The sequence below is a fragment of the Bufo bufo genome, chromosome 6, assembly GCF_905171765.1.
Source record: "Bufo bufo chromosome 6, aBufBuf1.1, whole genome shotgun sequence".
NCBI lineage: Eukaryota > Metazoa > Chordata > Amphibia > Anura > Bufonidae > Bufo > Bufo bufo.
Genome location: NC_053394.1, coordinates 308804117 through 308926012, shown reverse-complemented (window position 1 = coordinate 308926012; position 121896 = coordinate 308804117). Strand labels below are relative to the sequence as shown.

At 45.7% G+C, this 121896-nt stretch overlaps 1 protein-coding gene across 1 annotated transcript; it reads right to left on the bottom strand.

The window, feature by feature from the left end:
* Window positions 1–20943: 20943 nt before the first annotated feature.
* Window positions 20944–77202, bottom strand: LOC121004891 (potassium channel subfamily K member 9-like). Its single transcript, XM_040437310.1, has 2 exons — window positions 76884–77202; window positions 20944–21860 (listed from the first exon to the last, which is right to left on the bottom strand). The coding sequence occupies exons 1-2, from the start codon at window positions 77200–77202 to the stop codon at window positions 20944–20946; spliced, it is 1236 nt and encodes a 411-aa protein (XP_040293244.1).
* Between the last annotated feature and the right edge of the window lie 44694 nt (window positions 77203–121896).

The following is a 121896-nucleotide window of genomic DNA, read 5'->3' as shown; positions in this document are numbered from 1 at the left end:
ATATGTACTAACATAGTTCTGGTACTGTATTTATGTGCTGAGCTTGGTTCTGATGCTGTGTATATGTACTAACATAGTTCTGGTATGTATTTATGTGCTGTGCTTGGTTCTGATACTGTGTATATGTACTAACATAGTTCTGGTACTGTATTTATGTGCTGCGCTTGGTTCTGATACTGTGTATATGTACTAACATAGTTCTGGTACTGTATTTATGTGCTGCGCCTGGTTCTGATGCTGTGTATATATGTACTAACATAGTTCTGGTACTGTATTTATGTGCTGCGCTTGGTTCTGATGCTGTGTATATGTACTAACATAGTTCTGGCAAAAATAGTTCTTATTACAACTGATATCATGCTACTAGTTTATCTTAAATAGCAGATTAGCAATGCTCCCTCATAAAGGCCACTACAATTTTTTATGCCACCTACTGTGTGAGTATCAGCCTGTAATGGACTCTCAGGTTGACATATCCGATACTCAACTCTCCTCATTCTTGAACTCCTTTCCACTCCTGGGCACTGCCTCAGACAGCATCATGGAGCTAGCTAGTCTGTGGCAGAGGTGAATATCTGCATGTCTGGTCTGTATTAAGGGCTGGGGTTTGTATAATTGGGATTGGTCTGATCTAGGATCCGTAGAAATGGAGGACCCTGTCTGGGCTAGTTAACAAAAAATAGAGCATTCTGGGGATTATATAAATTAAGGGGTCTGGGGTCTGTGTCAATGGGAGAATCTTGTCTGGGGTCTGTGTAAATGGGAAGGTCTAGTCGGGAGCCTGTAAAAGTGGATGCCAGGTCTGTATTATAGGTTGGTCGGCATTTCTGAAGGTGATCAGTATTTTAGTGTTATGATCTGGGTCTATATTTATTCCGTAGGGCTGTATTGAATTAGGTGGTCAATATTTATTTAGGGGATATGGTATATGTTCCTTGTTTAGCGAGACTGACCTGGGGGTCTGTATTGATTTTGGGGGTGATGAAGATACTGATACTGTATATAAATAGTATTAAGATATTGTCAGTGATCATTAGTAGACATGGGTCAGCCATTGTTATGGATTTATAGCATGTTTGTGTAATTCAAGTAATAAATCATTTGTTTCATACATAAATTATTCATGCAGTATTTTACTGTGTGCAATAACCCAGTAAGCACACTAGATGGCAGGCTTGTAATTCAACATAAACATAATACAAAGAACATAGAACCCAAATATTTTTCTTATTCTTCTAATTAAATTTAGATGGCAAAAAGAAAAGGAAGGAAAATCCGGCTCCAAGATAGCGAAGAAACGTAGCTTTATTTGCGGTTTTTAAAATCTTCAAATCACAAGAACAGTTCAGTAAACGCGTTTCAGACCGTAAAATAATTTGCGGTCCTTCCTCATGACACATGAGGAAGGACCGCAAATTATTTATGGTCTGAAACGTGTAACTGAACTGTTCTTGTGATTTGAAGATTTTAAAAACCGCAAATAAAGCTACGTTTCTTCGCTATCTTGGAGCCGGATTTTCCTTCCTTTTCTTTTTGCCATTTATCATCGCATCCAGGTGCACAATCCGTGCTCAGCTAGTGGAGGGGAAGGTGAGAGCTGCCTTATATTTCTCTTGTAACTAATTAAATTTAGAGGATTTACAAAAAGATTATAAATCTTTTAAGGAATTCGAATATCATACACTTAAAGGGGTTGTCTGAATTAGATACAATCTTGGGCATGCCCCTGTAAATGGTCTAAAATAACAAATTATTATTTATTATTAAATTGATACTCACCCCTTTTGTACTATGCTTCTTCCTGCACTCTGCCCCAGTCGTCCCCACTATTGACAGGGGTAACGTTCCATGCACACAGGTCATCATACAGCCAATCCCTGGCCTCAGCAGTACATGGAACATCGCCACTGCAGCCAGGAAAACAAACAGCAGCGGAGAGGAGCGGAGCACAGTGGTGGAAGAAAAGGGCTTGGTAATGATTCTTTTCTTATGTTCCAGGGGATGCCCGAGTTTTTATTTAACCCAGAACGCCTGTTTAAAGTAAACCTGTTACCATGAAAATGCAGTGCAATCTGCAGGCAGCAGGTTATAGAGCAGGAGGTGCTGAACTGATTGATGTATGGTTTTATGGGGAAAGATTCAGTATAAAGTTTACTTTATACATCTAAATCTCTTCTCATTCTCATCTTAGGAGTCATGCAGACGGTCCTATCAGTGATTGACAGCTAACCCTTTATGTACACACTTAGGAGGACCATAGAAGACCTTTAAATGAATTAAATACAAGTTCCTCTGGATCGTCTCTCATAAAACTATATATCAATCTACTCAGCTCTTCCTGCCCTTTACCACACTGTCTGCAGATTGCACTGTATTTTTATGGTGTCAGATTCTGCCAGCTCACTGAAGGATTCAATTACATACTTTTTATATTATATATTATTATAGAAGTCTATGGAGAGGGGAGGGGTGAGGAGTGAACTACTAGAAGGAGAAATTTTTTTTTTTCTCTGATAAGATTATTCTGCCAATGATGTATGTGAGAAAAGTCCCCGATGAGTGTGAGGGGTAATTTCTTGTACAAGCAATGGTAGACAGTGAACTCACTATATCCGAAAACAGTTGCACATAGAATTCCAGTGAGGGAGATGGGAAGGATATGTTTTTAGATAATTTATTGAATGTACCCTGAAAAAAAATGATGATAGAGGTCAAAAGAAAATCCTCTCTCCAGCTCTTATGATGCATGGGTTGTGTCTAAACTTCATGGCCCATAAGGACCTTGGGATGTCACAGGGTCATGTGACATGCTAAAGCAGCCAGAGGATGTAGCAGCAGGGTGATATCTACATCCCATGCTCTGTGGTAATAAAGATTAGTAATATAATACAAAAATAATAACTAACCCTAATGATGGTGTTTAACCACTTAAGGACCACAGGTTTATACCCCCCTAAAGACCAGGCCCTTTTTTACAAATCGGCACTACACTACTTTCACCGTTTATTGCTCGGTCATGCAACTTACCACCCAAATGAATTTTACCTCCTTTTCTTCTCACTAATAGAGCTTTCATTTGGTGGTATTTCATTGCTGCTGACATTTTTACTTTTTTTGTTATTAATCGAAATTTAACGATTTTTTTGCAAAAAAATGACATTTTTCACTTTCAGTTGTAAAATTTTGCAAAAAAAACGAGATCCATATAGAAATTTTGCTCTAAATTTATAGTTCTACATGTCTTTGATAAAAAAAAAATGTTTGGGTAAAAAAAAAATGGTTTGGGTAAAAGTTATAGCGTTTACAAACTATGGTACAAAAATGTGAATTTCCGCTTTTTGAAGCAGCTCTGACTTTCTGAGCACCTGTCATGTTTCCTGAGGTTCTACAATGCCCAGACAGTACAAACACCCCACAAATGACCCCATTTCGGAAAGTACACACCCTAAGGTATTCGCTGATGGGCATAGTGAGTTCATAGAACTTTTTATTTTTTGTCACAAGTTAGCGGAAAATGATGATTTTTTTTTATTTTATTTTTTTTCCTACAAAGTCTCATATTCCACTAACTTGTGACAAAAAATAAAAACTTCCATGAACTCATTATGCCCATCACGAAATACCTTGGGGTCTCTTCTTTCCAAAATGGGGTCACTTGTGGGGTAGTTATACTGCCCTGGCATTCTAGGGGCCCAAATGTGTGGTAAGGAGTTTGAAATCAAATTCTGTAAAAAATGACCAGTGAAATCCGAAAGGTGCTCTTTGGAATATGGGCCCCTTTGCCCACCTAGGCTGCAAAAAAGTGTCACACATCTGGTATCTACGTACTCAGGAGAAGTTGAGGAATGTGTTTTGGGGTGTCATTTTACATATACCCATGCTGGGTGAGATAAATATCTTGGTCAAATGCCAACTTTGTATAAAAAAATGGGAAAAGTTGTCTTTTGCCAAGATATTTCTCTCACCCAGCATGGGTATATGTAAAATGACACCCCAAAACACATTCCCCACCTTCTCCTGAGTACGGAGATACCAGATGTGTGACACTTTTTTGCAGCCTAGGTGGGCAAAGGGGCCCATATTCCAAAGAGCACCTTTCGGATTTCACTCGTCATTTTTTACAGAATTTGATTTCAAACTCCTTACCACACATTTGGGCCCCTAGAATGCCAGGGCAGTATAACTACCCCACAAGTGACCCCATTTTGGAAAGAAGACACCCCAAGGTATTCCGTGAGGGGCATGGCAAGTTCCTAGAATTTTTTATTTTTTGTCACAAGTTAGTGGAAAATGATGATTTTTTTTTTTTTTTTTCATACAAAGTCTCATATTCCACTAACTTGTGACAAAAAATAAAAACTTCCATGAACTCACTATGCCCATCAGCGAATACCTTGGGGTCTCTTCTTTCCAAAATGGGGTCACTTGTGGGGTAGTTATACTGCCCTGGCATTCTAGGGGCCCGAATGTGTGGTAAGGAGTTTGAAATCAAATTCTGTAAAAAATGACCTGTGAAATCCGAAAGGTGCTCTTTGGAATATGGGCCCCTTTGCCCACCTAGGCTGCAAAAAAGTGTCACACATCTGGTATCTCTGTATTCAGGAGAAGTTGAGGAATGTGTTTTGGGGTGTCTTTTTACATATACCCATGCTGGGTGAGATAAATATCTTGGTCAAATGCCAACTTTGTATAAAAAAATGGGAAAAGTTGTCTTTTGCCAAGATATTTCTCTCACCCAGCAGGGGTATATGTAAAATGACACCCCAAAACACATTCCCCACCTTCTCCTGAGTACGGGGATACCAGATGTGTGACACTTTTTTGCAGCCTAGGTGGGCAAAGGGGCCCATATTCCAAAGAGCACCTTTCGGATTTCACAGGTCATTTTTTACAGAATTTGATTTCAAACTCCTTACCACACATTTGGGCCCCTAGAAGCCAGGGCAGTATAACTACCCCACAAGTGACCCCATTTTGGAAAGAAGAGACCCCAAGGTATTCGCTGATGGGCATAGTGAGTTCATGGAAGTTTTTATTTTTTGTCACAAGTTAGTGGAATATGAGACTTTGTATGAAAAAAAAAAAATAAATAAAATCTGCATTTTCCACTAACTTGTGACAAAAAATAAAAAATTCTAGGAACTTGCCATGCCCCTCACGGAATACCTTGGGGTGTCTTCTTTCCAAAATGGGGTCACTTGTGGGGTAGTTATACTGCCCTGGCATTTTCCAGGGGCCCTAATGTGTGGTAAGTAGGTAAATGACCTGTGAAATCCTAAAGGTGCTCTTTGGAATATGGGCCCCTTTGCCCACCTAGGCTGCAAAAAAGTGTCACACATGTGGTATCGCCGTATTCAGGAGAAGTTGGGGAATGTGTTTTGGGGTGTCATTTTACATATACCCTTGCTGGGTGAGAGAAATATCTTGGCAAAAGACAACTTTTCCCATTTTTTTATACAAAGTTGGCATTTGACCAAGATATTTCTCTCACCCAGCATGGGTATATGTAAAATGACACCCCAAAACACATTCCCCAACTTCTCCTGAGTACGGCGATACCAGATGTGTGACACTTTATTGCAGCCTAGATGCGCAAAGGTGCCCAAATTCCTTTTAGGAGGGCATTTTTAGACATTTGGATACCAGACTTCTTCTCACGCTTTGGGGCCCCTAGAATGCCAGGGCAGTATAAATACCCCACATGTGACCCCATTTTGGAAAGAAGACACCCCAAGGTATTCAATGAGGGGCATGGCGAGTTCATAGAAATTTTTTTTTTTTGGCACAAGTTAGCGGAAATTGATATTTTTAATTTTTTTCTCACAAAGTCTCCCTTTCCGCTAACTTGGGACAAAAATTTCAATCTTTCATGGACTCAATATGCCCCTCACGGAATACCTGGGGGTGTCTTCTTTCCGAAATGGGGTCACATGTGGGGTATTTATACTGCCCTGGCATTCTAGGGGCCCTAAAGCGTGAGAAGAAGTCTGGAATATAAATGTCTAAAAAATTTTACGCATTTGGTTTCCGTGAGGGGTATGGTGAGTTCATGTGAGATTTCATTTTTTGACACAAGTTAGTGGAATATGAGACTTTGTAAGAAAAAAAAAATAATAATTCCGCTAACTTGGGCCAAAAAAATGTCTGAATGGAGCCTTACAGAGGGGTGATCAATGACAGGGGGGGGTGATCAATGACAGGGGGGGTAATCAATGACAGGGGGGGGATCAATGACAGGGGGGGTGATCAATGACAGGGGGGGTGATCAATGACAGGGGGGGTGATCAATGACAGGGGGGGTGATCAATGACAGGGGGGGTGATCAATGACAGGGGGGGTGATCAATGACAGGGGGGGTGATCAATGACAGGGGGGGTGATCAATGACAGGGGGGTGATCAATGACAGGGGGGTGATCAATGACAGGGGGGGTGATCAATGACAGGGGGGTGATCAGGGAGTCTATATGGGGTGATAACCACAGTCATTGATCACGCCCGTGTAAGGCTTCATTCAGACGTCCGTATGCGTTTTGCGGATCCGATCCATCTATCAGTGCATCCGTAAAAATCATGCGGACATCTGAATGGAGCTTTACAGGGGGGTAATCAATGACAGGGGGGTGATCAGGGAGTCTATATGGGGTGATCACCACAGTCATTGATCACGCCCCTGTAAGGCTTCATTCAGACGTCCGGATGCGTTTTGCGGATCCGATCCATCTATCAGTGGATCCGTAAAAATCATGCGGACATCTGAATGGAGCTTTACAGGGGGGTAATCAATGACAGGGGGGTAATCAATGACAGGGGGGTGATCAGGGAGTCTATATGGGGTGATCACCACAGTCATTGATCACGCCCCTGTAAGGCTTCATTCAGACGTCCGGATGCGTTTTGCGGATCCGATCCATCTATCAGTGGATCCGTAAAAATCATGCGGACATCTGAATGGAGCTTTACAGGGGGTTGATCAATGACAGGGGGGTAATCAATGACAGGGGGGTGATCAGGGAGTCTATATGGGGTGATCACCACAGTCATTGATCATGCCCCTGTAAGGCTTCATTCAGACGTCCGGATGCGTTTTGCGGATCCGATCCATCTATCAGTGGATCCGTAAAAATCATGCGGACATCTGAATGGAGCTTTACAGGGGGGTGATCAATGACAGGGGTGTAATCAATGACAGGGGGGTGATCAGGGAGTCTATATGGGGTGATAACCACAGTCATTGATCACGCCCCTGTAAGGCTTCATTCAGACGTCCGGATGCGTTTTGCGGATCCGATCCATCTATCAGTGCATCCGTAAAAATCATGCGGACATCTGAATGGAGCTTTACAGGGGGGTAATCAATGACAGGGGGGTGATCACCACAGTCATTGATCATGCCCCTGTAAGGCTTCATTCAGACGTCTGTATGCGTTTTGCGGATCCGATCCATCTATCAGTGCATCCGTAAAAATCATGCGGACATCTGAATGGAGCTTTACAGGGGGGTGATCAATGACAGGGGTGTAATCAATGACAGGGGGGTGATCAGGGAGTCTATATGGGGTGATCACCACAATCATTGATCATGCCCCTGTAAGGCTTCATTCAGACGTCCGGATGCGTTTTGCGGATCCGATCCATCTATCAGTGCATCCGTAAAAATCATGCGGACATCTGAATGGAGCTTTACAGGGGGGTGATCAGGGAGTCTATATGGGGTGATCACCACAGTCATTGATCATGCCCCTGTAAGGCTTCATTCAGACGTCCGGATGCGTTTTGCGGATCCGATCCATCTATCAGTGGATCCGTAAAAATCATGCGGACGTCTGAATGGAGCTTTACAGGGGGGTGATCAATGACAGGGGGGTAATCAATGACAGGGGGGTGATCAGGGAGTCTATATGGGGTGATCACCACAGTCATTGATCACGCCCCTGTAAGGCTTCATTCAGACGTCCGGATGCGTTTTGCGGATCCGATCCATCTATCAGTGGATCCGTAAAAATCATGCGGACGTCTGAATGGAGCTTTACAGGGGGGGTGATCAATGACAGGGGGGTAATCAATGACAGGGGGTGATCAGGGAGTCTATATGGGGTGATCAGGGGTGATCAGGGGCTAATAAGGGGTTAATAAGTGACGGGGGGGGGGTGTAGTGTAGTGTAGTGGTGCTTGGTGCTACTTTACTGAGCTACCTGTGTCCTCTGGTGGTCGATCCAAACAAAGGGGACCACCAGAGGACCAGGTAGCAGGTATATTAGACGCTGTTATCAAAACAGCGTCTAATATACCTGTTAGGGGTTAAAAAAAAACACATCTCCAGCCTGCCAGCGAACGATCGCCGCTGGCAGGCTGGAGATCAACTCTCTTACCTTCCGTTCCTGTGAGCGCGCGCGCCTGTGTGCGCGCGTTCACAGGAAATCTCGGCTCACGCGAGATGACGCCTATTGGCGTTAGCGTAGCCTGGGGGAGCCGCCGCAATGACGCCTTTCGGCGTTACAGTTGCGGGAAGTGGTTAAGGGTGTTTAAGCTATAGGGGCTGAGGTGGTTAATTTTGGTTTAAGAAAGATATATTATAAAGTTTCTTATATTCACTAAATAATATTGATGTACATTTGCTGAAAGGTACAGTGACTATTTAAAGACATGGACATTCCTAATATATTTTTTCTTTTATAAAATCTATTTGTTAAGCGCTTCCATAGAGCTACATTTCCCATATATATGCAGTGGTGGATTTGGCCACAAGTCAGACCATGGAAGTGCGTGGAGTGCCAAGGATCAAGGAGGCCCCCTTCTGCCACCTGGTAGCTGGATTACTCTGGCAGCAGGACTAATTTCAACTGCATCCTCATCACACTAACACAGTTGCATACAATCGTGAAGCAGGGAGCCCTCAGCTCCCTGCTCCATCATTCACCCTGCAACTGGTAATGTGGTGCTGGCAGGTGCAATTAAGTGACCTTATCGTGCCTGCCGCACCTAGCAGTCAGATAGACAAGAGCAGATCTGCGGTAAGAGACCTGCTCCGTTCATCATGAGAATGTGATTTAATCACCATTCGTTTTGGAGACACTATATTATGTTGGGGACATATAAGGGAGGGAGCATCATATTGTATTGGGAGGCATACAAAGCGCACCATAATGTATTGAGGGCCATATAAGGTGGCAATAGGAAAGTTGCCTACCCCTTAGTGGTCATCGCCAATTTTTATAGCGAATATATTACAATGCCGATTTTCGCAATCAAGAAAATGACTGGAGATCACGAATTTATGCTAAATATTCGGCCCAAAATTCGCGAAATATTGCGAATTCTAATATTGCCTATGCCGCTCATCACTACGCAGAACCTGGTCACAGATATGCACAGTTAGCACCAGTAGTCAAACCTGGCCAAAAGTGCCTTATCCACAGCTCAGGGAACACGGTTGCAGACAAGATGTACTAACATGATCTGATGGGCCTCATTTATCTAAAAAAAATAAAAAATAATTGGCCTTGTTGCCCAGAGCAACCAATCAGTGATCAGCGGTCATTTCTCGGGGGGAAAAATGTAAGCTGCGATGTGATTGGTGGTCTAGGGAAAAGCACCAGCTTCCATGTATTTTTCTAGAACAGGTTAGCATTGATCTAATTGGTGACCATGGGCAACTGCTCCAGTCTGTGCTAGTGTGTAACGGTGAGGAACAGAGGACAAAGACATGAATCAAATGACAGTATCTTTATTAATAGACAATAAAAGTAAAGGTGATTATAACGAGGATGGCGGAGTACACATGTATGCTACACTGGTAATTCATTTCCGTACATCAGAGGCTTTGTGCGTAGTTCCTGTACATGTTGGGATGTATTCAGAAAAGCTTTCAACAAGAACGGATAAAAGCTGATACAAAGTAACAAACTGGGCCTAGCGACATTATACTGGAAAACATATGGCTGGTTTATACTGCTGTAGCATCCATATTCCAACCATTGTACCTGGACCTCCTGTAATTCTACTAAACCGGACAAGGATCACCACAGGATCCTATGCTGATGGGTCAGATTCAATGGAGCCGCAGGTGGTGCCGGTGTTATGGTCGTAATACGGAAGCTAAAATGAGCCTGTATTACAGCTATGTGAAAGTGGCCTTATGAACAATCTTTTGCTCAGCGCACCTTTACACAGGCTAATTATTGGTCCCGTGTAAAGGGACCATTACATAGTTCACCTTCGTACTGTAGACACATTGTAACAAAAGAGCAAAACTGGAAAAATCTCTCAGCTGTGAGACGCATAATCCTACGTTCACATCTGTGCTACCGCATTCTATCACTTCTGACAGCGAGAATAGCACAACAACCTAACAAGACCCTTACAGACACCAAAAGGGGTCCATTGGTCTCAGTTCAGATAAATTGTGCTGAGAATCCAGCACAGCCTACTTAAAAGCCATGACCGCTTTAACTTTTGCTGGCAAAAAGTTACTTCAGGACAGTTGAAAATGAAACGGTCTTTCTACAAAACCTCTGGCCCAGATTTACTAATCCTTAAGATGGCGTAAGGCTACTTTCACACTAGCGGCATGGACCTCCGGCAGGCTGTCGGATCCGTCCGGCTGCTAGTGACCGTGTGCCTCCGGACTGCCGCTCCGTCCGCATTGACTATAATGGGGGCGGGGGCAGAATCTCGGCAAAGACACATTTCCCTGACTCTATACCAACTACTGGTTGACTTATTTTGAGAGAGAATTTAAGGTAGAATTGTGGCGCAATTTTGGCACGAAATGATGCAACTTTGGCCCTACCCTTATCACTAAAGTTCTGCCCCTTTCACATAAGCCCAGCCAAGTCTGAGTAAAGTGTAGAAACCAAAGTTGGGCCAAATTGCGCAGAAATTGTGCCATGTTTGAGACAGACTTTAGGCACAGGCACATTAGTAAATTTGGGCCTCTGTGTGTAGCCTCAGTTAAGGAGAGGTTAACAGTCCGTAACATGCCTGCAGCTGTTCTTAAGACCTTCTTGAAGACATGTGGAAGGCAGTTGTACAGAAGTAGAAAAGAATCGCTGTTTTCTTCCAAATTAGCGCAAAACAAGTCCATGGGTGTGACTGGCAATGCAGGTCAACTGTATGTAAGTGAGTGGGTTGTGCGTCAATGCCGCAAAAATCGACATTCTAATCCTGTCTAATCTCTCTAAAGCTCTGGAAGGGGGTGAGTACAGTCAGAAGTACGAGGTTCATCTGCTCGCTATAAACCGGAAGCAATAACAGACACTAGGCATACAGATATAGCAGAATAATAACCTAATGTAAGCACATGAGAAGGAAATATAAAATATTCTACAAGTAATCATCACGTATCAAATAACTAATGTCTAATAGTCCCACAATTAGGGGACATTTGTGACACCCACCATAGTACGACTCCGCACAGCCGTGAGTCAGTCCAGAGGGCCGTCATAGAGTACCAGTGCTGTCTCCATAGTTTAAAGGGAACCTGTGACCATTAGAGATGAGCGAATTTCATATTTTGAAATTCGTTCACACTTTGTTTGGTGGTAAAAGCAGAATTGCGTTATGGATTCCTTTAACACGGACCATAACGCAATTCTATGACGGAATGCCTAACGTTCATTCCGTCATAATAGAAGTCTATGGGCTGCAAAAGGCATCCGTCCCGTTTCCACTATGCAGGGGAGTCCTCGCCTGCGTAATGGAAAACGGGACGGATCTGTTATGCAGGCAATAGACTTCTATTATGATGGAATTAATAACATTCCGTCATAGAATTGCGCTATGGTCCGTGGTAACTGAATCCATAACGCAATTCGAAGCATGAACGAATTTCATAACATAAAATTCGCTCATCTCTAGTGACCATGACATGCAGTGCAATCTTCAGGCAGCATGTTATAGAGCAGGAGGAGCTGAGCAGATTGATATACATCTACATGGATTTCACCCATTGCAATGCAAACGCTCAAATCCATGGATTGTGGTGAGGACCTCAGGCCACTGCATGTGAATATAGACTGGTGCCTTCAGTCACCGCAGAGACCATGATAAAGCAGCAGTATACAGTACAGTATGCAAACCCTTTTGTATATTCTGAATTACTGTATTACTGCTATAGTTACTATTCTTAAAGGGGGTATTCCAGTAAAAACAGGTTATCCTCTATCCAATGGATGGGAGACAACTGTTAGACTGGTGGAGGTTTGAAGACCCCCAAATCATAAGAAAAGGGTCCTTCATCCACTCCATTCAAACTCTACGGGATTGTCGGAGATAGGTAACAGAAAGTATCGACGTTTCTCAACCTTCAATGCAGATTTAAACTGTGAAATGTTAGGGGTTTTCTGGGACTAACATATTGATGACATTTCAGAAGTAAGCCATGTCCAGCTCTGGAACACCACAGCTCCGTACTCTGTTCGGTGGTCAGTCTCAGGCACTGTAGCTCAGCTCCCATTCACCTGAATAGAAAGATCAGCTGCAGTACCAAGGAATGGCCACTAAACAGTGTACGGCGCTGTGGTGTGCCAGCTAATATATACACCGTTTACTGCTTGAACCTGCAGATACTGCTAACAACTGATTGGTGGCGGCGTTAGCTGTGGGACCCCAACTATTTCATAATCATGACGTATCCTAATGAAAGGTCATCCATATTTTGGTCCAGCAAAAAACAAACAAAAAAAAAAAAAAAACACTTTGATCTGGTTTACTCCACACTTATTGATGCAGAAATCCAGATGCATGCCACAGTTCCGGTTATCTTAGTCGAAAACAGTTCTGCCAAGGCAACAAGTAAATAACATATAGAAATCCATCATGAATAGGTTGCATGCAACTCGATTTTAGGGCTCATGCACACGGCAGTTGCCGTATTGCAGCCCGCATACAGGGGGTCTGCAATACACGGGCACCGGCCGTGTGCACCACGGATGCGTACCCATTCACTTGAATGGGTCTGTAATCCGGGAGATGCGATGCAGAGCAGAACGGAGGCACGGATTGGAAGCACTACGGAGTGCTTCCGTTGGTTTTCTCTCCGTACCGCAAAAAAGTAGTGCATTCAAGTGAATGGGTCCGCGATCCGCAGGCGGCTGCCCCATGGTCGGTGCCCGTGCATTGCGGACCACAATTTGCGGTCCCCAGCACGGGCCCAGCCAGCACACGGTCGTGTGCATGAGCCCTTAGAAGGGAAAAACGGATTAAAAGAGGTATTCCGGTTTTATTGGTTTAGAGAACATGTACAGAGGTCGACCAAGTTACAATATTCATTGGTTCCAGGACAACCATTTAATGTTAAGTCTAGTTTCAACTTACGATGGGTCCATTGTTTGTTGAAAATATTGTATCCTGAGGCCATTGTATCTTGAGGGAGCACTGTATACAGTCAGGTCCATATATATTGGGACATCGCCACAATTCTAACATTTTTGGCTCTATACACCACCACAATGGATTTGAAATGAAACAAACAAGATGTGCTTTAACTGCAGACTGTCAGCTTTAATTTGAGGGTATTTACATCCAAATCAGGTGAACGGTGTAGGATTTACAACAGTTTGCATATGTGGCTCCCACTTGTTAAGGGACCAAAAGTAATGGGACAGAATAATAATCATAAATCAAACTTCCACTTTTTAATACTTGGTTGCAAATCCTTTGCAGTAAATTACAGCCTGAAGTCTGGAACGCATAGACATCACCAGGTGCTGGGTTTCATCCCTGGTGATGCTCTGCCAGGCCTCTACTGCAACTGTCTTCAGTTCCTGCTTGTTCTTGGGGCATTTTCCCTTCAGTTCTGTCTTCAGCAAGTGAAATGCATGCTCAATCGGATTCAGGTCAGGTGATTGACTTGGCCATTGCATAACATTCCACTTCTTTCCCTTAAAAAACTCTTTGGTTGCTTTTGCAGTATGCTTTGGGTGATTGTCCATCTGCACTGTGAAGCACCGTCCAATGAGTTCTGAAGCATTTGGCTGAATATGAGCAGATAACATTGCCCGAAACACTTCAGAATTCATCCTGCTGCTTTTTTTAGCAGTCACATCATCAATAAATACAAGCGAACCAGTTCCATTGGCAGCCATACATGCCCACGCCATGACACTACCACCACCATGCTTCACTGATGAGGTGGTATGCTTAGGATCCTGAGCAGTTCCTTTCCTTCTCCATACTCTTCTCTTCCCATCACTTTGGTACAAGTTGATCTTGGTCTCATCTGTCCATAGGATGTTGTTCCAGAACTGTGAAGGCTTTTTTAAATGTCGTTTGGCAAACTCTAATCTGGCCTTTTTGTTTGTGAGGCTCACCAATGGTTTACATCTTGTGGTGAACCCTCTGTAATCACTCTGGTGAAGTCTTCTCTTGATTGTTGACTTTGACACACATACACCTACCTCCTGGAGAGTGTTCTTGATCTGGCCAACTGTTGTGAAGGGTGTTTTCTTCACCAGGGAAAGAACTCTTCGGTCATCCACCACAGTTGTCTTCCGGATCTTTTGGTGTTGCTGAGCTCACTGGTGCTTTCCTTCCTTTTAAGAATGTTCCAAACAGTTGTTTTGGCCATGCCTAATGTTTTTGCTATCTCTCTGATGGGTTTGTTGTGTTTTTTCAATGATGGCTTGCTTCACTGATAGTGACAGCTCTTTGGATCTCATCTTGAGAGTTGACAGCAACAAGATTCCAAATGCAAATAGCACACTTGAAATGAACTCTGGACCTCTTATCTGCTCATTGTAATTGGGATAATGAGGGAATAACACACACCTGGCCATGGAACAGCTGAGAAGCCAATTGTCCCATTACTTTTGGTCCCTTAACAAGTGGGAGGCACATATGCAAACTGTTGTAATTCCTACACCGTTCACCTGATTTGGATATCAATATCCTCAAATTAAAGCTGACAGTCTGCAGATAAAGAACATCTTGTTTGTTTCATTTCAAATCCATTGTGGTGGTGTATAGAGCCAAAAATGTTAGAATTGTGTCGATGTCCCAATATTTATGGACCTGACTGTATATCATAGCTAAAGTTGACTCTGATAGCACATGGCATCTTGTGCCATCTTTTGAAATGCATTGAAAGAGTTAGTTAACCTTTTTGTGCTGCATCTGTATTTAAAATTTTACTTGCAGACCTTTATTATATCCGCACAATAGCCTCTCTATAAAGTGCACCCGTAGGAGAACGGAATAGGACTAAGACCCCTTGCAGACGGGCGTGTCCGGATTAGGTCCGGATGCGTCCCGGTGCATTGCGGCAAACCCACGCGAGTAGGTACGCAATTTCAGTCAGTTTTGACTGCGATTGCGTTCCGTTGTTCAGTTTTTATCGCGCGGGTGCAATGCGTTTTGCACGCGCGTGATAAAAAACTGAATGTGGCACCCAGACCCGAACTTCTTCACTGAAGTTCAGGTTTGGGTTCAAGGTTGTGTAGATGTTATTATTTCCCCTTATAACATGGTTATAAGGGAAAATAATAGCATTCTGAATACAGAATGCATAGTACAATAGGACTGGAAAGGGTTAAAAAATAAATAAAAATTATTTAACTCACCTTAATCTACTTGTTCGCGCAGCCGGCATCTGTTCTGTCTTCTTTTGTGAGGAATAGGACCTTTGATGACGTCAGTACGCTCATCACATGTTCCGTCACATGACCCATCACCATGGTGATGGATCATATGATGAACCATGTGATGAACGTACTTTTCATTGATACCTTTCTAGGGTGTGTAAAACTTTTTGATCACCTTTTATTTTATTTTTTTCGTGGGAGGAGAAGCGACCAAAAAAAACAACGAATCAGCCATTAACTTTTTTTGTTCCGCTTTTTTCCGTATGGGATAAATATTTTATACTTTTCTTTTTATTCTCATTTTGGGGAAAGGGGGGGGGGTGATTAGAATTTTTATATTCTTTAAAAGAAAAAAAAATGTAAACATTTTTTTTTTTATACTTTTTTTTATAGTTCCCATAGAAATGCATTAGCATTGGAGTCTGATGATTTTACTGTGTTTCTATGGAGACTATGTTTCAGTTAGCCTGTGGATGCATTGCACAGGACTGACTGATACATGGGCTATACCATTTTACTGTGCAGAAAGGGGTCAACAACCTGATTTAAGAAAAGTATGTAAGCAAAATTTTAAAATTCATATATAATTGAAATTTCCTATTATATAAACAAATAAATAAACAAAATAAAAAAAACGCAATACCCCTTTAAGGCCTCATGCACACCACCATATGCATTCTGTGGTCAGCAAATTGAAGATCCGCAAAATATGGACAACATATGTGTTGCATCTGCATTTTTTACAGACCAATTGACTTAATTGAGTCGCGGGCCACATTTTGAAACCACTGAAGGACATGTTCTATTATTTTATGGAATGGACATACGGATGTGGAAAGCATGCTTTATGAATCGTATGTCCGCTATGCTAAATTGCGGATCCGCAAAACACGGAAGCCACCCGTGAGCCTTCCGCAGGACCACAGAACGGAGCAACGGATGCGGACCAGAACAACGGTCGTGTGCATGAGGCCTAACTGATATGAAAAATACTTGAGAAGTGATGTTACTTCTTTGAAGCAGATATGATTGTGGATTCCATAGAAGACAATGGGGAAGCAGAAAAACCGCAACCAAATACTCTTGTAGAAACGCCTCTAAAACCACCACCAAAAACAACCTAGCGTTTTTGTTTTCTGGTATTCAGTTCCGTCAAAAAAACCGGATAATTTTATGCTAATGCATTCTGAATGGAGAGCATTCCGTTCAGGGTGCATCAGTTCAGTTCCTTTTACGTTTTTTGGACGGAAAAAATAAAGCAGCAAGCTGCAGTTTTCTCTCCGGCCAAAAATACTCATCACTTGCCTCATTTACGTTGAAGTGTATTAGTGCCGGATCCGGCATTAAGTGTTCCTGCAAAACGGATCCGGCTTTCCGGGTTTGCGCATGCGCAGACCTTTAAAAATGCGGATCCTTTAAAAATACGGATCCGGTATTTCAATACATTTGTCAGACAGATCCGCATCCGGATCCGTCTAACAAATGCCATCAATTTGTGTCCGGATTGCCGAATCCGGCGGGCAGTTCCGGCGACGGAACTGCCTGCCGGAATCCTCTGCCGCAAGTGTGAAAGTACCCTACTACTGATATTTCTACTGAGGATTTTGCTGTGTGAACATACCCTCAGGCGTCTGGCAGTGTTTCTGGAAGAAGGCAGCCATATTTGTCTAATCTCATACAGCCATTATAATGGTCCTGAAATCTGATAGTAGAAATGTCGTATGTATTGATTCTGAAGCCACATTTCTTCATACAAAACCCCCTAAAGCTACTACAAAATTACATTTTTCATTAGTGCTGATTTTAATCTGATTTTAATCTCCTGTTCTCCCTCTGTTAATCATCCGATGAATTCTAAAGATCTGGGCCAAACTGTAACTAATAAAAAAGCCACAATTATATTACATATGCGGTACACTGGGGGACATGTAGTAGTGTCCGTTTATTATATGTAGCATGTATTTTTCATGTACCGGTATTTTCTCATGTATATTATACTGCAAACAGCTGTGTAGCCTTTTTTTGGCCTATCCTATCATATGCTGTAAAATAAAAAATGCAGCTTGGACAAATATGTCCTCCACCCTTGGACCAGTAATTTTTCCACACTGATACTCACCTCATTCTCTGCGCTGCCACTGCGTTCCTCCTTTCACTGTTTGTTTACAGGCTGCAGCGGCGACGTGCACATGACCGCTGCCGCCAATCACAGTCCTCAGTAGTCTTGCGCTGTAATGCTGAGGACAATGACTGGCTGCAGCAGTGACATGATGTAACCGGTGCAGCTGTGTATACAAACAGCGGGAGGAGGACCACACAGGACAGTAGAAAGTATATCTAAAAATAAAAATACATTTTTTTTTTTACAGCAGGAGGTGGCAATGGCCATATTTATAATTTCCCATACATACAATTGGACAGACCCATCATACACCACCACCCAGTCTAGAAAGGGTCCTGCTTCAGTTTACAGTACACAGCTAGTACAACATGCATGTGTATTTACACATGTGACTAAGGGCACACATACCATAGAAGTAGACCATGCAGTTGGTGTGGGGCCCTTAAAGGGTGCCGGATCTGATTAGTACTTTCCTTAGGTGGTGAAAACGTGTTCAGGGCTTCCTCCTACAGATGATCTGCATCACTGGCAAACAAAGGGATGGGGAGTTGGTCAAAGTGCCATAAGTCCTGCAATGTCCTGCTCTGAGTGGCAAAATTGGGCACTATAAACTTGATCTTTGCCATAGGGCTCCCTCTCTTGTATGTACGCCTTAACATATGACCTGACTGCACCTATATGACCAACTGGAGCATTTCTTACACAGCTTTCCATCCTTCAACCCCAGACCGTCCATATAGCATCTGACTAGACAGACACAGTACTCTACAACATCCATGGTCACACCTGCATAAGACTTGGCATCTCCACAATTATGAAGTTCCTAACAGCATTTCTTTTTGGGCTACTTGTACGCTTTTGTGTTTCTTTGTCTATGTGTGTTTATAGCCACACTATGTTCATTGCAATGAAACACTCTGGGCACCAAAACTTAGAAGCTTATTTATCACTCTGTTGTCTACTTGGTCTACCAGCTGGGTGGTATACTCCTTGGTTGGGTGGCATAACATCTTTTTGTTGCATTACTAAACACTAACCTTGGTCTCAAGTCAATAAGATGCTAAGCACAGACCTACTGTAGGACAATTAGTGACATGCAGCTTGGACAAAAATGCCCCTCACCATTGGACCACTAGTTTATGTACACTGATAGAACCAAACCACCACCAATGAGCAAGGTGATCAGGTTTCAATCTTAATCTAAATCTTTATTCCCTATTCTTCACCCTGTAAATCAATTTAAAAAAATGTCCAAGTGATGTTCAGTGGATAGTAGTCAGAATCTTTAGCAGGAAAGAACCATGTAGTTAAATAATTTCATAAAAAGATCTTAACCTGTTCACTCCTGTTTCTTGATGGTTGATCAGGGGAAAGGTAAGTGCACCAAACCCTATTGAAAGTCCAACCACCTTGATGAATTTCAGAGAAGACCATGGCAAAAAAGGGAAATACTGGAAAATGCATAGACATGCAGCCTAAGTATTTAAAAGAATCCAAGAATTACAGGTGTGCCTACTAAAATACCCCCCAATAAGGCCGGCTATATGTTTCATCCACGTGCACAACCAACAGCAGATGGACTCATAGAAGTAAATGATGCAACTCACACCTCATGTTAAACACTACTTTGGTCTGTGTCTTAGAGAACGTCCAATGTGCTACTGTCTGATGTCAATCCGGTGTACCCATTTTTTAAAAGGCCTGTGCTTCTTAATAAATTTGGTACATTTTGCATAGACAGACTTCATACTTAAGGTGGATTTGGACAGTCAGGTCATTTGGCAGATTATCAGGAATGAACGTTCCTGTGAATGCTCGTTCCCGACAATCTGCCTGTGTAAAGGTGCCGCCGTTCACCTGATGAAAGAGTGAAACGCTCGTTCATCGGGTGAAATGATCGTTAGTGCAGGCATCTAAATAATCGTTTCTGGGCAGCAGATCGTGCTGTCTAAATAGTGATCTACTGCCCAGAAACAATGCAGCTGTATGAGGAAAAGCGCGATCGCAACATGTAAATGCAGCGCTTCACCTCCACTAAACGAGCAGCCGACTGTTGGGAAGGAACGCTTCCTTCCCGAGAACCTGCTGCTCCTCGGCTAAATCCACCTCAAGACTTACATCTGTAAAGCCAGTCTTAGGCCTCTTTCACACTTGCGTTGTTGGGATCCGGCATGCACTTCCGTTGCCGGAGGTGCCTGCCGGATCCGGAAAAACGCAAGTGTACTGAAAGCATTTGAAGACGGAACCGTCTTCCAAATGCTTTCAGTGTTACTATGGCACCCAGGACGCTATTAAAGTCCTGGTTGCCATAGTAGGAGCGGGGAGCGGTATACTTACAGTCCGTGCGGCTCCCGGGGCGCTCCAGAATGACGTCAGAGCGCCCCATGCGCATGGATGACGTGATCCATGCTCTTGGGGCGCCCTGACGTCACTCTGGAGCGCCCGGGGAGCCGCACGGACGGTAAGTACACTGCTCCCCCGCTCCCCGCTACACTTACCATGGCTGTCAGGACTTTAGCGTCCCGGCAGCCATGGTAACCACTCTGAAAAAGCTAAATGTCGGCTCCGGCAATGCGCCGAAACGACGTTTAGCTTAAGGCCGGATCCGGATCAATGCCTTCCAATGGGCATTAATTCCGGATCCGGCCTTGCGGCAAGTGTTCCGGATTTTTGGCCGGAGCAAAAAGCGCAGCATGCTGCGGTATTTTCTCCAGCCAACAAACGTTCCGTACCGGAACTGAAGACATCCTGATGCATCCTGAACGGATTACTCTCCATTCAGAATGCATTAGGATAATCCTGATCAGGATTCTTCCGGCATAGAGCCCCGACGACGGAACTCTATGCCGGAAGACAATAACGCAGGTGTGAAAGAGCCCTTAGCATATCTTCCTCAGTGTTTTCCATTCTTCTATTCCAATGTCCTAAGAAACACCAAGATGAACAATCATTTCTTACACAATTCCTATTAGTTTCTGTTGGATTAAGCTGCAAGGAGCTACATATAAAAGGAAGTCAATCTACAGTACAAAGAAACAGATGTCCTTTAGAATTCGTAAATATTTTTCTTCACAAGGTAAGGACACGCACACAAAGCATGCAAGTCTTTGCGTCAGTCCAAGATACCTTCTATAAGGGTCTTCAGGAAGCCTAACAACTGTGCAATTCAAGTATATATATATATATATATATATATTTTTTTTTAAACAAATGCCATTGATTGATATGTCCAGTCCCGCTCTTTAAATAGATTTCCTCCTGACCCTGTAATGATTTGTGTACCGCTGATTCTCTGGAGAAAAAAAGCTGTCAGGAGAAGAGAAGCCGGTATTGTCACGGGTGCTCAGTGAAATTTCATCTATTCTGTAAGAGATTGAGTTGTAATAAACTGGGTTAGTGTGGCAGCTCAGAGCCTCATGATGTGATATTGCAGGACTGTCACAAAAAGGTGAGCGGTAGCACATGCACGTGCAAAAAGACCCTGCTCTAGAGGTTGCGTTGGAAGACCTGCGTCTGCCCCGATCGTGATCATCCTGCATGAGAGGTATGAGGTTGATCTGGCTTGTCCTATCTCCTATAGGAAGATAAATAGAACTCCGACTACGGGAATCCATCTTGGACTGTAGAGAGATGCTATTATGTGCTCTCCGCAGAGAAGCCCTCTCTTCTGCATCTCGTCTTTCATCTTCAGAGTTCATGGTCAAGAAGCGGAGGACAACTAAGTTGAGGAACGCTCCAATTACTGTTAGTCCCACCAGGATATACATGAAGCTAAAAGCAACGTATGGTGGTTTCTTCTGCAAAGCTTCATTTTTTTGAAGGGCCACAAAGTCTCCAAACCCTATGGTCGTAAGTGTAATAAAACAATAGTAGTAAGAGTGGAAGAAAGTCCAACCTTCAAAGTACGAGAAGGCAGCTGCGCCAATGCCCAGTGTCCCAATGCACGATAAGAAACCAACTATAACCATATTCTTCATGGACACCTCAGTCTTCCTCATGCGGAAACATTTTTTGAGCTTCTTTAATAAGAATCTGACAAATGTGTTCATGCGTTCTCCCAGGCTTTGGAACATGACCAGGGTGAGAGGAATCCCAAGAACAGCATAGAACATACAGAAGACTTTGCCAGCATCAGTTCCTGGGGCAGCGTGACCATAACCTGGAGAAGAAAACAGAAGGGTTAACTAGAGAATAGTCTAACAACATAGCTCACACGTCTCTGCCCTTCTGGGGATGCATATGCTGTGTGAGTGTAGATGTTGTTGCCAAATAATATTATTGGGATTTTTCACATAAATGGGTATATGCTACAATAGTAGACCACAAGAGTGTCCTGTTAATGAGGGTTGGGGAGCAGGCCATTTTTTTTTTAGCTCAAATAATCATTTTGTTTTTGTGTAACTTCCTTCTGACAACTGTAACTTTTTTATTTTTCCATCGACCGAGCTGTGTGTTTTTTGTGGAACAGGCTGTAGTTTTCATTAGTATGATTTGACATCAGATTTATCTCTAATCCTGCTGTAATTTGCGGGAACTATCTTCTGTGGATTGAATACATGTACATCAAATATCTGTAACTGGTTATGGGGGTTGTCTGAGTATTTAATATTGATGACCTATCCTTAGGATAGGTCATCAGTATCTGATCGGTGGGAGGCCAACTCCCGACACCCCTATCAGCTGTTTGAAGAGCGCCGTGACATCATGGTCATTGGTCACATGGCCTAGGGGCAGCTCATTCCTATTCAAATGAATGGGGCTGAGCTGCATTAACAAGCACAGTCACTATCCAATGGCCAGCACAGTGCTTGGTAAGCTGTGAGGAGGCCACAGCACTCTTTAAGTGCCGCAGCCTCTTTAAACAGCTGATCTTATCTTATACTGATGACCTATTCTGAGAGGGAAGTCATCATTATTAAACATTCGGACAACCCTTTTATAGGCAGTTTATCCTAGGGTATGTGCACACATGGTTGTATTGATAAATGAAAAAATTTGGGTTGAGATCCGCATCAAAATTCCACATTTTCCACAGGTTTTTTTATGCAGTCTTCCCTTTTATAGCACTGTCCAGTATATACAATGTCCCAAATGGGAGAAGTCTTCTTAAGGTTACTGTGACCTATAAATTTCATTTTAAAAAATGGAATGGATTCTTTCAGTTTTCTAAAGTCGGGAAATATCTTCAAGGCCATTACATATGAATTCAATAAAAAATAAAAAATCATCTGTCAGGTAACAACTTGGAAATACGGTGTCACTATCACAGACGCACAAAATACACTGATTACACAGAAAGAGCTCCAACTTACTGCTGGCAAGGAAGCCACTGTCTAATATGTGAACACTCAGTTCTGCACATTGATGCCGTGTGCCCCCCTCCTCCCAGACAGAATGTCTGATGAGACCTTCATGCAGGAGCTCACGTTGGTGCTATTTCTGGAGCTCTAGTAGGTAGGTGTGAAACCAGTTCCTCATAGATAGATTTTATGTGATCACCATGGTGCTCTGCCTCCTCCATACCTTTTTATAGTAATAGTCTATCTCTTCAGACACCGTCTATGTATAGCAGTCAGTACATACTGAGATTGTGAGTAAGTCTCAAAATTCATAGTAGTGGATTTATACTACTGATATCCTTCTACTCTGCCTACCAACTAATAGCGACCCCATTCTATTTAAAAAGAGTTATTTGAGGAACAGAACGGGTGGCCCATTATAGAAATCCCCAAAACGGACAAGAACAGGACACGATCTATCATTTTTGTAGGGCCAAGGAACAGAGCAACGGATGCTGACAGCACACGGCCACATTAAAAAGAATGAGTCCCCATCTGAGTCGCAAAAAATGCGGCTCGGATGCGGAACCAAACCACGTTCGTGTGAATGTGCCCTTACACTGTCATAATGCTGTCTGTATAATACAATAGATTCCAAGACTCTCCGGGTCAGACAGTATTATAAATCAGTATAAGGCCTCCTGCACACGAACGTGTGCGCCCCGTGGCCGTGCTGCGGGCCGCAATGCACGAACACCGACAGTGAGACAGCCACAGCGGATCACGGACCCATTCACTTTAATGGGTCCGCGATCCACCCTTTACGCAAAAAGATAGGACGTGTTCTTTTTTGCGGAACGGAAGTACCGGACGAAACCCCACGGAAGTGAATGGGTCCGCATCCGTGATGTGGAATGCCTACAAAACGGCGCCCGTGTATTGCGGATCTGCAAATGCGGTCCGCAATACGACAACGGGCAGCACACATTCGTGTGCAGGAGGCCTAAGGATATATTCAGGTGAGTGTACTTTTGCTCCGCATTTTTTGGGGGATTGGATGCAGACCCATTTTTTTCAATGGGGGCGCAAAAAATGCGGACAGCACACCAGCAAAATGTACAGTGCATTTGGAAAGTCTTCCAACCCTACATTTTGTTATGTTGTGGCCTAATTTGTTTAAAAGGAAAAACTAAAATCTTGCATTGACATAAGTATGCAGACCATTTACGTAGTTGAAGCACCTTTGACAGTAATTACAGCCTCCAGTCTTTTTGGGTATGATGACACAAGGTTTACACACCTGGATTTAGGAATTTTCTGCCATTTTTCTCTGCAGATCCTCTAAAGTTCTGTCAGGTTGGATGGGGACAGTCAGTACAGAGCCATTTTCAGGTCTCTCCAGAGATGTTTGATTCGGTTTAAGTCAGGGCTCTGGCTGGGCCACTCAAGGACATTCCCAGAGTTGTCCCTAAGCCATCTTTTTGTAAGGTAAACCTTCGGCCCAAGTCTAACGTCCATAGCACTCTGGATCGGGTTTTCATTAAGAATATCTCTGTACTTTGCTCAGTTCAGCTTTCTGCTGAAAAACACTCCACAGCATGATGCTGCCACCACCATGCTTCACTGTAGGGGTGGTATTGGGCAGTGCCAGTTTTCCCCCCAAACATGATGGTTAGAACTGAGGCCAAAAAGTGCATTCTTGGTTTTAACAGACGAGAGAATCTTGTTTCTCACAATCTGAGAGTCTGGGTGCGCTTTCATGTGTCTCTTATTGAGGAGAGGCTTCTTTCTGGCCACTGTGCCATAACATCCAGATTGGTGGGGTGCTGCAGTGATGGTTGGCCTTCTGGAAGATTCACCCATCTGCACACAGGATTTAAGGAGCTCAGCCAGAGTGACCATCCTGGTTGTTCCAAACTTACATTCATTTAAGAAATAGAGCCCACTGTTCTCTTGGGAACTTTTAGTGGAGCACAAATGTGTTGTACCCTTCTCCAGATGTGGAGTTCTGAGCTCTCCAAAGATGATCAAGAGAAATGGGAGGCCCCTAGAGCAAGTGTCACAGCAAAGGTTCTGAATAGTTATGTCCATGCGAAATTTTAGTTTTTACTTTTTAATACATTTGCAAACATTTCTAAAATTTTGTTTTCACTTTCTCATTATGAGGTATTAAGCGAGTGCAGATTCATGGGGGGAAATGTTTTTTGTTATTTTTTTCAATTTTAGAAAAATGTTAAAAAAGTGAAAGGGTCTGAAGATTATCCAAATTCACGGTATGTGCGAGGCAGCCTAAAGAGTTTGCGTAACCAGGAAATTCACTGTTTAACCAGGTACAATGCTTTCTAGAGCTAACTCTGAATGTAATGGCACCTTTCACTTAAAGTAATATTAATCTATAAGAGGAGCAGTTAAATGCACGGAAGCGTGGACCGAAGCTTCTCTCTCCCCCCTTACTCCTCCTGCTTCCTCTGTCAGCCTCTCCCTCTTCAGGGCTTAGATGAGGTGACTATGCAGGAACCTGTCCCTTTCAATCAAGAAGGAGGGTCTGGAAGAGGAAGCAGGGGCAGCAAGAGTGCACAGATTGGCTTGGGCCTGCCCTCAGTGCACCTAACTGCTCATTTGCATATGGATTAAAAGTACCAGAATGAAGCAACAGATCGCTAAGTGAAAGGTATGATTACATTTAGCTGAACTAGCCCTACAAGACTGGTTTAACTGTGAATTTCCTGGTAACAGACTCCCTTTAAAGAGGACCTTTTTCATGGGATTGTGTGTTACAAACTGGTATGCTTACCAGATAGGACGGCCCTCTTCCACCGCTGTGTCCCCTGCTGTTTTTGGTGCCTGATATGTTAATTTAGACCAGGCATCCTCAAACTGCGGCCCTCCAGCTGTTGCAAAACTACAACTCCCAGCATGCCTGAACAGCCTACAGGTATCAGCCTACAGCAGGGAATTGTGGGAGTTGTAGTTTTACAACAGCTGGAGGGCCGCAGTTTGAGGATGCCTGATTTAGACCATTGGCACAAGGAGGAGGAGACATCTGGTTTTCTCAATGGGCGTCTCCTTCTCAGACGCCGTCCAATAGCAACGGACAGTGTCACAGCCAGGGAGAAGGAGATGCCCATTGAGAAAACCAAATGTTTCCCCCTCCTTTTACCGATGGTCTAAATTAACATATCAGCCGCCAAAAACAGCGGGGCACACGGCCGCGTAACGGAGGGGTATTTTAGAAAAAAAAAAGTGCTTGCATCTGTAGGAGGGGGGGTCGCCCCCTTTCTGGTAAGCATACCAGATTGTGACACATAATCCCATGGAAGGTCCTCTTTAAACTGGTTTAAGCTGGCCATACTCAAAAGATTTTGGAAGACTGAACAGGTTGATTTAGAGAGAGATGCCAATCAAAGACCTATGTCTGTCCGAAAGTTGATCTGCCATGTTGGATATTTTCTGTCGCTGTTGCGTTCTGTAGCTGTCTATGTCTCACAACAGATGGGAATCCTGTCGATGGAAGCCCAGAACGATCTGCAGATCACAGCAGAGATCTGTCACCGATTTGTCATGATAACCATAGCTGCATAGCACGACGGCCCTCCATGCAGACCCACGTATGGGGCAAAACATGGCTAGTGAGGAACATAACTTAGTAAGCTCAGACATGACAGAGAGGGCTGAGTCTTCACATGAAAGAGAACGCGGCTGAGAGCTAATTACCATTCTCCTGGACGCCGAATTACATTGCGAGTGCCATCGTCTGGCTTTATTATAAAGCACTCGGTGTGAGTGCCAGGCAGAGGAGATAAGTGGCCTGTGTTTAGAGGAAATTATCTCTGCTTTAAACCTCCTATTACTTAAAATGCAAATGGGAAAACATTTCCTATAAATCTCTTGCAGAGCATTTCTATTTAATGCATAATGAATGCCGTTGTTAAATATTACTGAAATATGTGAGCACAGCTTCATTCATTATTTACAGACAACTTTCTTCCCAGTCAACATTTCTGAGGGTGCTCGAATCCTGGGAATGAAAAAGGGAAGATGAAGGTGGAAGTCACAAATGGGGAGAAAATAAACTGCTGTTAAAGGGGAACGCCACACTTTTCAGAGGTTATGATTTAAAAGGAAAGGGTCATCAGAAACTAATGTATTGCTGAAATGTTTTTTTTTTTTTTTTTTGTTAAACATATTTTCCATGCCATTATCTATATTTAAAAAGCACTCTAATACCCTGCAGTTTTCACACTGGCCAGTGAGTGGAATAATACAGTATACAGACTTCTTGTTCTGTAGAGATTACTTTTCAGGTGACCTCTCATGGTCATCACAGGCAAAAGTACAATGACAGAAAACACCTATATACCGTATTTTTCCACCCTATATGTGGGGTAATGTCAGTGCGTCTTATGGGGTGAATACTAATGAGAGTTTCCATTATGGAAGCGCTCATTATTACCAGAGGACCGGGAAGCGGTGAATGCAGCGCTCCCCTAGCTCTGTACTCACTGCTTCCTGATCCTCTGCCATCGGCTGTGCTGTGGCTGCGCACAGCGCGAGGATGTTGGCGCTCTGTGACCTCACGATGGGCACGTCGGGTCACAGCGCGCGGCAGGAAGAAGAAGAGAGCTGGATCCTAGGAGCAATGGCGTCCGGAGCAGGAGATGTAAGTTGATTTTTTTATTTTTATTATTTACTCTGAGGCATAACGGCCTGATCTGAGGCATGGGGGTCTGATCTGAGGCATGGGGGTTTCATCTTCGGTATGGCGCTCTGATTGGGTCATTCACATTAGGGTCTCAGCTGTGGTCTGATTGTGGGTCTCATCTGAGGTCTTATTAACATCTATAAACATTAAAACTCTTCCACACAAGTCAGTGAACATCTCATGTCCATTGTGGCCTTGAGTCCATGTTGCTGCCATAAAGTATACCTCTAAATGCTGTTAACAGAAGCTCAGGCAAGGTGGCTGCCCCCTTAACTATGTACAGAAAAAAAAAAAAAAAATCAGAAATAAAAAGAGATTGGAAAAAAGGTTGTTATTTCACTATCTGGTTTAGGGCTCATGCACACGGGCGTATGTACAGTATTTTCCAGCCTACAAATTGAGGATCCGCAATACGGAAACAGTCCGTGTTGCATCTGCATTTTTTGTGGACTTATTGACTTCATTGGGTCCGTGGTACAAATTTTGCAGCCAAGTATAGGACATATTCTTTCTGCGGAACAGACATATGGATGCGGAAAGCACATGGATCATCCATGTGCTTTCTGCATCCATAGTCCGTTCTGCAAAAAGACAGAATATGTCTGCAAAATGTGGTGAACAGACCCCTTGAAGACAATGGGTCTGCCAAAAAAAAAAAAAATGGCACACAGACTGCATTCGTATTTTGCGGATCCGCAATTTGCAGACTGCAAACTACATATGGCCGTGTGCTTGAGGCCTTAAAGGGGTTGTCCGAGTTATTTTTTTGTTCTTTATATGTTTCTAACTAATCAAATGCCCTTACTGCATCTGTAGTTGCTCCTTTCTCAGATTTCACTGAGGGTCACATGACATGTGATGTCAGCTTCGCTTCCTGCTCTGATGATTGGTGCACAAGCCTGAGAGATCAGATATGTGTCTGTACATCAGAGATCACTGTGCTGGCCACGCCCCCTGCACTGCCCTGCTGCTTATTGCTCTCTCCCTGGATTCTTAACCCCTTCAGCAGCACAGACTCAGGGCTGAAGGCTTTACTGAGTAGCTGCAGGCAGTGAGGAGACAAATGCTGGGCACAGGAGCTGAGAGAGGAGTTCTGCAGAGCATTGCACAACAGGTAGGGGGAAGATCCTGTGTGTATCAGCAGTGTCATTGTACAGCTGGGACTTGTAGTCCTACACATACAACATGCTGCTGAGTTTCCCAGCAGGCAGACATGTCACTCAGGGTAGCACTTATATTCACTCCCTTTGCAGAACAGGGGGAGGGGCAGAGATTGTTTTTATTGCAGGTAAACAAAGGGCCAGAAGAGAACCAGGGAAATGAGGAAAAATTCTTTTTTTTTACCTAAAACTTGCTTAGCTCAGTTATATATTGCTGCCCATCAGATTTACAGTGCTATATATAGAATAGGGTGAATATTGAATATAGTGAAAGGGGCTGAGCGTGATACCAAGCACAGCCACTATAAATGTACAGTGCTGCACGACTCACGAGAGCGCTAGTGCCTTCTCAAACAGCTGATCGGCTGGGGTCGCAGGTGTTGGACCCCCACCGATCAGATACTGATGACTTATTTTGAGACCATTATTAAGGCCATTATTAAAGAATAAGATAGAGGCTCTTATGTATGCCCGTTTTATTTGATGTGTAATTTCTGGGTTGTCAGCCATCTTGACTCCTTCTCCCCTCAGTTATGGTTTTCCTAATGAATCTTACATTTCTCATCATGCCTGGGTAGGGTTGAAGGTGTCTCACCACTGCACTGCTCTGTGTGAGGGAAGCCATGATAGACTAGTGACACACAGTGTCCCAAGGAGTAGGCTAATCCTTGCAGAGGTCAGTGACAAATAGTTTTGGCATATCTGACTTATTATCTGTGCTATCTCCTTCCAAAGTGGTTGCATAAGTCTGCCAATATGTCTGAAAGACCCGCTATCACTTTGACACCTCCAGTGTACTATGGCAGTGGCCAAACCAATTTTATGTAAAAACTCTGGTCTAGTAATTTATAATAGTTTTCCTGTAATCATGAAAACTATATGATTGTTTCAGGATCTGTAGTATCATTCTCCAAAAAACTAATGTTCACAATTCAACATTTTTATATATATTTTAAAAAAATGGGTTATCTGAGATTTTTTAAATTTGACACTTTTAGTTTTTTTACTCCCAGCCATTCTAGAGCCATAACTTTTTTTTATTTTTCCATTCACAGACATATCAGGGCTTGTTTTTTGTTTTGTTTTTTTGCAGGACAAGTTGTACTTTCTAAAGGCACCATTTACTGTTGTATATAATTTAGTGGAAAGCTGGAAAAAATTTCATTTCATTCTCCAGATCAGTACGATAACAACGATACCACATTTATATACAGGTGATATATCGAAAATACAGGTGATATATCTCGAAAAATTAGAATATCGTGCAAAGTTCATTTATTTCAGTAATGCAACTTAAAAGGTGAAACTAACATATGAGATAGACTCATTACATGCAAAGCGAGATATTTCAAGCCGTTATTTGTTATAATTTGGATGATTATGGCTTACAGCTTATGAAAACCCCAAAGTCACAATCTCAGGTCCCTTTTGCTCAGGGGGTATGGATTAATTAGCTGATTAGAGTGTGACACTTTGAGCCTAGAATATTGAACCTTTTCACAAAATTCTAATTTTAAGCTGCTTATTGCAACTTCCTTTAAGTTGCATTACTGAAATAAATGAACTTTTGCACGATATCCAAATTTTTTTCGAGTTTCACCTGTAGTTTCTCTTGCATTTTAATACTGAAAGAAATAAAAACTTTGGAAAAAACTAAGATTTCTTTACATCACCATACCCCCATAACTTTTTTGTTTTTATGTGTACGGAGCTGTGGGAGAGCTAATTTTTTTTGCGGAAGATCTGTATGACTTTTTGATCATTTTTTATTTATACTAATTAATTATTAGTTATTATTATGTTTTGGGAGAGGTGAAGCAACCAAAAAACGTGAATCAAACATTTTTTGAATTTAGTATTACAGCAGTTTTTGGGGAAAAGGGCGCCATATTTAATACCTGACTCCCAACATAAATTTACAATGGGTGGTCAGAAAGGGATTAAAGGGGTTTCCAGTACTTTTATGTTGATGGCCTAGCCATGAATACCTGTTTGGCGAAGGTCCGACATACCACATCCCCCAATGATCAACTGTTCTGCAGCAGCTCTGGCAACAGAACTACACAGCTCTGTCCTCTGTGTAGTCAACAGAGTTGGTAACTGCAGCACTGCTTCTATTCACATCAATTGGAGTAAGATGTAATAAGGGATGATCCGCAGCGCAATCAGGTAAGGTTCCAGAGGAGGTAGTCTTTTTTGAAAATAGTCTATTACCTTCAATGGGAGCTGCAGCAACCAGCTCCATCCACTACACACAATGGATGGAGCTGTGTAGCTCTGGCACTCCTGTGTCAGAGTTGCCGCAGAACAGCCTATCCGTGCAGGTGCGGGGTGTCAGATGACCAGAAAGTGATGGCCCATCCTGAGGATATGTAATCAATATAAAACCCATTTAAATGTCCTACCCCTAGACAGCAGCTGATCACTGAGACCAGTGGTTGGCTGCAAAGGTCACATGAACAATGAATGTGATGTCATCGCTGCATGATTGGGACAGACCAGATGTCCTCGTTGTAAACCAATAGGGACATTTAAAGGGCGAGTAATGCTTGTATGCAGGTTTATTCTCTGTGACAAGTTGTATAAAATCTCAGACAACCCCTTTAATGAAATGAGCGGCGCGGACTCCCAATAACCTGCCGGCATCCATTGCACACAGTGTCAAAAACCAAGAGAACTAGAAGAATACATAAATCGGCTGTGACAGGCATGGGGAGCAGAGAAAGGTGCGGTTCAGCTTCTAGATCCTACGGGATTCTTCTACAGCTTACTTCCCTGCTACATAAAAGAAAAACTTTCTCCAAATATTAACATTTCCACAGAGGAACCAAAGTCTGACGCCAAAAGCATAAACAGAATTAGTGAGTGGAAACCTGGCGCTTTCTCATAAAAACATGAAAAAAAAAGATAAAGATAACATTTATATCTGGAATCACGATTGCTAGCCTCTAAATTTAGCTTGTGGCTGAGCCAATCTGTCTACAGACACACAATCATTCTGCTTGTGTTTCAGGTTCTGTAGTCCAAGCAGAACTTACTCAAGCCACCAGATGCATCGCTGGAACTCTCCACAGTCTGGTATGCAAGCAGCGATGCTCCAGCTGCTGTAAAACTATAACCCCTAACACTTCCTGACAGCCACAGGCTGAGAGTTGTAGTTCTGCTGCAGCTCGAGAGCCTTTTGTGTGTGTGTGTGTGTGTGGGGGGGGGGGGGGTATTCACCCCCATACAGCAGAAAATTGGCACATTTTTATGTAAAGAGGATGGAGCATGGGCGGCCCGTAAAATTTATCATTTATGCCATTTTCTGTGATAAAATGATAACTGAAATCTATGGCCGATTTCGAGCTGCCGTAGATTTCATTCTAGACACATGGACAGCCAGAGGATGACATAATTTATGACAAGGCGTGCAGCTCATAAATTAAGTGCATCCTCTGGCTGCGCAAGGGATATCAAGGCCAGTGTAGAAAACGTCAGCCTTGGTAAATCTCCCCCATAGGTTGTAGACCGCTGCCCTATAGTCATGAGTGTCTGCAGGTCAGTTGCAGTAGAGAAACATTACAGCAGGATCAGACTACACAGAGTTCATTTGTAGTCTGTAACCATGGAAACACACTGATCTACATAGGAACTGTAAACATGGTAGTAAGAAGGTAGTAGGTGGTATTTTCCGGTCACCCCCTCCCCTCCTCTTTCCACTTTCACTGACAGACAGTGTAGGCAGGTGCACAGTACAGGGCTGCAGATCGCCAGGCACATGCACAGTACATATTCCTTCTGCTCGGCGATTTCCAGGCCTGTGCTGCGCAGCCATGAGATTTCGGGGTCAAGTGTGATTACATCCACACTGCCTGGACCTGTCAGTCAAAGTGGGGGGTGTAGCTGGCACAGAAAGTAACTAGAGCTTTGGGTGCAATGAGATTCAACAGCATTGCCCTCAGAAACTACAAAGGCTGTTTTCTCCGAGCTGGGACGACAATTAACATGGGACCTAATGAGTTTCCTACAACTGATAAACGCACATCTTCCACAGTCAGAAGGTTTTATTTCCACGTATCTGGTGACAGATTCTCTCTGAGTAAGCTCAGGGTATTGGCTACTATACTGCTTTAACCTCTTTCCGCTCCATGCTGTAAATGTACAGCACGGCAAGCGGAACATTAACGCACCAAGCCGTATATTTACGGCATGGAGACAGCAGTGGCCCAGGAATAGAGCCGCCACCACAAGCAGCGGGTGTCAGATATAACAAACAGTAGTGACTATCCCGGTCGTTTAACCCTCTAGATGACATGATCATTGTAACCGCTGCGTCTAAGGGCTCTTTCACATGAGTGTGTGCAGTCCGGAATCACACTCTGGTCTAGGAGCGTGATCCTCTGTTCTGGACACTGTTAGTCTTGCAGGAGCGCACGGATGACATTATACTGATTTATAATGCTATGTGCCTCTGCATGACCTTATTGCTACAGAATCATAGTGACAGCATTATGTCGGTATGATCCTGTAGCAGTAAGGTCATACAGAGGCACATAGCATCATAAATTAGTATAATGCTGTGCGCTCCTGCAAGACGAGCAGGGTCCATGGCAGCTGGAGACCTCACAAGGGCCACGGGCCTGCCATATACAGAATCATCCAGGCTCTGTTAGTGTTAAACTGACAGTAAGATACATTGCAACAGATTACTATTGCAGTGTATTGTACCAGCAATTGGATTGTTGTATGTTTAAGTCTCTAAGTGGGAAATAAAAAAAGTTAAATAAATAAATTGCCCTCTTTTACTGCATTCCCTGTTATAATTTGTTTAAAAATAAAAAAATAAACAAACATAGGCCTCATGCACATAACCGTTCCGTTTTTTGCGGTCTGCAAAACACGGAAGCCACCCATGTGCCTTCCGCAATTTGTGGAATGGAACAGGCGGGCCCATTGTAGAATGCCTATTTTTGGCCGCAAAACGGACAAGAATAGGACATGCTATATTTTTTTGGCGGGGCCACGGAACAGAGCAACAGATGCGGACAGCACACGGAGCGCTGTCCGCATCTTTTGCGGCCCCATTGAAGTGAATGGGTCCGCACCCGAGCCGCAAAAATTGCGGCTCGGATGCGAACCAGAACAACGGTCGTGTGCATGAGGCCATACTTGGTATCATTGTGTCTAGGGTTGTCCCGATACCACTTTTTTAGGACCCCGAGTACAAGTACCGATACTTTTTTTCAAGTAGTCACCGATATTTTTTTAATGTCATGTGACCGTTTGGGGGGATCTGTGGATGACGCACTGTCATGTGGGGGATCTGTGGATGGCACTGTTATGGGGACCTGTGGCATGGCACTGTTATGGGGGATCTGTGGATGGCAATGGTATGGGGGATCTGTTGGATGGCAACTGTTATGGGGGATCTGTGGATGGCGCTGTTATGGGGGATCTGTGGATGGCACTGTTATGGGGGATCTGTGGATGGCACTGTTATGGGGGATCTGTGGATGGACTGTTATGGGGATCTGTGGATGGCACTGTTATGGGGATCTGTGGATGGTGATGTTATGGGGGATCTGTGGATGGCACTGTTATGGGGATATGTGGATGGCACTGTTATGGGGATCTGTGGATGGCACTGTTATGGGGATCTGTGGATGGCACTGTTATGGGGGATCTGTGGATGGCACTGTTTTGGGGGATCTGTGGATGGCACTGTTATGGGGGATCTGTGGATGGCACTGTTATGGGGATCTGTGGATGGTGCTGTTATGGGGGATCTGTGGATGGCACTGTTATGGGGATCTGTGGATGGCACTGTTATGGGGATCTGTGGATGGCACTGTTATGGGGGATCTGTGGATGGCACTGTTATGGGGGATCTGTGGATGGCACTGTTTTGGGGATTTGTGGATGGTACTGCTATGGGGTGGGATATCTGTGGATGGCATTGTTATGGGGTGGGGGGATCTGAGGATGGCATTGTTATTTGGTGGGGGATCTGTGGATGGTGCTGTTATAGGGGATCTGTGGATGGAACTGTTATGGGGAGGATCTGTGGATGACACTGCTATATGTCATCCACAGATCCCCCTCATAACAGTGTCCCCCAATACACCGGGCCCCGCCGCTCACCGAAGTATTTATAAACGTGAATCCTTATCCTGTTACTAAGTTGAACTAACGCTGCCCTCTCCCATGTTCCCCTGTATCCCCCTGTATCCCCACAGCACTTACTTAAGCTTCCATAGCAGGCAGAGCGGACGGCACCAGTAACGTCACTCACTGACGTCGCGCGTCTGCTCCGCCTGCTTCATTCATAAAGTGGGCGGAGCAGGCGCTCTACGTCAGTGAGTGACGTTACTGCTGCCGTCTGCTCTGCCTGCTATTGAAGCTTACAGGGGGATACAGGGGAACATGGGAACATGGGAGAGGGCAGCGTTAGTTCAACTTAATAACAGGATAAGGATTCACGTTTATAAATACTTCGGTGAGCGGCGGGGCCCGGTGTAAGAGTACAGTGACTGCACCGGGCCCCGCCCCTAGTTACGGACTCCAGCCCCTCCTCTCTCCCGATGCTGCATCTTTGCGGGGCCGCAAAAATATTCATTGCGGGCCGCATGACACCCATGCAGTAAGTAATACCCAGTCACATACCAGCAATAATTATCGTTGCCGGCTCTCTCCACCCCTTCTCAGCTGCCGTTCACTGCCCCCTCTATGCACCGCTCACCAGCCCGCTTGATGTAAAAAAAAAAAAAAAGTATTCTATTTATGTATCGGGGCGGGGTATCGGCGGCTGAGTACCGCCGAGAAAACTCGGAATCGGTCCCGATACCGATACTAGTATCGGTATCGGGACAACCCTAATTTGTGTCTGTAATAACCTAATCTATAAAAGGATCACGTTACTTATCCTACGGAGGTGGAAAATTATCAAAAAAGTCATATGTACCCCAAAATGGTACCAATAAAAACAGTGATGTTATGATAAAAAATTAGTAAAAGTTGACCCTGATTGGCCCAGCATATATGCAACCTTATAGGTAAGGTAACACAGATGTCAGAATAAAGGGCACAGACGAAGAGACTGATAGGCCAGCATCCCTGCACACTGATAAGAGGACCAGCCCTGCTGTCAGCAGCGCTGATTGCTGTAGCAACCACACAGCACTGGGGCATCTCCACAGCGAGGAAGAAAGCACCATGTGAGTAATGGTAGGTAAGCACATGACAATACAAAGTCCAGATGCTGCTCCTTCCTCTCTGAGTGCTGCAGTTTCCCTAAGCAGCAGTTTATGACCACATTTGGAGTATTTCTGTACTAACAAATTATGTAATGCTTTTTCTCCTTTTAACCCTTGCAACAATGAAACATTTGGGACTAAGGCAATGTACTATTGGAAAAAAATTTATTTTTCATTTGCACGGCCCAATGTTAATAAATTCTATGAAACACCTGTGGGGTCAAAATCTTCACTACAGCCCTGGCTGAATTCCTTGGCGGTGCAGTTTAAAAAATTGAGTTATTTCTTGGGGTTTCCACTGTACTGGTACCGCAAGGGTGTTGAAAGTTCGATATGGCACCAAAACTAAAATCTGTGTTTCAAAAGCCAAATGGCACTCCTTCCCTTCTGAGCTCTGCCACGTGCCCACAGAGTAGGCTACGACCACATATTGGGAATTGCTGTATTCGGGAGAAATGTAGTAAATATTTGCCAAGCTTCCAAAAAGGGGCCTTTTTGGGGTGTTTTACCACCCCAAGGTCTCTGCAAACATGAAATGACACCCAAAAAATGGAGACCCAATCCACAAGTAGCCCTAGCAATTTTTAAAATGGGGTGACTTATGGGGGATTCTAATTTATGGGCCTCTCAAAGCCACTTGAGAACTGAATTGGTCCCTAAAAAATAGGACCTAGAAATGTTCTTGAAAATTTGTAAAATTGCTGATAAACTTAAAAGTCCTCTTAACACTGCCACCCCTCCCAAAAAGAAAAAAAATTATGCCAACATACAGTAGATACAAGGAAAATGTTGAAGAAAAAACTTAAAAGCATACATTTTCACAAATCTTAAAAATTGTTAATTTTTCCAGATGTTTGTTAAACAACAATCTATTAAATTTTTCACTCCTGTCGACAACTATATCCTCTGTATTCATTTCTTCTGATTAAAGAACGCACCATAAAAAAATCCACAAAGAAGGAAGGCGGAGGAGTATACGGCAAGGTTGAATACATAGGATTTATGAGAAGCGACAGAGTAGTTCATGAGGAAAGTGAATGCATACATCACACTGCTCGGTGGTGCCTGCTTCACACTGTGCAGGACTTTATGGTGCAGCTATAGTGCAGACACCTGAAAATGGAAAAACAAAAAACATTGAACAAATGATATTGCAATTAATCTTTAATGAATGCCCTAGACTAATGAGCATCATTTCAGATGCACTCTGTTTGCCAAGCAGCGCCTGAATATGTTTACAGGGGTTTTCTCAGAATTGATATTTAAATACCAGGGTAGGTGATAAATGTCTAATTGTTCGTGGTCTCACTGCTGTGATCCCTACCGATCAACAAAATGGGGGTCCCAAGAATTTTAACAGAGCAGCAGTTGAGCTTGCACAGTGTCTATAGGGCTAATGGGGTAATTACTGTACAGGCAATTCTCCATTAACAAAAATTGGAGGCAGTTAAAAGTCTATAAAGACAAGATTATACTAAAGAAATTACCATTTTGAAGCACAAAATACCAGATTGGTAGATATGGAAGGGGTGGGGTTACTCAATAGGAAAGAGTTAAGAGGGTTGTCCAGGGGTATACTATTGATGATCTATCTTAGGATAGGTTATCAGTATCAGATTGGTGAGGGTTCGACTCAGATTGGTATTGCAGCCCAGGTCTATTCTCTGTCACCCAGATCAAGCATATAGCCTGTAGAGCAGAAGATGCAGACAAAAAACATACCTTTATTTCTCATGTCGGTGGTCCGGTTAGGCAGAAGAAGCAACTTAAAAAAATATGCAAATGAGGAATTTCGAGCACTCGGAGGTGGGATTATGCCTTCTGAGCACTGCTTCTGCGACGCCCTGTTCATTGCTAATGCTAGCCTTCTGCACCTAATCACGCCTCCATGTCTATTGATTGACAGGGCTAGAACCACCGGTCTAGTGCTGAGATCCTGTGCACTCACTTCATGGATATTTTCCGTATTCCATGCTTGTGTGTGTATGTCTAGTGCGCACGCGCCGTCACACACAAGCCTGGAAGAACGGAAAATATGTGCGCAAGTGCGCAGGCACAGGATCTCAATCAAAAGACATGGGGGCGTGATTAGGTGCAGAAGGCTGGCATTAGCAATGAACGGGGCGTCGCAAAAGCAGTGCTCGGAAGGCATAAGCCCGCCTCCGAGTGCTTGAATTCCTCATTTGCATATTTTTTAAAGTTGCTTTTTCTGCCTAACTGGACCTCTAACATGAGAAATAAAGGTATTGTCACCACCAGTTCTGTGAGAAGGTCTGGCAGACGTCCTTCTCTACCTCTTGCATGACGTTCTTTGTTTTGGTTTCACTTTGTCATCTCCTTTGCTTCTCCCAGGTGTCACCTATTTAGACTAATCGTCTCCCTTTATATTCCCTCCCATACTGCCTCACTTTGCGGTTTATACTACTTCCTGGATGAAGTGTTCACTGCTGGAGGCTGCTACTGTTTGCTCAGATAAGTCTTTTCATGTATTGTGTTTCCTTGCTGGCTTGATTCTAGGTGACCCTGACTCCGTCCGAATTAAGTGTAGGGAGCCGGTGGTCGTGTCCCCTCACTATTATAGGGTTTTCAGGTGTCACACAGTCTTAGGTACGTGGGAATGCAATCGTCTACCATTGAGAACCTTGCATGGGCATATGTCACGGAAGGTGTACAGGAAACAAGACAATGCAAAAGAATCTATGACTCACTGGATCCAAAACTAAGGAACAAAAGGGAGACCCCTGCATGAGACCTGGCACTCTCCCTGACTGCTCAGCCTATGCGAACACCCCAAAGGTGGATGATCGCATATCCTCGTACCTCGACTATATAATGCCTGAACACCCTACAATAGTGAGGGGACACGACCACCGGCTCCATACACTAGACACGGAGGGAGTCAGGGTCATCTGGGATCCAGCAAACAGAAAATCACAAATGAATGTACAGCACTTATCTTGTAGAAGACTGGGAAATAGGAACAGCATACACACACACTTCAGGAAGTTGTATAAGCCGGACACTAATGCATTATGGGGAGAAATTTAATGGGATGCAATCAGTCCAACTACATGACAGCTGAGAGAGACTAACGAGATGAGGAACTGAAAACCAAAACAAAGAAAACTCAAGGAGGAGGTTCTGAAAGGCTTCTGTCAGAGCTTCTCAGCTGTCTGGTTGTGACAGTACCCCTCCCTCTACGAGTGGACTCCGGACACTCAGAGCCCACCTTCTCAGGATGGGACCTATGGAAAGCCCTGATGAGACGAGTGGCATTAATGTCCGTCACTGGGACCCACATCCTCTCCTCAGGACCATAACCCTCCCAATGAACGAGGTACTGGAGAGAACCGCGGACAAGACGAGAATCCACAATCCTAGAGACCTGAAATTCAAGATTCCCATCAACCATAATCGGAGGAGGAGGCAAAGGCGAGGGTACAATGGGTTGAACATAAGGTTTCAATAAGGACTTATGAAAAACATTATGAATCTTCCAAGTCTGAGGAAGATCAAGACGGTAGGCAACAGGATTGATGACAGACAGGATCTTGTAAGGCCCAATAAACCTAGGACCCAACTTCAGGAGGGAACCTTCAATTTGATATTCTTGGTAGACAAACCAAACCAGATCACAACATTCAGGTCCGACAAGGCACACGTCTCTTATCTGCCACACGCTTATATCTCTCACTCATGCTCTTTAGATTATCCTGAATCTTTTGCCAAATAGATGACAAAGACGAGGAGAATCTGTCCTCATCAGGTAAACCAGAAAACCCCTCTCCCGAGAAAGTCCCAAACTGCGGATGAAACCCATATGCACCAAAAAATGGTGACTTATCAGAGGACTCCTGACGACGGTTTATTTTAAAGCAAACTCAGCAAGGGACAAAAAAGAACACCAATCCTGATTTCTCCGCCACAAAACAGTGCAGATATGTCTCCAGATTCTGATTGACACGCTCTGTCTGGCCATTCGACTGCGGGTGGAAAGCATGAAGAGAATGACAACCGAATCCCAAGCGAGAACTGAAACTTCCAGAATCTGGAAACAAACTGCGTGCCCCTATCAGAGACTGTCTGAAGGAATACCATGCAATTTGACAATGTGATCAATAAATGCCTGCGCCAGCGTCTTAGCATTGGGCAAACCAGGAAAAGGGATGAAATGCACCATTTTGCTAAAACGGTCCACCACCACCAGAATCACAGTCTTCCCCGAGGAACGAGGCAGGTCCGTTAATGAAGTCCCATGGACAGATGTGTCCAAGGACGGGAAGGAATGGGTAAGGGAAGGAGAGGACCTGATGGCCGTGAATGAGGGACTTTGGCACGAGCGCAAGTCTCGGAGGCTGCCACAAAACCCTCAACCGACTTACGAAGCGCAGGCCACCAGAATCTCCGAGCGATGAGATCCAGTGTGGCTCTTGCCCCCGGGTGCCCAGCAAGGACCGTATCGTGGTGTTCCTTAAAAATCTGTGTCTTAAAGCGAGAGGCACAAACAACCTCCCAGGAGGACAAAGATCAGGAGCCTCCGACTGGCTGCCTGCACCTCTCCTCCAATTCAGGAAAAAGAGCAGAGTGCCCACCACACCTTCAGCCAAAATGGGGACCCGGTCTTCAAAATTCCCACCTCCCGGAAACAACGTGACAGGGCATCTGCCTTCACATTCTTAACCCCAGGGCGGAACGTGACAACAAAATTAAACCTTGAAAAGAACAAAGACCATCTGGCCTGTCTCGGGTTTCAGACGCTTGGCTGACTCCAAGTAGGCCAGATTTTTATGGTCAGTAAACACGGTGATAGGGTGTCTGGCTCTCTCTAGCCAATGGCGCCATTCCTCAAAAGCCAACTTGATGGCCAACTATTCCCTATCTGCCACATCGTATTTTCTCTCTGCGGAGGAGAGTTTCTTCGAGAAAAGGCACACGGTCGCCATTTGGCAGGAGAAGATCCCTGAGACAAGACCGCACCCACAACCCACCTCAGAAGCATCAACCTCAACTATGAAGGGTAAGAAATATCAGGTTTGTACCAGGATGGGAGCGGAAGCAAAAACTCTCCTTGATATTAGAAAAGGCCTTACGCGCCTCTACCGACCAGGAAGAAAATCTACCCCCTTTCTGGTCATATCAGTGAGTGGTTTAACAACAGAGGAATAATTCAAAATAAACTTCCTGTAATAATTGGCAAAGCCCAAAAAACGCATCAGCGCCTTCTGATTCTCAGGAAGCTCCCACTCAAGCACAGCGCGGACCTTCTCGGGTCCATGCGAAAACAGAAGCGGAGAGAAGAAACCGCAAACACACATTTTTCCAGTTGCGCGTATAATTTTTTCTCCCGCAGGATGAGCAAGATCTGACGTAAGTGTTCCTGATGAGTTTTGAAATCAGGAGAAAAAAATCAAATGTCATCCAAATACACTAATACAAATTTTTCCCATTAAATGATAAAAATGCTGTTCACGAAATGCTGATAACAGTTGGGGCATTCATCAAACCAAAAGGCATACCAAAATTCTCAAAATGGCCCTCAGGGGTATTGAAGGCCGTCTTCCATTCGCTCCTTCTCTGACCCTGACCAGGTTGTATGCCCCTCTTTGGTCTAATTTGGAAAAAGACTTTAGCCCCAACAACCTGGTTAAACAGGTCCGGGATCAGAGGAAGCGGATAAGGGTCACGAATAGTGATACTGTTCAGCTCCTGAAATCCAGACAAGGTCTTAAAGAACCATCTTTTTTCTTAAAGAAAAAAACAGCGGCAACAGGTGACTTCGAGGGTCGTATGTGTCCCTTTCTCACAGACTCTCAGAGATATAAGCACGCATAGCGACCCTCTCAGGTTGGGAAAGATTGTATAACGAGATTTAGGCAGCTTGGCGCCTGGGATGAGATTAATAGGGCAATCGTACTCCCTGTGCGGGGCAAATCCTGAACTCAACTCTAAGAGAAGACATCCGAAAATTCAGAGAGGAAAGGTGGTACAGTCTTAGTAGAAACCTCAGAAACAGATGTCGTGAGGCAATTCTCTCTGCAAAAGTCCTCCAACCATTTATTTGCCTCGCTTGCCAATCAATGGTGGGGTTATGTTTAGTAAGCCAGGGTAGCCCTAACACTAGAGGAGTAGGCAACCCGTTTAGGACGAAACATGACAACATCCTCTCATGAGTATCACTCACAATCAAACGGATATTGTGAACTATGCCCTTTAAACGATTTCTGAGAAAGTGGAGCGGAATCAATAGCAAAAACAGGAATATCCTTTCCCAAAGTGCATACCTGGAAACCATGAGTTATTGCAAATTGATTATCAATGAGATTGACAGCTGCTCCACTATCCACAAAAATCTCACAAAAAATGCTCTTGCTCTCTAGCGCCACCCTAGCAGGCAGGACAAAATGGGAACTACAAGCAAACGGAAAACCTTCAATTTCCGCCTCAACCCTGCCAATAGTAACAGACGGAACATTTTAAAAAGATTTTTTCCTTTTCGTTTCTTTATTACTCCCAGAAAACTGCCTGAATCTCCTAGAGGGACAAAATTGACTTCGGAGTGCAGCATCATTCCAACCAGTATCAGCTGCCCATCTCCGAAATTCTGAGCAGTATATCTCTGCGGATTGTTTACCCTGGCATAACAGACGTAGTCTAGACTCAGCCAGAGCAATACGATCCGGATCATCATATATCTGACCCAGGGCTAAAAAGAATTCATCCACTGAACGGAGGGGCCGTGCCCCCTCCGGCAGCGAAAAGGCCCAGGACTGAGCGTTACCCCTGAGCAGCAATATAATGATCCCCACCCTCCGTTCCTCATCACCAGAGGAATGGGGAAGAAGGCGAAAATGGAGTTTGCAAGCCTCTCTAAAACAAACAAAATTCTCACTACCCCCGGAGAACGTATCCGGAAGCGAGATCTTAGGCTCAGAACAAACTCCATGAACGCAAGCTGAACCGGTCACTTGAAACTGAGAAAAAGTCTTACGGAGATCAGCTACCTCCAATGAAAGACCCTGGAAGCGTTCAGCCAAAAGTGAAACCGGATCCATGCTTGAGACGGTTTTGGCAGCTTATAATGTCACGGAAGGTGTACAGGAAACAAGACAATGCAAAAGAATCTATGACTCACTGGTCCAAAACTAAGGAACAAAAGGGAGACCCCTGCATGAGACCTGGCACTCTCCCTGACTGCTCAAGCCTATGCGAACACCCCAAAGGTGGATGATCGCATATCCTCGTACCTCGACTATATAATACCTGAACACCCTACAATAGTGAGGGGACACGACCACCGGCTCCCTACACTAGACACGGAGGGAGTCAGGGTCATCTGGGATCCAGCAAACAGAAAATCACAAATGAATGTTCAGCACTTATCTTGTCGAAGTCTGGGAAATAGGAACAGCATGCACACACACTCCAGGAAGTTGTATAAGCCGCACACTAATGCATTATGGGGAGGAATTTAAAGGGATGCAATCAGTCCAACTACATGACAGCTGAGAGAGACTAACGAGATGAGGAACTGAAAACCAAAACAAAGAAAACTCAAGGAGGAGGTTCTGAAAGGCTTCTGTCAGAGCTTCTCAGCTGTCTGGTTGTGACAGCATAGCAGTCAGGGAGAGCTCTTAGGGTTTTATAGGGCTCACCTATATGCTCCTTAGTTTGGGATCAAGCCAGTCGGACGTTTATTCATAAGTTCCAGCTATCTGCAACATCATCCGTGACATTATAAACCGCGGTAACCGTCTTAAGCATGGATCCGGTTTCAGCCTTGATTGACCGCATGCAAGGTCTTTCGCTGGAGGTAGCAGATCTCCGTAAAACTGTGTCTCAGTTTCAGGTGACCGGTTCTGCTGGCGTGCTCCGAGCCTAAGATCTCGCTTCCGGATACGTTCTCCGGGGGTAGTGAGAATTTTGTTTGCTTTAGAGAGGCTTGTAAACTCCATTTTCGCCTACTTCCCCATTCCTCTGGTGATGAGGAGCAGAGGGTGGCGATAATCATCCCGCTGCTCAGGGATAACGCTCTGTCTTGGGCCTTTTTGCTGCCGGTGGGGGCACGGCCCCTCCGATCGGTGGATGAATTTTCTGTAGCCCTGGGGCAGATATATGATGACCTGGATCGTATTGCTCTGGCTGAATCTAAACTGAGTCTTTTATGCCAGGGTAAATAGTCGCAGAGATATATTGTTCTGATTTTCGGGAGATGGGCAGCTGATACTGGTTGGAATGATGCTGCACTCTCCGAAGTCAATTTTGCCATGGTCTTTCGGAAAGATTGAAAGATGCATTTGCTTTTCAAGAGAGACCAGCCTCGTTAGAATCTGCCATGTCTCTAGCTGTTCGTATTGACAGGCGTCTTAGAGAGAGAGAGAGAGGAGACTACTCCTTCCTGTCATATTCAGCCCAAGGACAGTGGGGCTGTCTCATTCACTGCGCAGGGGTCTCAGTCTCTCTCAATCCCCTCTGAGGAGGAGGCCATGCAGCTGGGTTTGCTTGCCTCTGATAGTAGAGGATTCAGATTTCAGAGGAGGGTTTGTTTCTGTTGTGGGGGTATAAATAATTTGGCTGTTTGCCCCTCTAGGAGATTCATGGAGTTTTCTGAGGGTAATAAAAAAAAAAAAACCTCTAAAAACTTTCCATTTGCTACTATTGGCAAGGTTGATGCGGAAATTGAAGGTTTGCCGTTTGCTTGTAGTTCCCGTTTTCTCCTACCTGCCAGGGTGGCGCTAGACAGCAAGAACATTGTGAGATTTTTGTAGATAGTGGAGCAGCTGTCAATCTCATTGATAATCAATTTGCAATAACGCATGGTTTCCAGGTATGCACTTTGGAAAAGGATATACAGTTGGTGTTCAAAATTATCAACCCCCACTGAAATTGAGTGTTTTGGCCAGTTTGACATTGATTTTGATCATTTCAGTCATCTTGTTTACAATTAAATCAAAGAGGCCCTTGTAGTCAGACAAATATAACATAACATTTATAATGAAATAACCACAAATGTCTTTTCTGTGCTCACATCATTATCAGTTTATTCAACCCCCAAGTGACATTCAATCTTAGTACTTAGTACAACATCCTTTTCCAGTTATAACAGCTTTTAAACGTGAAGCATAGCTTGACACAAGTGTCTTGCAGCGATCTACGGGTATCTTCGCCCATTCTTCATGGGCAAAAGCCTCCAGTTCAGTCACATTCTTAGGCTTGTGTGCTGCAACTGCTTTCTTTAAGTCCCACCAGAGGTTCTCAATCGGATTTAAGTCTGCTGACTGCGATGGCCACTTCAAAATGTTCTAGCCTTTAATTTGCATCCATGCTCTAGTGGACTTGGAGGTATGCTTGGGATCATTGTCCTGTTGAAAGGTCCAACGTCTCCCAAGCCTCAGGTTTGTGACGGACTGCATCACATTTTCATCCAATATCTCCTGGTACTGAAGAGAATTCATGGTACCTTGCACACGCTGAAGCTTCCCTGTACCTGTAGAAGCAAAACAGCCTCAAAGCATGATTGACCCCCCGCCATGCTTCACAGTAGGCAAGGTGTTCTTTTCTTCATAGGCCTTGTTCTTCCTCCTCAAACATAGCGTTGATCCATGGCCCAAACAGTTCTAATTTTGTTTCATCAGTCCACAGAACACTATCCCAAAACGTTTGTGGTTTGTCCACATGACTTTTGGCATACTGCAGTCGACTCTTTTTATTCTTTGGAGACAGCAAGGGGTGCGCCTGGGAGTTCTTGGCATGGAGGCCTTCATTACGCAGTGTGCGCCTTATTGTCTGAGCTAAAACTTCAGTACCCACATCTAACAAATCTTTTTTCAGTTCCTCAGCAGTCACACGGGGACTTTTCTCCACTTTGCGCTTCAGGTAGCGCACAGCAGTCGAGTCAGCATCTTCTTTCTGCCACGACCAGGTAGCGTTTCAACAGTGCCCCTTTGCCTTGAATTTGCGAATGATGCTTCCTATGGTGTCTCCTGGTATGTTTAACATCTTTGCAATCTTCTTATAGCCATTGCCCTTCCTGTGAAGAGAAATCACCTCTTCTCTTGTCTTCCTGGACCATTCTCTTGACTTCACCATGTTTGTAAACACACCAGTAAATGTCTAGAAGGAGCTGAGTATCACAGTCCTTTTAAATCTGCCTAATTGGTGCTTATTATGCTTGATTGCTGCTCCTTGACATCCACAGGTGTTTTCAATACCTGATCGAAAACACTTGAATGAACCTCTGTTCTTAAGAATGGTAGTCTTTAAGGGGTTGAATAATTGTGTCAATGAAGAAATCACAAAATAAACATTTAATACTGTATTACAAAAACAATTGATGTCATTTTAGTTGCATTTGGGTCTTTAAAAAGTCCTTGTAAGATTTCATTCTGAACACAATTACAAATGTACACTAAATTCCCTAAAACCCTTTACAGCATTGGGGGTTGAATAATTTTGAACACAACTGTACCTGTTTTTGCTATCGATTCGGCTCCACTTTCTCAAAGATCGTTAAAGGGCATAGTTCACAATATCCGTTTGACTGTGGGTGACGCTCATGTTGAGGATATGTCATGTTTCGTCGTAAGCGGATTACCTACTCCTCTAGTGTTGGGGCTACCCTGGCTCACTAAACATAAGCCCATCATTGATTGGCAAGCATCTCTTGGCATCTCTTTCAGGGGTTTCTACCAAGACTGTACCATCTTTTCTCTCAGAATTTTCGGATGTGTTTTCCGAGAGTGGCGTCCAGGAGTTGCCCCCTCACCGGGGTGTACGACTGCCCTATTAATCTCATCCCAGGCGCCAAGCTGCCAAAATCACGTTTATACAATCTCTCCCAACCTGAAAGAGTCGCTATGCGTACTTCTATCTCTGAGAGCCTGAGAAAGAGACACATCCGACCCTCGAATTCACCTGTTGCCGCTGTTTTGTTTTTTTTGTTAAGAAAAAGATGGTTCTTTAAGACTTGTCTGGATTTCAGGGAGCTGAACCGTATCACAATTCGTGACCCATATCCGCTTCCTCTGATCCCGGATCTGTTTAACCAGATTGTTGGGGCTAAAGTTTTTTCTAAGTTGGATTTAAGCGGGGCATACAACCTAGTCAGGGTCAGGGAAGGGGACGAATGGAAGACGGCCTTCAATACCCCTGAGGGACATTTCGAGAATTTGGTTATATCCTTTGGTTGGATGAATGCTCCGGCCGTCTTCCAACATTTTGTGAACAGCATTTTTTATCATTTAATGGGGAAATTTGTTCTGGTGTATCTAGATGACATTGAGATTTTTTTCTCCTGATTTCAAGACTCATCGGGACCACCTACGTCAGGTCTTGCTGATTCTGCGGGAGAATAAATTGTACGCTAAACTGGAAAAATGTGTGTTTGCAGTTCCGGAGATTAAATTTCTTGGTTTTCTTCTCTCCGCTTCTGGTTTTCACATGGACCCTGAGAAGGTCCGCGCTGTGCTTGATTGGGAGCTTCCTGAGAATCAGAAGGCGCTGATGCGGTTTTTGGGTTTTGCCAATTATTACAGAAAGTTCATTTTGAATTATTCCTCTGTTAAGCCACTCACTGATATGACTAAAAAGGGGGTAGATTTTTTCTCCGTGGTCGGTAGATGCGCTTAAAAGCCTTTTCTAGTATCAAAGAGAGTTTTGCTTCCGCTCCCATTTTGGTACAACCTGATGTCTCTCTACCTTTTATTGTTGAGGTGGACGCTTCTGAGGTGGGTGTGGGTGCAGTCTTATCTCAGGGTCCCTCTCCTGCCAAATGGCGACAGTGTGCCGGTGGGAGACAGGGAGTTGTTGGCCATCAAATTAGCTTTTGAGGAATGGCGCCATTGGTTAGAGGGAGCCAGACACCGTATTACCTTGTTTTACCGACCATAGAATCTGGTCTACTTGGAATCGGACAATCGTCTGAACCCGAGACAGGCCAGATGGTCTTTGTCTTTTCTAGGTTTAATTTTGTTGTCACTTCCGCCCTGGGGTTAAAAATGTGAAGGCGGATGCCCTGTCACGTTGTTTTCCGGGATGGGGGAACTTTGAAGACCCGGGTCCCATTTTGGCTGATGGGGTGGTCGTCTCAACTCCTTTATCCTGATTTGGAGGCAGAGGTTCAGGCAGCCCAGGCAGAGGCTCTTGATCTATGTCTTCCTGGGAGGTTGTTTGTGCCTCTCGCTTTACGACAAGGTTTTTTAGGAGCACCACGATACTGTCCTTGCTGGGCACCCGGGGAGTAGAGCTACAGTGGATCTCATTGCTCTGAGATTCTGGTAGCCGGCTCTTCGTAAGACGGTTGAGGGTTTTGTGGCAGCCTGCGAGACCTGCGCTCGTGCCAAGGTCCCTCATTCACGGCCATCGGGTTCTCTCCTCCCGTTACCCATTCCTTCCCGTTCTTGGACGCATCTGTCCATGGACTTCATTACGGACCTGCCTCGTTCCTCGGGGAAGACTGTGATTCTGGTGGTAGTGGACCGTTTTAGCAAAATGGCGCATTTCATTCCCTTTCCTGGGTTACCCAATGCTAAGACGTTGGCGCAAGCGTTTGTTGATCACATTGTTAAACTGCATGGCATTCCTTCAGACATCGTTTCTGATAGGGGCACGCAATTTGTTTCCAGATTCTGGAAGGCCTTCTGTTCTCGCTTGGGGATTCGGGTGTCATTCTCTTCTGCTTTTCACCCGCAGTCGAATGGTCAGACCGAACGCATCAATCAGAATCTGGAGACATATCTGCGCTGTTTTGTGGCGGAGAATCAGGAGGATTGGTATTCTTTTTTTGTCCCTTGCTGAGTTTGCTTTAAATAACCGTCGCCAGGAGCCCTCTGATAAGTCACCATTTTCTGGTGCATATGGGTTTCATCCGCAGTTTGGGGCATTCTCTGGAGAGGGGTCTTCTGGTTTACCTGATGAGGAGAGATTTTCCTCGTCTTTGACATTTATTTGGCAAAAGATTCAGGGTAATCTGAAGAGGATGAGTGAGAGATATAATCGTGTGGCGGATAAGAGACGTGTGCCTGGTCCGGACCTGAATGTGGGTGATCTGGTGTGGTTGTCTACAAAGAATATTAAACTGAAGGTTCCCTCCTGGAAGTTGGGTCCTAAGTTTATTGGGCCTTACAAGATCTTGTCCGTCATCAATCCCGTTGCCTTCCGTCTTGATCTTCCTCAGACTTGGAAGATCCATAATGTTTTTCACAGGTCACTATTAAAACCTTATGTCCAACCCACTGTACCCTCCTCTTTGCCTCCTCCTCCTCCGATTGTTGTTGATGGTAATCTTGAATTTCAGGTCTCTAGGATTGTGGATTCTCGCATTATCCGCGGTTCTCTCCAGTACCTCGTTCATTGGGAGGGTTATGGTCCTGAGGAGAGGATGTGGGTCCCAGTGGCGGACATTAAGGCCACTCGTCTCATCAGGGCTTTCCATAGGTCTCATCCTGAGAAGGTGGGCTCTGAGTGTCCGGAGTCCACCCATAGAGGGAGGGGTACTGTCACCGCCAGCTCTCTGACAAGGTCTGGCAGACGTTCTTCTGTACCTCTTGCATGATGTTCTTTGTTTTGGTTTCACTTTGTCATCTCCTTTCCTTCTCCCAGCTGTCACCAAATTTACACTAATTGCCTCACTTTATATTCCCTCCCATACTGCCTCACTTTGCGGTTTATACTTCTTCCTGGATGAGTTGTTCACTGCTGGATGCTGCTTCTCCTGATTCCTCAGATAAGTCTGTTTCCTTTATTTGTGTTTCCTTGCTGGCTTGATTCTAGGTGACCCTGACTCCGTCCGTATAAAGTGCAGGGAGCCGGTGGTCGTGTCCCCTCACTATTATAGGATTTTCAGGTGTCACACAGTCTTAGGTACGTGGGCATGCAATCATCTACCATTGAGACCCTTGCATGGGCATAGCAATCAGGGAGAGCTCTTAGGGTTTTATAGGGCTCACCTATATGCTCCTTAGTTTGGGAACAAGCCAGTCGGACGTTTATTCATAAGTTCTAGCTGTCTGCAACATCATTCGTGACAAGTATGTTTTATTGTCTATGTTGTCGGCCCTACCAGGCGATATGGCTGGTAGGGTAGACTTGATATGGGTGAGCTGAACCCGGACATATCCCCATTTTCACCCAGGTAGCCTCCTTGATATGAGCATTGGAGCATAACATGCTCCAATAATCTCCTTTGCCCTGTGCTGAATTGCGCAGGGAAAAGGGCTTTTTTTTGGGCGATCCGGTGATGTACCGGGTCTCCATGGGTAAAGCTAGGTGGAGCCCAGTAATGTCACCGGCACTAATGGACGGGCTTCAGCATTGCCCTAGCCTGTAAAACAGCTAGGGAAGCGCTAAAGCCCACCCATTAGTGCCAATGATATCACTGGCAATACTGCTAGGCTAAAGCCTCCGCCTAGCAGTTAAAAAAATATTAAAAACTGCACTATCAAGCTGTATCGCACAGGGCAAGGGGGAGCATCGGAGCATGAAATGCTCTGACGCTCATATCAGGGGAGCTGACTGGGTGAAAATGGGGATATGTCTGGGTTCAGCTCTGAACCTGGACAATCTCTTTAACTGTAACTGAGCTGCAGACAGGCCATGTGACCGATGAATATGATGTAATTGGCCTAGGAAGAGGCCCCAGCACTCACCGGAGAGCCTCTTCAAACAGCTGATTGGTGCTGGGTCCTGGGTGTCAGAATCCCACCAATCAGATATTGATGACCCATCTTGAGGATAGGTCATCAATTTACTCCTGGAAACCCGTTTAAGCATTGATGCCCAGCAACTGAATATTAGATGACGCTCGAACATAAAACTATAAGGGCGCAGCAGTAGCAATCCACCCTGGTAGGCCCAAATTCCCCTCCACCACCTAATAAGACACCAGAACCACACATGGCACGTGGTCTGAATCAGATTCTGCATAGGAACCATTGGGGTTGGACTGTCACTTGCTTATATACTGTAAGTGCACTATTATTTTAGGCTTCGCAGGGCTGATACCTGTCATGTTGTCCTCTGAACATCAGTGATTGACAAGCTTCCCTATATGACAGAACCGCCTCTGTGACTTCAACAACCTGAATGAGCAGGAATTTAAATGAATGAAATACAAGTTATACTGAATATCTTCCGATAAAATTAATATCAACCTGCTCAGCTCCTCCTGCTCTATAACATGCTGCTGGCAGATTACACTGCATTTTTATGGTGACAGGTTCCATTTAAGAAGAGAAAAGGCCCAACAATGGAAACAAACAGTACACTATTTTGCATTTTATTTTCTGCAGTGGCGTCTCTGCAAGGCCATGTATATGGATCACACATGACACAAGCACTCATGTCACTTATGAACAAACAGTATAAAAATTGGGATTGATTTTTGATGTAATGGACATGCAATAATTTTTCATTTTACACTGTAATCACGTTTTGTAATCTTGTGTGTTGTTCCCCATTATTTATATGCACTTTTTATATTTTGGATGTTATGCACTTTATTATGATGATTTCATTTGTTGATTGATTATTGATGTAATGCACGTGCACTTATATACACAATGTTTTGTCACACTATCATTGCTTGAGAAAGGCTCTAAAGTTGAGCCCAAAGGTCACGTCCACATGGGTAAATAAATTCTATTTTTTTTTTTTTACTTTATCCTGCTGAGTGCTGCCTTTTTGCATTTTTTGTATACTGGGCAATGGTCTTGTCCCCTTGGGCTTGCACCCCGTTTTTTTGTTATGTATTTGTTCCTGTTTGGCGCTGCTTTCCCTGCTTTGATATACGGTACATGTACTGAGGAGACTGTTCATGTGACACGCATGTAGCTGCGTAACCCATGACTTCACGTTGCTCCTGCATGTCACAGCAGCACCTGTAGAGCCGAGGCACTGACATTCGGAGAACTGTACAAATTAAGGGTCCATTCACACGTCCGTAACTTGGGTCCGGATCCGTTCCGCAATTTTGAGAAACGGGTGCAGACCCATTCATTTTCAATAGGGCCGGAACGGATGAGGACAGCACACTATGTGCTGTCCGCCTCCGCACTCCCGGATCCGCAATTCCGTTCCGTAAAAAAAAATTGAACATGTCCTATTCCTGTCCGCAACTGCAGACAAGAAAAGGCATTTTTTATTATAGTGCCGGCGATGTGCGGTCTGCGAAATGCGGAACGCACATTGCAATTGTTCGTGTTTTGGGGATCTGAAAAACACTTCCGGATGTGTGAATGGACCCTAACTGTGTCTTTAAAGGAGTTGTCTCACTTCAGTAAGTGGCATTTATCATGTAGATAAAGTTAATATAAGGCACTTACTAATGTATTATGATTGTCCATATTGCCCCCTTTGCTGGCTTCATTCATTTTGCCATCTCATTATACACTGGTCGTTTCCATGGTTACAGACCACCCTGAAATCCATCAGTGGTGGTCGTGCTTGCACACTATAGGAAAAACACTAGCCTTTATGCTCTCCTATGGTCCCTACCTCCAGAGAGGCTGACGCTTTTTCCTATAGTGTGCAAGCACGACCACCACTGATGGATTGCAGGGTGGTTTGTAACCATGGAAACGAGCAGTGTATAATGTGATGGAAAAATGAATGAAGCCAGCAAAGGAGGTAATATGCTACAATCACAATATATTAGTGAGTGCCTTGAATTAAGTTTATCTACATGATAAATGCCACTTATTGCGTTCAGACAGCCTCTTTAAAAGAAATGTGGGCGGCTTTAATGAGCATGTACAAGCCAAGCAAACTAAGTGCTTTTACGTGTCATAAGTCCAAACACTTTCAGCTCCCTGTGTACACAGCCAAAAACTGTTTACATGTGTCAGCTTAAAGAGACATTAGTCATGGAGACACCAGCTGCAGACGTCACCCGCTTATTTTAATGCTGGAACTGCACAATCGCAGCCTCTTCGTACGAGCGTAACACGAGTTCAGTCCCGGCCTGCGCTCGTATCATCCGGTGACAAATGATGGAACATAAGGGACAGAAAACCTTGTGATGACTAATCATGCAGGGCCGACATAGGTGCTAAGAATGAGACCTGCAGCACTCACATCTCTGATCTGCTTATTACTGTATGTCTATTTGGGTACAAATTTGGCCAAACCTGACGCTGACCCATGGCGGCTGTTGAAGCAAAAAGGGATGGAGCATGTTGGATTCTAACATGTCTGATCTTTGGTTGCCATGGGAGTTGGGACTGCTGTACACTGAAATAAACATGGGCGCTCATACATCTAAAGTGTATGGCTACCTCATGGGCTAATGGTCCCGAGCAGTGAGTGATCTACTCTATTACCAGATTGAGATTTAGACAGCTTCTGCTGGGCCCCATACAGCCTGGGCCATCTGGTGGACCTTTCCAACGGTTTCACTTCACCCTATTTTACATTAAAGGGGTTATCCAACCCCTATAATGCCTCCACAATTCCCTGGGCCCTTCACACAGAGGTTGTACTTACCTCGCTCCCCGTCACTTGCCTAGCTTCTGATGCCTGCACGGCCACTGCTGCATATACCCATCGCGCGGATGAAAACCTCCGGCGAGTGGGGGGAGCAGCCAATAGCAGGCCGCAACGGGAATGAGCCTCCCTAGCGTCACCCGCGAGGCTAGGGAGGCTCGTTCCTGTTGTGGTCCGCTATTGGCTGATTACCCCCGCCGCTAGACGTTTTGATCCGCGTGACAGGGAGATGCAGCGGCATCCATGAGGGGATCAGAAACGAGCATGCCGGGAGCATGGTAAGTACAATCTGTGTGAGGGGCCCAGGCCTTTGGGGAGACACTATAGGGGTTGGATAACCCCTTTAAGGAGATGTGTGATCTACACCGCTGGGGCCCCCGCCGAACACTAGAACAGGGGCCCATGCTCCCCTTTTGAATGAAGAGGCAGACATGCATGTGCGTCCACCACTTCTTCAACTCTATGGGGCGGCAGAGACAGCTGAAAGCTTGCAGTCGGCTATCTCCAGCAACCCCATATAGCACATGTGTGTCCATCGCTCCATTCAAACAGGGTAGCACAGGATCCCGTTCTAGTGCACGGCAGGGGGCCCCGACGATCAGACACATTTCCCCTATCGATCCATTGTTGTCATGATAAAACCCCTATAAAAAGGCATGCCTCGAAATGTGGTTCATTTTGGTCATTCAGACAGAAACAAATTTTACCACAGTAACGCTTATCAGGATAGGAGACCCCCACCAAACATTAAAACGGAGGAGGGGGGGACACATTAGTTACCTTAGGCAATGCCGCCACTTTCCCTCTATGTTAGTTCATACAAGGTCCTGCCATGACCCAGTTAGGATGCCAACTTCATGCGCCTGATTGTGGGCTTGTATGTGTCATTATTGTAGATTCTGTCAGCTAAAATCATTTCTGTGAAGTCCTTGCATGAAAAACCCGGCTCATATAAAAATATCCTTCAGATCTGATTCCAGTGACTCACCATTTTATCACAGGGCTGACAAAGGTCATTCTCTAATATGGTGTCCAGTCCAGCTAACATTATACTAAGTGACATGTGTTACGTACTGTACCACAGACTGGCAGAGAATGTGATGCCCCATTAAGATGATCAGATACACCAGGACTATGAGAAATCCCTGCTCATTCATTTGCCTTAAAACTGTGTCTGGCACATCGATCACTTAAGGCATAAAACCCATAAAAGATCTGCTCCTTACAGGGCTGACGGACCCATAGGTCATAGCTGTAGTTGCATATCAGGAAACTATATTTACAGAAAGTGTAACAATCATTCTTTTTTTTATTTGTGTAATGTGTAGGGGCAGTGATACTGACCATTCTTGTAATATACTTTAATACTGAAATTGTACATTTTTATTAGAAAAATAGCTGTAAAGTGGCCCATTTTGAGCCCTAGCGACGCTCCTCTGTCTTCTGATTACATAACGGTGGAGACTTGCTCAGCACTGACTGTGTTATGTAAACAGAAGACAGAGGAGCGTCGCTAGGGCTCAAAATGGGCCACTTTACAGCTATTTTTCTAAAAAAAATGTACAATTTCAGTATTAAAGTATATTACAAGAATGGTCAGTATCACTGCCCCTACACATTACACAAATAAAAAAAGAATGACAGTTACACGTTAAAGGCTATGGACACCTTTGGGGGTATTTTCGGTTATTGCATTTTACATATTTTGGGCAAAAAATTATTTTTTCCAATTGGTCTTCAACAGTTTTTCCCCTACAGCTTTCAATTTCCCTGCTTCTTAGTGAATCCGTCAGAGAGCAGCTTTTACTGCTCAATCTGTAGCCTTTATCTCTAGTTCCCTGACAGATCATGATCTAACGCTGGGTTCACACAAGAGCGTTCTGAAAGGAGCGCTCTGTATGCACGATTGTACGGGCGTTTACAAGCGCGCATACAGAGACAAGTGAACACACATTGTCGCGCGTTCCCGAAAGTCTATGTACGGGAACGCGCGACAAACGCCCAAAAAAACGCTCATGTACTTGTTTGAGCGTCGGGCGTTTTACAGCGCGATCGTACGCGCTGTAAAACGCCCAGGTGAGAACCATTCCCATAGGGAAGCATTGGTTTCTCCTTGTTGAGCGTTTTACAGCGCGTAGGAACGCGCTGTAAAACGCTCAGGTCTGAACTGAGGGTTAGGGTGCTGCAACATGTTTGCGGCAGTGCTGTGTTTTGGATGCAGCAAAAAAACTGTTTCTGCATCCAAAACGTAGCATTTATGAGATGTGGGGCAGCACCCTTATCAGTTTCACCATAAATTAGCAATGAGTGTTTAGGAACTGTCAGGGAACTACAGAAAACGGCTACAAATTGAGCCATTAGAACTGCTGCCCAAGGGAATCACTGAGAAGTAGAAGCAATCATCTAGACTCTAGAGAGCAGTGAACCTGAAAGTTGTAGAGGGAAAACTAATTTAAATGTTTAAAGTGTAACTCTCCTTTCAGTTTAAAGAGTCTTCTTGAAAAGCTCTAACTGTGTTACTAAGGAGAGCCTGAAAAAAAATGACATCCGTATGCCATCCGTTTTTTTTGCGGATCCATTGTAACAATGCCTAAAACTGACAATAGGACATGTTCTATTTTTTTGCGGGGCTACGGAACGGACATACTGATCCGGACAGCACACTGTGTGCTGTCTGCATTTTTTGCGGACCCATTGAAATGAATGGGTCCGCATCCTATCCGCAAAAAAAACGTAACGGACACAAACAACGTGTAGCCTTACCCTTTAAAAGAGCTGAACCTGGACATGTATCACGCTGTATCACACAGGGCAAGGGTTGTTATGTTTATAACACACTGCTGGGCGGAGGCTTACGCCCAGCAGTGTTCTCAGTGACGTCACCGACTCTGAAGGATGGCCTTTAGCGCTGCCCTAGACGTTTTACCCATTATGCCACCGGGCACACTACTGGGCAGAAGCCTCCACCCAGCAGTCCTTATGGAGAGGCCGGTACGTCACCGACACCTCATAAAATGCCTTTGCCCTGCCCAATTCAGGGCTAGGCAAAGGAGAGCATCAGAGCATGAAATGCTCCAATGCTAACATCAGGGGAGCTGCCTGGTCGAAATTAAAAATGGTGTGAGAGCTGAACCCCTTTAATAAACACCAACTTGAAAAATGATTTGAGGCCAAAATAAGTGGAATCATTTAGTAGGCAATAACTTTAAAAATTGCCCCAAAAGTTGTCCCTAGCCTTTAAGTTTCATTTCCTCAGACATCACAGTATTAGGCCTCTTGCACCGAGCGGCGGCCGGGATAAATCGAGACCCATTCAACTTGAATGGGTCCGTGATCCATCCGCACAGCAAAAAAAATAAAAAATTGTAGAAAAAGTTCTATTTATTTGCGGTGCGGAGGCACGGACAGAAACACCATGGAAGCACTCTGTACTCCTTCCGTGGGGTTCCGATCCTTGCGTCCGTTCCGCATCTCCGTGATTGCGGACCCATTCAAGTGTATGGGTCCTCATCCGTGATGCAGAGTACAAACGGGCCGGTGCCCGTGTATTACGGACCCGTCGTATGCAATGTTCGTGTGCAAGTCTGAGTGTAACAGTATGCGCGGTAAAGTACTGGAGGGGGTGTATATCTCATCTAGAATCCACATAGATATGTTGTTTCAGATTTCATGGGCTGGATTCTAATAGAGTGGCAAGTAGGTTGATACTGGCATATGCCAATCCCTCCCCACAGTCCAGTGCATCACTTTCCCCAGCCTAAGGCAATCCCAGCTGTGTCTGCTCGGATCATTACTGGGAAATGCACTGAGGCCTTAAAGCCTTAGGCCCCTTTCACACAGGCGAGTATTCCGCGCGGATGCGATGCGTGAGGTGAACGCATTGCACCCGCACTGAATACCGACCCATTCATTTCTATGGGGCTGTTCACATGAGCGGTGATTTTCACGCATCACTTGTGCGTTGCGTGAAAATCGCAGCATGCTTTATATTCTGCGTTTTTCACGCAACGCAGGCCCCATAGAAGTAAATGGGGTTGCGTGAAAATCACAAGCATCCGCAAGCAAGTGCGGATGCGGTGCGATTTTCACGCATGGTTGCTAGGTGACAGTCTATTTACTGTATTATTTTCCCTTATAACATGGTTATAAGGGAAAATAATAGCATTCTGAATACAGAATGCTTAGTAGGTGATCAATTGAGGGTTAAAAAAAAATAAAAAAAATTAACTCACCTTCTCCTCTTGTTCGCGTAGTTCCCGGTCTCTTCTTTACTTCTTTAATGATGAACTACCGGCTAGGACCTGTGGTGACGTCAGATCACATGCTCCAATCACATGGTCCATCACCACGGTGATGGACCATGTGATTGGAGCATGTGATCTGACGTCACCAAAGGTCCTTTAGCCCACAGCTCATCATTAAAGAAGTAAAGAAGAGACCGGGAACTACGCGAACAAGAGGCGAAGGTGAGTTAATTTTTTTATTTTTTTTTAACCCTCAATTGATCACCTACTAAGCATTCTGTATTCAGAATGCTATTATTTTCCCTTATAACCATGTTATAAGGGAAAATAATACAATCTACAGAACACCGATCCCAAGCCCGAACTTCTGTGAAGAAGTTCGGGTTTGGGTACCAAACATGCGTGATTTTTCTCACGCGAGTGCAAAACGCATTACAATGTTTTGCACTCGCGCGGAAAAATCACAGGTGTTCCCGCAACGCACCCGCACATTTTCCCGCAACGCGTGTGTGAAAGAGGCCTTAGTCAGAGCATAGTGGCTGTGCAAAGCGCCCGCCGCAAGTAAAATGCTGACAGAGGAAGCGGACTCCCTCTGTCTCCCATCGACACCCCCCAAATGCGATCGCGGCGTGCCGATGTGTGTGAAGGCTGGCAGGGGTCTGATGTTGGTCCCAGACCAGCCTTCAGTAATTTCCAGCTGGTCAATGTTAGAATAGCATTGCCATTAAAATGCAATGCACTATAGGAATAGTGCATTGCATTTTAAAAGCAATCAAAATACTGAATGTCATAGTCCTCTTGTGGGACTATTAAGTGGTAAAAAAAATAAAATACATTACGCTTTTTTTCCATTGAAAATACACTTTTCAATGAAAAAAAATGAAAGAAAAATAAAAGAAAAAATCTCCCCCACATGTTTGGCAGGGCTCCAGATGGCGACCAAAGCGGTCGCCAATGCGCCTTAAAATTTGCAGATGGCAACAAGACTTTTTAGTCTTGTCGCCATTTGCGACTGTACTGCCGCGATCCTGCGCAGCCTAAGTTCTCTTGAGTAGCACAGCACAGTGGAGAAGGAAGGAGTCCCTCCCTCCCCACTGTGACGCGGCCACCACTACCACCAATAGGGAGATAGTAGGGGAGGAGGAGGGGAGGAGCTGTCGCCACTGCGCCACCAATGAATGTAAAACATAAAGTATAGGCAGCGGTATCACAGACCCGGCACCCGGCCACAATAACAGGGCATGCGATACGCGGCAATTAACCCCTCATTCAGGTGCCACAGATCGCATGCCCTGTTATTGAGGCCGGGTGCCGGGTCTGTGATACTGCTGCAGACAATTGTATAAAGGCGTTAAAGAAGACCTTTCGTGGGTCCAAAGAATTAGTAGCAAGCTGCATAGAGCGGCGCCCAGGGATCTAAGTGCACTTGCTATTATTCCTGGGCGCCGCTCCGTTCGTCCGCTGTGGCCCCCGGTATTTTCAACATTCAGAGCAAGGAGGAGGAGACACCAGTGTCTCTCCTTCTCCCTGACAGCAGCGCTGTCCAATCACAGCGCAGAGCTCAGAGCCAGGGAGAAAAAAAAACCTCCCTGGCTCTGAGCTCTGCGCTGTGATTGGACAGCGCTGCTGTCAGGGAGAAGGCGAGACACTGGCGTCTCCTCCTCCTTGATCTGAATGTTGAAAATACCGGGGGCCACAGCGGGTGAACAGAGCGGCGCCCAGGTATAATAGTAAGTGCACTTAGATCCCTGGGCGCCGCTCTATGCAGCCTGCTACTAAGTTCATATTCTTTGGACCCACGAAAGGTCCTCTTTTTAATTACATTTATTGGTGGTGCAGTGCGCCCCCCCCCCAAAGCCTCTCTCCCCCCCCCCCCATTATCACTGGCCACAAGTCGTCGTCGTTACCATGGCAGCCAGGACGCTACTGAAGCCCTGGCTGCCATGTTCAGCTCCCTGCTGCTGTGTACAGAGCACAGGGCAGCAGGGAGATGTGTTAGGCTACTTTCACACTTGCGGCAGAGAGATCCGGCAAGCAGTTCCGTCGCCGGAACTGCCTGCCGGATCAGGCAAAATGTATGCTAACTGATGGCATTAGTAAGACTGATCAGGATCCTGATCAGTCTTAAAAATGCCTGATCAGTCGAAAAAATGCATTGAAATGCCGGATCCGTTTTTCCGGTGTCATCCGGCAAAAACGGATCCGGCATTTATTTTTTCACCTTTTTTTCAGTCTGCGCATGCGCATACCGGAAGGACGGATCCGGCATTCCGGTATTCTGAATGCCGGATCCGGCACTAATACATTCCTATGGGAAAAAATGCCTGATCCGGCATTCAGGCAAGTCTTCAGTTTTTTTAGCCGGAGATAAAACCGTAGCATGCTACGGTTTTCTCTTTTGCCTGATCAGTCAAAACGACTGAACTGAAGACATACTGATGCAAACTGAACGGATTACTCTCCATTCAGAATGCATGGGGACATACCTGATCAGTTCTTTTCCGGTATAGAGCCCCTGTGACGGAACTCTATGCCGGAAAAGAACAACGCAAGTGTGAAAGTAGCCTTAGAGATCTATCAGGGTGAATAGCACAAGGGATGAAAAGATCCAGGTTCTAGTCCCTAAGGGAATAAATGGTTGTTAAATAAAAAGTTTAAAAAAACCAAAAAACGCCAAAATACTAAAAGTTTAAATGGCCCCCTTACCAGTTTTACATATAAAATTTACAAACAATAAAGAATAAACATATTACATATCGCCACGTCCCAAAAAGTGTGAGCTATTAAAATATAAAAAAATATTCCCGCTCAGTGAAGGCTGTAACATAAAAAAAAACTCTAAACCACGCAATTCGCCATTTTTAGTCACCTTGTCCCCCAGAAGATGTCCCTGGATGTGAGAGGCATGTGGTGCTGTTTTTTCCTATATGTAGTGCTGGGTCACTACTGTCACCTGCGTCTCATCTTCTCAAAGTCCTTTTTTTTTTTTTACTATATACATTTTAAATTTGGCGACAAAAAAAATGTAATTTGGCTCCTAAATTTTGTAGTTTAGGAGCCAATGGCTCCTGGTCATTTTTTTTTGTCTGGAGCACTGTTTGGTATTGCCACGTCTGTAACGACCCGGACTACGTAAATATCACATAAATTATCCCCTACGGTGAACACCGTAAAAAAAATTAAAAGACAGAATTGCTAATTTATTCTTAGTTGCCACCGAAAAATAATAATAACAAGCGATCAAAAAGCGCTATTTATTCCAAAATGATACCAATGAAAAATACAAGTTGACCAGCAAAAATCAAGCCCTCACACAACTCCATAGAAAGAAAAATAAAAAAGTTATGGGTCTTGGGAAACGGCAATGCAAAAACATTTTTTTCTATAAAAAAAAAGCAGTTTTATTGCAAAAAAGTAGTAAAACGTAAAAAAAACTATATGTATTTGGTATCACTGTAATTGTACTGACCCTGAGAAGATATTATGTTATTTATACCGAAAAATTCATGTCGTAAAATTTATAACGTAAAAACGCAGTCTTGCTGTTTTTCCCATCTCCCTCCAAGAAAGAGTTAATAAAAAGTTAATCAGAAAGTTGTGTACCCAAAAATGGCGCCATAAAGAACTAAAACTTGTCCCGTAAAAAACAAAGGCTTGGTCAGTAAGGCCCAAAACAGGCTGGTTACTAAGGGGTTAAGGGTGTTGACAGAACCAAAAATGCAGCAATAACCATTTTATGAGTGTCGCGGTGCACATCAGAAGAAAACGATTCTTTCAGCAATTCCACAATACTTTGTATGTCCAAAAATAAGTCTGCAGTTACCCTCTGACATCTCCACATAGCAGTGGGCGATTGGTCTACATCACTGAGCCATTTTGAGGTTATGTCAAGTACAGAAAGAAATTAAGCAGATGGGACCATAGAAAGATATTTTGGGAGCACGAAAAAAAAAAATGGACAAGTACGAAAGATGTGACTTTCAGGAAGATATTACCCAAATTAGTCCATGTCTGCACAGAAAAGGCGAGATTACCACAGGCAAAATGTACGATACCTACTTCATCTATTCAGCTGTCTATTCCTCTAAGAGGTACTTGTACACCCCCTGGACATTTTCATGTTTTACATATGTACATTGTGTCACAGCATTCAACGGCTCATCAACAGGAAACAAGCTTAAAGCGAACCTTTCACCTGCATTTCACTTAATAAACTATCAAAAGTACCTTATAGATCATCCTCATTGTGTTAGCACACGGTCTTGTCCCGCTTTTCTGCCATGTATATGCATGAAAAATTTGCCTTATAAAGTACTCTTCTCCAGCTCCACAAGTCACGTTAGAAGTCAAGGGGGTAGCCCTTCCTTCACTCCAGGCTGTAACTCCCCTGCCCTAACCCCGCCTCTATGCAGTCTAATTGACACCCGGCTCAGTCAACGGGACCGCGCTTGTACAGGCGGCGCATGCGCCGTCAGACTCAAGCGCGATCCTGTAACTGAATCGCGCATGCGCCGTCACCGATGCCGTCCCCGCGAGCGCGTGAGGAAGAGGACAGGCAGGCATCGGGGACGGCGCATGCGCGATTCAGTTACAGGATCGCGCTTGAGTCCGACGGCGCATGCGCCGCCTGTACAAGCGCGGTCCCGGCGACTGAGCCGGGTGTCAATTAGACTGCATAGAGGCGGGGTTAGGGCAGGGGAGTTACAGCCTGGAGTGAAGGAAGGGCTACCCCCTTGACTTCTAACGTGACTTGTGGAGCTGGAGAAGAGTACTTTATAAGGCAAATTTTTCATGCATATACATGGCAGAAAAGCGGGACAAGACCGTGTGCTAACACAATGAGGATGATCTATAAGGTACTTTTGATAGTTTATTAAGTGAAATGCAGGTGAAAGGTTCGCTTTAAAAAAGTGAGCGTTCTACTGATTGAAGGCTTTGACCACCTTTGGGGCATTTTTTATCATATATTTTTACCGATTTTTAACTACAAATCTGTTTTCAATTGGTGTTTATTAAAAATTATCAACAGTTTTTCCGCTACAGCATTCACTACATCTACAGATTATTGCTCTGTCTGACACTGAATCTGTTAGGGAGCTGCTCTGAAGGCTCGATCTCTAACCTTTATCTTTGAACTCCTGACAGCTCATAAACAATATTCTTATCAGCTTGATAATAATTTAACTATGATAAGTGTTTAAGAGCTGTCAGGAGTTCAGAGATAAGGATGAAAGTTAATCTTTTTCTAACAGAGCTAGAATCAGCCCTCTACTTCATTTTGCGCCAGAGATCTCCCCATTCATTATACTAATTGCTCTGCCAGATTTATTTCAAGCTACAGCTCTCTCCCTTTCACAGTTCACTAGGCATGTCCTTTCTGCTACAGTTCTCTCCCTGTCACAGCTCAGAGGGGGTGTCATTTTACTGAATAACTCAGTTGCTATACCAATTTTTTTATTGCATGCAATTACAAAATGTATTCAGATCCAGGTGCCGGCTTGAATAATGTAAAATATATGCACCTATAAAGGGAAGGTGCAGCCAGCTGCACATATCCCTAGGCTTTCCATTCTGCCAAAGAAAGGGAGGTCCTGAGAGGGACCCCCATTATGACTAGAGATGAGCTAATCGAAGTTGACGAAGTGGAATTCGATCCGAATTTCAGGAGAAATTTGATTTGCACCGAATCCAAATTTCATCACGCTTTGTGGTAACGAATCACATTTTTTCCTAAAATGGCTGCTGCATGTGTGAGGACATGTAGCAAGGAACTTTGGGAAGGTGGGATCAACCACAATGCCATGCATGCAGCCAATCAGCCAGCCAGCCCTGTGATGTCACAGCCCTATAAATAGCCTCAGCCATCTTGGATTCTGCCATTTTCCAGTGTACTTAGTGCAGGGAGAGACATCAGCAGGCGCTAGGGACAGTGCTAGGCCTAGCCCGTACAAACAACAGAAGGGAAGGAAGGAGGACCTATCTGAAGACTAACTGGGAGCAGGAGATCCACAAAACACCAGCAGCGAACTCCAGTAGAAACTATAAACCGCAAGGGCTATAGTGAGAGGCAGGAATAAATAGCATCACTAACAAACTAATGAGCAAAACCTGTGAGGGGGTGGGATCCTGCCCAAAGCCACAACAAAGCAATGTGTCATATAAATTAAGGTGCAGCAAGTCTGACAGATCTTCTCAGATCACTCACAGGGCAGGGCGTGACAGAAACATGGTTTATTACAAGGAAAAATTTCTACGTCTTATTTGCCCATGTGCGGTGCAGTTATATGTTCTAAAGCATTTTTTGGCTTGTATTAGTGGAAAAGGGGACTTATTAGCTGTTGTGTGGTGAAGTGAGAAAATGACAGCCCTTTTTGTCGCGTATTAGTGGCAAAAGTAAAATATATTTGCCGTTCAGCAGTTTTTTGTGGGTTATTGTTCTGACGGATCAGAGAAAGGGCAAAATAATCAGTGACGTCAACACAAACTTACTGCTGACACCCTCTCCACTCTGTCGGGGGGCTCCACTTGTATAAGCGTTTAATAGAACAGGTTCTGTAGACATCTATGTGGAATCAGCTGATGACGGTGTAAAAGGACTGCACCTGTCATCTGCATGTCATACTGACTCACAGTATTATTTCACTACCACAGCAGACTCCCTATGCGTGTTACTGCAAGGTACAGTGTTCTACACCACTATAAATGCTCTGTGCAGCCAGGAAATAGCCGTTTTTTTATGAAATTCGCCGCGAATAAATTCGGATCGAACCAAATTTTTTTGAAAAATTTGGCGAACCGGCCAAATCGAGAAATTCGCTCATCTCTTATGACCTTCAAATGGACAGCAGTCATAGGGAGACGTCCACTTTTAAAACACAGTTTTGTATTATGGCCTACTTTGGGCCCCAATTACCATCTCCCAACTATTTTTTTTGTTTTGTTTTTTTTCAACATCACATTCCAAAATCCTTAATTTATTTTTTATTTTTGTATCAACAGAGCTGCATGCAGAGTTTTTTTTTATGGCATTCATCTTGCAGATTAAACAGCAAAAGTACAGTCTCTCTGTGATTAAAATTATGGCAATACCAAATTAATGTTTTTTTTAGTTTTTGTGTCCCCGCATTCAAAGAAACATAAGGTTTTATTTTTCCATCAATGGAGCTGTGTGAAGGCTTGCTTTTTTTGGCAGATTGAGTTTTCATTGGTACACCTGTTTGGGTAAGTACAATTTTTTTACTGCTTTTTAATCAATTATTTTGGCGCCAGATGATTTGTTAGTTTTTTTTTTTATGCCGTTTACCGTGTGGGATAAATACCACGATAGTTGCAAAGTTTGGGTTTTTCCAGACATGACAATACCTAATATATGTAGTTTTGTTTAAACTAGGGTGTTTTGTAATGGAAACCCAGGACTTAGGCAGAGTTCACACGAACGTGTGTGACCCGTGCCTGTGCTGCGGCCCGCAAATAGCATAGAGCGGCGCCCAGGGATCTAAGTGCACTTACTATTATTCCTGGGCGCCGCTCCGTTCGCCCGCTGTGGCCCCCAGTATTTTCAACATTCAGAGCAAGGAGGAGGAGACGCCAGTGTCTCTCCGTCTCCATGACAGCAGCGCTGTCCAATCAGAGCTCAGAGCGAGGGAGTTTTTTTTCTCCCTGGATCTGAGCTCTGTGCTGCGATTGGACAGCGCTGCTGTCATGGAGAAGGAGAGACACTGGCGTCTCCTCCTCCTTGTTCTGAATGTTGAAAATACTGGGGGCCACAGCGGGCGAACGGAGCGGCGCCCAGGAATAATAGTAAGTGCACTTAGATCCCTGGGCGCCGCTCTATGCAGCCTGCTACTAAGTTCATATTCTTTGGACCCATGAAAGGTCCTCTTTAACTCCTTTATACAATTGTCTGCAGCGGTATCACAGACCCGGCACCCGGCCTCAATAACAGGGCATGCGATCTGCGGCACCTGAGGGGTTAATTGCCGCGTATCGCATGCCCTGTTATTGTGGCCGGGTGCCGGGTCTGTGATACCGCTGCCTATACTTATGTTTTACATTCATTGGTGACGCAGTGGCGACAGCTCCTCCCCTCCTATCTCCCCATTGGTGGAAGTGGCGGCCGCGTCACAGTGGGGAGGGAGGGATTCCTTCCTTCTCCACTGTGCTACTGAAGAGAACTTAGGCTGCGCAGGATAGCGGCGGTACAGTCGCAAATGGCGACAAGACTAAAAAGTCTTGTCGCCATCTGCAAATTTCAAGTCGCATTGGCGACCATTTTGGTCGCCATCTGGAGCGCTGCTGCTCATATTCAGCCAAATGCTTCAGAACTCATTGGACGGCGCTTCACAGTGCAGATGGACAATGACCCAAAGCATACTGCAAAAGCAACCAAAGAGTTTTTTAAGGGAAAGAAGTGGAATGTTATGCAATGGCCAAGTCAATCACCTGACCTGAATCCGATTGAGCATGCATTTCACTTGCTGAAGACAGAACTGAAGGGAAAATGCCCCAAGAACAAGCAGGAACTGAAGACAGTTGCAGTAGAGGCCTGGCAGAGCATCACCAGGGATGAAACCCAGCGTCTGGTGATGTCTATGCGTTCCAGACCTCAGGCTGTAATTGACTGCAAAGGATTTGCAACCAAGTATTAAAAAGTGGAAGTTTGATTTATGATTATTATTATGTCCCATTACTTTTGGTGCCTTAACAAGTGGGAGGCACATATGCAAACTGTTGTAATTCCTGCACCGTTCACCTGATTTGGATGTAAATACCCTCAAATTAAAGCTGACAGTCTGCAGTTAAAGCACATTTTGTTCGTTTCATTTCAAATCCATTGTGGTGGTGTATAGAGCCCAAAATGTTAGAATTGTGGCGATGTCCCAATATATATGGACCTGATTGTACATTGAAAGTTAATGGGTGACGGATCCGTTTTTTTAGGCTCCTAAAAAAACGGATCCGTCACCATTGACTTAAATTGTTTTCAGTGCCGTATCCATTTTATTCCGTCTTTATGACCGGACACAAAACCGCAGCTTGCAGCGGAAGACATCCTGAACAGATCTCTTTCCATTCAGAATACATGAGGACTAAACGGAACCATTTTTTTCTGGTATTGAGATCCACTGCCGGATCTCAATACCAGAAAACAACAACGCAAGTGTGAAAGTAGCGTAAACTGTAGATAAGCGGAAAACCCCTTTATTGGGATGTTCTTACACACTTTTCGTTGCACTGGAGTAGAACAGACGTCATAAAAGAGCAACTTGAATGGGAGGGCTGTAAAAAGGGAATATAATTCCAAATAAAAACAAAATGTTTAGTAATTCAACTCGGTAACCTGATTATAAAAAATATTTGATCTTTAGATTTAATGAAGGACTTTTCTCTCCTACATCCCAACCCACATTCCTGCTGTCCCCTCATACACACTTGCTTTCTTCTCTCTAAGGCAGGGATGCTCAACCTGCAGCCCTACAGCTGTTGTAAAACTACAACTCCCATCATGCCCTGCTGTAAGCTGATAGGTGTAGGCTGTCTGGGCATGCTGGGAGTTGTAGTTTTGCAACAGCTGGAGGGCCGCAGGTTGGGCATCCCTGCTCTAAGGCCTCTTGCACACAACCGTATGGCTTTTTCAGTATTTTGCAGTCCGCAAAAAATACGGATGACGTCCATGTGCGTTCCGTTTTTTGCGGAACGGAACAGCTGTCCCCTGATAAACAGTACTATCCTTGTCTGTTATGCGGACAATAATAGGACATGTTCTATCTTTGAACGGAATGGAAATACGGAAACTGAAGGCATACTGCGTACCTTCCATTTATTTTTTTGCGGATCCATTGAAATGAATAGTTCTGTATAGGGATCGACCGATATTGATTTTTTAGGGCCGATACCGATAATTTGTGAACTTTCAGGCCGATAGTTCTATCAGGGTGAATAGGATCTCACACTGTCCCTGCTGCTCTGTGCATAGTGCACACAGCAGCATGGAGCTGAACATGGCAGCCAGGGCTTCAATAGCGTCCTGGCTGCCATGGTAACCGATCGGAGCCCCAGGCTTACACAGCTGGGGCTCCGATCGGAGGAGCACGGGAGAGGGGATCCTGTGGCCACTGCCACCAATGATTAATACTGGGTGGGGGGGGGAGGGGGCGCACTGCGCCACCAATGTTTTTACTATTGGCCGGGATTGGGGTGGGGGGCGCACTGCGCCACCAATGATTAATACTGGGGGGCTTGGAGGGGCGCACTGCGCCACCAATGAAGATAAGTCTCTCGATCATTCATATACAGGAGGCGGGAGCTGGCTGCAGAATCACATAGCCGGCTCCCGACCTCTATCAGCGGTAGCTGCGATCCGCGGCACCTGAGGAGTTAACTACCGCGGACCGCAGCTATTGCTCATAGAGGTCAGGAGCCGGCTATGTGATTCTGCAGCCAGCTCCCGCCTCCTGTATATGAATGAATGAGAGGCTTATCTTCATTGGTGGCGCAGCAGCCACAGCCCCTCCCCTCTTCTTATGTTCTATCCCCTCATTGGTGGCAGCGGCAGCAGCAGCACAGGGGGAGGAGACACTGCTTCCTTCTCCCCTGTGCTGCGGAGGGAACACAGAGAGCGCTGAGAGCAGCGCGATCTGTGTTCCCCATACGTTATCGGTATATCGGCAAAATAGATGCCGATACCGATAACGTTCAAAATCCTCAATATCGGCCGATAATCGGTCGATCCCTAGTTCTGTATACAGAACGCAAAAAACAAAACATAAATGGAAAAACAAAATCGTTCGTGTGCAAGAGGCCTAAGGGTCCATTCACACATCGGTGTGTGTTTTGCGGATCCGCAAAACACGGACAGCAGCAGTGTGCGTTTTGCATTTTGCGGACCGCACTTCGCCGGCACTTAATAGAAAATGCCTATTCTTGTCCGCAATTGCGGACAAGAATAGGACATGTTCTATTTTTTTCGGGATCGGAATTGCAGGTCAGCATTTCCGGATTCGGGCCGCACATCGTGCGGCCCCATAGAAATGAATGGGTCCGCAATTCCGTTCCGCAAAATGGAATTGCGGAAGTGTGACGTCCATTCACACGTCTGTAGTGTATTGCGATTCCGCAATACACCCGGCCGGCACCCCCATAGAACTGCCTATTCTTGTCCTCAATTGCGGACAACAGGACATGTTCTATTTTTTTACGGAGCCGTGGACCGGAAGATCGGGGGCGCGCTCTGGAAATACGGATGCGGAAACTTTCAAAAACTTCAGCAACAGCTCTCCCCGCTCCGTTCTCGTTGTAGGTGCGGGTCCCAGAGGTGGGACCCACACCTATCAGACAATGGGGGCATATCCTAGCGATGGGAATACCCCTTTAAAGGTTCTGCTCTCTCTGCAGCTGCTGCGCCCTCTGCACTTAAGGAGAAGTCAAGGCAAGGCAGTGATGACATTTACACCATCTCGCCCTGTCAATCAAAGTGAAGAAGGTAAAGCAGTTGCAGAGAGCTGAGCCTCTAGGTGTAACAGCAACGCCCGCGTTGCTCCTGGAAGCTCATTTGCATATATTATTACATACATCATTTTTCTCCGCAATGCGGGCACATATGAACATATGACCATCACAGATGTCTTCAGCGGCCAAGTGCACAGGTAACAGGTCAGCCAGTTTCATAGGTACAAAACTGCTGACAGATGCCCTTTAATATCTTCAATTGCAGAACACTAAACACAAAAAAATTAAATTATAGGACAGTAAGAATTAAAGGGGTTATCTCATTTTTACAATTCCTTCTTGTTAGAGGGTTACTTTGAAAATAAGCTCATCGCAGGGTCTCTTACTGCTAGGATTCTCAGAAAGCTGCTGTAATCTGCAGAGGAATCCAGCAGCAAGCATTCAATTCCTCTGCAGCGCCACCACAGGGGAACACAAGCATTACATGTTTCCCCATTGAAATCAATGGGTCATCAACATAATGCATGGACATGCATACTCGCCAACAGTCCTGATTTTGCTGGAACAATCTTGCTTATCAGGCCGCAAAGGGGTGTATGTGGGACATCCTGGGTGATTTAAGAGGCAGGGCTTTAATGTCTAGATTTTTACCTTTTAAATTTTGGTAAGTATGGACATGGTGAGTCCTCCAGAACAAGGGGCAGCCCCTCTTTTAACCCAGAATGCTCTATGGTTGAGAGGAATGACTTCTAAGGTGGTCACAAGAGAATAACAAAAATGGTCTTTTCTATACCTAGAAACAGGTAAACGTTAGTACTATCTATACGGTGCCACGTTCAGTGCTCCAGTCCTGGGCACGCTATCTATACGGTGACACGTTCAGTGCTCCAGTCCTGGGCACACTATCTATACGGTGACACGTTCAGTGCTCCAGTCCTGGGCACACTATCTATACGGTGACACGTTCAGTGCTCCAGTCCTGGGCACACTATCTATACGGTGCCACGTTCAGTGCTCCAGTCCTGGGCACGCTATCTATACGGTGACACGTTCAGTGCTCCAGTCCTGGGCACACTATCTATACGGTGACACGTTCAGTGCTCCAGTCCTGGGCACACTATCTATACGGTGACACGTTCAGTGCTCCAGTCCTGGGCACACTATCTATACGGTGACATGTTCATTGCTCCAGTCCTGGGCACACTATCTATACGGTGACACGTTCAGTGCTCCAGTCCTGGGCACACTATCTATACGGTGCCACGTTCAGTGCTCCAGTCCTGGGCACGCTATCTATACGGTGACACGTTCAGTGCTCCAGTCCTGGGCACGCTATCTATACGGTGACACGTTCAGTGCTCCAGTCCTGGGCACACTATCTACACGGTGACACGTTCAGTGCTCCAGTCCTGGGCACACTATCTACACGGTGACACGTTCAGTGCTCCAGTGCTGGGCACACTATCTATACGGTGCCATGTTCAGTGCTCCAGTCCTGGGCACGCTATCTATACGGTGATATGTTCAGTGCTCCAGTCCTGGGCACACTATCTATACGGTGCCACGTTCAGTGCTCCAGTCCTGGGCACGCTATCTATACGGTGACACGTTCAGTGCTCCAGTGCTGGGCACACTATCTATACGGTGACACGTTCAGTGCTCCAGTCCTGGGCACACTATCTATACGGTGATATGTTCAGTGCTCCAGTCCTGGGCACGCTATCTATACGGTGACACGTTCAGTGCGCCAGTCCTGGGCACACTATCTATACGGTGACACGTTCAGTGCTCCAGTCCTGGGCACGCTATCTATACGGTGACACGTTCAGTGCGCCAGTCCTGGGCACGCTATCTATACAGTGATATGTTCAGTGCTCCAGTCCTGGGCACGCTATCTATACGGTGACACGTTCAGTGCGCCAGTCCTGGGCACACTATCTATACGGTGACACGTTCAGTGCTCCAGTCCTGGGCACACTATCTATACGGTGACACGTTCAGTGCTCCAGTCCTGGGCACGCTATCTATACAGTGATATGTTCAGAGCTCCAGTCCTGGGCACGCTATCTATACAGTGATATGTTCAGAGCGCCAGTCCTGGGCACACTATCTATACAGTGACATGTTCAGAGCGCCAGTCCTGGGCACAATATCTATACGGTGACACGTTCAGTGCTCCAGTCCTGGGCACGCTATCTATACGGTGACATGTTCAGAGCTCCAGTCCTGGGCACGCTATCTATACGGTGACACGTTCAGTGCTCCAGTCCTGGGCACGCTATCTATACGGTGACACGTTTAGTGCTCCAGTCCTGGGCACGCTATCTATACGGTGACATGTTCATTGCTCCAGTCCTGGGCACGCTATCTATACAGTGATATGTTCAGAGCGCCAGTCCTGGGCACACTATCTATACGGTGACACGTTCAGAGCTCCAGTCCTGGGCACGCTATCTATACGGTGACACGTTCAGTGCGCCAGTCCTGGGCACACTATCTATACGGTGACACGTTCAGTGCTCCAGTCCTGGGCACGCTATCTATACGGTGACACGTTCAGTGCGCCAGTCCTGGGCACACTATCTATACGGTGACACGTTCAGTGCTCCAGTCCTGGGCACACTATCTATACGGTGACACGTTCAGTGCTCCAGTCCTGGGCACGCTATCTATACAGTGATATGTTCAGAGCTCCAGTCCTGGGCACGCTATCTATACAGTGATATGTTCAGAGCGCCAGTCCTGGGCACACTATCTATACAGTGACATGTTCAGAGCGCCAGTCCTGGGCACAATATCTATACGGTGACACGTTCAGTGCTCCAGTCCTGGGCACGCTATCTATACGGTGACATGTTCAGAGCTCCAGTCCTGGGCACGCTATCTATACGGTGACACGTTCAGTGCTCCAGTCCTGGGCACGCTATCTATACGGTGACACGTTTAGTGCTCCAGTCCTGGGCACGCTATCTATACGGTGACATGTTCATTGCTCCAGTCCTGGGCACGCTATCTATACAGTGATATGTTCAGAGCGCCAGTCCTGGGCACACTATCTATACGGTGACACGTTCAGAGCTCCAGTCCTGGGCACACTATCTATACGGTGACACGTTCAGAGCTCCAGTCCTGGGCACAGCCAGTACCAACAATAAATGCTCCATTATTCAGAGGTTACGATCAGAGAGAAGCTGGCTCACCGGACTTCATAGAAATGGTCTGTTTCCATGGTCACATTCATGTTACATTGCAAAAAAAATTCTCTTCTTTTAGGATACATCCTTGGCTGAACAATCTGGTAAAGGGAAAGGTGCACTGATTTATCACCGACATACGCTGCAACTGCGCCTCTTTACAGAATCTGGAGCGTGGGGCGTAGTTATAGGGGGTGCAGAGTCCATACAGACATCTACCATATAAGACATCAGCACTGTAATGACACACGGCAGGCCCGGGCATTGGGGTCCACTGGTATCTGCAGCGTGGGGCGTAGTTATAGGGGGTGCAGAGTCCATACATTACATCTACCATATAAGACATCAGTACTGTAATGACACACAGCAGGTCGGGGCATTGGGGTCCACTGGTATCTGGAGCGTGGGGCGTAGTTATAGGGGGTGCAGAGTCCATACAGACATCTACTATATAAGACATCAGCACTGTAATGACACACGGCAGGCCGGGGCATTGGGGTCCACTGGTATCTGGAGCGTGGGGCGTAGTTATAGGGGTGCTGAGTCCACACAGACCTCTACCATATAAGACATCAGCACTGTAATGACACACGGCAGGCCGGGGATTGGGGTCCACTGGTATCTGTAGCGTGGGGCGTAGTTATAGGGGGTGCTGAGTCCATACAGACATCTACCATATAAGACATCAGCACTGTAATGACACACGGCAGGCCGGGGCATTGGGGTCCACTAGTATCTAGAGCGTGGGGCGTAGTTATAGGGGGTGCAGAGTCCATACAGACATCTACTATATAAGACATCAGCACTGTAATGACACACGGCAGGCCGGGGCATTGGGGTCCACTGGTATCTGGAGCGTGGGGCGTAGTTATAGGGGTGCTGAGTCCACACAGACCTCTACCATATAAGACATCAGCACTGTAATGACACACGGCAGGCCGGGGATTGGGGTCCACTGGTATCTGTAGCGTGGGGCGTAGTTATAGGGGGTGCTGAGTCCATACAGACATCTACCATATAAGACATCAGCACTGTAATGACACACGGCAGGCCGGGGCATTGGGGTCCACTGGTATCTGGAGCGTGGGGCGTAGTTATAGGGGGTGCAGAGTCCATACAGACATCTACCATATAAGACATCAGCACTGTAATGACACACTGCAGGCCGGGGCATTGGGGTCCACTGGTATCTGGAGCGTGGGGCGTAGTTATAGGGGGTGCTGAGTCCATACAGACATCTACCATATAAGACGTCAGCACTGTAATGACACACGGCAGGCCGGGGCATTGGGGTCCACTGGTATCTGGAGCGTGGGGCGTAGTTATAGGGGGTGCAGAGTCCATACAGACATCTACCATATAAGACATCAGCACTGTAATGACACACTGCAGGCCCGGGCATTGGGGTCCACTGGTATCTGGAGCGTGGGGCGTAGTTATAGGGGGTGCAGAGTCCATACATTACATCTACCATATAAGACATCAGTACTGTAATGACACACAGCAGGCCGGGGCATTGGGGTCCACTTGTATCTGTAGCGTGGGGCGTAGTTATAGGGGGTGCAGAGTCCATACAGACATCTACTATATAAGACATCAGCACTGTAATGACACACTGCAGGCCGGGGATTGGGGTCCACTGGTATCTGTAGCGTGGGGCGTAGTTATAGGGGTGCTGAGTCCACACAGACCTCTACTATATAAGACATCAGCACTGTAATGACACACGGCAGGCCGGGGCATTGGGGTCCACTGGTATCTGGAGCGTGGGGCGTAGTTATAGGGGGTGCAGAGTCCATACAGACATCTACCATATAAGACATCAGCACTGTAATGACACACGGCAGGCCGGGGCATTGGGGTCCACTGGTATCTGGAGCGTGGGGCGTAGTTATAGGGGGTGCAGAGTCCATACAGACATCTACCATATAAGACATCAGCACTGTAATGACACACTGCAGGCCGGGGCATTGGGGTCCACTGGTATCTGGAGCGTGGGGCGTAGTTATAGGGGGTGCTGAGTCCATACAGACATCTACCATATAAGACGTCAGCACTGTAATGACACACGGCAGGCCGGGGAATTGGGGTCCACTGGTATCTGTAGCGTGGGGCGTAGTTATAGGGGGTGCTGAGTCCATACAGACCTCTACCATATAAGACATCAGCACTGTAATGACACACGGCAGGCCGGGGATTGGGGTCCACTTGTATCTGTAGCGTGGGGCGTAGTTATAGGGGGTGCAGAGTCCACACAGACATCTACCATATAAGACATCAGCACTGTAATGACACACTGCAGGCCGGGGCATTGGGGTCCACTGGTATCTGGAGCGTGGGGCGTAGTTATAGGGGGTGCTGAGTCCATACAGACATCTACCATATAAGACGTCAGCACTGTAATGACACACGGCAGGCCGGGGAATTGGGGTCCACTGGTATCTGTAGCGTGGGGCGTAGTTATAGGGGGTGCTGAGTCCATACAGACCTCTACCATATAAGACATCAGCACTGTAATGACACACGGCAGGCCGGGGCATTGGGGTCCACTGGTATCTGTAGCGTGGGGCGTAGTTATAGGGGGTGCAGAGTCCACACATTACATCTACCATATAAGACATCAGCACTGTAATGACACACGGCAGGCCAGGGCATTGGGGTCCACTGGTATCTGGAGCGTGGGGCGTAGTTATAGGGGGTGCTGAGTCCATACAGACATCTACCATATAAGACATCAGCACTGTAATGACACACGGCAGGCCGGGGATTGGGGTCCACTTGTATCTGGAGCGTGGGGCGTAGTTATAGGGGGTGCTGAGTCCATACAGACATCTACCATATAAGACATCAGCACTGTAATGACACACGGCAGGCCCGGGCATTGGGGTCCACTGGTATCTGGAGCGTGGGGCGTAGTTATAGGGGGTGCAGAGTCCACACATTACATCTACCATATAAGACATCAGCACTGTAATGACACACGGCAGGCCGGGGATTGGGGTCCACTTGTATCTGTAGCGTGGGGCGTAGTTATAGGGGGTGCTGAGTCCACACAGACATCTACCATATAAGACGTCAGCACTGTAATGACACACGGCAGGCCGGGGCATTGGGGTCCACTGGTATCTGGAGCGTGGGGCGTAGTTATAGGGGGTGCTGAGTCCATACAGACATCTACCATATAAGACATCAGCACTGTAATGACACACGGCAGGCCAGGGCATTGGGGTCCACTGGTATCTGTAGCGTGGGGCGTAGTTATAGGGGGTGCAGAGTCCATACAGACATCTACCATATAAGACATCAGCACTGTAATGACACACGGCAGGCCGGGGATTGGGGTCCACTTGTATCTGTAGCGTGGGGCGTAGTTATAGGGGGTGCTGAGTCCATACAGACATCTACCATATAAGACATCAGCACTGTAATGACACACGGCAGGCCAGGGCATTGGGGTCCACTGGTATCTGTAGCGTGGGGCGTAGTTATAGGGGGTGCAGAGTCCATACAGACATCTACCATATAAGACATCAGCACTGTAATGACACACGGCAGGCCGGGGATTGGGGTCCACTTGTATCTGTAGCGTGGGGCGTAGTTATAGGGGGTGCTGAGTCCATACAGACATCTACCATATAAGACATCAGCACTGTAATGACACACGGCAGGCCAGGGCATTGGGGTCCACTGGTATCTGTAGCGCTCTTCATGGAGCAGTTTGATTCCTTGTATAACCAAATGAAATCTGCTGAGAACTTTGTAGCTGACCTGAAGATCTACCTGCAGGCCGATATGGAATGACTATTTATGCAATTGCCTTATTTATCTTTAAAGGTCCTCTGTTTATTTTACACGGCTATAGGATTTGTGAAGTGTTGACTCCCCCTGTGATATAACCTCTAGAAATAACTTGAAAGGCTGCAATCGCAAATCATTTCATAGGCTTTCAATTCAGACGCTTCATCAGGTAAAAGGTTTTCAGGCTGAAAAGCGAAATCTGTATTATGTAATGTAGCTCGCAATCAGCCGGAAAGATAGGAATTTCCTCTTCAAATAATAATGCAGCATGAGGGAGAGATAGATAAATAGATAGATAGATAGATAGATAGATAGATAGATAGATAGATAGATAGTGAGACAGATAGATGAAGAAAGGAAGGGAAAAAAGAAAGAATGAAAAAAAAAAGAGAAACAGAAGATGGATAGAAGATAGATAGAAGATAGATAGATAATAAGTTAGACAGATAGAAGAAAGAAAGAAAGAAAGAAAGAAAGAAAGAAAGAAAGAAAGAAAGAAAGAAAGAAAGAAAGAAAGAAAGAAAGAAAGAAAGAAAGAAAGAAAGAAAGAAAAAGCAGCATGAGGGAGAGATAGATAGTACAAGTATAAGTACACTGACTTCTAGTTCGGCAGTGCATGCTGTGCGCTCACCAGTCGCCACTCTTACCTATTGTAGTAATGACTGTAATAGCAAAATAAAAGGAGCCAGCGAATTTCCACTGCTTGCCCGCCCGGTGGGGCTCGGACTGCAGCACCACGCGCTCTATCTCTCGGTAGTCCTCCTCAGTAAAATGATATTTCTTTTTCAGGTCAGTCCTCTTCTCCTCTAAGATCCTCTTTCTGGAACTTTCAGATTCTGATTCCAAGGCATCAAAAACTGCAGCTCCCACCAGGAGGTAGGAGAACATGCAGAGGATGAGGGACAGAGTCCGAATATTCTGCTTCTTCATATTGTGGAGGAAGAGTGACAACCCCGACCTGAACATGAAACTAGACATAGGTTCACAGGAAGGACCTGCCAGCCACTGATCACATCTTACGACCTCGCCACCGCACGGTCACCAGACGATTCCACAAGCCATGGGTGACACCTGGAAGAGACGAACACGACTGTCGATAACGCCTTATAGAAATGACAAGATGTAATATTAGAATGTAGCAGAGAGGAATTAGACATGTCACATGCTGTGCTGACACGCTGTGAATCAAAACCATGCAAGGCAGTAAGTTCATACGCAGTCCTATGTAAAATCACACATAAGATATCACAATTGATTTTATCTGGAGACAAACTCAGCTCTGCTACATTTGTAGGCAAATACAGGAAAATGTACACTGGACATTAAATTCTTTGCTGTACAGAACATAATAGCATTTATATTATAGCATGTATATTATAGAACGTATATTATAGAACATATATATTATAGCACGTATATTATAGCATGTGTATTATAGCATATTATAGCACGTATATATTATAGCATGTATATTATAGCATGAATATTATAGCACGTATATATTATAGCACGTATATTATAGCACATATATATTATAGCACGTATATATTATAGCACGTATATATTATAGCATGTGTATTATAGCATATTATAGCACGTATATATTATAGCATGTGTATTATAGCATATTATAGCACGTATATATTATAGCATGTATATTATAGCATGAATATTATAGCACGTATATATTATAGCACGTATATTATAGCACATATATATTATAGCACGTATATATTATAGCACGTATATATTATAGCATGTGTATTATAGCATATTATAGCACGTATATATTATAGCATGTGTATTATAGCATATTATAGCACGTATATATTATAGCATGTTTATTATAGCATGAATATTATAGCATGTGTATTATAGCATGTGTATTATAGCATGTGTATTATAGCATGTGTATTATAGCATGTGTATTATAGCACGTATATTATAACATGTATATTATAGCACGTATATTATAGCATGTACTGTATATTATAGCATGTATATAGCATGTTTTAGATCGATGAATATATATGGAAATGACATACAAAGCAATTCCCTCTCCAGGACTCCTTCGGCTCGGTACAAGGACTATGCAATGATGGGGATGTAAACACACAACCGCTTAGTATATAATACAGAACACCATTAAAAAGACAATTCCATAAATGCAACTGTGCGTTGTCAGATCAGCTGATAAGGAGGCTATAAGATAAGAAGGGCTGCTGGTATCTATAGTTCGTCAGAGAGGGATGTTGTATGGCAAGGCAGCCCTGAAACGTTATGGTGAGTGATCTTCTCTAGGGTTAAATACTGGGGATTTGCATGTCAAGTAATTACATAATATACCCTTCATTAGGGTCTGATATTAGACAATTGTTTTTTCAGCAATTACATGATATACTCTTCACTAGGGGCCTATATTGGACAATTGGATTTAACCAATTACTTGATCTAGTCTTCCCAAGGGGCAATATTGAGGAATTACTTGTCCAGCAATTACCTGATCCAGTCTTCGCTAAAAGGTGATATTGGAGAACTGCTTGTCCAGCAATTACATAACATTCTCTTCACTAGGGGCCGATATTAGACAATTACCTGATATGTTCTTCACTAGGGGCCGATATTAGACAATTACCTGATATGTTCTTCACTAGGGGCCGATATTAGACAATTACCTGATATGTTCTTCACTAGGGGCCGATATTAGACAATTACCTGATATGTTCTTCACTAGGGGCCGATATTAGACAATTACCTGATATGTTCTTCACGAGGGGCCGATATTAGACAATTACCTGATATGTTCTTCACTAGGGGCCGATATTAGACAATTACCTGATATGTTCTTCACTAGGGGCCGATATTAGACAATTACCTGATATGTTCTTCACGAGGGGCCGATATTAGACAATTACCTGATATGTTCTTCACTAGGGGCCGATATTAGACAATTACCTGATATGTTCTTCACTAGGGGCCGATATTAGACAATTACCTGATATGTTCTTCACGAGGGGCCGATATTAGACAATTACCTGATATGTTCTTCACGAGGGGCCGATATTAGACAATTACCTGATATGTTCTTCACGAGGGGCCGATATTAGACAATTACCTGATATGTTCTTCACTAGGGGCCGATATTAGACAATTACCTGATATGTTCTTCACTAGGGGCCGATATTAGACAATTACCTGATATGTTCTTCACTAGGGGCCGATATTAGACAATTACCTGATATGTTCTTCACGAGGGGCCGATATTAGACAATTACCTGATATGTTCTTCACTAGGGGGATGATGGGGAATTGCTTGTCAGTTACCTGACACATTCTTCATGGCAGCTACAGATTACACCAGAAGGACCAGCAGCAGGTCCTGGCACTACATTACATGGTGGTTGGCATGGTAATGTGACCTTGGGCAAGTCGCACCAACTAAACTTTAGCATAAGATGGCAGACCCCCAGGCACAACAAGTGCGCCACCTGCCATGAAACTACGATGAAGCAGGGCGCCATGTGTGGAGGAACAACCGGAGCAGCTCACCTCTGGCAGGCTGTGGATGGCGCCGGCGTAGTCTGGACCCTGCACATGAAGCCTCTACAGCCCGGGCTGCGGGTGTGGATCATACCATTGTCGCGTGCATCCCCGTGCGCCTGACTTCTTCACTCCCGCGGCCACTCCTAAACCTGCCGGGAGGCGGCGCCCTCCTGCGCCGCTAGTGGACGTAGAACTGACTGCTCTCCATCACTCCCCAGTGCCTTTTGAACTGGCCCGCGACAGGCTGCTGTCTCAGAATTTGAGAGAACGCTGCGCATGCGCGGCTCTTTAACCCTTGCCTGGAGGACAGGGGAGGGGGGTGCGTGCAGCATCCCCTTGGAGATGTTCCATAGCAACAGAGATTGGAGAATTTAAGATTTACTCCCACTTAGCAACACCGGTAGCTCCTGAGTATAGCAGCTCCGCTGTGGTGGAGAGCTGCAGGCTCGGGGTGCACAGCCCTAAGGGTACTAGCGTTATTCTTTCCGTCCTAGGGGCTGAATACCGAAAAAAACGCTTCCGTTTTATCCTAATGCATTCTGAATGGAGAGCAATCCGTTCAGTATGTATCAGGATGTCTTCAGTTCAGTCCCTAACACTTGCCAGAACGCCGGATCTGGCTTTAATTTCCATTGAAATGTATTAATGCCGGATCCGGTACCTAATGTTCCGGCAAAACGGATCCGGCTTCCCGGTCTGCGCGTGCGCAGATCTTTAAAAATGCAAAAAAAAATTAAATACCGGATCCGTTTTTCCAGATGAAACCGGAGAGACGGATCCGAAATTTCAATGCGGCTCCGTCTACAAATGATATCCGTTTGCATACGGATGTACGGATCCAGTAGGCAGTTCCGGCAACGTGTGAAAGTACCCTTAGCTTTTCCTTCCAGCAATGGACGTATTATATGCATCATTGGCCTTTCTGTAGTTGACAAATTTGAGAAGCATGTACAAGAGCTAAATATATGGCACCCCAAAAAAATGGCAGAACCCAAAGCACATTGCCAAAACTATATAGAATACAGCAATTGCGGACAAGAATAAGACATGTTTAAGAATAAGACATGTTCTATAGGCTCTACAAAAAACGCAGTGTTCGTCCGATCAGGCCTGATCTTGTGCGCACACTTGCGTTCAGTCCGCCCCACCGCAGTGACAGAAATTTTTTTTTTTCTGATCACTGCAAAAACACCGTAAAATCGCTGCGGCGCTATAAAAAGATCACTTTTGAGGGGCATGGCGAGTTCATAGAAGATTTTTTTTTTGGCACAAGTTAGCGGAAATATTATTATTTTTTTGTTTTTGTTTTTTCTTACAAAGTCTCATATTCCACTAACTTGTGACAAAAAATAAAATCTCACATGAACTCACCATACCCCTCACGGAATCCAAATGCGTAAAAATTTGTAGACATTTATATTCCAGACTTCTTCTCACGCTTTAGGGCCCCTAAAATGCCAGGGCAGTATAAATACCCCACATGTGACCCCATTTTGGAAAGAAGACACCCCAAGGTATTCCGTGAGGGGCATGGCGAGTTCATGTAAAATTTTATTTTTTTGTCACAAGTTAGTGGAATATGAGACTTTGTAAGAAAAAAAAAAAATTATCATTTTCCGCTAACTTGTGCCAAAAAAGAAATATTCTAGGAACTCGCCATACCCTCACGGAATACCTTGGGGTGTCTTCTTTCCAAAATGAGGTCACTTGTGGGGTATTTATACTGCCCTGGCATTTTAGGGGACCTAAAGCGTGAGAAGTAGTTTGGAATCCAAATGCGCAAAAAAATGCCCTGTGAAATTGTAAAGATTCTCATTGGAATTTGGGCCCCTTTGCGCACCTAGGCTGCAAAAAAGTGTCATACATGTGGTATCGCCGTACTCAGGAGAAGTAGGGCAATGTGTTTTGGGGTGTATTTTTACATATACCCATGCTGGGTGAGAGAAATATCTCTGTAAATGACAACTTTAAAAAGAAATTGTTACGCTGAGCGCTCCGGGTCTCCTGCTGGCCTCGGAGCGCTCACAGCGTATGCCCCCAGGCAGCACTCCAGCGTCTCGGCGTGTGCGTCCTCGCTCTCTAGGTCGCGCGCACGCCGGGACTCTTAGATTCAAAGGACCAGTGTACCAGTGATTGGTGCCTGGTCCAAAGGGGTTATTAAGGGTTAAGGTTGTGAGAGGCAGTGCTGACTTAATTAGGCTGCACCTGTGCACTGCCCATTTATACCTTCTCCTCCCACAGCTTTCTGCCGGATCTTTGTGCCTTGTGCCTCAGAGAAAGCGTTCCCTACGATGTTAGTTTGCCTTACCTGTTGCCGTACCCGTTACTACCGTCCACTCGCCTTTGAACCTTTGCCGCCTGCCCAGAACGCTGCTACGTCCGACTACGCTCTTACCTTCTCCCTGTGTACCACGCCATATCAGCTGCTAGAGAGGTCGAGTTGTTACTAGGGGACACGACCTGGTAGTTACCGCCGCAGCAAATCCACCCCGCCTTGCGGCGGGCTCTGGTGAAGACCAGTAACTGCTTAGAACCGGTCCTCTAGTACTACCCGCGCCATCGCCTCTCTGGTCCAGAGGATTCACTACCTGTCCTGCCGGTTCGTGACAATTTTTTATACAAAGTTGTCAATTTACAGAGATATTTCCCTCACCCAGCATGGGTATATGTAAAAATACACCCCAAAACACATTGCCCTACTTCTCCTGAGTATGGCGATACCACACGTGTGACACTTTTTTGCAGCCTAGGTAGGCAAAGGGGCCCAAATTCCAAAGAGTATCTTTACGATTTCACAGGGCATTTTTTACGCATTTGGATTCCATACTGCTTTTCACGCTTTAGGTCCCCTAAAATGCCAGGGCAGTATAACTACCCCACAAGTGACCCCATTTTGGAAAGAAGACACCCCAAGGTATTCCGTGAGGGGCATGGTGAGTTCCTAGAATATTTCTTTTTGGCACGTTAGCGGAAAATGATATTTTAATTTTTTTCTCTTACAAAGTCTCATATTCTACTAACTTGTGACAAAAAATAAAATTTTACATGAACTCGCCATGCCCCTCACGAAATACCTTGGGGTGTCTTCTTTCCAAAATGGGGTCACTTGTGGGGTATTTATACTGCCCTGGTATTTTAGGGGCCCTAAAGCATGAGAAGTAGTTTGTAATTCAAATGCGTAAAAAATGCCCTGTGAAATCCTAAAAGTACTCATTGGAATTTGGGCCTCTTTGCGCACCTAGGCTGCAAAAAAGTGTCACACATGTGGTATCGCCGTACTCAGGAGAAGTAGAGCAATGTGTTTTGGGGTGTATTTTTATATATACCCATGCTGGGTGAGAGAAATATCTCTGTAAATGACAACTTTTCCCATTTTTTTTATACAAAGTTGTCAATTTACAGAGATATTTCTCTCACTCAGCATGGGTATATGTAAAAAGACACCCCAAAACACATTGCCCTACTTCTCCTGTGTATGGCGATACCACATGTGTGACACTTTTTTGCAGCCTAGGTGCACAAAGGGGCCCAAATTCCAATGAGTACCTTTAGGATTTCATAGGGCATTTTTTACGCATTTGGATTCCAAACTACTTCTCACGCTTTAGGTCCCCTAAAATGCCAGGGCAGTATAACTACCCCACAAGTGACCACATTTTGGAAAGAAGACACCCCAAGGTATTCCGTGAGGGGCATGGCGGGTTCCTAGAATATTTTTTTTGCCACGTTAGCGGAAAATTATATTTTTATTTTTTTCTCTTACAAAGTCTCATATTCCACTAACTTGTGACAAAAAATAAAATTTTACATGAACTCGCCATGCCCCTCACGAAATACCTTGGGGTGTCTTCTTTCCAAAATGGGGTCACTTGTGGGGTATTTATACTGCCCTGGTATTTTAGGGGCCCTAAAGCATGAGAAGTAGTTTGGAATCCAAATGCGTAAAAAATGCCCTGTGAAATCCTAAAAGTACTCATTGGAATTTGGGCCCCTTTGCGCACCTAGGCTGCAAAAAAGTGTCACACATGTGGTATCGCCGTACTCAGGAAAAGTAGAGCAATGTGTTTTGGGGTGTATTTTTACATATACCCATGCTGGGTGAGAGAAATATCTCTGTAAATGACAACTTTTCCCGTTTTTTTATACAAAGTTGTCAATTTACAGAGATATTTCTCTAACTCAGCATGGGTATATGTAAAAAGACACCCCAAAACACATTGCCCTACTTCTCCTGTGTATGGCGATACCACATGTGTGACACTTTTTTGCAGCCTAGGTGCACAAAGAGGCCCAAATTCCAATGAGTACCTTTAGGATTTCACAGGGCATTTTTTACGCATTTGGATTCCAAACTACTTCTCACGCTTTAGGTCCCCTAAAATGCCAGGGCAGTATAACTACCCCACAAGTGACCCCATTTTGGAAAGAAGACACCCCAAGGTATTCCATGAGGGGTATGGTGAGTTCATGTAAAATTTTATTTTTTGTCACAAGTTAGTGGAATATGAGACTTTGTAAGAAAAAAAAAATATATATCATTTTCCGCTAACTTGTGACAAAAAAATAAAAACTTCCATGAACTCACTATGCCCATCAGCGAATACCTTAGGGTGTCTACTTTCCGAAATGGGGTCATTTGTGGGGTGTTTCTACTGTCTGGGCATATAGAAATGTAGTTTTTTAAAAAAAAATTACAACAGAAAGTGAAAAATGTCATTTTTTTGCTAAAATTTCGTTCAATTTCGATTAATAACAAAAAAAAGTAAAAACGTCAGCAGCAATGAAATACCACCAAATGAAAGCTCTATTAGTGAGAAGAAAAGGAGGTAAAATTCATTTGGGTAGTAAGTTGTAGGACCGAGCAATAAACCGTGAAAGTAGTGTAGTGCAGAATTGTAAAAAGTGGTCTGGTCATTAAGGGGGTTTAAGCTAGGGGAGCTGAGGTGGTTAAAGGGGTTGTGTCACTTCAGCAAAGGGCATTTATCATGTAAAGAAAGTTAATACAAGACACTAATGTATTGTTATTATCCATATTGCCTCCTGTGCTGGCTGGATTCATTTTTCCATCACATTATACACTGCTCGTTTGCATGGTTACGACCACCCTGAACTTCATCAACGGTGGTCATGCCTGCACACTATAGGAAAATGCACCAGCCTATGTGAGCTCCCACAATCTCGGCCACCAGAGAGGTCAGTGCTTTTTCCTATATTGTGCAAGCTGGATTTTGGGGTGGTAGTAACCATGGAAATGAGCAGCACATAATGTGATGGAAAAATGAATCAAGCCAGGGAAGGAGGCAATATGGACAATCATATTACATTAGTAAGTTCCTTGTATTAAAGGGGTTCTACAGTTTGCTTAAACTAATGACTTATCCTCTGGATAGATCATCAGCTTCTGATCGGTGTGGGTCCGACACCCGGGACCCCTGCCGATCAGCTGTTTGAGAAGGCAGCGGCGCTGGCAGTAGTGCCGCGGCCTTCTCACTGTTTACCACTGGCCCAGTGACTTCACAACTAGTATCACTGGCCTGGGCTTCATTCAAGTGAACAAAGCTTAGCCCCGCCCAGGCAAGTTGATACTAGTCATGACGTTACTGGGCCAGCGGTAAACAGTGAGAAGGCCGCGGCGCTGCTGTCGGACCCCCACCGATCAGAAACTGATGATCTATCCAGAGGATAGATCATCAGTTTAAACAAACTGCAGAACCCCTTTACCTATTTGCTGAAGTGACACAACCCCTTTAAGTGTCAGAATGCCCCCCCACTAACGGGCCCAGTGCCCCCCTCATAAACAGTGCCAGCCTGAGGCGCCAACCACCTGGCTTCAGTGTGGCACCCTGCAGGAAGTAACCCGCCATGTTATTCTCGTCCTGATCTGAAAGTCTTCCAAGGAGCTTTAGGAGAGACCTGCACGTCCTTTCTGGAACCTGGGAGGTTTCTTCATTTTTCAGGAGAAAATGCGAGGATTGGTGGTTAAGATGAGGTTTGCTGCTAAGAAAACACCCAAGCATTGTCGGACATTTTCAGTCAGAAGAGACAGATTATTGCTTAGGAAGCCTGAAAGAAATCAGATGAATTATACTTCTTCCTGGTGGATCCACTTCTGGCTTTGGCTGAAAATCCTGCAGGCAGATCTGCCTCAAAACCTCCTCCAAAAAACGTTATGTGGCCCTACCCTAAGGGTCCATTAATACGACCGTATTTCTCGGTCTGCTGCGGACCCATTCCGGGGCCATGTGCTGTCCGCATCCGTAGTTCCGTTCCGCGGCCCCACAAAAAATATAGAGCATGTCCTATTCTTGTCTGCAATTGCGGACAAGAATAGGCATTTCTATCATAGGGCCGGCCATGTGTGGTCCGCAAAATGCAGAACGCACACAGTCGGTATCCATGTTTTGTGGTTCCGCAATTTGAAGACCGCAAAACACTTACGGACGTGTGAATGGACCCTAAAGCCTTATTCACACATCAGTGTTTTGGTCAGTGATTTCCACCAGTGATTGTGAGCCAAAACCAGGAGTGGAGCCTCCACAGACATAAGGTATAAGAGAAAGATCTGCTCCTGTTCTGGGTTTAGACCTGCACATGGTTCTGGCTCACAATTGTTAGGGTAAACCCCCTACTTCTATGATCTGCTGGGGTCCAAATCAGATAAAAGTACGACACAATCACTGATGAAAATCACTGACCGAACACTGACGTTTGAATGAGGCATAAGGTCCCTTTCACACGGGCGAGTATTCCGCGCGGATGCGATGCGTGAGTTGAACGCATTGCACCCGCACTGAATCCCGACCCATTCATTTCTATGGGGCTGTGCACATGAGCGGTGATTTTCACGCATCACTTGTGCGCTGCGTGAAAATCGCAGCAAGCTCTATTTTGTGCATTTTTCACATAACGCAGGCCCCATAGAAATGAATGGGGTTGCGTGAAAATCGCAAGCATCCGCAAGCAAGTGCAGATGCGGTGCGATTTTCACGCATGGTTGCTAGGAGACGATCGGGATGGGGACCCGATCTTTATTATTTTCCCTTATAACATGGTTATAAGGGAAAATAATAGCATTCTGAATACAGAATGCATAGTAAAATAGCGCTGGAGGGGTTAAAAAAATAATAATAATAATTTAACTCATCTTAATCCACTTGATCGCGGAGCCCGGCTTCTTTTCTGTCTTCTTCTTTCTTTGCTGTGTGCAGCAACAGGACCTGTGGTGACGTCACTCCGGTCATCACATGATCCATCACATGATCTTTTACCATGGTGATGGATCATGTGATGGACCATGTGATGACCGGAGTGATGTCACCACAGGTCCTGTTGCTGCACACAGCAAAGAAAAAAGTCAGAAGAGATGCCGGCTGCGCGATCAAGTGGATTAAGGTGAGTTAAATTTTATTTTATTTTTTTAACCCCACCAGCGCTATTGTACTATGCATTCTGTATTCAGAATGCTATTATTTTCCCTTATAACCATGTTATAAGGGAAAATAATACAATCTACAGAACACCGATCCCAAGCCCGAACTTCTGTGAAGAAGTTCGGGTTTGGGTACCAAACATGTGTGATTTTTCTCATGCGAGTGCAAAACGCATTACAATGTTTTGCACTCGCACGGAAAAATCACGCATGTTCCCGCAACGTACCCTCACATTTTCCTGCAACGCCCGTCTGAAAGAGGCCTAAGAGTGATGAATACTGTGTTCAGGGTCAGTGCTGTCCAAGGTGCTGGAGTAATTTAGGATTTAGCTGCAACCTGCATTTACACCCTCTGCAGTGGGTCATGGGAAGGAGGGGGAAATGAACACTGCACCCTTCTTTTCTGGTGGCGAAACCCGACACTGTTTTTGTCCGTTTTGCAGGAGTTTGCCCTTCTCGGCACGCCCGCAGCTTTAAGCCGCCAGTCTGTGATCATCAGCGCTGGCTCCCATTGAAATGACTGGGAGGCAGAAACCATGTGACCGCTGGCAAAATGTCAGCACATGTGTGTGCGCCAAATTTCCACGGCAAAAGACATTATATGAACACAGCCTTATACTTCTGTCTTGAGGTGTTAATTTATTCTCTACACCACATCTTTACTGGATTATGTTTGCGCCAGTTTTTGTAACTGTTAATAAATCTGGCCTTAATCCTCATGCACACGGCCATAAGCATTTTGAGGTCCACAAACCACGAATCTACGGTCCATGTGCCATCTGCATTTTTTTACGGACCTATTTACTTCAATGTGTCTGCGGTCCATGTGGATAATGTCAGACTATGCAGGGAGACACCCCCAACTGGTAACACCCAGATGGACCTTTATTGTAGATTACTGATGTAACGGAACGCCTAGCACCCCGACCGGGTACCTCCGTTGATAGATGCTCCTAGTACTTTCCGAGGACTCCAAGCACTCCACTTGACACCGTACGCACTGCAGACCCCATGAACCGCCGAAGCTTGGTTGAGGTCTCACCGTCTCCTACCCACCCTGGACCTACGACAAGGCTCCAGGCTCCAGTGGGTGAACCTCTCCTAAAACCAGAGAGCAGGAACAGCTCTTAAAAGAGCTAGTAGTTATAGCCAGGGGAGTATAGCAAATCTCCCAGCGTATAGCAATCCCCAGCGTCGATCAGTTACCCAAACATCAGCCTCAACATGATGAAGGATAAAACAGGAACACTTTATTGAGGGCTACCCGCCCGTATTTATGCAGGTCCCCATCTGGTGTACACCCCCCTAGGGGACCAGAAGGAAGACTGTGACACAGGACAGATACGTAGCACTCAAGATACGCAGACACAACACATCCCCACAATGCATCATGGTTTCCTCCTCTCTGCCCTGGAGACACCCGAGGAGTAATTCAATTATCTCTCAGGACAAAGGGAAATCGCCAATACACATGTGGATACAACAGGACAGGAATCACCACCCAAACACACAATGTCACACCCCACCAGCAAACACAGACATTTAACATATTGCCAGATAGATCAAGTCTGAGTGCATATCATTAGGTGAATGGCACTCAGAATACACAAATACAATAAAATTAGCTATCTGGGTACCCTCACATAACAAAATACAATTGCAAAGACAGATTTAAGCTGTGCGGCCGGTCTGTCTGCTCCTTTAAGTTAGTTAGTATGGGCCATAATCCTGAGGCAAGAGGCTGGTAGCCAGGCCCCTCCGAAACCCAGTGGCGAGGTTGGTTTCGCCACATATCTCCCCCTCCCAGGGAAGACTAACCAGATACCTGACCTCATGCAGGTCGGTATCTGAGTTAGTCTGGCAGTCCACCCACAACCCAATACTGGACCTGTTGAATTTTGCGGCCTGGCTCTGTTCTGTATGTCCCCAGCTGTTGAGGGGGCATCTGCTACTCCTTGCTTCCTTGTTGCTCTCTAGCTTGGAGCTGTAGGTACTTGGTCGGCAGAGGCCGACTGCGCTCTGCCCGATGCCAGCTCTTCCGCTGGGGTAGCCTGTGGGAAGTCCGGCTCTGGAGAAGAGGATAGGGGAGGGCAGAGGCCGACTGTGCTCTGCCCAGATGCCAGCGCTTCCGCTGGGGTAGCCTGTGGAAAGTCAGCCTCTGGAGAAGAGGATAGAGGAGGGCAGAGGCCAACTGCGCTCTTCCCAGATGCCAGCTCTTCCGCTGGGGTAGCCTGTGGGATGTCCGGCTCTGGAGAAGAGGATAGGGGAGGGCAGAGGCTGACTGCGTTCTGCCCAGATGCCAGCTCTTCCGCTGGGGTAGCCTGTGGGATGTCCGGCTCTGGAGAAGAGGATAGGGGAGGGCAGAGGCTGACTGCGCTCTGCCCAGATGCCAGCTCTTCTGCTGGGGTAGCCTGTGGGGAGTCAGGCTCTGGATAAGAGGATAGGGGAGGGCAGAGGCCAACTGCGCTCTGCCCAGATGTCAGCTCTTCCGCTGGGGTAGCCTGGGGGATGTCCGGCTCTGGAGAAGAGGATAGGGGAGGGCAGAGGCTGACTGCGCTCTGCCCAGATGCCAGCTCTTCTACTGGGATGTGGTCGGGGAATCCTATCGCCAGGACCTTGTTGCAGATCGGCTGTGGAGAGGAGGAATCGCTTACCTCCTCCTCCTGGCATTCCTGCAGGGTTGGTGGGGGATCTGAACCGGCTGTCCAGCATCTCTGTAGGGCCGGTGGAGAGACCTTGGTCCCATCTCCACCTGCCATCGGAAGGTCTTCCCAGAACCAGTCGATGAAGTTCCCTACTTTGGGAGTTGGTAGGGAAGCAGGGGGTATCGCCGGCAAGTCTTCCCAGTTGCTGGAGGGCAGATCTGGCTCTGCTTGTCAAGTAGGTTGGGGATGAATGGAGCTGAGCAGGTGTTGGTAGGTCTGCTCCAGCTCCCACTCCCTTGTTACCAGGTGGGTCATGTCTTTGCTCACCTCCCTTCCGTCAGCATAAACATGCATGCCCATCCGGTAGTCGTAGATATCCCAAAACCTAGACTCCTCCGTGCTGCCAAGATCAATGTCCTCCTCCAAGGCATCTCATAGTAACCCCGGTCCATCAAACTCCTCACCCTTGGGTCTGTCGTGCTCAGCCATCCAGGGGGAATGTTGAATGACATGCCACCTTAGGGCCTGGTAAGCGTCCTCTAGCCAAAGCTCCTTACATACCAGGTTCTGGAGCTCTGTTACCCAGTCATCCAGGGGCTGCTCTCCCAAGAGACCCATCCGCATCGCCACACGCTTCTGTAGCCGCTGCTCATAACTGGGGAGACTCTCACCTCGCCGCCGCTGGGCATTTTCCAGGGCATCATACCAGACTTCCTTTCTGTCTGCATCCCTGTAGTCTGCGGCTGCCTCCTCCTCCTCGTCATAGAACGCTGTCCGAAGACTAGCCGATTCCATCCTGCTGTAGCCAGGGGCACTGTACGGATACTAGCGTTGCCCTCAATTTAGTAAATCCAGGAACGGTGTCTCCGAGCTGCTTCTCCTCACACTAGGACGCCAACCCACTGCTTGCCACCAAATGTAACGGATCTCCTGGCACCCCGACCGGGTACCTCCGTTGATAGATGCTCCTAGTGCTTTCCGAGGACTCCAAGCACTCCACTTGACACCGTACGTACTGCAGACCCCACGAACCGCCGAAGCTTGGTTGAGGTCTCACCGTCTCCTACCCACCCTGGACCTACGACAAGGCTCCAGGCTCCAGTGGGTGAACCTCTCCTAAAACCAGAGAGCAGGAACAGCTCTTAAAAGAGCTAGTAGTTATAGCCAGGGGGGTATAGCAAATCTCCCAGCGTATAGCAATCCCCAGCGTCGATCAGTTACCCAAACATCAGCCTCAACATGATGAAAGATAAAACAGGAACACTTTATTGAGGGCTACCCGCCCGTATTTATGCAGGTCCCCATCTGGTGTACACGCCCCTAGGGGACCAGAAGGAAGACTGTGACACAGGACAGATACGTAGCACTCAAGATACGCAGACACAACACATCCCCACAATGCATCATGGTTTCCTCCTCTCTGCCCTGGAGACACCCGAGGAGTAATTCAATTATCTCTCAGGACAAAGGGAAATCGCCAATACACATGTGGATACAACAGGACAGGAATCACCACCCAAACACACAATGTCACACCCCCACAGCAAACACAGACATTTAACATATTGCCAAATAGCTCAAGTCTGAGTGCATATCATTAGGTGAATGGCACTCAGAATACACAAATACAATAAAATTAGCTATCTGGGTACCCTCACATAACAAAATACAATTGCAAAGACAGATTTAAGCTGTGCGGCCGGTCTGTCTGCTCCTTTAAAGTTAGTATGGGCCATAATCCTGAGGCAAGAGGCTGGTAGCCAGGCCCCTCCAAAACCCAGTGGCGAGGTTGGTTTCGCCACAACTGACAATTCATTCATAACTTCTAGACGGTACAACCCATAGTTGCCGACTATCCCTAATTTGGCAGGACTGTCCTGAATTTTCAGAGACAGTCCTGGAAAATTAGCGCTGTCCTGGGCCAAAAATGGGCGGTGCTAACTCAAACACTACCCATAAGTGGGTATTCACATGCTGGGTCAGGGCATCCCCAGGGGCGGGGCTTAGATGTCCCAATTTTACCAATTGAAATGTTGGTAAATATGTATAACCCCAATTCCCAAAAAATGGGGACATTGTGTACAATGTAAGTAAAAACAGAATGCAATGATTTACAAATCTCATAGACCAATATTTTATTCACAATGGAACATAGAACACATATGAGATGTTCAAAGTGAGACATTTTAACACTTCATGAAAATATTAACTCATTTATAGAGTTGAGTGGACAACTGGATGTTCGGGTTCGGCCGAACTTCTGAAAAAAGTTCGAGTTCGGGACCCAAACTTGACCCCGAACCCCATTGAAGTCAATAAAGACCCGAACTTTTGAGCACTAAAATGGCTATAAAAATGTCATGGAAAGGGCTAGAGGGCTGCAAATGTCGTCAAAATGTGGTTAAGAGTAGTGTTGATCACGAATTTTCGAATTTAGAATTTTTATTGCGAATATAGGTACTTCGAAAATTCGCGAAAATTTCGAATATAGTTATATATATTCGAAATTTCGAATATTCAAATTTTTTCCTTTTTTTTTTTTATCAGTACACATGATCCCTCACTGCTTCTACACTGCGTGCAGAATTATTAGGCAAATGAGTATTTTGACCACATCATCCTCTTTATGCATGTTGTCTTACTCCAAGCTGTATAGGCTCGAAAGCCTACTACCAATTAAGCATATTAGGTTATGTGCATCTCTGTAATGAGAAGGGGTGTGGTCTAATGACATCAACACCCTATATCAGGTGTGCATAATTATTAGGCAACTTCCTTTCCTTTGGCAAAATGGGTTAAAAGAAGGACTTGACAGGCTCAGAAAAGTAAAAAATAGTGAGATATCTTGCAGAGGGATGCAGCACTCTTAAAATTGCAAAGCTTCTGAAGCGTGATCATCGAACAATCAAGCGTTTCATTCAAAATAGTCAACAGGGTCGCAAGAAGCGTGTGGAAAAACCAAGGCGAAAAATAACTGCCCATGAACTGAGAAAAGTCAAGCGTGCAGCTGCCAAGATGCCACTTGCCACCAGTTTGGCCATATTTCAGAGCTGCAACATCACTGGAGTGCCCAAAAGCACAAGGTGTGCAATACTCAGAGACATGGCCAAGGTAAGGAAGGCTGAAAGACGACCACCACTGAACAAGACACACAAGCTGAAACGTCAAGACTGGGCCAAGAAATATCTCAAGACTGATTTTTCTAAGGTTTTATGGACTGATGAAATGAGAGTGAGTCTTGATGGGCCAGATGGATGGGCCCGTGGCTGGATTGGTAAAGGGCAGAGAGCTCCAGTCCGACTCAGACGCCAGCAAGGTGGAGGTGGAGTACTGGTTTGGGCTGGTATCATCAAAGATGAGCTTGTGGGGCCTTTTTGGGTTGAGGATGGAGTCAAGCTCAACTCCCAGTCCTACTGCCAGTTTCTGGAAGACACCTTCTTCAAGCAGTGGTACAGGAAGAAGTCTGCATCCTTCAAGAAAAACATGATTTTCATGCAGGACAATGCTCCATCACACGCGTCCAAGTACTCCACAGCGTGGCTGGCAAGAAAGGGTATAAAAGAAGAAAATCTAATGACATGGCCTCCTTGTTCACCTGATCTGAACCCCATTGAGAACCTGTGGTCCATCATCAAATGTGAGATTTACAAGGAGGGAAAACAGTACACCTCTCTGAACAGTGTCTGGGAGGCTGTGGTTGCTGCTGCACGCAATGTTGATGGTGAACAGATCAAAACACTGACAGAATCCATGGATGGCAGGCTTTTGAGTGTCCTTGCAAAGAAAGGTGGCTATATTGGTCACTGATTTGTTTTTGTTTTGTTTTTGAATGTCAGAAATGTATATTTGTGAATGTTGAGATGTTATATTGGTTTCACTGGTAAAAATAAATAATTGAAATGGGTATATATTTGTTTTTTGTTAAGTTGCCTAATAATTATGCACAGTAATAGTCACCTGCACACACAGATATCCCCCTAAAATAGCTAAAACTAAAAACAAACTAAAAACTACTTCCAAAAATATTCAGCTTTGATATTAATGAGTTTTTTGGGTTCATTGAGAACATGGTTGTTGTTCAATAATAAAATTAATCCTCAAAAATACAACTTGCCTAATAATTCTGCACTCCCTGTAGCTTGTGGGCCAAGAAGGCTGCAATATACTTGACTTTAGGAGTAGTAGTGTTTGCGAATTTTGCTCTATATTCGTTTTTTTTTGAATATTCGCTATATTGCTATATATTCTTGTTTTAGAATATTACGAATATTCGAAAAAACTAAGTTATATCAATATAGAGAATATTCGAAAAAATCGAATAGAGCAATTTAGCTAATATAGTGATATAATCTTCTTTGTCTAATAGTTGTAAGTTGAAAAATTCGCAATAAAAAATTCGAATCTGAAAATTCGCATATTACACAATCATTACCTTTCCGATTTTTTGAGTAAAAAAAAAAAACTTGAATTTTCGAATTTGCGAATTTTCAACGAATATTCTACAAAATATTCGCGAAATATCGCGAATTCGAATATGACCCCTGCCGCTCATCACTAGTTAAGAGCATGGCAAGTGCTCTGCAAACAAATGTGGATAGGGAAATGACTTAAAATAACATAAAATACCTAAAAATAAAAAATAATAATCTTGATCTAGGAGGAGGAGGTCCATATGGAGTAGGAGGTTGAGGAGGCGGTGGATGTGGCGGTGTAGGTGGAAGTGGCGGTGGAGGAGGTAGCCTACACTTCTATTTGGTTTTAAATGTATTTGTATTTTTTTAAATTAGGGTACACCCCAAAACATTGGGAAATATAACCTGTGATAACCCCCTCCAGTCATGCTAAACACACGTTCAGACAATACACTGGCTGCAGGGCAGGCCAGCACCTCCAAGGGGTAAGTAAAGGGCAAGCTCAGGCCATGTGCCCAATTTGGAGACCCAGAAGTTGCAGGGGCTGACCCCTGTCAGTCAGTTCGTGTTGGCGTGTGCACACTTACTGCTCCACCATGTCGCACGTCCCCGTGATGTTCACGATCCAATTTGATATCTGCTCTATCAACTTTCGATGTTCTTTTATGCGCCTAAAATGGTGATTACGGGTGGAGGGAATCAGGGTTCCAGGCCAGAGAGGAAGCGTGAGAAAGAGAGACCACATCCAAGGGAGGATTCATTTTTTCTAATTTAAAATGATAGAGTTGAAATATGGGAGAAATTATTAAAGCGTAAAAGTGTGAAAACTTTTCAAAGTTTAAGCATTGAATGAAAGGATGTGGCGCGCATTAATTACTGAATAATTTATTACATTTTATTCCCTGTCACCTGTGCATAGCAGGTGTTTATTCACGTATAATGTCAACCCAAGAATGTAACAGAAAAATTATTGAAATTTATTAAGCTGTCAACTAGGTAGAGGGAGGGGTATATTACACCCAAAAATTGGTGAATTTCACCAAAAATTTAACTGACAAATTTTTTATTTTTTTCCGGTCTACTAGGTATAGGAGTGGTACATCACACCCAAAAATTGGTGAATTTCACCAGAATATAGACTCACCTAAAGAATTATTAGGAACACCTGTTCTATTTCTCATTAATGCAATTATCTAGTCAACCAATCACATGGCAGTTGCTTCAATGCATTTAGGGGTGTGGTCCTGGTCAAGACAATCTCCTGAACTCCAAACTGAATGTCAGAATGGGAAAGAAAGGTGATTTAAGCAATTTTGAGCGTGGCATGGTTGTTGGTGCCAGACGGGACGGTCTGAGTATTTCACAATCTGCTCAGTTACTGGGATTTTCACACACAACCATTTCTAGGGTTTACAAAGAATGGTGTTAAAAGGGAAAAACATCCAGTATGCGGCAGTCCTGTGGGCAAAAATGCCTTGTGGATGCTAGAGGTCAGAGGAGAATGGGCCGACTGATTCAAGCTGATAGAACAGCAACGTTGACTGAAATAACCACTCGTTACAACCGAGGTATGCAGCAAAGCATTTGTGAAGCCACAACATGCACAACCTTGAGGCGGATGGGCTACAACAGCAGAAGACCCCACCGGGTACCACTCATCTCCACTACAAATAGGAAAAAGAGGCTACAATTTGCACAAGCTCACCAAAATTGGACTGTTGAAGACTGGAAAAATGTTGCCTGGTCTGATGAGTCTCGATTTCTGTTGAGACATTCAAATGGTAGAGTCCGAATTTGGCGTAAACAGAATGAGAACATGTATCCATCCTCTGATGGCTACTTCCAGCAGGATAATGCACCATGTCACAAAGCTCGAATCATTTCAAATTGGTTTCTTGAACATGACAATGAGTTCACTGTACTAAAATGGCCCCCACAGTCACCAGATCTCAACCCAATAGAGCATCTTTGGGATGTGGTGGAACGGGAGCTTCGTGCCCTGGATGTGCATCCCTCAAATCTCCATCAACTGCAAGATGCTACCCTATCAATATGGGCCAACATTTCTAAAGAATGCTATCAGCACCTTGTGGAATCAATGCCACGTAGAATTAAGGCAGTTCTGAAGGCAAAAGGGGGTCCAACACCGTATTAGTATGGAGTGTATAACTGACAATTTTTTTTTTTTGTTTAACCTGTCTACTAGGTATAGCAGTGGTACTATACACCCAAAAATGTGTTAATTTCACCATAAAATGTAACTGATAATTTCTTTTATTTATTTGTACCGGTCTACTATGTATAGCAGTGGTACTATACACACCAAAATTGGTGAATTTCATCCTAAAATGTAAATGACAATTTATTTATTTTTTAACCGGCCTACTAGGTATAGCAGTGGTACTATACACCCAAAAATTGGTTAATTTCACCCGAAAAAGTAAATGACAATTTTTTTTTTGTTTAACCTGTCTACTAGGTATAGCAGTGGTACTATACACCCCAAAATTTGTTAATTTCACCATAAAATGTAACTGACAATTTTTTATATTTTTTTACCGGTCTACTAGGTATAACAGTGGTACTATACACCCAAAAAATTGTTAATTTCACCAGAAAATGTTAATGACAATTTTTTTTTTTAACCGGCCTACTAGGTATAGCAGTGGTACTATACACCCAAAAATTGGTGAATTTCACCCGCAAATGTAAATGACAAAGTAGTGAAATGATATAAAATAAAACACGTAAAAAAAAATAAATGGATTTATGAGGTGGAGTTCCATATGGAGTAGGAGTTTGAGGAGGCGGTGGACGTAGCGGAGTAGGTGGAAGTGGCGGTGGAGGAGGACGAGATAGCCAACACAGGTTTTTGGTTTTAATTTAATTTTGTAAACTTATGGTACACTCCAAAAGAGTGTGAAATATCCAAAATACAAACATGAGCAATTGCGCTGCAGTATAACAATGGCTGCTTAGTGCCGGTATACATGTCTATTCTGCACAAGGTACGGACAAGTCCTGAGGGATCCATGCCTGGTTCATTTTAATGAACGTGAGCTTTTCCACATTGGCTGTGGACAGGCGGCTGCGCTTGTCTGTGATGACGCCCCCTGCCATGCTAAACACACGTTCAGATAATACACTGGCTGCAGGGCAGGCCAGCACCTCCAAGGCGTAAAGGGCAAGCTCAGGCCATGTGCCCAATTTGGAGACCCAGAAGTTGAAGGGGGCAGACCCATCATTCAGTACGTGTAGGCGTGTGCACACATACAGTACTGCTCCACCATGTTGGTGAAATGCTGCCTTCTGCTAAGACGTTCCATATCAGCTGGTGGTGCTGGTTGCTGTGGTATGCTGACAAAGCTTTTCCACATTTCGGCCATGCTAACCCTGCCTTCTGAGGTGCTGGCGGTGCCCCAGCTGCGTTGGCGACCTCTTCCTCGTCCTCTGTCTTCGCCTTGTGCTTCCACTGTGCCCCTGCTGTCAGGTTGGAATGCCACCAGCAGCGCGTCTACCAGCGTACGCTTGTACTCGCTCATCTTACGATCACGCTCTAGTGACGGAATTAAGGATGGTAAGGTGTCCTTGTAACAGGGATCTAGCAGCGGGGCCACCCAGTAATCAGCACAAGTTAGAATGTGGGCAACTCGGCGGTCGTTGCGGAGACACTGCAGCATGTAATTGCTCATGTGTGCCAGGCTGCCCAGAGGCAACGAAAAGCTGTCCTCTGTGGGAGGTGTATCGTCTGTGTCCTCTGTATCCCCCCATCCACACACCAGTAATGGCCATGAGCTGGTCTGTGTGCCACCCTGCTGTGAACATGGTTCCTCCTCCTCATCCTCCACCTCCTCATCCTCCAGAACTGTGCCCTGCCTGGACAATTGTGTACCTTGGCTTTGTGGGTGCAGGAACCCACCCTCGGAGCCACTTGGGAATGACTGGCCGGAAACCCTACGAAATGATCCCTCTTCCTCCTCCTCCTCCTCCTGTGCCACATCCTCTTCCATCATCAACAGGAACGTTCTTCAAGGAGGCATAGAAGTGGGATAGTAACGCTGAGAACTGCGTTATCGGCACTGGCCATGTTGGTGGAGTACTCGAAACAGCGCAACAAGGAACACAGGTCTCGCATGGAGGCCCAGTCATTGGTGGTGAAGTGGTTCTGTTCCGCCAAGCGACTCACCCGTGCGTGCTGCAGCTGAAACTCCACTATCGCCTGCTGCTGGTCGCACAGTCTGGCCAACATGTGCAAGGTGGAGTTCCACCTTGTGGGCACGTCGCATATGAGGCGGTGAGCGGAAAGGCTGAAGTTACACTGCAGCGCTGACAGGCGAGCAGCAGCAGGGTGAGAACGCCGAAAGCGCGCACAGACGGCCAGCACTTTATGCAGCAGCTCTGACATGTCTGGGTAATTTTTAAGGAATCTCTGCACCACCAAATTCAGCACATGCGCCAGGCAAGGGATGTGCGTCAAACCGGCTAGTCCCAGAGCAGCTACGAGATTTCGCCCATTATCGCACACCACCAGGCCGGGCTTGAGGCTGACTGGCACAAACCACTCATCGGTCTGTTGGTCAAGGCCCGTCCACAGCTCCTGCGCGGTGTGGGGTTTGTCCCCCAAACAGATTAGTTTTAAAACTGCCTGCTGTCGTTTACCCCTGGCTGTGCTGAAGTTGGTGGTGAAGGTGTTACGCTGACCGGATGAGGAGCTGGTAGAAGATGAGGAAGCAAAGTAGGAGGAGGAAGCAACAGGAGGCAAACTGAAGCGCCCTGCAATCCTCGGTGGTGGAAGGACATGCGCCAAACTGCTATCCGCCTCAGGCCCAGCCGCCACTGCATTTACCCAGTGTGCTGGTATGGAGATATAACAGCCCTGACCGTGCTTACTGGTTCACGTATCCGTAGTCAGGTGCACCTTGCCACAGATGGTGTTGCGCAGTGGACACCTGATTTGGTCCCCTACTTGGTTGTGCAGGGAAGGGATGGCTCACCTTGAAAAGTAGTGGTGGCTGGGCACGACGTACTGTGGCACAGCCACCGCCATAAGGCCTTTAAAACTATCCATCTCCACCAGACGAAATAACAGCATTTCAAAGGCCAGTAATTTAGAAATGCTGGCATTCAGGGCTAGGGATCGCCGGTGGGTAGGGGGGTACTTCCTCTTCCTCTCCAGCGTTTGGGATATGGAGATCTGAATGCTTCCGTGGGACATTGTGGAGATGCTTGGTGACCCAGGTGTTGGTGTTGCTGGCAGATCCTCTGTTTGCGGGGTGGCAGGTGGCACTGTCACTCCAGAGGTGGATGAAGAGGCCGCGACTGCAGCAGAAGAGGAAGCAGGAGGAGCCAGAGACCTTTCTTGGTTTTTGAGGTGTCTACTCCACTGCAGCTCGTGCTTTGCACTTAAATGCCTGGTCATGCAGGTTGTGCTAAGGTTGAGAACGTTTATGCCTCCCTTCAGGCTCTGATTGACAGGGTGCAAACCACTCGTGTCTTGTCGTCAGCACATTGTCTGAAGAACTGCCTTGCCAGGGAACTCCTTGGGTCTGGCTTTGGTGTGCTCGGTCCCTTGCTGCGGTGGGCAGTAGGAGGCGTACTGTCTAGAGGACGGTCGCTCTGCTTTTGCACCCTGCTCCCTCTTCTGCTGTGCTGGTGGCTCTGTGCGACCACCGCCTCTTCCTCCGAACTACATAGTTCACTCGCCTTGATTCCATGTGGGGTGGAGGACCTCATCGTCCTCCACATCATCTTCCACCCAGTCTTCACCTCTGACTTCCTTGTCGGTCTGCACACTTTCGAAAGCCCCAGCAGTTGGCACCTGTGTTTCGTCATTATCCAAGACGTGCTGCGATGGTCCTCCCATGTACTCATCTTGAAAGATAAGTGTTTGGGCATCGGTGCACTCAATCTCTTCCGCTTCTGGGGCAGGGCTAGGTGGATGGCCCTGGGAAACCCTGCTAACAGAGTCATCAAAAAGTAGAAGAGACTTCTGCATGACTTGGGGCTCAGACTGCTTGGCTGATTTGCAAGGGGGTGAGGTGAAAGACTGATGGACATGGGCTGCAGGTGCCAACTGTGGTCTTTCAGCAGGAGACTGGGTGGGAGACAATGTGAAGGAACTGGATCCACTGTCAGCAACCCGATCTGCTATCGCCTGTACTTGTTCAGGCCTCACCATTCGTAGATCAGCATTAGGCCCGACCAAATACAGGTTTTGTCGCCTACTTGCACCTGAGGAAGGGGTTTCACTTGTGCGTGTAGCTGGCACAGATCGACTACGTCCTCTCCCTGCAACAGGAGCTCCACCAGCAGCACCACGACCTGGGCCACGTCCCTTATTTGACGCTCTCCTCTTATTTTTCAAATTTAGGATCTTGCCCTAAATGGGTGTTTAATTAATAGTAGAATAGAACGACAGTATGTAAAGGGTGTATCTCACGCGGCCTGAACCAGACTAGGCCTCAATAAAAGATTTTTTTGCCCAAAATGACTGTATTTCAAATGCCTGAATCAAACCCCTGTATGTAGAGGGAGTATCTCACACGGCCTCAACCAGTGTAGGCCTGAAGTAAATATTTCTTTGCCCAAAATGGCTGTATTTCAAATGGCTGTATTTCAAATGCCTGATTCAAACCCCTTTATGTAGAGGGAGTATCTCACACGGTCTGAACCAGTGTAGGCCTGAAGTAAATATTTCTTTGCCCTAAATGGCTGTATTTCAAATCCCTGAATCAAACCCCTGTATGTTGAGGTAGTATCTCACAGGGACTGAACCAGTGTAGGCCTGAAGTAAATATATCTTTGCACAAAATGGCTGTATTTCAAATGGCTGTATTTCAAATGCCTGATTCAAACCCCTGTATGTAGAGCAGGGATCTCAACTCTCCTGGACGTTCAGGGAGTCTCCCGCTATTAGATAACAGCTCCCTGACACCCTATTAGATAACAGCTCCCTGACACCCACATGTGAAACAATATCTCCTGGAAAGGTTTATCTCAGTCAGATAGCAGAGCAGAGAGATAAGAGAAGTGACAGGACAGAGTTTAGATTACAGGTTGAATTAACCCTTTAGTGTCAAATTGGCTTCTCAAGGAGATATATATGTTAAAGGCATCCCTCCTTCTGTCTCATTCAGTAGCTATATAACTATTGAGAGAGATGTATTTTTTTAAAATACATTTACACATTTAACCCTCCATTTTAATTATATTATTTACCCCAGTGTTAAATTCTCCCCCCCCTGGATGCTTTAATCATATACATAAATATGATAATTTGGGGCAGGGTAATGAGCCCAGTCCTCCACACCATAGAGCAAAGTGTGCAGATACTGCAGATGTTTGTAAAATGTAATAAAAAGTTTGTGAAAAAAAAAAAAAGAAAACCTCCCTGAAATGAGAAGTGCACCTCCCTGAAATTAGTTTTTGCAGGTTGAGATGTCTGGTAGAGGGAGTATCTCACAGGGCCTGAACCAGTATAGGCCTGAAGTAAATATTTCTTTGCCCAAAATGGCTGTATTTCAAATGGCTGTATTTCAAATGGCTGTATTTCAAATCCCTGAATCAAATCCCTGTATGTAGAGGTTGTATCTCACAGGGCCTGAACCAGTGTAGGCCTGAAATAAAAAATATATCTTTGCACAAAATGGCTGTATTTTAAATGGCTGTATTTCAAATGCCTGATTTAAACCCCTGTATGTAGAGGGAGTATCTCACACGGTCTGAACCAGTGTAGGCCTGAAGTAAATATATCTTTGCACAAAATGGCTGTATTTCAAATGGCTGTATTTCAAATGCCTGATTCAAACCCCTGTATGTAGAGGGAGTATCTCACACGGTCTGAACCAGTGTAGGCCTGAAGTAAATATATCTTTGCACAAAATGGCTGTATTTCAAATCTCTGAATCAAACTCCTGTATGTATCTCACAGGGCCTGAACCAGTGTAGGCCTGAAGTAAATATTTCTTTGCCCAAAATGGCTGTATTTCAAATGGCTGTATTTCAAATGCCTGATTCAAACCCCTGTATGTAGAGGGGGTATCTCACACGGTCTGAACCAGTGTAGGCCTGAAGTAAATATTTATTTGCACAAAATGGCTGTATTTTAAATCTCTGAATCAAACCCCTGTATGTAGAGGGAGTATCTCACAGGGCCTGAACCAGTGTAGGCCTGAAGTAAATATTTCTTTGCCCAAAATGGCTGTATTTCAAATCCCTGAATCAAACCCCTGTATGTAGAGGGTGTATCTCACAGGGCCTGAATCACTGTAGGCCTGAATTAAATATTGGTGCACCAAATGGCGGTATTTAAAATCTCTGAATGTAACCCAAATGTATTAAGGGTGTATCTCACAATGATATCTGCATCAAAGGCTGCCAACTAAATTTTTTGTGCCCAAACGAGTGTTTGTTTAACAACTGAATTTGACAGCAGTATATAAGCCTGTAATTTCACACGTGCTGATGCTGCAAGGCCTGAAAATAGTGTTTTTTGTCAAAAAAGTGTGTTTTTCAAACCCCAGAAAATGATGGGTGTATTTCTAGCTTAAATTGCACACTGACTAAGGCCGAGTTCACACGAACGTGTGTGACCCGTGCCTGTGCTGCGGCCCGCAAATAGCGGGCTGCAATGCACGATCGCCGGCCGTAGGTCAGCCGCATCGGATCGCGGACCCATTCACTTTAATGGGTCCGCGATCCGGCCGTTCCGCTAAAAGATAGGACTTGTTCTATCTTTTTGCGGAACGGAAGTACGGGACTGTAACAAACTGCCATTTGCCACTGGGCATTGTAGAGGACTTATGGCTAGCCTCCTGCCCTACGACTATGGCCCCGGGACATGTTGCCTTTCAGGAACAGTGACAGAACTGTGCCGCATGTCTGGACTGTTGGTGGGACCGAACGCGGTCAGCGGTGTATGCTGGGGATTCTGTGGAGCTGGAATCGGATGCGCGGATACACGAACGCCGCTGACCCTTACCTTCTGCCATACTGAACTTTCAGCTCCAGAGACTAAGTCCCGTTCGAAGATGGGACTTAGTCGTTTTTCTGCATGGAATTGACCGACCGCACAGCCCAAATCTATGGAACTGTTTTGGGCAGGAAATTGTGCTTGCGGTCGGTCATAAAGGACTTCCACTAAACTTTTGATCCGCTGGAGGGATTTGTGTGATTTTTGGAAGTGTTATTGTTTGATGTATGCAGAGTTTAAATATGTAGTTTTTATGGAGATGGAATGTATGGGTTTAAAGTTACAGTGTATGTTTAAAAACTGTATTTTTACTGTCTGTGATAGTTATGTTAATCCATAATTATATCACAGACAGAAGAGAGGATTTTGTGTATTCGGGTGGTGATTCCTCTCCTATTGTTCCCACATGTGTATTCGTGGTTTCCCTTTGTCCTGGGAGATAATTGAATTGTTCTTCGAGTGTCTCCAGGGCAGAGAGGAGGAAACCATGATGCATTGTGGGGACCTGCATAAATACGGGCGGTGTAGAATGTGCTCTGCTTTACGGGTGCCTTAAATTACTGAAGAACAACTGTATCTTAAGTCAGTGTTGGATTTATTTACAAATAAGGATATACCTACATTCTAAATATAATTAAGGCAATGGGAGAGGGGATTGGAGGGGGTCAGGGTCCTTGAGCCAGCTACACCATTCTCTCACTCAGTCACACATGCCATGGGCTTTTCCTCTGTACTCAGAACACTCCTCTCCCGCAGGTCTCAGCAAATCACATTCTTGATTGTAGAGTCCAGGAAGACTTGTCTTGTCCCAGAGGTCACCAAGGTCACCATTGCTCCTACTTGTGAGCTAGGCTAATGCAGGTAACTACACAGGAAGAAAGTTATATCATATACCCCTGCCCCCATCCCAGCATGTATGTCCTTGCTGACACAGGTGTGGGCAGTAAATACCAGCAGGGGGTCGGGCTTTCCCCAGGATGTGACAGTCCTGGCAGATCTTCCTTTCATCAGTGTCCTGCCCCAAGAACCCTTTGATGGTCTTCTTTTGCATATCCAGCAGACCCAGGCTGATTCAGTTCAAGATATCAAGGAACATCTTTGCATCAAAGCTGTATCATAGATGTCAATTTTATCGGTTCCAACAGGCGGGTAGCCCTCAATAAAGAGTTCAGGTCAGTTCTTGTTTTTCTAACCCTTCAAAACGGAGCCTCGTCTCGTTATTGGAGGGAATTGCTGTATCACGCTGGGGATTGCTATGCTCTGCATATTCCCTGGAGGAGAGATCTTTCCCACACGGTCCTGAATGCTGGAGGTTCATTCAGGGTGGAATGAAGACGGCGCGGCTCCAGTTAAGCTACGGCGGTTGTGGAGTCTGCGGTGCTTGTGGTGTCCAGTGCGGTGCTTGTGGTCCTCGGCGCAAGCTAGGAAGCGTCCATTAACGGAAGGAGATCCGTTACATTGGTGGCAAGCGGTGGGATGGCTTCCCTAGTGCGAGGAGCAGCATCCTGGGAACACCAAGCAGAGCTGGAGTATTGGTATAGCCACGTACGGTTTGACGCTATGCTGAAGAGGCGGTTGGCTATCTATGGGCCCCACCTAACAGAGGAACTGGTACCGGAAGTGAGGAGAGAACTGGCGGAGTATCTGCAGCAGGAAGCAGAATATCGGGCAGAGATGGAGAAGTATTCCGTCCCTGCGCCCCAGCAAAAACGTGAGTTACAGGGGGCCGAAGGTGTCGTCATTCCCCCCCAGGGGCAGTGTGTACCCCAGAGGGCCGAAGGTGTCGTCCTTCCCCCCCAGCGGCAGTTTGTACCCCAGGGGGCAGAAGGTGTCGTCCTTCCCCCCCAGCGGCAGTGTGTACCCCAGGGGGCCGAAGGTGTCGTCCTCCCCCCCCCAGCGGCAGTGTGTACCCCAGGGGGCCGAAGGTGTCATCCTTCCCCCCCAGCGGCAGTGTGAACCCCAGGGGGCCGAAGGTGTCGTCCTTCCCCCCCCAGCGGCAGTGTGAACCCCAGGGAGCTGAAGGTGTCGTCCTTCCACCCCAGTGGCAGTGTGTACCCCAGGGGGCCGAAGGTGTCCCCCCCCCCCCCGCGGCAGTGTGTACCCCAGGGGGCCCGAAGGTGTCGTCCTTCCCCCCCAGCGGCAGTGTATACCCCAGGGGGCCGAAGGTGTCATCCTTCCCCCCCAGCGGCAGTGTGTACCCCAGGGGGCCAAAGGTGTCGTCCTTCCCCCCCAGCGGCAGTGTGAACCCCAGGGGGCCGAAGGTGTCGTCCTTCTCCCCCAGCGGCAGTGTGAACCCCAGGGAGCTGAAGGTGTCCTCCTTCCCCCCCAGCGGCAGTGTGTACCCCAGGGAGCTGAAGGTGTCATCCTCCTCCCCAGCGGCAGAGTGTACCCCAGGGGGCCGAAGGTGTCGTCCTTCCCCCCCAGCGGCAGTGTGTACCCCAGGGGGCCGAAGGTGTCGTCCTTCCCCCCCAGCGGCAGTGTGTACCCCAGGGGGCCGAAGGTGTCGTCCTTCCCCCCCAGCAGCAGTGTGTACCCCAGGGGGCTGAAGGTGTCGTCCTTCCCCCCCAGCGGCAGTGTGAACCCCAGGGAGCTGAAGGTGTCCTCCTTCCCACCCAGCGGCAGTGTGTACCCCAGGGAGCTGAAGGTGTCGTCCTTCCTCCCCAGCGGCAGTGTGTACCCCAGGGGGCCGAAGGTGTCGTCCTTCCCCCCCAGCGGCAGTGTGAACCCCAGGGAGCTGAAGGTGTCCTCCATCCCCCCCAGCGACAGTGTGTACCCCAGGGAGCTGAAGGTGTCATCCTTCTTCCCCAGCGGCAGCCTGTGTTTCAGGGAGAGGAGCGAAGCACCCTCTCTCCCCAGTGGCAGCTTACCATAACAAGGGGAGACACCAATCACCCAGACGGCGCAGATGGGACCGTGGTCTCTGCGCCTGACCTACCGGGATGCTGGACAGCCTGTCCAGATCCCCCACTACCCTCACCAGGACAACAGGAGGAGGGGGTAAGTACAAATTCCCCTCCCCAGTTAACTCCTAACGTGGCCTCAGGGTTAACAGAGGCGATGTTAACCCCTGCTGACTCCCATGTTCCTCTGGCTACTGAGCCGGACTATGGTCTCAGCACCCCAGCAGAAGAGCTGGCAGCTGGGCAGAGTGCAGTCGGCCTCTGCCCTCCCTCAAGTCCCCACAGCATGTTGCCCCATCACCACAGCAAAATACCCAGGTGCAGTAACTGTTTCTTGTGGGTGGGTCACCCTTGTACCTGTTTGTTGTGGGTGGGCTACTCGGGCATCTGGTTACTGTGGGTTGGTGGATCGACTAACGGAGGCACTGACCGACAGAAGGTCAGGTGCCTGGTTAGTCTTCCCCCCAAAGAGGAGATGTGTGACAAACTGCCATTTGCCACTGGGCATTGTAGAGGACTTATGGCTAGCCTCCTGCCCTACGACTATGGCCCCGGGACATGTTGCCATTCAGGAACAGTGACAGAACTGTGCCGCATGTCTGGACTGTTGGTGGGACCGAACGTGGTCAGCGGTGTATGCTGGGGATTCTGTGGAGCTGGAATCAGATGCGCGGATACACGAACGCCGCTGACCCTTACCTTCTGCCATACTGAACTTTCAGCTCCAGAGACTAAGTCCCGTTCGAAGATGGGACTTAGTCGTTTTTCTGCATGGAATTGACCGACCGCACAGCCCAAATCTATGGAACTGTTTTGGGCAGGAAATTGTGCTTTCGGTCGGTCATAAAGGACTTCCACTAAACTTTTGATCCGCTGGAGGGATTTGTGTGATTTTTGGAAGTGTTTATGTTTGATGTATGCAGAGTTTAAATATGTAATTTTTATGGAGATGGAATGTATGGGTTTAAAGTTACAGTGTATGTTTAAAAACTGTATTTTTACTGTCTGTGATAGTTATGTTAATCCATAATTATATCACAGACAGAAGAGAGGATTTTGTGTATTCGGGTGGTGATTCCTCTCCTATTGTTCCCACATGTGTATTCGTGGTTTCCCTTTGTCCTGGGAGATAATTGAATTGTTCTTCGAGTGTCTCCAGGGCAGAGAGGAGGAAACCATGATGCATTGTGGGGACCTGCATAAATACGGGCGGGTAGCCCTCAATAAAGAGTTCAGGTCAGTTCTTGTTTTTCTAACCCTTCAAAACGAACGGAGCCTCGTCTTGTTATTGGAGGGAATTGCTGTATCACGCTGGGGATTGCTATGCTCTGCATATTCCCTGGAGGAGAGATCTTTCCCACACGGTCCTGAATGCTGGAGGTTCATTCAGGGTGGAAGGAAGACGGCGGGGCTCCAGTTAAGCTACGGCGATTGTGGAGTCTGAGGTGCTTGTGGTGTCCAGTGCGGTGCTTGTGGTCCTCGGCGCAAGCTAGGAAGCGTCCATTAACGGAAGGGGATCCGTTACAGGGACGTAACCCCACGGAGGCACTCCGTAGTGCTTCTGAGGGGTCCCGTCCCGTGCGGCCGTTCCGCAATTCCGGATTTGCGGACCCATTGAAGTGAATGGGTCCACATCCGTGATGCGGAATTCACACAGAACTGTGGCCGTGTATTGCGGCCCGCGATTTGCGGGCTGCAATACGGCGACGGATCACACACGTTCGTGTGAACTTAGCCTAATACAGATGTTGTAGATTGCCAAAAAAGTCTTTTTTTGGTAACAGAATATGAAAGCTGTATATATTAAACTTGAATTTAACACTTGCAGATATGGAAAATACAGTTTTTTGGAAAAAAAAGTGTGTTTTTCAAACCCCAGAAAATGATGGGTGTATTTCTAGCTTAAATTGCACACTGACTAATATAGATGTTGTTGATTGCCAAAAAAGTATTTTTTTAGTAACAGAATATGAAAGCTGTATATATTAAACTTGAATTTAACACTTGCAGATCTGGAAAATACTGTTTTTTGAAAAAAAAAAGTGTGTTTTTAAAACCCCAGAAAATGATGGGTGTATTTCTAACTTAAATTGCACACTGACTAATACAGATGTTGTAGATTGCCTAAAAAGTATTTTTTTGGTAACAGAATATGAAAGCTGTATATATTAAACTTGAATTTAATACTTGCAGATCTGGAAAATACTGTTTTTTGAAAAAAAAATGTGTGTTTTTAAAACCCCAGAAAATGATGGGTGTATTTCTACCTTAAATTGCACACTGACTAATCCAGATGTTGTAGTTTGCCCAAAAAAATGGTGATTTGCAATGTCCCAAAAGCTCAGATGCAGTGCTGATGCACTGAGCTTGCATAAAATGGCCGCCCACCTAACTAACAGAATTATAAAAGTTAGTTTTTTTTTTGGTCAATGGCCTCAGGGCAGGGTAAAACGATTGTGTCCTGCACAACTATTTCTCTGTAGATCGCTGAGTTAGACTCTCTCCTATTCTCTCCCTGAAATCACAAGTCCTGCAGCATCCTCTCCCTACACTTGTAACAGCAGAGTGACGTGCAGCGCTACATGACCCAAGCTTATATAGAGCCTGGGTCACATGCTGCTCTGGCCAATCACAGCCATGCCATTAGTAGGCATGGCTGTGATGGCTTCTAAGGTCAGACAGTTAACCGCTTGTTGATTGGCTGCTGTGCAGCCTTTCAAAAAGCGTCAAGAAAGCGCTGAACCTGAACCCGAATTTTTATGGAAAAGTTCGGGTCCGGGGTCCAAAAATCCTAAAGTTCGGTACGAACCCGCACTTTACAGTTCGGGTTCGCTCCACCCTACTCATTTACAACTTGACGGCAGCAACACATCTCAAAAGAATTGGGACAGGGGCAACAAAAGGTTGTAAGAGTAAGTGATAGTGATAAAAACCAGCGGGAGGAGCAATTTACTACTAAATCATGTGACCGGGTATACAAAGAGCAGGTTAGAGAGGCAGAGTGTCTCAGAAGCAAAGATGGGCAGAAGTTCACTAATCTTAAAAAAAAATGCATCTAAAAATTGTGGAACAATTTCAGAAAAATGTTCCTCATCGTAAAATTGTGATGGTGTTTTATTTGGCACCATCTACAGTGCATAATGTCATCAAAAGATCCAGAGAATTTGGAGATATCCATGAGTACAAGGGACAAGGCTGAAGGATGCTCATCATCTAAAGGCCCTCAGGCGGCACTGCATTAAGAACAGGTGTGATTCTGTACTGGAAATCACTGCATGGGCTCAGGAACACTTCCATAAATCATTGTCTGTTAACACAGCTCACTATGCAATCCACAAATACAAGCTGCATCATGCAAAGAAGAAGCCATGTGTCAAGAGACTCCAGAAAAGTCTCTGTCTTCTCTGGGCCAAAGCTCATTTAAAATAAACTGAGGCAAAATGGAAAACTGCTCTGTGGTCAGATGAAACAAAATTCAAAGAGAACCTGTTACCTCCAAAACACATATAAAACTGAGATCATTACCTTACAGTAGCCCCCAGTGTGTCAAGGAGGCAACGGCTTCAAGTAAAATTAAGCCCGCCCCTTACCAGTCCTCTTCACTTTGATTGACATCCTGCCTAGAGGCTGGGATCGCGCAAGTCTCCCGCATGCCCGGTGCGCTCCATGTTACTGTGCGATCCCGTCTCCGGTTCCTGCAGTCAGCCGGCAGCTTTGTTCTCAGTTTTTCAAGTGTGCGAGCGATCCCAGCCTCTAGGCAGGATGTCAATCAAAGTGAAGAGGATGGGTAAGGGGCGGGCTTATTTTTACTTGAAGCAAGGAGGCCGTTACCCCCTTGACTTCAAGCTGACTGAAGATAGCGAGAAGGGTGATATTAAAAATGTGTTTTTTTTACAGTATGTAGCAACCGATGGAAGAATGAAAAACATCATTGTGAACACACTGGGGGCTACTGTAAGGTAATGATGTCGGTTTTATATGTGTTTTGGAGGTGACATGTTCCCTTTAAAGTCCTTTTTGGAAACCATGGGTGCCATGTCCTGCAGACTCGAGGAAAGGGACCATCCAGCTTGTTATCAGTGTATAGTTCTAAAGCCTACATCTCTTATGGTGTGGGGTTGCATTAGTGCCTATGGTGTGGTCAGCTTACACTTCTGGAAAGGCACTATTAATGCAGGACAGCATATAGAGGTTGTGGAACACCATATGCTCCATCCAGACAAACTCTCCTTCAGGGAAGGCCTTGCATGTTCCAGTAATTCAATGCTAAACCACTTACTGTATCCATCACAACAGCATGGATTCACAGAAGAAGAGTCCGGGTGATGAACTAGCTGCCTGCCATCAATAAAAAAACATTAGTGCATCATGAAAAAAAAATCCAGCAAAGAAGACCCAGGACGGGGGCGGCTAGAATCCTACATCAGACAAGAATGGGACATTCATCTCCCAAAACTCCAGCAATTGGTCTCCTCACTTCCCAGATGTTTATAAACTGTTGTTAAGTGAAGACAGGATGCTACACAATAATAGACAAGGCCCTGCCCCAACTTTTTTGAGATGCATCAAAAAATCTAGTTCTAAATGAGTTCTAAATTTTTTCATGAAATGGTAAAATGTGTTACTTTCAACATCTGATATGTGTTCTATGGTCTACTGTGAATAAAATATGGGTCTACCTTTGCATTCTGTTATTTACATTTATTTACATTTAACACAGCGACCCAACCTTTTTGGAATTAGGGTTGTCAAATAAAGGAATGGCACTACATAGTCATAAGTGTAGACGCTCCAGAATTGTTATTACATGGGGAATGCAAGCAGTTACTAAAGCAGACATGTCAGGAGAGGTGACAGCTCCTCGTTTAAATCAGCTCATGAACCACCTCTACTTTTCAACTCTGGAGTTAGTGGAATAAAAAATGCAAAATATTGCAAAATTGTTGGGCAAAGAGGCCCAAAATGTCACCAAGCATATTCTCCAGAATTCTGGAGTGCAAGGCTTGATACATTCCTCCCAATATGTTATCTGCTGCTGAGACCTTTTAGTTTTATAGACCCTTATGCGGATAGCCCATGACTGATTATTTGTTTGCCCAGTTTGGCACCATTGCTTAGCTATAAAGGTTGATAGTCAATTACTCATCAGTTTAGGGGCAAATCATTGTATGAAGATAGTGTGTCAATTATGGTCACTTGAGAGTTGGTGTGGGTGGTGGACTTTAAGCTTGAAGCTGAAAATGGAGCAGATTGCTTTCTTTGTTACTGAAAGACATGAACTGAGTTGATAAGTTTTCAATTATTCAATTATATAAGAGTCTCACAAGCATGATGTCAGCACAACATGATGACATCACTAGTTTCATCTGCTTGAATGCTGAGAGTGCCACTAAAGGCAGGGGTGCACCTAGCCTTTCTGTTGCCTGAGGTGAAAACTGAAACAGGTGTCCCCCCCCCCCCCCCCCCTTCCCAATGTCAATTTTTTTTTTAACCTAACCCCTTATCTTCAGCCCATGGCCCTTCGGCGACCCAGCCCCTACCTGGTGCTGCCTGAGGTGATCGCCTCACCTGGCCTCATTGGTGGTGCACCCCCGACTAAAGGAAAGAGGGACAGAACAGCAATATATATGAATTCCTTTTTAATCTTTAAATCTCTTCATCTGGTGGCATATGTGAAGCTCTTATCGCTGATCTCCAGACCTCATAAACACTCATTATAGCTCAATTCTTATCAAGATAAGAATATGGCTTAAATAAGTATTTATGAGGTCAGGAGATCAGAGATAAGAGCTACACATGAGCCTTCAGATGACAGGATTCAAATAAAACAGACTGTGACAAGTTACAAACAGACTGATTTCAAAGGGGTTGCCCGGGCTTTTTTTATTGATGACCTAGCCTGAGGATAGGTCATCCATATCAGATTGGCCGGGGGACCAACGCCAGCAACCGCCGATCAGCTGTAAGAGGAGACGGCGCGCTCAGTGTGCACGTGCCGTCTCCCTTCTCTCTTCCTGTCCGCTGCCCCTGTCCCATAGACATACAGCGGAGAGCAGGAAGAGAGAAGGGAGACAGCACGTGAGCACTGAGCGCGCTGTCTCCGTGTACAGCTGATCGACAGGGGTGCCGAGGTGTTGGACCCCCGCCAATCTGATATTGATGACCTATCCCGAGTAAAAGCCCGGAGAACCTCTTTAAACCCTTGTATCTCAGAAATGGCTGAACATTTTTTTTAATAAAGACCAATTGAATAAAATTATTTTTAGCCAAAAATTGTAAAATACAATCATAAAAATTGCCCACAAAGGTGTACATATCCTTTAATATCCATAACTATAGGTATACAAGTTTAAAAGGCCAGGATATGGACACGGAGAACTCCCCACAGCAGTGCCTGGCACCTTGCAGCCTGCTTTTCTCCATGTCAGGTGATACAGCACGTTATTCCTAGAATATAATAAAACCTTACAATAAACCTTATCTCTGTAACTGAATTAAGAAACCAATATCACATCCCCCACACGTTAATGTAATAAACAATCTCATGTAGCACAATTAGCACAAGTCAATGTACTACACTACACAACATCACCAGGGACCTTATTAGAGGCATAGATAACAGAGAGGTGTAACCATTTCATTGCTGGTATACATGGCAATATCAGTGTTCAGCTTATATGTTCTCCCCATGCTTCTGTGCCTCTCCTTTGGGTAGTATGACCTCCTCCCATTATACATATGCTGGTAGGCTAATTGTCTTCTTATAAAATTATTCTGAGAGTGTGGAAAGGGAAATTAGATTGTGAGTGAGAAAAAAATGTGAAAACCGATGTGAGTTAATACATTTTATGTTCTGTTCTGCATTATAGTTCAGTGATATAATAGGACAGGGATGGCCAACCTGAGACTCTCCAGCTGTTGCAAAACTACAACTCCCAGCATGCCCAGGCTACCTACAGCTATCAGCCTACAGCAGGGCAAGGATGGGAGTTGTAGTTTTACAACAGCTGGAGAGCCTCAGGTTGGACATGCCTGTAATAGGACATAATAATATTACTTGTGGTCGGGCACTCACGAAGAAGGACTCCTACCTGCTGGCTAGCTAAAGCGGTTAGAGTTATGCCGAAACCGTGACGTTGAAGGGATAGCTAAAGGAGGCCATCCCCTTGGTGAGAAGCTGAGATTGAGGGTGGGTAGGGTGGGAGAGTTTGACACGACGTTCATTGAAGGAGGGGCAGAGGTGCCATGATATAGGCAACCGTGCCCCTCCCACAAATACAGGCCAATGAATCGGCCTTAACACTTGTGGTCGGGCACTCACGAAGAAGGACTCCTACCTGCTGGCTAGCTAAAGCGGTTAGAGTTATGCCGAAACCGTGACGTTGAAGGGATAGCTAAAGGAGGCCAAAAAGAACAACAATTTCTATCATATCGGAATGCTACAAACATTTATTCATAACACCAAATTCTGACAAGCAAGATTCATTTCAGTGTACGGACAAGGAATGTAGAGGCTGAAACAGGAAGAAACGCCAGCGACCTAGTCTTTTGATTATGTGTGCTGGAACCCGATTCCTTGGCGCGGCGGATGCCGCCCCTATGCGAAACGAATGCCCGGATATTGAGGACGGGTCTACTGCCAGTTTAGTCAGTAAACACGAATATGAGTTATGAACTGGGGACAGGTAAGGTGAGTATTATTGAATGGTAGCAAAGGACTGCCGGGCGGCTTGTTTGGCAGAGAGGACAGAAGCTGTTGTAGCACGCGCACGGGGCACCAATGATGAGAGGTCGGGAAGGAAAACACCTGGGTCGGGGGGCCTACCTGAGAGGTCTTGGAGGTGAGTAGAGAGAGTATGAAACCATCTCTGGAAGCCGAGAGCTGACCGAGAGTGACGTACCTGCTGCTGTTAGCCGGGGAAGTAAACTCGGACGGTCTCAAAAACCCGTAAAAGGCCAGGTACATGGCAGCTTTTATTATCAAACTATGCGGGGCACCGAATGGTTCTTTGTCTAACAAGTTGGAAAGGTCGCGGAAAAGCTGGCCAGTGACGGGTAGCCGGCGAGTGTGTGACTCGCAGTCGCTTTTCTCGAGACCCCTCAGAGTAGCTTTAATGACATGGATAGAAAACAATGAACCTGGCTGGGTGAAACTCAGGGCTCTAAAATGTTGCACCCCTGCGAGGTAGGACTTGACCGTGGCGTGGGATAGTTTCAGATTGGTGTGACAGTAACCTATGAACGCCAGGATGTATGGAACGAACTCGGTGTCACCTTGCGGATGAGAGTCCTGAAATCTCTGGAAGGCTCTCCAACCTGTCTGGTAGGCTCTGGCTGTATTGGGTAAGAGGGACTTGAGTAACAGTGACCGAGCGGTGGCGAGATGAGCGTCTATGGAAGGATTAGAGCAGCGTATGGAGGGACTGGGCTCCCGATGGAGTCTGCTTCTGGACAGATCTGTGAAAAGAGGGTAAAATTAAAACGAGATAACGCGTCGGCTGCTGCGTTGTGGTTACCGGCTATATGTGAAGCTATGTAACGAAACTGGTGTTGTAATGACAGAAGGACCAAGTGCCTAAGAAATAACATGACATATGGAGACTTAGAAGACCCACTATTGAGAATCTCGATGACGGCTGCATTATCGGACACGAAGGACACAGTCTGACCTGAGCAACTTTGACCCCGGGTATAGGATGCTGCCACTAAGGGGTAGAGGCCAAAAATAGCTGCGAAACCTGTATTGGCGGCGGCATCGGACAAAATTACGGGGGAGTTGTCAGATATTGTGGGAACAAAGAGCGAGATGCCATTCCATTGCGTGAGAAATTGATCCCACATGTTTAAGTCAGCCATTACCATATCGTCCAGACCTATGCTGCTATCCTGGGAAGGGGCTGTAGGAAGGAGAGAAAGTAAACGAGATACAAATGCCCTACCTTGCGGAATTATGTGCATCAGCAAAATAATAAAGGCCTCTCCATTTGATGCCATACCACTGCCAGAGGGACGGTTTGATCGGTAGTAATTTGAAGGCGTCTGCAATATCGGCTTTAGAAAGGATTGTGCTGGGACCTAACTGTAAGATAAGAGCGATGGCTTGATCTATGGTGGCATATCTCATGCTAACCTGTTCTGATGGAATTAGAGAGTTGATGCTAGGTGTAGGGGTACCATGCGGGGCGGACAGGTCAATAATCAACCTCTCCTTGTTACTAAATTTGCCAAACACGACTCCTATCGGGCTGATTCTCCACCTATCAAAGGGTGATGATGAAAAAGGACCTATCAGGAAACCTTTGACTAACTCCGCTGCTATTAACCTATTGGAGACATCAGGGTGTTGGTCAGCGGACTGTAGGTTCCTGCATTCGTGTGTGGAATCTGGAAGGGTCACCATCCCAGTGTGGAAACCGAACGTGAATCCTGTACTAAGGAACTTCACAAAGCCTGGGTCAGGATACCTGCGTAGGAACTGCTGCAACCGAACTATCTTAACAACACACATGTAATAATTATCTACTTTTAATGAACAGACTACTTTAGGGTGGGCTCTGAAGCAGTTAGTACATATGTGTAGCAAGCGGCACTGACTGAAGTTACAGGATGCATAGTTGAAATTGTTACAGATCTGTGACCTGCCGAGTAATTTGATGGGTCTGCCTAGCTTTTAACTAAACCAGAGGATCTGAGTGAATCAGACGGGCCGGGAACAGGACCTGTAGAACTAGACCCCTCACTCTGAGCGGCCTTAGGACACCACACAGTAGAATGGTAAATTGATTGGCACAGGGAGCATGAAGGCGCCTTAAGCCCGGCGAAGTGCCTACAAAAAATCTCCGTATCAATGTTGGCCCAGTTAGTAAGAAACTGGAACTGACTTAAGGTGGCAGCTGCCTTGGCCAAGAAAGAACAATGGTAGTCGTAGAAGGAACTACCACCATACTTGTACCCCAACTCCGTTATTCTGAACAAGTACAAGTCAAGTTCTTCCCTTCTCTCGGGACGAACTGAACAGATTACGTCTTTGTACAAACTAAATGCGAGCACAAATTCAGGTACCGTGAGCTTGCGGTTCAGCCTATGGTCACGGCTTTTCAGGATCACTGACACATCCCCACAGGCAATTACCCTACTATCAGACAGATCCCGGGTGGCGACCAGTAAGGATGCTAGATTGACATCTCTACCTTCTAGGATGTCCTTCTTTAGATTGGCAGGAACAAAATGCGCCGGCATAATACTGGGCGCAGTCACAGGGATACCTGCCCCTGTCGCCGTAGAAGTGGATGGAACAGCGGCATCGATGGTATGCGGAGTAATGGCAAAACAACGAGACTCAACCGCTTGCAACCTGGTTTGCACATCCGTGACGGACGAAGTCAAGTTATTCAGCAACAGATGGATTTGTGTCAGCGAGTTCTGAACAGTGACCGCGGAGACTTCTTCCTGCTGCTGAGGGCCTGAGTTAACGACCAATAACCGGTATAACTCAGCCTTCCTAGCAGCAGCGGGATGCAATACCCCGTCTGGACAACTCCGACATCAGCCTACGGACGGTCCAGGTGCGAAGAGACGACACACTGCCCCCTTCTGACATCCTGGCGGGGTTCTGGTCAACCGAAGCCTCCACTATGTCTGAAGCATGTGACATACCCTGTGGATACAGTATGCATAAATCAACTCCTGACTGTCAACCGACACTGGGACGATGTGACGTGGCTGTGAGTAGGCCGAGACCCATGCAACTGTGAAGAAAACGAGTGAAAAAAGGACGAGAGAACCTGAGCCAAGGAGAAGCGATAGCTGGACCTAGAACACCCCAGTGAATGGTGAGTCTGACCGTGGCACAACTGACCCATTACCAGAAGGAGAGAATGGAATAGTACCACGACATAGCTACTGCCATACTGTACCCTGATGGTTGAACAACGTGCAGAATATGTATGAAGAAGGACGAGACAAATCCTGGAATAACATCACATGTACGATCCTTGCGTACATCATGGCGCCAATCGTAGAGGCGTGCTACCAACAATACAGATATCCTCTAACTAGCACTAAACAAGTATATTGCCCCTTCCCTAAAACTCCACCAATCAAGCATGAGTTACACTCTTATAATTATTTCATTTTCTCTTTTTTTTAAATAAAAATATATATATTTATTTATTTTTTATTATTATTTATTTATTTTCACCATTTTTTAACACTTTTTTTTTTTTTTTTTCATGGTCATAACCCCTGGTGGCCACTAGACGGAGCCAACACAGGGCACAGAACCATGGACTGCACTGCCGGCAGTCACCGCCGGAGGGAGCCTGCGACATCCAACACTGCTCTATGCACTGCATTGACTCCAGCAACCACCAGGGGGAGCCCACACAGTGCCGGCCACCTGCAGCACGGGCAGACAGTGGAGGAGACCGCAAGCAGGACGCTGAGGTGAGTGTGCGGTCGACATGACAAGGGCCAGTAGTGGCATGGGGGGCATGAGGGGCATGAGGGGAGAAAAACCAAACTACTGCTGCCGTGAGCCCTACCTAGCTAATGGCACAGCGGCCCGTGCCAGACATTAAGGGAGGAGAGACGTACGAATCGGGATCGCGCTGATCCCTGCACCCTAGGATTCATGCCACGTGGGAGTCGGAGATCCTGGCAGACGCTCCGGTGCAGTGTGGCCCCCTCTTACCTAGGGAGCCGGCACTGCCGGCCGGACTTGTGAGCCGTTACTGCAATGTGGCAGTCACTTACCTGATCTAGTAGCTTGCTTTGCGTAGAAACGAACTTCTAGGACCAGACGCAACTTCACACACGGAACGAGGCCAGCGTTTGACACGACGTTCATTGAAGGAGGGGCAGAGGTGCCATGATATAGGCAACCGTGCCCCTCCCACAAATACAGGCCAATGAATCGGCCTTAACACATGTTACTTACCTATCCTATCTGCATTTTAGCAATCCCATTTTGGGTTTGCCTCTTATTCTATGTCATCTCACTATAAGGCCTATTTCACACGGGCGAGTTTTCTGCGCGGGTGCAATGCGCCAGGTGAACGCATTGCACCCGCACTGAATCCAGACCCATTCATTTCTATGGGGCTGTGCACATGAGCGGTGATTTTCACGCATCACTTATGCGTTGCGTGAAAATCGCAGCATGCTCTATATTGTGCGTTTTTCACGCAACGCAGGCCCCATAGAAGTGAATAGGGCTGCGTGAAAATCTCAAGAATCCGCAAGCAAGTGCAGATGCGGTGCGATTTTCACGCATGGTTGCTAGGAGACGATCGGGATGGAGACCCGATCATTATTATTTTCCCTTATAACATGGTTATAAGGGAAATAATACTATTCTTAATACAGACTGCTTAGTAAATTAGGGATGTAGGGGTTAAAAAATATAAATTAAACTCACCTCATCCACTTGTTCGCGCAGCCCAGCTTCTCTTCTTTCTTCTTCTTTGATGACCTGGGAGAAAAGGACCTTTGGTGACGTCACTGCGCTCATCACATGGTCCATCACCATGTTATAAGGGAAAATAATAAAATGTACACAACACTGATCCCAAACCCGAACTTCTGTGAAGAAGTCCGGGTTCGGGTCTGAGTACTAAACATGGCAATTTTTCTCACGCGCATGCAAAACGCATTTTCCCGCAACGCACCCGCATCCTATCCGGCCCTCACACGCGACGCCCGTGTGAAAGAGGCCTAAGGCTATTTTCACACTTGCGGCAGAGTGATCCGGCAAGCAGTTCCGTCGCCGGAACTGCCTGCCAGATCAGGCATTCTGCATGCAAACGGACAGCATTTGTATGCAGATCCATCTCACAAATGCATTGCAAGAATGGATCCGTCTCTCCATTTGTCATATGGACAAACGGATCCGTTTCTATTTTTTTTTCACATTTGCATGCACAGACCGGAAGGATGGATCTGGCATTGCAGTATATTTAATGCCGGATCCGGCACTAATACATTTCAATGTAAATGACGACCACCGCTGCTGGATTGTATGGTGGTCATAACCATGGAAACGAGCAGTGTATAATGTAATGGAAAAATGAATCAAGCCTGCAAAGGAAGCAATATGGACAATCACAATACATTAGTAAGTGCCTTGTATTAACTTTCTCTATATGAATAATGCCATTAGCTAAAGTGAGACAACCCCTTTAATAACATTCTCCCCTTTAATTTATTTGACAAAAATGTGGTTCATGCTGTAACAATAAATATTGAAATACAGATTTTCTTTGGCCTCTAAGCTTCTTACTTCTGAGCTCAGTGGCAGTTTTGCCAGGAGACAGGGGTGCACCACCAATGAGGCCAGGTGAGGCGATCGCCTCTGGAAGCACCAGGTAGGGACAAGAGGGGGGCAGCGGAAGGGCCATGGGCAATGAGCGCTTTCATGGTGGCAAAGGGGTTAGGTTAAGAAATTGGCATGGGGGGTGGGGGGCGCCGTTTTAGTTTTTGCCTCAGGCAGCAGAAAGGCTAGGTGCACCCCTGCCAGGATATGAATAATTTGAGACAGACTGGTCACGAGGAATATGCTACCTAATACTGTGGTTGCTAGGCAGTATATCCTTAGCAACCAGACTGTCAGACTTGCGTAGTTCAGTTTAACCGCTTGCCGTCACACTAACGCCGAAAGGCGTGAGTGCGGCGACTCTCTCAGGTCACACTAACGCCGAAAGGCGTCATCTCGTGAGAGCCGAGATTTCCTGTGAACGCGCGCTCACAGGAGCGCGCGTTCACAGGATCGCGCAGTTCAGAAGTTCATCTACAGCCTGCCGGCAGCGATCATTGGCTGGCAGGCTGTAGATTTTTAAAAGATCCAATTAAAGAGGTATGTCAGATGCTATTTACAAAATAGCGTCTGATATACCTGCTACCTGGTCCTCTGGTGGTCCCTTTTGCTTGGATCGACCACCAGAGGACACAGGCAGCTCTTTAAAGTAGCACCAATCACCACACTACACTACACCCCCCCCCCTGTAACTTATTAACCCCTTATTAACCCCTGATCACCCATATTAGACTCCCTGATCACCCCCCCTGTCACCCCCCTGTCATTGATCACCCCCCTGTAAGGGTCCCTCATCACCGCCAGGTAGTTAGCTACTTTCTAGGTGGTTAGCGCCCAGCCCACCGCACCGCAGTCACTGATTGGCTCATAAACACTCACAATAGCTAAATTGTTATCAAAATAAACTAAAGTTTTGTTTAGATTAACTAAAAGTTAATCTACTGTGATGTCAGTGGCGAACACAAAAGGGAACACAAAAATAACACATCCTAGATCTGAGTTAATTAAATATTCTTCTGAAATACTTTGTTCTTTACATAGTTGAATGTGCTGACAACAAAATCACACAAAAATTTAAAAATGGAAATCAAATTTTTCAACCCATGGAGGTCTGGATTTGGAGTCATACTCAAAATTAAAGTGGAAAAACACACTACAGGCTGATCCAACTTTGATGTAATGTCCTTAAAACAAGTCAAAATGAGGCTCAGTAGTGTATGTGGCCTCCACGTGCCTGTATGACCTCCCTACAATGCCTGTGCATGCTCCTGATGAGGTGGCAGATGGTCTCCTGAGGGATCTCCTCCCAGACCTGGACTAAAACATCTGCCAACTCCTGGACAGTCTGTGGTGCAACGTGACGTTGGTGGATAGAGCGAGACATGATGTCCCAGATGTGCTCAATTGGATTCAGGTCTGGGGAACGGGCGGGCCAGTCCATAGCATCAATGCCTTCGTCTTTTAGGAACTGCTGACACACTCCAGCCGCATGAGGTCTAGCATTGTCTTGCATTAGGAGGAACCCAGGGCCAACCGCACCAGCATATGGTCTCACAAGGGGTCTGAGGATCTCATCTCGGTACCTAATGGCAGTCAGGCTACCTCTGGCGAGCACATGGAGGGCTGTGCGGCCCTCCAAAGAAATGCCACCCCACACCATTACTGACCCAATGCCAAATCGGTCATGCTGGAGGATGTTGCAGGCAGCAGAACGTTCTCCACGGCGTCTCCAGACTCTGTCACGTCTGTCACATGTGCTCAGTGTGAACCTGCTTTCATCTGTGAAGAGCACAGGGTGTTCTCTGGCAAATGTCAAACGTCCTGCACGGTGTTGGACTGTAAGCACAACCCCCACCTGTGGACGTCGGGCCCTCATATCACCCTCATGGAGTCTGTTTCTGACCGTTTGAGCAGACACATGCACATTTGTGGCCTGCTGGAGGTCATTTTGCAGGGCTCTGGCAGTGCTCCTCCTGTTCCTCCTTGCACAAAGGCGGAGGTAGCGGTCCTGCTGCTGGGTTGTTGCCCTCCTACTGCCTCCTCGACGTCTCCTGATGTACTGGCCTGTCTCCTGGTAGCGCCTCCATACTCTGGACACTACGCTGACAGACACAGCAAACCTTCTTGCCACAGCTCGCATTGATGTGCCATCCTGGATAAGCTGCACTACCTGAGCCACTTGTGTGGGTTGTAGACTCCGTCTCATGCTACCACTAGAGTGAAAGCACCGCCAGCATTCAAAATTGACCAAAACATCAGCCAGGAAGCATAGGAACCGAGAAGTAATCTGTGGTCACCACTTGCAGAACCACTCCTTTATTGGGGGTGTCTTGCTAATTGCCTATAATTTCCACCTGTTGTCTATCCCATTTGCACAACAGCATGTGAAATTGATTGTCACTCAGTGTTGCTTCCTAAGTGGACAGTTTGATTTCACAGAAGTGTGAT

Coding starts and splice junctions, on each gene's coding strand:
- LOC121004891 (XM_040437310.1), bottom strand. CDS start 77,202: ATGTTCAGGTCGGGGTTGTCACTCTTCCTCCACAATATGAAGAAGCAG. Junction 21,861..76,883: donor TACAGTCATTACTACAATAG/GTAAGAGTGGCG, acceptor TTTCTTCTCCAG/GTTATGGTCACGCTGCCCCA.